This window comes from Lutra lutra, chromosome 4, assembly GCF_902655055.1.
Source record: "Lutra lutra chromosome 4, mLutLut1.2, whole genome shotgun sequence".
Taxonomy (NCBI): domain Eukaryota; kingdom Metazoa; phylum Chordata; class Mammalia; order Carnivora; family Mustelidae; genus Lutra; species Lutra lutra.
Window position 1 is genome coordinate 93,150,673 of NC_062281.1, and position 129,020 is coordinate 93,279,692.

Genomic DNA, 129,020 nt, shown 5'->3' on the forward strand with positions numbered 1-129,020 from the left:
TATGTGGAGACAACTAGGAAAAAGCCCTTCCTTTCACCCCTCCTCTGCTCCCTCCACCATTTTAATGACCAAGTCTAGGACTACATCTGGCTCTAAGAGGTGATTGACAGACAATCCCAGAACAGTCCTTCCTAAAAACTAACAAAAGGGCATTCATAAAGGGAATATTTACTACCTCTACTTTTAATATACTTTGGGTATTATGACTTGTTTATCCTTTGACATACAGCAATGTTAACTAAAATGCACATACAGAACTTTGAAGACTCATGGGCACAGAACCATTTTCTCCTCGCTTCCTTCCCTGCCCCAATCCCCATCCCCTAGTGAACGCAGTGAAAAGTCAGTATACTCTCCAAGACATCAAGTTTAACAACTCCATTCCCAAAATACAAACATTCCCATAAATTAACAATAAAGGGTGTTGCAACTCTACTTCTAACATGTTCACTTTCAAACATCCAGAAGACTAGATGTTTCAAGTAAGGATTTATTTAAAATTTGCTCACTACATACATAGTAGCACTGAAAGAATATTCTGGCTTAGAACCCTTCCTCTTCTCATCTCTATCAACCTAGTGGGAAGTATAAGCATCTGTAATGCTTAGAGGGGATTTTAACAATTTCACTTCCTCTAGTTGTTTTCAGAATAGTCTCTCCTATGAACTTAAACACAAAGCATACACAATGCATTTGTTTACTAACTACTTTTTTCATACACTGGCAACCTCTTTAACATCTAGAAAGACTAGATGTTGTAAATTAGGATTCACTTGTCCTTTATATACACTACATACACAGCTAAGTAAAACAAAATGCAGACATACAGGACAATGGTTAATCCTCCCTAACTATAAACATACTGGTATAAATTCCTTTGCTCTTTCTTCTCCTTCCTCCCTGAACCAGCACAAATATAGAATGTGTACTGCTCTGAGAGGTGGTTTGATCACTTGGATCATTCCATTTTCAAGACAACAATATTTCATATGAATTTTAACAAAAGGATTATCTACAAAATGTGATATTTTTTTAAAAAGATTTTATTTATTTGACAGAGAGAGAGAGAGAGAGAGAGATCACAAGTAAGCAGAGAGGCAGGCAGAGAGAGAGGGGGAAGCAGGTTCCCTGCTGAGCAAAGAGCCCGATGTGGGGCTCGATCCCAGGACCCTGAGATCATGACCTGAGCCGAAGGCAGAGGCTTAACCCACTGAGCCACCCAGGTGCCCCCAAAATGTGTTATTTTACTACCTCTACTTTTAACATACTTTGTGCACTTCTAAACATCTAGAAAGGCTAGATGTTTCAAATAAGGACTTAAGTTTGTCCACTCTATATACAGTAGTGTTGAATCAACTACACACATGAAACAATGGGTCATATCTGAAAGTGTCTTCTGCATGGGAACATTCCAGTCTAGAACCCTTCATTTCTCACAACTCCTCTCTACTGGCAACCCAGCAGGTGAGTGCAAATAGGCACGTGTCACTTAGATGTGACTACAATGTCATCTCTTCAAGTCCTTTTCAGAAGGCAGCCTTTCGATGAATTTTAACACAAAGTGTGCAAAATGTGTTAGTTTACTAACTCTACTTTTGTCATATGTTGGCTACCTCTTTCATATCTAGAGACTAGATATTATAAAATTAGGACCTACTTGTCTAGTATATATAGAAATTTATTTTTATTTCTATATATTTCTGTATATTCTGTATATTTCTGTGTAAGAAATATACAATCAAGTTAAATGCACGTGACATACAGGGCAATGGATAAGCTGAAATTTCCTAGTACACACTAGCCAAGCATCTTTTGCAATTTCGTCCCTCCCTCTTCCCTCAAACCAAGGAACAAGTATACTGTTCAGAGAGGTGGCTTAGAAATTCCACTTCCAAAGATAATATTTCCCATCAGTTTTTAAAAGCTATTTATAGGAAGCATTACCCTACTTTTAAATACATCAAGCATTTCTAAATAACTGAAAGACTAGATATTTCATATAAGTACTTGTCCACTATGTACACAACAGCACTGTTAAAATAAAATTGCACACACCTAACAATGGATATAATCGGAGATATCTTTTAAATACGACCATTATTTTGGACTAAACTATTCTCTCCCTCACTTTCTTCTCTCCACCACAAATCCAGTAGACAAGTACAGGCAAGTGTAATGTTTAAAGGTGGTTGAACAACTTCATAGCCAAAAGTCAGTTATAGAAATTCATATAGAAATATGAATTTCAATGCTATGTGTACAGAATATGCTAATTTTACTAATTTGTCATACACTGCCAACCTCTTTAAGATCTAGAAAGACTAGATGTTGAAAATTAGAACTCATTTGTCTAGTATATACACTATATACACAGCTAAGTAAACCAAAATGCAGGAACATAAAGGACAATGGTTAATCTTCCCTCACTATAAACACACTGGCAGAGCTCTCCTCCTTCCTCCTTTGAACCAGTGCATAAACACAATGTGTACTATTCAAAGAGGTGTTTTGGCCATTCCCCCCAAATTAAATAGCATTCCATATGAATGTTAGCAAAAAGATATTTATTAGCATGTCTTTTTTTTTCCTGCCATTTTTTTTTAAATTTTATTTTTTATAAACATATATTTTTATCCCCAGGGGTACAGGTCTGCAAATCGCCAGGTTTACACACTTCACAGCACTCACCATAGCACATACCCTCCCCAATATTCATAACCCCACCCCCCTTCTCCCAACCCCCCTCCCCCCATCAACCCTAAGTTTGTTTTGTGAGATTAAGAGCCACTTATGGTTTGTCTCCCTCCCAATCCCATCTTGTTTCATTTATTCTTCTCCTACCCCCTTAAGACCCCATGCTGCATCTCCTCTCCCTCATATCAGGGAGATCATATGATAGTTGTCTTTCTCCGATTGACTTATTTCGCTAAGCATGATACCCTCTAGTTCCATCCACGTCGTCGCAAATGGCAAGATTTCATTTCTTTTGATGGCTGCATAGTATTCCATTGTGTATATATACCACATCTTCTTTATCCATTCGTCTGTAGATGGACATCTAGGTTCTTTCCATAGTTTGGCTATTGTAGACATTGCTGCTATAAACATTCGGGTGCATGTGCCCCTTTGGATCACTATGTTTGTATCTTTAGGGTAAATACCCAGCAGTGCAATTGCAGGGTCATAAGGTAGTTCTCTTTTCAACATTTTGAGGAACCTCCATGCTGTTTTCCAGAGTGGTTGCACCAGCTTGCATTCCCACCAACAGTGTAGGAGGGTGCCCCTTTCTCCGCATCCTCGCCAGCATCTGTCATTTCCTGACTTGTTAATTTTAGCCATTCTGACTGGTGTGAGGTGATATCTCATGGTGGTTTTGATTTGTATTTCCCTGATGCCGAGTGATATGGAGCACTTTTTCATGTGTCTGTTGGCCATCTGGATGTCTTCTTTGCAGAAATGTCTGTTCATGTCCTCTGCCCATTTCTTGATTGGATTATTTGTTCTTTGGGTGTTGAGTTTGCTAAGTTCTTTATAGATTTTGGACACTAGCCCTTTATCTGATATGTCATTTGCAAATATCTTCTCCCATTCTGTCAGTTGTCTTTTGGTTTTGTTCACTGTTTCCTTTGCTGTGCAAAAGCTTTTGATCTTGATAAAATCCCAATAGTTCATTTTTGCCCTTGCTTCCCTTGCCTTTGGTGATGTTCCTAGGAAGATGTTGCTGCGGCTGACGTCGAAGAGGTTGCTGCCTGCATTCTCCTCGAGGATTTTGATGGATTCCTTTCTCACATTGAGATCCTTCATCCATTTTGAGTCTATTTTCGTGTGTGGTGTAAGGAAATGATCCAATTTCATTTTTCTGCATGTGGCTGTCCAATTTTCCCAACACCATTTATTGAAGAGGCTGTCTTTGTTCCATTGGACATTCTTTCCTGCTTTGTCGAAGATGAGTTAACCATAGAGTTGATGGTCCATTTCTGGGCTCTCTATTCTGTTCCATTGATCTATGTGTCTGTTTTTGTGCCAGTACCATGCTGTCTTGATGATGACAGCTTTGTAATAGAGCTTGAAGTCCGGAATTGTGATGCCACCAACTTTGGCTTTCTTTTTCAATGTTGCTTTGGCTATTCGAGGTCTTTTCTGGTTCCATATAAATTTTAGGATTATTTGTTCCATTTCTTTGAAAAAAATGGATGGTACTTTGATAGGAATTGCATTAAATGTGTAGATTGCTTTAGGTAGCATAGACATTTTCACAATATTTATTCTTCCAATCCAGGAGCATGGAACATTTTTCCATTTCTTTGTGTCTTCCTCAATTTCTTTCATGAGTACTTTATAGTTTTCTGAGTATAGATTCTTAGTCTCTTTGGTTAGGTTTATTCCTAGGTATCTTATAGTTTTGGGTGCAATTGTAAATGGGATGGACTCCTTAATTTCTCTTTCTTCTGTCTTGTTGTTGGTGTAGAGAAATGCAACTGATTTCTGTGCATTGATTTTATATCCTGACACTTTACTGAATTCCTGTACAAGTTCTAGCAGTTTTGGAGTGGAATCTTTTGGGTTTTCCACATAGAGTATCATATCATCTGCAAAGAGTGATAGTTTGACTTCTTCTTTGCCGATTTGGATGCCTTTAATTTCCTTTTGTTGTCTGATTGCTGAGGCTAGGACTTCTAGTACTATGTTGAATAGCAGTGGTGATAACGGACATCCCTGCCGTGTTCCTGACCTTAGCGGAAAAGCTTTCAGTTTTTCTCCATTGAGAATGATATTTGCAGTGGGTTTTTCATAGATGGCTTTGATAATATTGAGGTATGTGCCCTCTATCCCTACACTTTGAAGAGTTTTGATCAGGAAGGGATGCTGTACTTTGTCAAATGCTTTTTCAGCATCTATGGAGAGTATCATATGGTTCTTGTTCTTTCTTTTATTAATGTGTTGTATCACATTGATTGATTTGCGGATGTTGAACCAGCCTTGCAGCCCTGGAATAAATCCCACTTGGTCGTGGTGAATAATCCTTTTAACGTACTGTTGAATCCTATTGGCTAGTATTTTGGCGAGAATTTTTGCATCTGTGTTCATCAAGGATATTGGTCTGTAGTTCTCTTTTTTGTTGGGATCCTTGTCTGGTTTTGGGATCAAGGTGATGCTGGCCTCATAAAATGAGTTTGGAAGTTTTCCTTCTATTGCTATTTTTTGGAACAGTTTCAGGAGAATAGGAATTAGTTCTTCTTTAAATGTTTGGTAGAATTCCCCCGGGAAGCCGTCTGGCCCTGGGCTTTTGTTTGTTTGGAGATTTTTGATGACTGTTTCAATCTCCTTACTGGTTATGGGTCTGTTGAGGCTTTCTATTTCTTCCTGGTTCAGTTGTGGTAGTTTATATGTCTCTAGGAATGCATCCATTTCTTCCAGATTGTCAAATTTGTTGGCGTAGAGTTGCTCATAGTATGTTCTTATAATTGTCTGTATTTCTTTGGTGTTCGTTGTGATCTCTCCTCTTTCATTCATGATTTTATTTATTTGGGTCCTCTCTCTTTTCTTTTTGATAAGTCTGGCCAGGGGTTTATCGATCTTATTAATTCTTTCAAAGAACCAGCTCCTAGTTTCGTTGATTTGTTCTATTGTTTTTTTGGTTTCTATTTCATTGATTTCTGCTCTGATCTTTATGATTTCTCTTCTCCTGCTGGGTTTAGGGTTTCTTTCTTGTTCTTTCTCCAGCTCCTTTAGGTGTAGGGTTAGGTTGTGTACCTGAGACCTTTCTTGTTTCTTGAGAAAGGCTTGTACCGCTATATATTTTCCTCTCAGGACTGCCTTTGTTGTGTCCCACAGATTCTGAACCGTTGTGTTTTCATTATCATTTGTTTCCATAAATTTTTTCAATTCTTCTTTGATTTCCTGGTTGACCCATTCATTCTTTAGAAGGATGCTGTTTAGTCTCCATGTATTTGGGTTCTTTCCAAATTTCCTCTTGTGATTGAGTTCTAGCTTTAGAGCATTGTGGTCTGAAAATATGCAGGGAATGATCCCAATCTTTTGATACCGGTTGAGACTTGATTTAGGACCAAGAATGTGATCTATTCTGGAGAATGTTCCATGTGCACTAGAGAAGAATGTGTATTCTGTTGCTTTGGGATGAAATGTTCTGAATATATCTGTGATGTCCATCTGGTCCAGTGTGTCATTTAAGGCCTTGATTTCCTTGTTGATCTTTTGCTTGGATGATCTGTCCATTTCAGTGAGGGGAGTGTTAAAATCCCCTACTATTATTGTATTCTTGTCGATGTGTTTCTTTGATTTTGTTATTAATTGGTTTATATAGTTGGCTGCTCCCACGTTAGGGGCATAGATATTTAAAATTGTTAGATCTTCTTGTTGGACAGTTCCTTTGAGTATGATATAGTGTCCTTCCTCATCTCTTACTATAGTCTTTGGCTTAAAATCTAATTGATCTGATATAAGGATTGCCACTCCTGCTTTCTTCTGATGTCCATTAGCATGGTAAATTCTTTTCCACCCCCTCACTTTAAACCTGGAGGTGTCTTCGGGTTTAAGATGAGTTTCTTGTAGGCAACATATAGATGGGTTTTGTTTTTTTATCCATTCTGATACCCTGTGTCTTTTGATTGGGGCATTTAGCCCATTAACATTCACGGTAAGTATTGAGAGATATGAATTTAGTGCCATTGTATTGCCTGTAAGGTGACTGTTATTGTATATTGTCTCTGTTTCTTTCTGATCTACTACTTTTAGGGTCTCTCTTTGCTTAGAGGACCCCTTTCAATATTTCCTGTAGAACTGGTTTGGTATTTGCAAATTCTTTCAGTTTTTGTTTGTCCTGGAAGCTTTTAATCTCTCCTTCTATTTTCAATGATAGCCTAGCTGGATATAATATTCTTGGCTGCATGTTTTTCTCATTTAGTACTCTGAATATATCATGCCAGCTCTTTCTGGCCTGCCAGGTCCCTGTAGATAAGTCTGCTGCCAATCTAATATTTTTACCATTGTACGTTACAGACTTCTTTTCCCGGGCTGCTTTCAGAATCTTTTCTTTGTCACTAAGACTTGTAAATTTTACTATTAGGTGATGGGGTGTGTACCTATTCTTATTGATTTTGAGGGGGGTTCTCTGAACCTCCTGGATTTTGATGCTTGTTCCCTTTGCCATATTGGGGAAATTCTCTCCAATAATTCTCTCCAATATACCTTCTGCTCCCCTCTCTGTTTCCTCTTCTTCTGGAATCCCAATTATTCTAATGTTGTTTCATCTTATGGTGTCACTTATCTCTCGAATTCTCCCCTCGTGGTCCAGTAGCTGTTTGTCCCTCTTTTGCTCAGCTTCTTTATTCTCTGTCATTTGGTCTTCTATATTGATAATTCTTTCTTCTGCCTCATTTATCCTAGCAGTGAGAGCCTCCATTTTTGATTGCACCTCATTAATAGCTTTTTTGATTTCAACTTGGTTAGATTTTAGTTCTTTTATTTCTCCAGAAAGGGCTCTTATATCTCCTGAGAGGGTTGCTTTAATATCTTCCATGCCTTTTTCAAGCCCGGCTAGAACCTTGAGAATCATCATTCTGAACTCTATATCTGACATATTACCAATGTCTGTATTGATTAGGTCCCTAGCCTTTGGTACTGCCTCTTGTTCTTTTTTTTGTTGTGAATTTTTCCGCCTTGTCATTTTGTCCAGATAAGAGTTTATGAAGGAGCAAGTAAAATACTAAAAGGGTGGCAACAACCCCAGGAAAATATGCTTTAGCCAAATCAGAAGAGATCCCGAATTGTGAGGGGGGAGAAAGGGGATAAAAAGGAGTTCAGAAAGAAAGAAAAAAAAAAAAAAAGAAAGAAACTATTAAAAAAAAAAGAAAGCCGATAAAGAAAAAATATAAAAAGAGGAAAAAAATATATATATTAGATAAACTATTTAAAAAACGTTAAAAAAAGAAAACGGTAAGAGTTAAAAAAAATTCAGCAGAAGAAGAGAAAAAGAAAAAAAATTGAAAAAGAAAAAAAAATTAAATTAACTGCAAGGCTAAAAAATCATGGGGAGAAAGCCATGAGTTCCGTGCTTTGCTTTCTTCTCCTCTGGAATTCCGCCGCTCTCCTTGGTAGGTGAACTTGGTCCTGGCTGGGTTTCCCGTTGATCTTCTGGGGGAGGGGCCTGTTGTAGTGATTCTCAAGCGTCTTTGCCCCAGGCGGAGTTGCACCGCCCTTACCCCGGGCCGCGCTGAGTCATCCGCTCGGGTTCGCTTTCGGGAACTTTTGTTCCCTGAGCGCTTTCCGTAGAGTTCCGGAGGACGGGAATAAAGATGGCGGCCTCCCGGTCTCCGGCCCGGAGGAGCCAAGAGCCCAGGGCTCCACTCCTCAGTGCGTCCTCAGAGAACAGCGCCCAATGACTCCCGCCACCCTGGCCTCTGGCCGCGCTCCGAGCTGACCGAGCCTGCGACCGGTTCAAGGCAACCCCGAGCTGAGAGTCACTCCTTGGCTCTGTCTCTGTAGCCGGCTTCCCCGTTCTAATACCGGTAAGCTCTGTGACACTCAGACACCCCCGATCCTTCTGCGACCCTACGGGACCTGAGGCCGCGCTGACCCCGCCTGGGCTTCCAGTTAAGCCTCTGGAGCGATGTCCCTCAGCGGAACAGACTTTTAAAAGTCCTGATTTTGCTCCGTTGCTCTGCCGCTCGCCGGGAGCCGGCCCCTCCCCCCGCGGTCTATCTTCCCGTCGCTTTGGATTCACTTCTCCGCCAGTCCTACCTTGCAGAAAGTAGTTGATTTTCTGTTTCTGGAATTGCTGTTCTTCTTCTCTTCAATCTCCCGTTGGATTTGTAGGTGTTTGCAATCTTTAGATAAGCCTTTTAGTTGATCTCCGGCTACCCGAAGTAGTCTCAGCCTGCTACTTCTCCGCCATCTTGAATCCTCCCCAATTTTTTCTCATATTTCTTGAGTGCATAAGCAAAATCTTTCAGATATTTGCCTTTTTAAAGATTGTTAATGTATTTATACAAAGCAAATTATTAATAAAAATTATAAGTGGCTTAAAGACAAAATAAAGATATTTTACATATTTATACATATATGATGCTAATCCTATTGTTAATGCATTGATTATCACATGTTGTATAAAAGACTGATTCTTCTTGAAGGTCTTTCAGAGATTAAATGTACTGTCATTTAATGAGAATAACATCTGGCAAGTATATTTGGTGATATAAAATAAAACAGGAAAAATTAATAGTATAACTAACAGTGATATATTGGTTTTTGATGTAATAGTTGGTTCACAAATATTAATTTATTTAACCTTTGCATGAAGGCTATAAGAATAAATACCATATCATTTTACAGATGTTGGGACAGCATCAGGGAGGTAAATTTACTGGTGAGATGTCTTATATGTAGCATTTAGTAGATCTGGGGTTTGAATCCAGGCAGACTGGCTCCAGAATTCAAATTTTAAACCACTTCATATTCTTTTTTTTTTATGTTGACAAAGTCTGCAAACTGGACTGACTGTTGTCTCAACACCTGTGCATTCCTTCCCCACTGATTTAAAGTACCATGTGCTTCATGGGGCATCTGGGTGGGTCAGTTGGTTAAGCCTCAGACTCTTGATTTCAGATCAGGTCATGATCTCAAGGTTGTAAGATTGGGCTCCACGTGGGGCTGTGGGCCAGCATGGAGTCAACTTGAGGATTCTCTCTCTCCTCCTCCCTCTACCCCTCTCTCTCCTTTCCCCTGTGCATGCTCGCAAGTGCTCTCTTTCTCTATAATGAATAAATTAATTAAAAAAAAATAAAGCACCAGCAGTTTCAAATACAGAATTCCCTCCTACTCAGAGTGTTTTCTGGGCTCTCTTCTGTTCCACTGATCTGTACTAGCCCCAAACTAACTATTAACATTACTATACATTAGTTCCTTTTAGACATAGAGTTCAAATAGAATGAAAATGGAAAGGAAACAGAACTACAGACTGAGAAGTGGATGGTATGTTGAATATCTAGAAATGAAGAAAGGAGAGAAGGGGTATGGTAAGTCAGAAGGGGCAAAAGGATGTTGGTAGAAAAGTCATATGTATCTTAAGGATAGGAATGAACAATTTTAGGAGTCCTGAAGAAAAGGTAAAATAGATACAGAAATTTCTAAATAAAAAACCTTCTTTAAATTAGTTCAAGCATACATGTGTCATGAAGCAAATTTAAGAAAACCTTTCTTCTCTACCTTGTTGGATTTTATAGTGCGCGAGAACAGAGTGTGGGAGGAAAAAAAAAAAAAAGAGGTCTGGATACCAGGCAGAGACGAATGCTCGTGTTGGGATCCTCAGTCATTTCTCTGGGTTGTTTTCCAGCATTAAATACTTTTCCTTCCCTCACTGCTACATTTCCTTTTCATGGGAACTGAATTCTCAAATAACGACTTAAACAGGAATAGTGTTCTGCACTTTAAATTTGGGAAATGACCAGTTTCCTGTGCCAGAGAAAAATTTGTGCTTGAGAATATTATCTATATAGTGTGCTTTGTACTTCCTGCTTAGCCTTTTCTTTCATTGTGCTGTATTTTTTAAGTTATCTGATAGCACTGTGAATTCCTGAGCAGCACGATATGAAGTATTATATTAGAGCCACAATAGTCTCCTGGCATCTCTGAATAAATATTTGTGCAATATTAAAAATAAGTTAATTGAGCTGGCATTTTATTGAGAAAAAATTTTCACAAGTATGTTCGTATAAGCTTATGAACGGTCCTTGGAAATTCATTTTATCCCATTTCGATCACCAATACCGGAAACATACTTTTATCTTATTAAATGCCACCCAAAAGTCTGAGATATTTGAAATACCCTTTTTTTTTAATTAATTCAAAATGTAATGAAAGATTCATTATTTTCATCTGACTTTGAGCTCTTTTACAAATATTATGACTTGTAATACATAAAGGAATAGATTTTTATTTTTGTTTTATAATCTCACCTAATGCACCATGTTTGTTTAATGGCTCTCTTGGTGCTATAAAGAGTTGATAGCATTCAGAAGAGCTAAGGCAACTCCACGAATATTAGTCTTCTTTTCTGTACCTGACTTTTCTATAGAACTTTTCTCAGATTGGCCTCTCATTTTACTTTATTTTAAACTATTAAATATTTTTTTAAATAAAGTGACTTTTTGGCAATAAATTTCTCTTGGCTTATATATTCCAAGTATCATTTGATTCATGATGATCTTGTGTTCCTTGTATTGTTTTGGGTGATTGATGTCTTTTTCCAGAATGGTCAGTGAGACACCAAACTTCAGGAAAAAAAACAACTAAATAAATAAGATTAAGAAGTGCCCAATGTTTATAGCCTGCTGTTTGGAACCCCTCAGAGCTAATCCTCCTCAACACACCTATAAATACCTACCACACACCTATGCAGATACAGGATGTCTCATAGGCAGGGAATGCAGCCAAGACTCTGAGCCTTGGTTTCCTCATACATTAAATTAGGTTAAAAATAATAATAGTACTTTGGGATGTTTGGGTGGCTTAGTTGGCTGAGTCTCTGGCTCTCTCTTTTGACTCAGGTCACTATCTCAGGGTCCTGGGGTAAGCCCCACATCCAGCTCTGCACTCAGCACAGAATCTGCTTGATATTCTCTCTCTCTCTCCCTCTGCTCCTACCCCTGCTTATGGGTGCATGCTCTTTGGCTTTCTCTCTCTCTCTGTCTCATTCTTGCTCTCTCTCAAATAAATAAATAAATCTTTTCAAAAGAGTAATAGTACCTACCTCACACAGAGGTGAAAAGAATTCACAGAGGTAATTTTTGTCAGCACCTTGCACAGTGTCAGTGCATGATCAGGGCCAAATAAATGCTAACTGGTATTTCTGCCAGTACTGCTGCAACACAGCCAGAGTTCTATTACATCTACTGTCTTTTTATTTATTCCTAACACTAGAGTAAAAAGAACTAAAGGGTAAACCCCCACCTCCCATTTTTTCTCCTCTCTTAACAGTAAATCAAGCCAACTGATGCTAACTTCAAGACAATTCCTTGGTTTCAAAACAAATAACTCAAGATATTTGTTGGGGGGGTGCAATTGATTGTTAAAATATATGTATGTTCCACATTATCATATAATATTGGATGTTTTCTGCTCAGAATTCCAGGTTTGCCCTCAAATGTGGTTCATGTCAATCAATCTCTTCAGTCATATTTTCTAAACATTTCAGAAATTTAAAAACTAACAAATGCAAAGAAGGTAGAAAAAAATAATTCAAGATCAAACTGTAAGGTGTTTATAGAGACTGCAGCCCATCTATAATCCTTGAGAGGACTTAGAGCACAAAGTACTAATAAAAGTTGAACAATGTATGTGGAGTAAGGCCACACTATGGCTTTGATTTCAGTGATCTGCTACATGATCTTGGTATGGACAGAACTCACACAGGCTGATAAAGTAAAATGACAGGCCCATCTGAAAAAAAATTTTGTAAACTTTATGTTAGAATTAACATCTAATGTAATTGTTAATGCCTTGGAAAAACAGATGTTAAATAAATAGGCTCCAATTTTCTTCGTGCTTTTTCTTCAAGTTTTTTCTCTTCTCATCTGGGGACTTTTTCACTCTAATACTTTAAGACCAAGTGCCATTTTAAAACTTAGAACTCTGGGGCCTCCGTCAGGGGACCATGCGACTTGATCTCAGGGTGCTGAGTTCAAGCCCCACGTTGGGTGTAGAGATTACTAAAAATAAGCACACTTTGAAAATAAAATCAATTAGAAGTTAGAAGTGGAATTGTAAGGGCCCAGTTGGCCAGAGGGAGCCATTTCCTTGTGGGCTTGGGTTGACCCTGCCCCTCCGGAGAAACTTGCTTGCGCCCGGGATATGGGGGCGGGCCAGGTCGGATGGAGACATCCAATCAGTGGGGCGCGCATATATTTGCTGTGGTGAGTTGGAATTCAATTGGCCACCCGTATTGCTGACCAAGGGTGACTGTGCAGTTTTCCCTGTGTGTTGCAGTCTCATTGGCCTCCTGTGTGTGGACCTGGCTCAACCACCTCTATAAAGGTTAGTCTGTGAGGCAGGGGAGTAGTGATAGTTGTGGGGGTAGTAGGGGTAGTAGTGGTAGCATCCTAGTTGTCGGGAGAGTCAGGAGCATTGGGGTCATCGGGAGCAGCATCATGGGGAGCAGCATTGTCAGGAGCGTGGGGATCGTCAAGAGCATCGTGGTCACGGGAACATCATGAGCCTCAACTGGGAGCAGCCTCACCTGGGAGCAGCCTCTCGTCCCTGGGTAAGAGGATCCGCCTCGCCTTGCCGGTTAAGGGGATTGCCTGGCCTCACCCAGTAAGGGCAGTGGCCTGGCCTTGCCGGGTAAGGGGAGTGGCATGGCCTCCCCAGGTAAGGGGAGTGGCCTCGCCTTGCCCAGTAAGGGGAGCCCCCGGCGGGTAAGGGGAAGCTTCGGGGTCTGTGTCCTGGTAGTCGTCACCTCTTTGTAAGAGATGGCCCCCACTGGTTGGTTTGATTTTCGATGCTTGGTGCAAAGTGAAGCTTTGCTTGACTTTCGTGTTGTGTTGGTTTCGTTCCTTTTATCACGGACCCTAACAGAATGATCACTATTAAAGAAAGCTTTATAAAAGCCAACAGGGCTTTGGCAAAACCTCAAGATTATTAGCTGAAAATTTAAAGGGCCACAGAGATTTCTATGTCACAAAAATTAGTAAAATGAATTTTATATAAATTAGATAACAATATTAGTGTTGAGAATAAAAAGCAATTGCCATTTAGTTTTGGTCTGGGGGCAGCAGGGAATGGTGATGACTGCAGCTGGTGAAGGGAACTTGTGGTTGCTTTTGCTCCAGGCTATTGCTACCATTCAGGAATGTGGAACCTGGGTTGATTGCCCCCCCCCCCCCCCCCCCCCCGTGTTTGAAAAGGGACTGTAATGATTGATTTTTATGAAAATGTTCTTATTTCCTTAAACGGTAGCAGTTGAAACAATTTTTTTAAAAGATTTTATTTATTTGACAGACAGAGATCACAGGTAGGCAGAGAGGCAGGCAGAGAGAGGAAGGGAAGCAGGCTCCCTGCTGAGCAGAGAGCCTGATGCGGGGCTCAATCCCAGGACCCCGGGATCATGACCCGAGCTGAAGGCAGAGGCTTTAACCCACTGAGCCACCCAGGCGCCCCTGAAACAATATTTTAACCAATTGTGTTACGTTCAAAAATACCTCTACTGATTTCGATCTCTGCTTTAGACTTAACTCATCGCCTTAAGTCAATGGAAGTTAAATATCCGAGAACGATGGCTGTTATTAATCTACTTTTATGGGCTGAGCATTGAGGATGAGATGGTAGGAATTGAAATCACAAAAACACACAAGAGAAAAACAAAAACTTAGCAAAATAACAAAAATTGACAGAAAACACACTTCAGAAAAGTTTGCTTTTATTTTGGTACGTTATTGAAATCAGTACATTTTCTGATTTTTACTCTCCTTTCAATTTTATGCATCTCGGAGATTCCATTGATCGTAGTTTTGGTTTTTCCTTCATCTTCTGTCCATTTTCACTAGGGGCTCTCTAGCCACCTATTAACCATCCTTAAAATCCTGTGCCTTGTATGTAGTTAGAGTACTGATTACATGCTGATCCTTCGTGAATTCTTTCCCCTGAGAAGTCCGGAAGAGCACATTTCTGTCATGCTGCCTTTTAACACATTGAGGTCAAACAGAAGACACTAAATAATGTTTTAATTATCCTCAAATCCTGGGGAAGTTTCAGCCAAGGAAGTTTAAAAAGTATGGTTGTATGGTGAAAAATTATCTTCACCTAGATGTTGGTGATGTTAATTTTGAAATAATAGTTGTTTTGAGAAAGAATAAAACCTCTTTTTGTGGGAAATTGAGTACATATTAAGAGGCTCTCAACAAATATGACCTAATAAATCCTTTTGGTTCTGAATCATGAAAAAACACCAACATTCCAAGGGTTTTTTCTCTGGATATTGACATACTGTTTGGTATCACTGTGATCTTTTTAGGCATCTATCTGAGTAACCCAGGGTGGCATATATTTTCCTTTAATGGTTTGTAGAGTGATAAATGCCCAAGAGGGTTAGTCTTCAGTGCTACTGAACGAGTGACAAGTGATTTATTATTCTATCAGTTTTTGGAGTTTTGTATGGATGGAATGTTGTCATGGCAGTCTAGGGACAAATTAATATCTGTTCCAAAAGATGAAAACATGCTGCCCATACATTTTCTGTAGCATTATATAGTCTGATGGAGAACAGACATGCAAACTAAAAGTATTTTATAATTGTTGTTCATTATGTCTGAGTTGAAACTACACAACAAAGGGAGCTTTAAAAATTCCACTTTGTTTGAAAGGAACTTTAAATATAAACTCTGCTTAATAATTTTATAAAAATGGGGTGGACTTTTTACTTACAATCTAACAAATCATTGAAATAAGAACATATATGGAGAAATAATGGGACATTGCTAAAGCCCAGGAAGACAGAAAATTACTTATTTTCATAATGTAGCCCAGAGATGTTGATAATGCAGAAGCTTTTAGTCTCAAGTTTGTGAATTTCCTTAACAGTGCTATAGGTATTTTGGGACTGGATATACCAGGGGCGCTCAACTGCACCACTGTGGGGGTGCTGAATCATGGCAACATGGAGAGACATTTTTGGTTGTTGCAACTGGGATGGTAGTTGCTGTTAGCATCTAGTCAGTGCAGGCCATGAAACTCTTAAACATCCTACATGTACAGGACAAACCCCACAACCAACATTTTTCTGGCACAAGTGTCCAGAGTGTTAATATTGAGATACTCTGGTATATGATGATGAAAAAGGAAAACGATTATATGATATTCTGATATTCTAAGTTGCTGATGATTAACTATATTCTAATAGCTGGGAAGATAATACACTAGGGGAATTAATACTACACAGTCTGGTGGTCTTTAGAAACAAAGGCCCTCTAGTGAAGAAAATAATTTTTACTTATACCACTAAAGTTATTATTGAATGCTTACCAAGTGCCAGGCGTTGTTGGGAGACATTGGGGAAACCCAAGTGAACAAAACAGATAGAATGCCTTCACAGAGCTCTGGTATGAATGTGGGGGACTAGTAAACAAATACATAAAATGGGACATGGAGGAGCAGGTAGTGCCATAGGGTAGATAAAGTAGAGTAATGGGGTAGGTAGGTAATGATGGAGGGTGGGGTGGGAAGGGAACACTTAGACTGGATGCCCATGAGAGACCTGAAGCATAGAAATGAGTGACAGCAGGAGGCAGGCAGATGAAGAGGGTTTTAGGCAGGGGAAGCAGGTTGTGAAAAGGTGCCAAGGTGGAAGTAGGCGTGGCTTGTTGGGGAGGCGCAGGGAGGTGGCTGTGTTTGGGCAGTGGTCCAGAATGGGGAAGCTGGGATGAGACAGAATATGGGAGGAGGGAAGGGCCAGATCATTCTCATTTCTTTTTTAGGTTGAGAATATTCCATTGTCTGGATGTATTTATCCATTCACTTACTGAAGAACAAATTGATTGCTTCCAACATTTGTCATTTGTTAATACAGCTGCTATGAACTTCCAGGGGTAGGTTTTGTTATGGATAAATTTTCAGCTCATTTAGGTAACTTCTAAGGAACACGATCGCTGAATTGGTATGGTAAGAACATTTATGGTAAGAATATGCCAAACTGTTTCCCAAAGTGGCTGTATCAGTTTGCATTCCCACCAGCAATGAGTCAATGAGTGAGAGTTTCTGATTATTCCCCATCCTGCCAGCCTTTGGCAAATTTTGGATTTTGTCCTTTCTGATAGGTGTGTAGTATCTCATTGTTGTTTTAATTTGCAGCTGCCTAATGACACAAGATTTGAACACCTTTTCATATGCTCATTTGCCATGAGTATATCTTCTTTGGTGAGCTGTCTGTTCCGTTCTGCCCATTTTTTAATTTAATTGTTGACTTTCTTATTGTTGAGTTTTACTTTGTACATTTTGGACAATGGTTCTTTATCACATGTGTCATATAATTCTTAGGGAAACACTTTCTGGTTTGTGGCTTGTCTTTTCATTCTCCTGTCATTCACAGAGGAAAAGTTTTTAATTTAAATGATGTCTGGATTGTCAATTATTATTTTCATGGATCATGCCTTTGGTGTTATATCTAAAAAAGTCATCACCATACGTGGGGTCACCTAGAAATTTACCCCTATGTTAATTCTAGGCACTTTATGGTTTTGTATTTTATATTTGGGTCTGATCCATTTTGAGCTAATTCTTCTGAAGGATGTAGGGTCTGCGTCTAGATTCTTTTTTTTTTTTTTTTTTTTGGTCTTTTTACATGTGGATGTCCAGTTGTTCCCAGCACTGTTTGTTAGAAAGACTATCCTTTCTCCATTGTATAGCATGGCCTTTGCTCCTTTGTCCAAGCTTAGTTGACTGTATTTGTGTGAGTCTGTTTCTGGGCTCTCTGTTGTATTTCATTTATCTATTTGTTCTTTAACCAAATCCATACTGTTTTGACTATGGCTTTATAATAAGCCTTGAAATCAAGTAGTGCCAGTCTTCTGACTTTTTTCTTATTTTTTAGTACTGTTTGGGCTCTCCTGAGTCTTTCATTCTCCATATAAACTTTTAATCATTTTGCTCATATCCACAAAAGAACTTGCTAGAATTTTGATTAAAGTTGTGTTAAATCAGGTTGGGAAGATCTAGCATCTTGACATTACCAAGTCTTCCTATCCATTAATGTGGACTACCTCTCTCCATTTATTTAGTCTTTTTTGGTATATTTTTATCAGAGTTTTGTGGCTTTCCTCCTGTTGTACATATTTTGTTAGACTTATACCTAAGTATTTCATTTTTGGAGGTGCTAATGTAAATGGTATTGTGTTTTTAATTTCAATTCCATTTGTTCATTGCTGGCACAGAGGAAAGTGAGTGAATTTTGTATATTAACCATGTATCCTGCAACTTTGCTATAATTGCTTCTAAGTTCCAGGGTTTTTTTTGTTGTTGTTGTTGTTGTTGTTGATTCTTTGCATTTCCCACATAGACAATCATATCATTTGTGAACAAAGACAGTTTTATTTTTCCTTTCCAACCTATATGCCTTTTACTTCCCTTTTTGTCTTATTGTATTAGCTAGGAAATAGAGGACAATGCTGAAAAGGAGTGGTGACAGGAGACATTCTTGCCTTGGTCCTCATTGTAATGGGAAATTTTCTAGTTTCTCACCATTATATATGATGTTAGCTGTAGGGTTTTTTTAAATGATTTTTTTTAATAATGTTGAGGACATTCCCTTGTATTCTTAGTTTACTGAGCATTTGTCATGAGTGGGTGTTGGAATTGTCAAATGCTTTTTTCTTCATCTTTTGACCAGATCATATGATTTTTCTTTTTAGACTGGTAATGTGATGGATTTCATTAACTGATTTTAGAATGTTGAACCAGCTTTGCATACCTATGGTAAATTCCCCTTGGTTGTGGAGTACAATTGTTTTTAGACATTTGTGGCTTTTATTTGTTAATATTTTGCTTAGAACTTTTATACTTATAAGAGATACTGGTCTGTTATTTTCTTGTGAAGTATTTGGTTTTGGTATTAGGGTGATGCTGGTCTCATAAAACAAGTTAGGAAATGTTTATTCTACTCCTGTTTTCTGAAAGAGATTGTAGAGACTTGGTAAAATTTAAATGTTTGGTAAAATTTAATAATTATTATTTTTTTCAAATGTGTGTAGATATGTTTTTATTATTACAGTAGGTTCATTGTTCAGTTTTAGCACCTAGCTTCTTGTACGCAGAGTATGTTTATTATGTCTATTGTATATTGTCTGCCTCCTCCCACTAGAATAAGAGCAGAAATTCTTCACTATTTTGTTTATTGATATGTTTTATATGCATAAAACAGTGGTTCTCAACTTGTGCTTTGCAGTTTTGCAAAATCCTTTTGGAGAATATATAAGGTCAAAGCTATTTTCATGGTAATACTAAGACTTTATTTGCTTTTTTTCCCTCCCCACCGTGCTGTTGATTACACTGGTGGGGGAAAATCAGTCATGTGTAAAACTGCTGATGTTTTAGTGTGAATTGAGCAGTGGCACCAAACTCTACTAGTATCCACTACATACTTCCTGGTCCTCATTCATGAGGGAGTGACAAGGGGATGCCAGTTTCATTTAAAGCTGTAAAAATTGTTGGTTTTATTAAGTCCTGACTCTTGAGCATGTGCCTTTTAAATATTCTGTGTGATGAAATGGGAAGTATACCTAGTACTTCTGCTGCATACTCAAAAATATGGTTGTCTCCAGGGACTAGAATTTGTGATTGAGTTGCTATGGAAAATTATATTTACTTGAAATAACTACTGTAAGATAAACTATGTTTCAGTCTCAGGGCGTTTGGGCATTTGGCGGATAGTTGTTTTTTTTTTTTTTTTTTTTTCAAAAAAAGAATGAAGTAAGCTTGTCACCTCAAGGAAAACAACTGATAGTATTTGTTGATGATGATAAATTCAAGTTTGCAAGTGAATTTTGAGTTTTGGAAAATTTATATCTATGAGCTCGATACTTTCCTAATAGTTACAGATTTTTCTAATGAGTTGGATACTGATATTAACTATTGTGATGGGGGTTTTCTTTAATATTAAATAACAAAATGTGTTAATATTTTGAAGATATGTTTAACTCCCAGCGAATCATTGCTAAAAAAATTACAGCATCATGCATATATAGTAGATCCCTTCAAACTGCAGATAGATCAGTTGGTTTTAATGCAACAGAGTGTGGAGAGTTCACTGATATGGTTGGTTTCAGATTAAAAATCATGACTACCCTTTAAGAAATGACCACTTACTGAGGTTTGGTGTTGCATTAAAGAAGAATATCCACAACTATCTGAAAATATTATAGCAATGAACATGTCTGTGTGACTTTTAAGAGTGATCTACTATGCATGCCTGACGGAAAGAGTGGGGAGGACTAAAATGAGTTGAAGGAGATAAATTAGTACATCAGAATTATAAAGGAAACTGGTACATTCTGAGAATAAAATTCATCGTGGAGTTTGCCTTACCCTTTGAGCAAGAAGTGGCCCAGATGGGCAGACATGGAGGAAGGGAATTGCTGTCTTCTCTCTCTTATATCCTCATGAGTTTTCTTCCTTCTTTTACTTTCTTGGTAGCATATTTGTGACATTTTTAGCTTTCTTAAGCTTTAATTAATATATGGCATTTACCCCGTTTTACCAAATCTATGGTAGGAAGAAAACAATACAGAAGAAATTGAAGAGGAGATGAAGAGTTCTGTTCTTGGTGTAGGGAAAGAGAAGCCCCTGACTGCAGCGAATCTAGGAATGTGTTGTGTAATCATTGTTAGGGGAATGCTGGCAAACTGAGTTCATGCTAACACATCTGCATGCCCCTCGCAGGGGCAACTGTGAGCCTCATCTCTTTCAAATGCAACGTAGTCTGTCTTAGCTCACTGGTCTCTGCATCTCCCTAGCCTTCAGACATTATTATGCCCCGTTTGTAGCCCATATTTGAGGTTCATGGTCCAAAGGGTATCCTCTGGTGTGATCAGGAACACCAAGTGGCAGATCCAGAGGTTATTGTGTATAGAGTGAGCTGACATAGGGTTTGAAAATGAAGAAGAGATAACTGAACCCATTTTTGCTATTGAGATTCACTTATTTCTTCACAGTCTGTTTCTTTAGTCTTTGGAAGAATGAACTCACAGGAGTGTTCACCAGATGTAGTCTCTAGACCAACTGCATCAGAATCATCTGGGGAACTTACCCAACGTGCAGATTTCTGGGTCCTCAACTAGTCTGCTGAGTCAGACCTTCTGGGGATAGGGCAATCTGCAATGAGAAGAAACTCTCCAAATTTCATGCACAATAAAAAGCTTGAGAACCACTGGCATTACAGGCTTTTTCCAGTACTTATTTTCAACATATTCATATCAAAGTGAAGATGACCTAATTCTGATGAAACTCTGGACCAAAGGGAATTAATGAATGCAGAGATAAAACAGTGTATGAAATCCCTCATGTATTTTTGTATTTAGGGTATTAATGCTTCTTTGATTGGAGAAAAATTAAATGCTTCAATTACAAAGTCTGAAAGGACTTCGTTAGATGCTGCTTATTACAAGAGGATTCTGAAAACATGTTATTTTTCTTTATCTTAAGGAAGGAAGACTTACATGTTTTGTCAAGAATGTCAGTTTTTGTGATTTTGTGCTCTAGGCAAACTATCTGAAATCTGACTGAACTGTGTGTATAAAATGAAGCTCTTAGGAAGATAAATGCCTCATCAGAAATGTTAACAATTTCCAGGTTTTCTTTCATATACAGTTAAACAAAAAGTTCCATGTTGTCACAGAGGCGGAGAAGATAAAAAGTCAAGTGAAGATACAGTTTACTTTCTTAGTTTGTGTGTGCCTTTCTAACTCATATTTTGATTCATTCATACTGTCTCCTTACTTTAATTCATGGGCTTCAGAATGTGACTGAGTTCAGCTCCTAAGAAAAGGTTTATAAATGTAGAGGTGAACTTTCGCTTTTGCTTGCATGAGAGGTTACCTGTTTACCATGTGGTCAATACGAAATGTAAACTAGGCGACTACACCACCATGTTATTTTAAGACTAAGTGGAAAGAACTGATGGAGCGTTTTTGATATGAGCGTACAAAACGAAATCTAAAATTAAAAATGAGACCGATAGTGATTAAAATGAGCAAAGTCAGAAAATTTGAAATCTCTTTCATGAGCAGTTTTACTTAGCTCTAGATAATAGTTCAAAAATCATATCACATGTTTCCAATTAAAAAAACAAGGTGACATCCGTTACTTTCTTATTAAGTTTATTTAATTCAGCTGAATTATTTCATTCTGTTGAGGCTGTTAGTATTGATGTGGCTTTGTAGTTATAGACTGAAACATGAACTGATTGAATCAGGAATAGAGATGGGTTTGAAGCTAATGCTAGGAATGAGGTCCTATGGCTCATTTGTTTTGTTTCTTTTAAATAGTTTTGCTTTTCTTTTTACTAATGTTACAGCATGCTCACAGTCAAATATTCTGTGCATAAGGAGGTATACAAAGGTCACTTTAACCACTGCTGCATTTTGATATGTGCTACATATTTCTTCTTAGTATGAATGCACACTGCCATTACACAAGTATATTTATGACTATATGCTTGTATGTAATATGTATATGTGCATACATATATGTGTGTACCTATCGAGAAAGCTGTTTGATAAATTTGTTCATGAAACAATATTTTATAGACCTCTGTCTACACATATTTCTATGAAATTTTTATCACATTCCATTTATGATTATAGTTCTGCATATAGTTCTGCATAGTATTTTGTAATTTGCATGTACCATAATATAAATGATTCCCTTATTAATGGGCATTTACGTTGTTTCCAATGTTTTCACTTTTGTAATTAATATTTCGTCTTGTCTGAAAGTTTTCTTGGGATAAATTCATGGAGGTAAGAATTTCTGGGTTAAAGGGTATGCCCATTTAAAAATTTGAGATATATGGTCAAGTTGTTCCCAGAAATGTTGTGCCATTTTATACCCCCTGTTTTTTTTAGAGAGGGAGGGGGTAGGGGCAGAGGCAGAGGGAGAAAGAGAATCTTAAGTAGGCTTCACACTCAGCCCAGAGCCTGATCGGTGTCTCCGTCTCACAACTCAGAGATCAGAACCTGAGCTGAAATCAAGAGTTGGATGCTTAACCAACTGAGCCACCGAGGCACCCCTGTGCCATTTCATATTCTTACTCCAATGTGCTTGAGGGTGATAACTTTGGAACATTATGAGCAATAGTAGGTTTTCTTAATCTCTTAAGTCTTTGTCAATATAGCATGTCAAAAATGGGATTCTTACTTTAATTTTCATTTGTTTGATATAGTATCCAGAGGTTCCCTGGAGACTCTGTGTGCCTTGGGATTGATGGGCTGTGTAGTCATACCCCAGCTTGGCTGGTAGTGCTTGAAGTTCTTCAGACAGACAAGGGAAACAATGATTTCACCTGGTTACTAGGTGGTTAATGAGCAATGTCTTGAAGACACAAGCCAGATTTGCTGGTAGAAAGTCACTTCTCCTTTTCCTTCCAAACTTTCTCTTTTAAGACCCAATATAAATAGCTCTTTCTACTCTTTTCTTCTTTTGCAAAAATAATAGCTTACTTGGTCATGGATCCAAGCTTATTTAATGACTTATTAAGGAGAATCCAGATCTTTGAAATACTAAGGAACTTTTTTGCCTACCATAGGGCTTTGGAGAGCCCTGACCTGATCCCAGAAATACAAAATCTGGCTTTCTAAAACTTGGGAGGGAGTAGTTATGAAGGGAAGGGAAATCGTTTCATTCCTTCTTGGAGAGTCACTTTCTTTCTCTCTTTCTCTTTCATTCTCTTTCTATCTTTGACTCCCTACTTCCTTCCCTCAGTCTATCTCAGTTCCAATGGATCACCTTGGAATTTCTGACCCCCCCCTCTTTTTATAAAATAAGAAGTCCCATTTTTCGTAAGATTTTGGTGTTTTGTGCTTCACAAGACTTAGAAGTTTAGGAAACATTTGACTCTTAACTGTTTACCACAGAACATTGAGATCGTGGTGGATAAATTTAGTTCATATATACATGATCACTTTTGGTCTTGCCCCAAATTCTGAAGTATATAATTCCCAGGGAGAAACCACCATAAACCAGGGTTTCACCTTTTACAACAAAACTATTATTCTCAGTAGTTACTGGGTTTTTAAACTCTGGTTTCCTATAAAAATTTTAGTTCTAATCAACACCCTATTATTTTATTAACCTAATGTAGCCTTCACAATGTCTTTTTTTTGTTCATTTCATGCAGGCATTCTTACACTGAATGAACCAGTGTGCTGCATCAAAAATTGATAAAAATATAACAGAAGAAACAGTGAAGGTGAGGAGGCACAGTCGGCCCTCAACCGAAGCACACATTCCCTTTTAGTTAAAATTTCTTCTGTGGGATGTTACTCTAGGCTCTTCAGCTTCTCCTCAGTTCCATTATGAGTTCTGTGCCAGTCACTCGTGTGGGCGACCCTGAGATAAAGGGAAAGAGGGTTTGGGAAAAGAAACAGAGAGTGATGAGGATGGCATAGAAGACATGGAACAATTTTTTGCCGAGGCCTTTGGACAGTTTGAAAAGAAGAAGAAAAACAAACCCACGACCAAGAACCTCAGTGTCTGTGAGCAGGGGGGAACAGAGCCCTAAGAGGGAGCATTGCCAGAGGTGGCTTAGGAAGGCAAGATGTGGACAAATGTGACTTCCAATCTTTGATCACCAAAGAGTAAATGATTTGGGTGGTTCCGTGGTGCAGAAAAAGTCTGCATAATGTCTTCAACTCAGAAACATATGTATATGCCTTTTCTTTTAGGCTGCAGGAAAGGAAAATGATGAAGAGTTTTGTAAAGGGGGAGGAGGTAAATGAAAATTAATTGCACTACTTTTTTTTATTCATTTAAGCTGCCTAAATTATTATTGATGTTTATTTTGGGTGCTGATTTGTTTTATTTTACAAAAAAAAAATTCCCAAGTATTTTTATGGGCTCTTCTATTTTTTCATAAATTAAAAATGAACTTTCAAATTCTCTTACATGGGAGCATTTTAGTTTGTGTGCTTTAGGTCACAAGCAAAAGACACTTATTATTCAAATGACTTGAAGACACTTCAATTCTCATTTGGGGACTCCAGACAGAAGAGAAGGTTCAGGACCTGTGACTCACGGAGGTTGATAAGATTGCCAGGTTCTGTTTAGCTCTTCACTTTGCCATCCAGGTTATCCGCTTTGCCCCAGGGCTGGCTCCTCTCATCCCTGCAAAATGACCTTGTAGCTGTCCAAGCTATCATTTCCAGATATAGCACCTTTCCAGAGGGGAAGCTGTCCATTCCAGGATGCTGTTCCAGAGACCAAAGAAGCCTTTGCCCCCAAAAACCTGCCAGCAAATTTGCCTGCACTCTGTTACCTGCTGCCCATTCTCACTAATGGGTTGGGGACTGTCACGCTTGGATTTAGTCACTCGGGCTTTTCCTGAGAACCAGGAATGGGTTTCTGGTTCCCAGAGCTGTGTAGGAGTAGAAAGGATGTCCAGACAAAATTGTTCCTCTGCCCTCTGGGTGGGTGGAAAGGATAAGCATGCCCTGAAATTTTCAGCTTGGAAAGAGAATACCATCCTCTCATGGACTTTTGTTTGGCCTGCTTCACTATTGCACTTATTATATTTATTTGTAGATGTTGTTCTCAAACATTGAAGATATCCTTGCTGTACCTACTCCCTTTTTGAAAGTACCCCTTCTGTGGCAAAGACAAATGTTATTTATTTTGTTCCTACTTGATCACTTTTAGTGAGAGCTATAAACACTAGAAGATCTTTATGTTAATCCTGAATCTGCCTACCACTGCCCATTATGGATTGCCCTTGCAATTTCCACCCAGTGGTCTTAGTGTTGTGTTTTGGAGCTACACAGTGTTGTAAGTCCCATTACACTGTGACAGATGTTTGAAAATAGCTACCGTTTCCTTACTTTATTATACTAACAAATCATTCTACTTTAAATGACCTCTCATACTTTGTCACAGAGAGTCTCATATTAGAGTTGAGTCTCAAAAGTCCATCTTTATCTTAGTCAATTGTTGCTGACTATTCTCTTGTTTGTCCGTGTCCCTCCTAAACACAGCTGTCCAGATTGGTGCATGTGAACTGCAGGGTACTAGGTCTCTCTATTCCTGCATGATCAGGCACATGCTTTTCCATGTTCCTAAAATGCTTTCTTCCCTCACCCTGCCTGGGAATGATGGATTCATCTCTCTGAACCTTGCTCAGATTCTACTTTTTTTTTCTAAAGCTGTATCTGAACCCTCTCAGGAAAGCTAAGTACTCTCTTCTCTGTAATTTGCTACCATTTGGCTCACTTACTTAGTATTGCATATATCATATTGGCCTCTAGTTAATATAACCTTTTTTCCTAGATTATTCTTCTTGAATCAGAGAAAACTGATAAATAAAGTGGGCTTAGATACATACATAGAGTAGAGCTCCCAAAATATAGTAAACACTTTGGACACATAAAGTATGTTCAAAAACATCACACAGGTTAATCTTTCCAAATAGCTACTACCATGACTCTCTCTAACTTATCCTTATTCAAATTAACAGAAAGACAAGTTTCATATTTATGATGAATATTATAGTTACCATGAGAAGGCACAGAAATTGCTTCTCGAACTTAACAAAATAAGAACAATCTGCACATTTCTTTTGCTAAGTATATATAGGAGTGTTACCATATGCTGTGATTTGTTGATAGGCTCTCTAAGAACCAAGGACTAGCGTCAGTGTGGTCTAAAAATTACTCATGGGACAATGCTTTAAATGTGTCCAGGCTAGGAGACTAGAGTCCCAAAGGATTCCAATCGTAAGAAGGGAGAATTGGCAGAAGCTCATGGATGGGAAAACACTGATAATGCCCTCTCCTGGCTGACTATGAATTGTTTGTGAGAACCACAGATTCTTAGAAGACATTTATGCCAGAGTTCATCATCGCTTTTCTATCCCTCAGCTCCCTAGGGTTTCATTTGCTTTTGCTAAGAGAGCTGTAAGTGGGGCAGTCACAGGAAGGAAGCAGATCCTGGGTATGGTAGAAAAGAAATTTAAAGATTGACCTTTCTCCTGCATAAATTCCTTACTCACTTTCCACAGAAAGAATAAGAATCTATGTTTCATTTCTTCAGGATAGCACAAAGAAATGTATATTTTGGTAGTAATTTGGACAATTTAATTGCCAGTGAGGACCACATTGTAGGTGTACAATTCAATAATATTTAGCCAATTGTGGAGTGGAGGAACCATCCCCACTATCCAGTTATAGAGATTTCTAACACCCTGAAAAGTCCCTCATGCCTGCTCATGACCCATCTCTACAACCCCTGTAAACTCTAGGCAATCATTGATTTACTTTCAATCTCCGTAGTTTGCCTTTTCTGGATAGCTCTTACAAATGGAATCCTTCAATGTAATATTTTACACCTGGTTTCTTTTACTGAGTAAAATGTTTTGAGGTTCATCCCCATTGTAAGAGATATCCATACGCCGTTCATTTTTATTGCTGTATAGTATTCGTTGCATGGCTCTACTGTATTTTATTTATCCATTTGCCTGTGTATGGACTTTGGGTCAGCAAGCAAGTATGATTAATGATGGGCCTTGAAGATCTTTTCAGAGAGAGGTATTAGTATAGAAAAAGACAGGAAATGTCCAGTTTGAACTGTTTTATAAATGACGGTGAGATGAACATTCATGTACAAGTCTTTGTGTGGATATTTTCATTCTCTTGGATGGATGCTAAGAGTGGAATTGCTAGGTCATAGTAAGTGTATATTTAAGAAACTGCCAAAATGACTGTGCCATATACACCAGCAATGTATGTTTGCAGTTTCTTTTTATCTTTGCAAACACATGGTATTACCAGTTGCAAGTATAGCTAGGTTAGTGGATGTGTAGTTTATCTCAAGATGATTTTTATTTGCATTTCTCTCATGACCATTGATATCAGGTATGCTTTCAATGTCCTTTTAAGACATTCATATATCCTGTTGGTGAAATGCTTATTCAAATCTTTTGTTCCATTTTTAAATTGAGATGTTTATCTTATATTGAGCTATAAGTGTTCTTTATTTTGGAATACACCTTCTGTATCTGACATATAATTTGTGAATATTTCCACTCAGTGTGGTTTGTTTAAAAATGTTATCTTTTGTAAATCAAAATTCTTACATATTGTTGAAGTAGGATTTATTAAATTTTTTTCCATATGAACATATTTTCATTTTATTTAAGAAGTCTGTATTCAGGTTTTATACTTTGTTAATTTTTTTCCCAAGTATTTTGCTCTTTTTGATGCTGTTGTGATCGGAATGATCTTAATATCATTTTTTTTGGACTGTTCATTGCTACCATATAAACATTTGACTTTTATTTATTTTTGTTTATTGTATATTTTTGTATCATGTGCTTTAAATTCATGTATTAGTTCTAGTAGTTTTTTGGTAGATCCTTTAGGACACTTTACATATAGAATGAAGTCATCTGAGAGTTAAGACAGTTATATTACTTCCTTTTCAATATAGATGTCTTTTTTCCCCCCCTGGGTTTTGCGCTGGTTAGAACCAGTTTACTATTGAATAGAAGTGATAAGAACAGACATGCCTGCCTTGTTTCTGATCTTGGGGGAAATCAATCAGTTTTTCATCATGAAGTGTGATGTTAACTGTTGTCGCAGATGTCCTCTTCCAGTTGAAGAAATTCCTCTATATTCATAGTTTGTCTAGAGTTTTTATTGGGACCTTTTTGCTTTTTCCAACGTAGGTGTTTAAAGCTATGAATTTTGTCCTACACACTGCGTTAGTTTTATTCCATAAAATTTTACATGTGTTTTCAGTTTCATTCAGTTATTAAAAAGGTCCAGTTTCCTTCGTAATATCTATAGTCTATTCTTTATTTAGAGTTTGTCTTGGAAGGCAGCTCTGCATGGGACTGTGTCCCTGCACATTTTCTGAGCAGAGGAACTGACTGCTTTTATTCTGGCTGATCTTTAAAAGATGTTTATATCACTATATAAAGGATGTTTATATCAGAAGGTAGAGATATTCTCTTTCTCCCAGATGGTGGGCAGTCACGCCTGCTGCCCTCATGAAAGATGCATGGCTCTTAGCCTCAGGTCTCCTCTCCTGGTGTCCATGTGCATGGGCCACCTGGCCTTCCTTGTGTTGTTATTTGGGAACTGAGCCTTGGCAAACTGGCCCCAAAATAATGATACTCTGGCTACTGCTATTGCTTTAAGGAAAAAAAAAAGGTCCTGTAGCTCTGGCCTAGGAGTTTCATGTGTTCTCCCAGCATCCAGAAATCTCTGGCCGGTTGAAACTTGAGCTTGTCGGTAGGGTAAAATGTTAGAATCATCAGTTTAAACATTCCATTATTTTATTTCCCAATGTTGGAATTTTTCAGATTTCTTCCTGTAGTCGACTTTTTAAATTTAATTCCATTTTGGTCAGAGAACATAATTAAATCATTTAAATCTTTTTAAATTCATTAAGATATTTTTATGGTTGGGGCACCTGGGTGGCTCAGTGGTTTAAGCTTCTGCCTTTAGCTCAGGTCACGGTCTCAAGGTCCTGGGATCGAGCCCCGCATCGGGCTCTCCGCTCGGCGGGGAGCCTGCTTCCCCCTCTCTCTCTGCCTGCCTCTCTGCCTACTGTGACCTCTCTCTCTGTCAAATAAATAAATAAAAAAAAGATATTTTTATGGTTTAGCATATGGTCTGTCCTGGAGTTTTTTGGTCCCCCTCCCCTATGTTCCATGTGTGTTTAAAACCTATGCATATTCTGAAGCTTTTGGATGGAATGTTGTATAAATGTTAGGTCAGTTTTGTTCATAGTGTTGTTCTTCTTTTCTTTGTCTTTTCCTCTAGGTGTTCTGTCAGTTATTGAGGGTAGGATATTGAAATCTATAGGTATAATTGTTAAATTGTCTATCTTGCCTTTCAATTATGTCAGTTTTGTTTTGTATGTTTTGGGGGTCTGTTGTTAAATATATACTCATTGAAAGTGCTTGTATTTGTATTTCTATTGATCATAAAATGTTTTTCTTTATCCCTTTTATTTCTTTTCTTAAAGATAAATAAATAATAAAGATAAATAAAAATAAAGATAAAATAAAGATATTTCTTTTCTTAAAGTCTGTTTTGGCTGATATTATTATAGCCATGACACTTCTTGTACTGTTTGTGTGTCTTTTTCCAGTATTTTACTTACAAGCTATTTAGGTCTTTGAATCTAAAACATGTCCCTGGGAGACAGTATATAGTTGGATCTTGCCTTTTTAAAAAAATTTTATTTTATTTAAATTCAATTAGCCAACTATAGTACATCATTATGGATCTTGCTTTTTTAATCCAGCCTGATCATCTCTGACTTTTGATTGGAGTGTTCCATTCATTGATCTTTAACTGAATTATTGATATTGTTGTATTGACAGGTACCGTTTTATTGTTTTTTCTGTCTGTGTTTTTGTTGTTGCCCCTCTGTTCCTCCTTTACCTTCCTTAGTGTACTGTTTTATTTCCTCTGTTATTTTTTTTTGACCTGTTTTTTTTGGGGGGGTGATTGCTCTAAGAACAACATTCATCTTATTTTATCAAGTCTATTTCCAGAAGTTGGTTGTTGTTTTTTGTTTGTGTTGTTTTGTTTTGTTTTTTTGTAACTCACCTGGACTTGATTTAAGAACTTGTGACACTTGAATGTTCAGCAGCTATCTCTACTCATTTTTTTTGTTTTATAATTTAGCCTCTCTTTTTAGGGGGTCACTCTAGTAACTGCTTAACTTAGTGCTGTCAGTGGTTTGTCAGAGGTAACCAAACATCATTAATCATCTTGTCTACAGATCTATGTGTTACTTTGGTGGGGTGGGGGAGACATTCAAAGGGTAGGCAATTTTCAAGTCAGATCTAGGTTTTCCTTTCCATGGGGACATCCCTTCCCCCTTGGTTCTTTTCTGCAGATGCACAGCCTGATATCTGCTCCAAAGAGGGCTGTAATCTCAGGCCAACAGAATTGTGGGCATTCTCCATTTTTCTTATAGAGTGTGCTAACTTTATTGACAACACCCTCAGAAGTGAGATATTTACTCTCCACAGCCCCTCCTGAAAGCAGGTTTTCAGGGTCTATCGCTATGTCAGGGCCCCTGTGATGGGGCCACTGCAGGAGAGCCACTGTGGAATCACCATTTTGATAGGGCCACTGTGCAGGGCGAGCTGAGGGGGTGGGGGCACAAGGAGGCAGGGGGAAGGTGGGAGAAGCTCTTGTGAGAATGCTATAGACTCCCACCTTTCTTACCTGAAATTTCCGCAGTTTTTCATGCATAAACGTTTCTCAGTTTTTTTGTTTGACTTTAGTTGATTTCCAGAGCCCTGAAGTTGATATTTTTGACAATTTTGCTGAGGTTACAGTTTTTTTTGTTTTTTTTTGTTTTTTTTTTTAGGAAGAGGATTTACTGATCCCTTTTCTCTGCCACAGCCAGAAGAGGCTTCTATGCCACTAAAATTTTAGGGCTTTTGAGGAGGTGTTAGAGCCTCATTGTCTTAGTGAATCCGGTCTGTTCTCAGGACAGTTGACTCTTTGATCCCCTTCATCTAGTTTATTGACTGAATTGTGTCAAGCCATGCCAGTAAAGTCCGAAGAGTGCTGGTTTTTAGATGATCCTGCAGCACAGTCTGCTAGGAAACCTGGCTTTTATAATTTCTGCTCTGGTACTAAGTGACCTCTAATTACCTGAATGACTTTAAGAAATTCATTATATCGCTGGTGTCATTTTCCATCTCCATAAAATGGGGGATAATAACAGTCACCCTTGGGAAGACAGGTAAGAGTTTACAGATTTGGTGATGGTATTATTTGGGTACTTGGATATGCTGCCACAGTTTTCATCATCAGAGAGATCTGTGGGAGCTCATTTAGAAGATATTCTTTCTGGATGCACAGAGAGAGTTGGCTTTCATAAGCCAGTCTAATGTGACAACCCACCTCTGCTATTATGAAGACAGTTCATGATCTGTACAGTCCTATTAGACAAGGAAATAATAGTGTGTTAAGAAGTCATGAATTTCTTAGGGTACTTCAATCCAGGGCTAGGGAAAGGGGTGGCTGTGTTTATAAGGGGTGCTAATGTATGTAGGGATGCTGAAACCTCACTGGAAATACAGTGAGATGTACATAGTTGTATCATATGGTTCCTCTGGGGACAACACCATGCGGGGTTGGAAAAAATACTTTGATAAACTGATTGCAATGGGGGATGAAGCCCTCTAAGAGCATGCTTGAGTCAGGACACTTCTTTGCTCCCCTGTCTTCTAAAGTGCCTGGGTGAAGTTAAAGTCATGATGCTAGTTTTGCTGACTCGAATACACTTGACTAAAGCCAAGTTGCCCACAACAGTTCGGGGTGGGGGGCAAATACTGCTACCCCCAGTCTTTTCTTTTTCATTTTTTCCTGCTCAGTTCTTGGTCTCTCTTCTCAATGAATGTAGGACAGTAGTCTCAACCTTTGTAAAATGCTGGTATAAAGTTTGCTAAATTATCAGTATGATATTTGAGGAGCCCTTTTCTCCATTTATTACATATTTATCGACTACTTTCTTTTTGCCATCCATTCTGATAGGCATTGTAGGAAAAGGATTTGGCACAAGGTTCTAATCTTTTTCTTTTTTAAATTGATGCTTAAACTATAAAATAAAGACCCGATGCTTCAGAGGATATAGGCTTTTTTTTTTAATCAGAGTTGATTTCCTCTTCTATTTTATCTTATTCTGATTGCTGCTTTTGAGATTTCTCCATTCATCTTGCCTCTCAGGTGATCATAACTGACCTCCTCAGAGACTGGCTGGCCATTGTCACTGGTGGGGTATTATAGCTAAAAGTGACTTAGCAATCACTTGGTTAAAAATGACAGTTTTACAGGCAGAAAAACTAGCATTCTGAAATCAACCCAAACTTATATCACTAGTCAGTGGTGAGGATGTATAGAACCCAGTTGTCTCCAGGCGCTGCTCTTTACAACACAGCACAACACCACAATTCAGCTACAACACAACTCCCTTTATAAGCAGGATTGATCTGTGTATCTTTGTGTCTATTATTTATTTATTCATCAGTCCATCCATCCACCCATCTGTCCATCCATCTATCCATCCACCTACCCAACATTTATTCCTCCATCTCTATCCTATTTCTTTTTCCTCAGACTTCATAAGATAGTACATAAAAATTAATTTTAAAGGTATGTATTTAAAACATATTTTGGTTTCTATAACTAATATAATATGAAAATACTTCTCTTTGTCTTCTGTAAATGTTCTTTGTGATTTCACAGGCTCATCTCAGAGAAAGAAGGTATAAAGACAGGGTTTCACAAGTTTTTAGCAGAAAATTTTATGATAGAAGAAAATTTCATGGCTTCAGCTTTAAAAAATTGTGATTAATTATTTTTATTTCCACTGCAGAACTGCATGCTATTTGGAGGATGGAAGAATACAGATGTTCCCCTGGAAAGATATTCAGTAACACCAATACAAAGAATTTGCAAATACCTTCTACTTTTGAAGGTATTTTATGTGTTTATTTCACTGTAGTATCTTCCTTGTATCTGCATATTTTGCTGCATATTTTGCTTTAAAATTTTTTCTTTTAAATAATCTGATTTTCTGAAGAAAGGGCAGATCATAGTTACTAAGGAAAATAGCTATTTCATCTCATATCTATGGATTAGGAAACAAATCTTTTAGGAAAAGAGACTTTTAGTGCTCTTTGTAGAAAACTTATCCGTTTGAGTTTTATTTAGAGTAAATGCATTAGTTTCAAGATAGATCCCATTAAATACCTTATGACAAGTTTATATTGCATATTATCCACAGGGTTCGTTATCTTAAGTAAATCTACTATTGTATTTTTTTACTTCCCCTTGCACTGGTGTCTTTTTGATGCTAATGAATTAGAGTGAAAGTTACATAATTTCACAGTTTGGTTTTTGAATCAGTATTATAGGGAATGTTGTGGGTCACATGGGACAATAAATGGTAGGATGTAGAACGACCGTGCTAAGCAAATACTGCCTCTGGACGCATTAATGGTCGTAGGCCATTGCCTCTCTACAATGACTAAAAGTGTTATTGTGAAAAACATATTTTAATGTGCTAATTATGCTTGTACTGTAAGAATATGTGAATAGATTAGAATAGCAATTCTGGAAATGGTGCTTCTTGGAACTACAACAGCAGTTTGGGTTGGTGGTTGAGCACAGGAGCTCTGAGTTCAGATCCTAAGTATTCTGCTTACTAGCTGTGTGACTGAACACATAATCTTACTTCTTAAAGCCTTGGGTTTTTATTAATGAAGCAGAAATAATATGATGAAATTATAGTGTTTGTCTGCCAGGATGTGTATAACGGATGTGTATGTCTGTGTATGTGTGTATATACTTATATATATGTATATACACATATGGAAAATGTCTTACATATAAATAGTAATTAAACTTTTATGCAAATCATTTAGCACAGTATGTACTCCATATATGTTAGCTATTATTATTCATATATATTTGATTCTGATTTATCTTAACAGATTAACTACTGCTTGCTCTCTAAATTTTTAAAATATTTCAATATGTTATGCACATATTAACTGGTGTTCTTATTGATTTACTTTTTGAGAAACAAATGTAAGGAATTTGAACTTAAAATACATTTTTTTAACTACAATTTCCATGAGTTGCATAATTGGGTTTTTGTGTAAAATTTCTTTGAAAACAGTTTCTCCTTATTAAGAAACAAGTTAAAATTGCTTGGTTAAGCCACAGAGGGAAGCTAACATGGGGATCTTCAGTTCTGCAGACCTTCAATATGGTCTTCAGTTCAGGAAGATTGGGGCAAACATGACTCCTGTGTTTCTGAGAGTCCTTTCAGACTCTTGACTTGGTGACTCAGATCACGTCAGCTATTCCTGGACCTGATTTTGGAATCCCAGGCATTTGTTTGTTTTAAGAGTCAGAAGGGATAGTGATATTAAGAGAAGGATATCATGCTAAGTAGTTGTTGTGAATCACTTCTGGATGGGGATGACCACCAGATAGGGTTGGCTGATCTGACCTCTCGAAAGATAGAATAATGGACACATCCTTGCTTAGGAAGAAAAAGATCAACTCAGAGCTCCTTCGAGAAGTGGAAAGATGACATCTTTCCCCTTCTTTGGATGATTATCTTCACAAAGAAACATGAAGAAATTGTTTACTTGTGTAGTAGATATGTTGGTGTTTATAATTTTTTTGTTGTTGTACCATTGTGCTGATAGTCTCTTTGACTTTGGTTGGTTTTATGTATTCAGAGAAAAACATTAGGGGTTAGGCTGTGTGTTAAACAATCTATTGGTCATGTTTGTGGAACTTGAAATTATTGGTGTGGCCAGCCAGTACAGTGTTCATAGAAAGTTCATAGAAAGTAACTGACAAAAGATTATTACTAGTCATTTTTCTTGCTATTTCACATTGTCTACATTCATGTCTCAACTTCACAGATACGCACTGGGCACAATTCCATAGGACCTCAAATCACAGTCTGCAGACTGACTTGACCACTTCACATAATTTACAAATACTTCTGCACTTTAGAAATTTTAGAGAAGCCATCATATCTCTTTTATGGATTTGTGATCCAACATAAGTTTTTAAATCTTGTCTTGGAGGTGATGTAATGTATATTCTTCTGGTGCTAGCTCTGCAGAATGGAGAGTGAACATACTGAATGCAGGGTCAAAGTTTATGGCAGAAGTTTCAACAGGAACAGACCTCAAGAGAGTATAACAACTGCATTGTTTCCCACTGGATGTTAAGAATTAAGAAAATCCTTTTAAAGACTTGCCCCAGGATTTCTGTAATTGTGTTAGTTACATGATGATGGCAACTGTAGTAAATAAACAAATGACTAATTAAAAAGCAATGTGGTCACCACTGTCTAGACAGTGGGTGAAGATGTTTAATTTTGTGATTCTAAACAACAAACAAAACCTTTAATATATTTAAAAGATTAAAGATTACGCTTGCTCTGATATCCTGAATGGAAAAAAAAAACCATAAAATGCCAAAAAAACACCCTAAAATCAAAACAACAACAAAAAAAAGCTATTGAGGGGCATATGGCAATTCATTCATTGCAGAAAGTGAAACCGAGTTATTGGTGAAAATAGCATAAATTGCTCTGTTAGTGATGGGGTATCATGGAACTTGTAAGTTATTTTGCTAGAGTATAAGACATTATTTAAAAATTTTGCTTTACTTATGGCATGTTTTGTAGTTTCTCAAAAGTGTATTTGGAATTAAGGCATTGGGGCACCTGGGTGGCTCAATGGGTTAAAGCCTCTGCCTTTGGCTCGGGTCATGATCCCAGGGTTGAGGGATCGAGCCCTGCATTGGGCTCTCTGCTCCGTGGGGAGCCTGCTTCCTCCTCTCTCTCTTTGTCTGCCTCTCTGCCTGCTTGTGATCTCTGTCAAATACATTTACAAAAAAAAAGGAAATAAGGCATTGAAATTATTTTTGAAATTATGGGACATGTTTATTTAAAGACTTACTGTTCTGCTAAGACTCTAGGAAGACATACAGAGTTCTATTTCTGTAGGAGCAGAGGTCAATCTTCTAAACAAATTACATGCTGCAGGTGAGATATTTGACAATTCAAAAGGAGAAATTTAATTTAGTTTTAAAAAAAATAATTTTAAGGCAAAAAAATTAAAGGAGCTGCAAAATGTGTGTCAGGGTAACGTATATTCATTCATTCAAGCTTTCATTTTTGATCTGAATTTTGTTTTTGATCTGGAGTTTGTGATGTCCCTTCTGAAAGTGGCTCTCACGATCTCTGCAGTTCTCATTTCCTGGTCATTCTGAACCTGCTGTACCAGAAAGCTGAAGATCAAAGGGCAATTTGATTTTTGTGTATAAACAGGAGTTGCTGAAGCGGACTCCAAGGAAACACAGTGACTACGCAGCAGTAACGGAAGCCCTCCAAGCCATGAAAGCTGTCTATTCCAATATAAACGAGGCCAAGAGGCAGACGGAGAAGTTAGAAGTTTTAGAGGAACGGCAGTCTCACATTGAAGGCTGGGAGGTACATTCACTCTACTCAACAATGGAGCTTAAAATAGTTTTGTTATGTCTTATGCTGTGTGTAGAATTGTTGACATTGGATGGAGCCATAAATGGTCATTTTTCCAGGTAATGCCAGAGGGCTGTTAACATTTCTGCAAAGTGCTGTCATTATTATTTTTAAATATCTTTAGAGTGGCAAGTTAATTGACTTAACATCAACCTGAAAGCTTTGTCCTAGAGCCTTCTAATATTGTGTGGGTTATAAGCTTTGGTATTTCAGTAGTTGTGCATCTTGATTATCCTTTTCCCTGCCTTCCTTTGGTCAATAAGTACATAGCCTGAGACCTGGAGAGAGTAAGGAAGGGGAGTAATACCCCGTATGTGTTCTATGATACTGTTAATTTTCTGATTCAAAATTAGGTGTTTGATGATGAATTTCATTTTAAGGTCACTTAATCTCTTAAATTGCATTTCATTGCAATTATTTCATCATTTCTAAATGAAGAAACTGTCTATGATGTGATTTTTAAGGTCCATTCAAGATGAAAAGTCTTATGGATTTATGACTCATTAAAGAAAGATTTTTTTAAATGATAAAAAAAGCAAATAAAGTGTGATATTCAGACTCTGTTATATGTTTTCATCCACGGTAACTTTGAATCCCTATTATTTCATGTTATTTTAGTTCTATATAAAGCATAAGCTAAAATTTTGTCTTTAAATTGACTTAATTGAGATGAGATGAGCTTTCAATTGGGATCATTTATTTTTATAGAGTAAAGCAATTAAGACATTTTTTAAAGGTATAGAGAAGATTTAAAATGTTTCCAACCAAATAATGTATCATACAAATTTGAGTGGAGTGCTTTTTATCTTTAGGACCTTACAATTGACTGATTTGTTTCGTATCTTCAATATATTGGTTTCCATTTAGATCTAAAATTATATCCACTCAAATTTGCAAAGAAACCTCAAATGTTGTGCTCCGGGAATTCCCCAGTTTATCCACTCTTCACCATGAAACTTTTCAAATCCAGCTGGGATTGAAGTTTTCTCTTCATCTATATTCTTTCATTTCAGGTGTCCAGGGTGACCTCGCATTTCAGCATGAATGTTACTTATTTCAGTCAGTTAAAATGGTTGTGTGTTTTGCAGTTGATTCATGATGATAATTCCTTTCGTGGGGAGTGGTTGTCCTGCTGGGTTGAGAAAAATGGACTGAAGTTTGCTTTTGTTCTGTTGTCACTGGAGCATTGGAAGAAAAACTGAACGTGCTTTAAGTTGCAGGGTTTCTCATTGATATCTGCCAGGCCTTTTCCCAAAACAAAACCTCACAGATTCTTGGTACTCTAGGGGAATGGAATCTGTCATAATTTTGTTCCTCCTTATGTATATTCTAAAAAAAAAATTTTATCTACTGCAGAATTAAGAGATTCTTAAAAAGTTGATATTTTTTGCTCTGGGCATGCCAGTTACTCAAAGGAAGAAGGTGTGTGGATCATGTTCTGTTCCTTACAGCCCCTAACAGGGGGTGCATCAATCTCACCAGCTCTCTGTGTTTACAACAAACAGTTGAAGTGCAAGAGGAAAATGCAGCATTGGGACAGAGGAAACTGGCTGCAGGAAATCAGATATGACTATAGTTCCAGCAGACACAGAGGAGATCATATGAGTGTCGGGTACCAAAAAAGGGCAGCAACGCAGATTCTATTTGAGTAGGATTTGAATATAATTGCATAAGGCACAGCCAGGCCACTTTGGGGGGTTTTGGGACATTGATGGAATGCAGCTTTGAGGAAGGCCCAGCTAACTGGTTGGCAACTTTTGATAGGAACATGATTCCTCATCTCAGTCCACCAGCTTGGAGAGAGGGGGGAAAGCTCTTATAACACTCACACCTGGTCTGTTCCTTGAAGTGTTTGGAGAAACTGCTGATAGGACTCCCGATTTGTCCAGGAGAGAGGGGTAGTCTTACAGGATGAATGCAGGCCCTGGGAGGGAAGGGGGATAGTTACAGAGCTTTCTCTGAATTGCAAACAAAGATTACTGCTCAGCTTGCAGACAGCTTTATGTATGTTTAGAGTAGCTCTAGTGGGTTTAGGACATGGCCAAGGACAGATGTCAGGTGGCATGCTGGCCAAGAACGGAGAGTTCCTTAAAAATCCTTTGAGGTGGGAAGTCTTGAGCTAATAAGGTTGGGAAACAACTCCCTGTCTAGTTCCTTCCCCAAGCTCCTGCAGACCCTTGAGGACCACCTGAGGGATGACACCCTCGCTCCAGTAACTAAAATTTCTTGAATGTGATCTGAATCTTATACACCATGAATTAGCATTATTTTCACCTTAGGTGGATTATTTATTTAAAGTAAGTCACTTAATTATCCAGTCTTATTTTCCCATTAATCAAATGAAGGCTTTTTACAGGAAAATCAGTCAGGGATCTTGCCTGTCTAATATTTTGTTCTATAAATTATCATTACATTCCTTTATGGTGAATTTAGGTAAACAAGTGATTGAAATCTATGGTCCCAAATTAGATGACATAGAGCTGAAGCCTGATTTTCAAGCAGACTTCATCTCTAGTCCAGACTCTAACCCTTATTTTGGGGATGATGCATCAGACCTCTCCCACATACTATGTGGGTTATTACAGGAGTCAAACGAAATAAGTGGAGGTGCTTTGCATACTGTAAAATCCTATGCAAATGAGAACTATTTTAAAGCTCTGGTTCAATGGTAGGATTTTCCCTTGAGAAATTCCCATTTGTCTAATACATGGTCCTGACTACTGAAGGTGTTATATCACTTCAGTTAAGGTTAGATAGCTCCAAGTCACAGAAACTAAAAGGAAAATTAATTTAAAAAGATATGGGGTAGCTCACAGAATCAGTAGAAAAGCTACACTCTCAAGGGTGTCTAGGCAGCCAACGCTGGTAGGTAGGTTTATCAGTGCCCTGACTAAAATGGGTAGACTCTAATAATTTTTTCTACCATTCTATTACATCACTCAAGATTCAAGATCAAAATCTAAGATTCCTGTAGTCTTGCCTAGGGGAGGACAGAGGTCCTTGCTGGCCAGTCAGCCACTTTCCTTTTCAGAAAAGGCTGATCTTCCATTGTATGCAATCTTGGTGAGCCCTTAACAGTTTGCTGAGGTATTATAATCCCCATTACACAGATTTAAAAAATGAGGGCCATATGATTTACCCCAAGTGCTTACAGCTAATGGATGTGCAGAGTTTAAGCCTATATTCCTTGTCACCATGTAATATTGTATCTACTCAGAAAAAATTAAGCTAATTCTTTAGATTAAGTTGATTGCTTGCCATTTAGAAGTAAATTGACTATAGAAATTAGGTAAATTAGGTTTTTGTCATCATTTACATAGTGACAGCCATTACAGAAGATCTGTTGTTCAATTGCTCATGTTTAAAGTTCTACCTTTTATTAGTATAATTTATCATATCTCAGTTTTATGTCTTACCCAACATTCAGAGCATTGCATAGGCTATTCTACCAAAGGTAATTGTAGGGCAATGATCAGTTTGCTTGGAAAGGAAGTTCATTAGTTGTTTAATAAGAGTCACTGATTCATTTCATAGAACAGGACCAGTCACTGTCTTGGTCTGCTTTTTGGCTGATTGATAGTATTGTAATGGTAACTCTAATCTTTGGAGTCATAATGAACTCTATCGACAAGGGAGTATCAAAAAGCATTATATCACTTGGTAATTCAGCTTTATATCCGTGATAGCCTTGTTTGGAATAGATCTCTCAAATCTGAAAACAATTATATTAAAAGATAAGAGAGAGAATTATTAATATATGAATGTGCTGGAAAAAATAAGATCAAAATAGTTACTGCATTTTACGAAATAGAAACAGAATAGAAATTTGACACCTCTTGGCTTTCTATGTGGAGAAATATAATGGCACAAAACCATTTTAACATCCATTTCCTGATTTACATATGATTAAGTTTGTGTCTGATAGTATATTGACTTCAAGTCATGTTCTCTTACTTTATGAGTGTGAGTCTAACAATGGTTGTGATGAGAATTTTTTTTTTCCTTTCTACAAGGTGATTTGGTAGATACAAATTTGTCTACTGCCTTGAGACAGAATTGATTTATAGATGGCCCTTGTTACTTAAGGATAGGTGGTTTGGGAAGAAGGCCATTGTAAGTCAATCTATGTAGAAAGGGAGCAGAATTTCCCAAGTGGGAGGGGTGAAGCTTGTTTGGGACTTCATTTCTATAAAACGGACATTTATGTTATTAGTTTTATCTAATATATGACAGAATCTAGGTTAAAACATCAGTTGAGAAATTGAATCTCAAAAAGAGTGAACCAAATGCTGAATCTTGCTGGGGGGCATACATTTTATGACATTATATGATAAAATGATGTGATATTCTTCATTTCATGTTTAACTTTTCTAGTAGTTTTAAAAGATTTTTTGAGAGAGAATATTAAAATGCTTCATTCATTTTCTCGAGATACTCCTTTGATATTGAAACCATTCTCTTATGAGACGCCCACCTAGTTGTCATTCTTGTCAATTTTCTTTTCTTCCACAGTGAGTGGGTATAGCTCTTGTTAGATCTTCATCTGTCAGTGCTTTGTATATGATTGGGGGAAGTTTCAGAGCCTCCTGTCATCCTTCTTCTTTGTCAAGATTATGCCTTCTCTCTGCAGTCTGCATTTTTCTGATATTGACATTCAACTTTTGGTTGACAAGATGAATGGGGTAGACTCTGGTGTTAAGCAGATGTTGCAGATGTTGAACCAAACTTGCAGCCTGAAGAATAAATCCCACTTGGTCGTGGTGAATAATCTTTTTAATGTACTGTTGGATCCTATTGGCTAGTATTTTGGCGAGATTTTTTGCATCCATGTTCATCAAGGATATTGGTCTGTAATTCTCTTTGATGGGGTCTCTGTCTGGTTTTGGGATCAAGGTAATGCTGGTTTCATAAAATGAGTTTGGAAGTTTTCCTTCCATTCCTATTTTTTGGAACAGTTTCAGAAGAATAGGTGTTAATTCTTTAAATGCTTGGTAGAATTCCCCTTGGAAGACATCAGGTCCTGGGCTCTTGTTTGTTGGGAGATTTTTTTTTTAATGACGGTTTCAATCTCCTTACTGGTTATGGCTCTGTTCATGTTTTCTGTTTCTTCCTGGTTTAGTTTTGGTAGTTTATATGTCTCTAGGAATGCATCCATTTCTTCCAGATTGTCAAATTTGCTGGTGTGTAGTTGCTTGTAATATGTTCTTTATAACTGTTTGTATTTCTTTGGTGTTGGTTCTGATCTCTCCTCTTTCATTCATGTTTTTATTTATTTGGTCCTTTCTATTTTCTTTTTGATAAGTCTGGCCAGGAGTTTATCAATCTTATTAGTCCTTTCAAAGAACCAGCTCCTACTTTTGTTGATTTGTTCTGCTGTTTTTTTGGTTTCTATTTCATTGATTTCTGCTCTGATCTTTATGATTTCTCTTCTAATGCTGGATTTAGGCTTTCTTTGCTATTCCTTCTCCAGCTCCTTTAGGTGTAGGTTTAGGCTGTGTACTTGAGACCTTTCTTGTTTCTTGAGAAGGGTTGTCTTGCTATATACTTTCCTATCAGGACTCTCTTTGCTGTTTCCCAAAGATTTAGAACAGTTGTGTTTTCATTTTCGTGAATTTGTTTTTAATTCTTTAATTTCCTGGTTGACCCATTCATTCTTTAGCAGTATGCTCTTTAGCCTCTATGCATTTGAGTTTTTTCCAACTTTACTCTTGTGGTTGAGTTCTAGTTTCAAAGCATTGTGGCCTGAAAATATGTGGGGAATGATCCCAATCTTTTGGTACCAGTTGGGACCTGATTTGTGAGCCAGGATGTGATCTATTCTGGAGAATGTTCCATGTGCACTAGAGAAGTATGTGTAATCTGTTATTCTGGGATGGAATGTTCTAAATATATCTGTGATGTCCATCTGGTCCAATGTGTCATTTAAAGCCTTCATTTCCTTGTAGATCTTTTCCTTAGATGATCTGTCCATTTCGGTGAGGGGGTTGTTAAAGTCTCCTACTATTATTATTAGTGTTATTATCAATGTGTTTCTTTGATTTTGTTATTAATTGGTTTATATAATTGGCTGCTCCCATGTTAGGGGCATAGATATTTAAAATTGTTAGATCTTCTTGTTGGACAGACCTTGTAAGTAGGATATAGTAGCATCCTTCCTCATCTCTTACTATAGACTTTGGCTTAAAATCTAAATTATTTGATGTAAGGATTGCTATGCCAGCTTTCTTTTGATGTCCATTAGCGTGGTAACTTGTTTTCCATCCCCTGACTTTAAATCTGGAGGTGTCTTTAGGTCTCAAATGAGTTTCTTGCAGACAGCATATCGATGGGTCTCTTCTTTCTCATCCTTCTCCTCCTCCTCCTCCTCCTCCTCCTCCTCCCCCTCCTCCTCCTCCTCCTCCTCCTCCTCCTCCCCCTCCTCCTCCTCCTCCTCCTCCTCCTCCTCCTTCTTCTTATTTTAATCCATTCTGATATCCTGTGTCTTTGACTGGGGCATTTAGCCTACTTACATTCAGAGTAACTACTGAAAGCTATATATTTATTGCCCTTCTATTGCCTGTAAGGTGACGGTTACTGTATATTGTCTTTGTTCCTTTCTGGTCTGTTACTTTTAGGCTCTGTCTTTGATTAGAGGACCCCTTTCAATATTTCCTGTAGGGCTGGTTTGGTGTTTGCAAATTCTTTTAGTCTTTGTCTGGAAGCTTTTTATCTCTCCTTCTATTTTCAATGACAGCCTAGCTGGATATAGTGATCTTGGTTGCATATTTTTCTTGTTATAGTGCTCTGATTATATCATGACAGTCCTTTTGGCCTGCCTGATCTCTGTAGATAGGTCTGCTTCCAATCTAATATTTTTACTGTTGTAGTTTACAGACCTCTTGTTCCTGGCTGCTTTCAGGATTTTCTCTTTGTCACTGGGAATTGTAAGTTTTACTATTAGATGACAGGGTGTGGACCTATTTTTATTGATTTTTAATTTATTTTAAATTATTTTTATTTTTTTATAAACACATAATATATTTTTTTATCTTTTTTTAATTTATTTTCAGCATAACAGTATTCATTGTTTTTGTACCACACCTAGTGCTCCATGCAATCCATGCCCTCTCTAATACCCACCACCTGGTTCCCCCAACCTCCCACCTCCTGACCTCTTCAAACCCTTCAGATTGTTTTTCAGAGTCCATAGTCTCTCATGGTTCACCTCCCCTTCCAATTTCCCCCAACTCCCTTCTCCTCTCTATCTCCTCTTGTCCTCCATGCTATTGTTATGCTCCACAAATAAGTGAAACCATATGATAATTGACTCTCTCTGCTTGACTTATTTCACTCAGCATAATCTCTTCCAGTCCCGTCCTTGTTGATACAAAAGTTGAGTATTCATCCTTTCTGATGGAGGCATAATACTCCATAGTGTATATGGACCACATCTTCTTTATCCATTCATCCATTGAAGGGCATCTTGGTTCTTTCCAGTTTGGCGACCATGGCCATTGCTGCTATAAACATTGGGGTACAGATGGCCCTTCTTTTCACTACATCTGTATCTTTGTGGTAAATACCCAGTAGTGCAATGGCAGGGTCATAGGGAAGCTCTATTTTTAATTTCTTGAGGAATCTCCACACTGTTCTCCAAAGAGGCTGCACCAACTTGCATTCCCACCAACAGTGGAAGAGGGTTCCCTTTTCTCCACATCCCCTCCAACACATGTTGTTTCCTGTCTTGCTAATTTTGGCCATTCTAACTGGTGTAAGGTGGTATCTCAATGTGGTTTTAATTTGAATCTCCCTGATGGCTAGTGATGATGAACATTTCTTCATGTGTCTGATAGCCATTTGTATGTCTTCATTGGAGAAGTGTCTGTTCATATCTTCTGCCCATTTTTTGACATGATTATCTCTTTTGTGTGTGTTGAGATTGAGGAGTTCTTTATATATCCTGGATATCAATCTTTTGTCTGTAGTGTCATTTGCAAATATCTTCTCCCATTCCGTGGGTTGCCTCTCTGTTTTCTTGACTGTTTCCTTTGCTATACAGAAGCTTTTGATTTTGATGAAGTCTCAAAAGTTTATTTTGGCTTTTGTTTCCTTTGCCTTTGGAGACATATCTTGAAAGAAGTTGCTGTGGCTGATATCGAAAAGGTTACTGCCTATGTTCTCCTCGAGGATTCTGATGGATTCCTGTCTCACGTTGAGGTCTTTTATCCATTTCAAGTTTATCTTTGTGTATGGTGTAAGAGAATGGTCGAGTTTCATTCTTCTACAGATAGCTGCCCAGTTTCCCCAGCACCATTTATTGAGGAGACTGTCTTTTTTCCACTGTGTATTTTTTCCTGTTTTGTCGAAGATTAACTGACCATAGAGTTGAGAGCCCATATCTGGGCTCTCTGTTCTGTTCCACTGGTCTATGTGTCTGTTTTTATGCCAGTACCATGCTGTCTTGGTGATCACAGCTTTGTAGTAAGCTTGAAATCAGGTAACGTGATGCCCCCAGTTTTATTTTTGTTTTCAACATTTCCTTAGCTATTTGGGGTGTCTTCTGGTTCCATACAAACTTTTGGATTATTTGCTCCAGCTCTTTGAAGAATACTGGTGGAATTTTGATTGGAATGGCATTAAAAGTATAGATTGCTCTAGGCAGTATAGACATCTTAACAATGTTTATTCTTCCGATCCAAGAGCATGGAATGGTCTTCCATCTTTTTGTGTCTTCTTCAATTTCTTTCATGAGTGTTCTGTAGTTCCTCGAGTACAGATCCTTTACCTCTTTGGTTAGGTTTATTCCCAGGTATCTTATGGTTCTTGGTGCTATAGTAAATGGAATCAATTCTCTAATTTCCCTTTCTGTATTTTCATTGTTAGTGTATAAGAAAGCCACTGATTTCTGTACATTGACTTTGTATCCTGCCACGTTACTGAATTGCTGTATCAGTTCTAGTAGTTTGGGGGTGGAGTCTTTTGGGTTTCCATAGAAAGAATCATGTCATCTGTGAAGAGAGAGAGTTTGACTTCTTCATTGCCAATTTGGATACTTTTTATTTCTATTTGTTGTCTGATTGCTGTTGCTAGGGCTTCTAATACTATGTTGAACAAGAGTGTTGAGCGTGGGTATCCTTGTCGTGTTCCTGATCTCAACGGGAAGGCTGCAAGCTTTTTCCCATTGAGGATGATATTTGCTGTGAGAATTTCAGACCAATATCACTGATGAATATGAATGCTAAGATTCTCAACAAGATCCTAGCAAACAGGATCCAACAGCACATTAAAAAGATTATCCACCATGACCAGGTGGGATTCATTCCTGGGCTACAAGGATGGTTCAACATTGGCAAATCAATCAATGTTATAGAACAAATCAATAAAAGAAGAGAGAAGAACCACATGGTCCTCTCAATTGATGAAGACAAAGCATTTGACAAAATCCAGCATCCATTCCTGATTAAAACGCTTCAAAGTATAGGGATAGAGGGAACATTCCTGAACTTCATCAAATCTATCTATGAAAAACCCACAACATATAATATATTTTTATCCCCAGGGGTACAGGTCTGTGAATCGCCAGGTTTGCACACTTCACAGCATTCAACATAGCACATACCCTCCCCAATGTCCATAACCCCACCCCCCTCTCCTGATCCCCCTTACCCCCTATTTTTATTGATTTTGAGGGGGGTTCTCTGTGCCTCCTGGATTTTGATGCTTGACCCCTTTGCCCAGTTAGGGAAATTCTCTGCTATAATTTGTTCCAAAATACCTTCTGCTTCTCTCTTTCTTTCTTCTTCTGGGATCCCAATTATCCTAATATTATTTCATCTTATGGTATCATTTATCTCTCAAATTCTCCCCTCCGGTTCCGTAATAGTTTGTCTTTTTCTTAGCTTCTTTATTCTCCATCATTTGGTCTTCTAAATCACTAATTCTCTCTTCTGCCTCATTTATCTTTGAAGTAATAGCCTCCATTTTTTTATTACACCTCATTAATACCTTTTTTGGTTTCAACTTAGTTAGATTTTCATTCTTGTATTCCTCCAGAAGGGGATTTTATTTCCTCAGAAAGGGATTCTCTAGGGTCTTCCATGCTTTTTTCAAGCCAAGCTAGCACCTTGATAATCATCATTCTGAACTGTAGTTCTGAGATATTACTAATGTTTGTATTGATTAGGTCCCTAGGCAACAGTACTGCCTCACTGCCTCTTGTTCCTTTTTTTTTTTTGTGGTGAGTTTTTCCACCTTGTCATTTTATCCAGATAAAAAAGATGAATGAGAGAACAAAATACTACAAGGGTGGCAATGATCTCAGATAATTATATACTAACCAAGTCAGATGAGACCCAAAACTGGGAGGAAGACAAAGGAGGAAAAAAGAAAAAATATATATATATTGGACTGATGAATAGAATAGATGAAATAAGGGTAAACATGATGAAGGGATGGAATATGACTGTAAAGCTGAAAATTAAAAAGATTCTAAAAAAAGAAATGATAAGAAGTTCTTTGAAAAAGGAAAAAAAAAAGAGGAAAGAATGTGATCAGGCTGGAGACTAGAACAAAGACATGTGCTAGATTTAGGGTATATTTTGGTCTATTAGAAGAACCTGTGTCCCAAAATTTTAAAGGAAAAAGAACTATATGTATACAAAAAATAAAGTTAAATACAATGAAGGGATAGAATATGATTATAACAATAAAAATTTAAAAAGATTTTTAAAAAGGTATTGATAAGATAAAATAGTTTAAAAACGTTAAAATAAGATGGAGGAGAAATTTTTACAAATAGAATAAGAAAAAAACAAAATTTAAAATATTAACTTCCAAAAACTAAAGAATCATGGGAAAAAAGTCATGAATTCTATGTATTGCTTTCCCCTATCTCTGGAGTTCTGCAGTTCTCATTGAGTTGGAAACTTGTTCTTGGCTAGATGTTCTTGCTAATCTATTGTGGGAGGGTCCTGTTGCCATGATTTTCAAATGTCTTTGCCTGAGGTAGAACTGCACCACCCTTGCCAGGGGCCAGGCTAAGTAATCTGCTCGTGTTTGCTTTCGGGAGCTTTTGTTCCCTGAACACTTTCTGTATATCTGTGGAGGACCAGAATGAAGATAGTGGCCTCTCAGTCTCTGGCCCTGGAGGGGCTGAGAGCTTGGGGGCCCTACTGCTCAGTGCACCCTCAGAGAAAAGCAGTTAATCTCTCTGTCTCCCTGGTCTCCGGCTGTACTCCAAGCTCACCCATCCTGTGACTGAGTTTTTCTTTCTCTGGAGAATGGCCCCATTTGGAGTCTCCAAACCCAGCTGATTCTGGCACTGTACTCCTGTGCAGCTCCTCTTGGAGGAGGAAGGGGGGTACTCCCCTGATCTGCCCCTTGTGGGGTTCCTGCTGGGAGAGTAGTGGACCAACTACCTCGGATCATGGTTTTAGGTAACCCTGAGCTTAGTTCTCCCTCCTTTGCTCTGTCTCTGCAGCCGGCTTCTCTGCTGTATACCTGGGAGCTTTGCCACACTCAGACACCCCTGGTCTTTTTTTGACCCTGTGGGTCCTGAGACCATACTATCCCCACGAGTGATCTCCCCACTCCAACCCCCCTCTAGCCTCTACAGTGGAGTAGAGGCTAGACCCCACGAGTGATCTCCCCACCCCAACCCCCCTCTATCTCTCAGTGGAGTAGACTTCTGAAAGTTCCTTTTTTGTGCTCTGCTATTCCCTCTCTTGCTGGGAGCTGGACCTTCCCAGCTTCCCATATGTCACCTCGGATTCACTTCTCTGCACGTTCTACCTTCTGGAAAGTGGTCTATTTTCTCTTCTTAGAATTACTGGTCATCTTCTTTTTGATCTCCTGTTGAGTTTGTAGGTATTCAGAATGGTTTGATAACTATCTAGCTGAACTCCTGGGACCTGATGATATTTAAGTCTTTTACTCCTCCCCCATCTTGCTCCTCCCTTACAGCTCTCATTTAATTAGATAACAACTTAGCTTCTTTGCTTTACTTTTTGGAGCTACCATGAGAAATAATATAAGGTGAAGTATTTTGTACATTTCATAAAATTGTTATCAATAAAACCTCTTTCATAACATCGTATAGGTCCTTGTGCAAGAATCAATGTGATGTTTCCTTATTTCCAATTTTAATAGTATTCTTTCGTAATTTTTTTCTGAGGTAGGGATAGTATTTAAGTAAGAAATCATTGCCACTGAAATTGGGATTTATATTCGAATTTGATGACAGTTTTTGCTTAATTATCACATGAGGAAGGATATGAAATTGTATAAATTTTTGATAGATCTCTAGTTAATGTCCACTTTTATGATGAAAGATGAAAAAAAGGGAAATGTCTTAAATCTAAAATATTTTGTAATGAAAGGTCACCAGAGGTGAAGTGAGTCGGGGGAAGGGTGAAAGAGGTGAAGGGGATTAAGAATACACTTCTCGGGGCACCTGGGTGGCTCAGTGGGTTAAGCCTCTGCCTTCGGCTCAGGTCATGATCCCGGGGTCCTGGGATCAAGCCCTGCATCGGGCTCTCTGCTCAGGAGGGAGCCTGCTTCCCTTCCTCTCTCTCTGCTTGCCTCTCCTCCTGCTTGTGATCTCTCTCTGTCAAATAAATAAATAAAAATCTTAAAAAAAAAAGAATACGCTTCTCATGATGAGCACTGAATAAGTTACGGACTTGCTGAGTCACTATATTATATACCTGAAACTAGTATAACACTGTACGTTAACTCTCCTGGAATTAAATTTAAATTTTTTAAAAATTTAAGTTAAATATCAAAACCAAAAATAAAATATGTGTGTAGGGATGCCTGGGTATCTCACTCATTTAAGTACCTGCCTTCGTCTCAGGTAATGATCCCAGGATCTTGGGATTGCACCTGCTTCCCCCTCTGCCGGTTGCTCCCCCTGTTTGTGCTCTCTCTCTCTCTCTCTCTCTGACAAATAAATAAATAAAATCTTTAGAAAAATAAAGTTAGTAAAAAATAAAAAAATAAATAAAATGTGTTTGTAATGCAGATACTCAGCACAATCACATTCTCTTAACTTCCCATTTGGGAAATTTCTTACTGACATGTATGAGTTATCACTGTAATTTAAATTTTTATAATCAGGGAAACTGTATAAATGATTACTGTGGAAATAGGAAATTTATAATTCGTGGTCTGATTTTTAAATATCAAAAACAAATAAAAGCATTGAGTTGAAAAAGAATCAGAAATTTATCCCTAGATTTAAAGAGACCAGACATATTGAAAACAGAGCATGCTTATCAGCTATCTACTGAAAACTTTATTTTTCTTGTTTTTTGTTTTGTCTAACTCAGTGGATTAGTTGTGATAGTTTAGGTTGTAGAAACAAATACACTGCCACTTTTATTATGGCTCAATGGAGAGACTTTGGATCAGCTCACACAACAATCCAATGCTTGTGCTCTGCTTCACTGGGCAGCTTTCCTCTGTTCATGATTCAGGCTCTTTCCATCTGTGGCTCCTCTCAGTGGTTAGTTCTTGTGTGAAGACTTAGCTTTGTCACTAGTCATCTGACCTTAGCATGCACTCAGTGAAGGCTTATTTAAGGAATGAGTGTGCCTATGCTAACTTTTAACTTGGGTTAAAGCTCTATGGAAAGTTGCTCTCTTTAAATAGTTTTTTTTCTTTCATTTCTTCTTTTTTCTTCTCCATCCAAGGAGTGGATAAATAAGTTGAGACCCATTAAAAATTTAGAGAATTTAAAGAATGTACTTTGTGATATATCCGTGGAGCTCTTTTCCCATACCAGGGGAAGAGAGGAGGGGGAGAGGAGTGTTAGAGACATGAATTTTATGCATCATTTTGAAATCATCTCCTTGTAAAAGAGCATAGGTAACATGTATCATCCATGTTTATATACGCCTACATGTGTAAGAAAGCTAAAAGACCCAGAGTCTCCTAACCACAGTTGTATCTGCTGAGACTGATGAGGAGGAGTCTGGGAGGAAGAGAGACCTCCATCCAGTGTACAAATATTTATGGTGTTTCAACTTTTATCCTGTCCATATATTGTATCTCGAAATAAAAACAGACTTTTAATGAGAAAAAGAATTACACACAAAAGTTTCTGTTAAGTAATCAGACATTGCCTCTCTCTCTCTCTTTTTCTTTTTTTAACCTAGGGATCCAATATCACCGACACCTGCACTGAGATGTTAATGTGTGGCGTCTTGCTGAAAATTTCTTCTGGAAATATTCAAGAACGGGTGTTTTTTCTTTTTGATAATCTTCTGGTGTTGCAAAAGGAAACACAGGTAAGGTGATAAATAGGTACTACTTCAGAAATAACTTATTAACCTTGGAAAATATTTTTTAAGAAAAAAGAAATTATCAATCTCACAGTTTCAACCTTTTCCTCTGTGCTCCTGGGAACTCAGGATCTCCTCAGTAAAATTCACATACTCTTAGCCTGTTTTCTGATTCTTCTCATTACCTTCTTGTAAAACCTGACTGAAACGTGACTATCATCCAATAACACTACCTTCCCAGGAAGCTTTTGGAGGAAAAAAAAATTTTCTTTTGCTAACCCACATGCCTCAGGCTCTGTAGGAAAGGTGAATATGTCTTCTGTGTTTCCCAGTGCTGTTTCCCAGTCATTTCCTCTGCTTCCTTGGAAATATTTTCCTTGACTGCCCCATCTAGTATAGCATCCCAGCAATTTTATATCGATATCTAGAATATTCTTGCTAATATGTTCTTCATTATTTATTTGTTGCCACCTTTGCTGGATTAGACTGTAAAATCCATGAGAATACTGGTCTTGCTACTTATTCTGTGCTATTTCCCCAGAGACTGGACCTGCCAAGTAATAGACACTCAAGAGGTATTTGTTGAATAGTGAATGAATCAATGAATAAGTGAATGAATGAAACCCAAGCAAGTTCCTGGTATAGCTTAGTTATCATTAGTTTAAGTAATTTAATGTAGCAGTGTTACTGATGTATGTTATTTGTTTTAAAGTAGGGATATAATTTTTTCTTCAGGAGTTACTTAATTTATAGGATGTTTCCTTGAACTCCTGGTGAAATGTTTTACAGATTGTTTAAGCAAAATAATAAAGCTGAACTTAATTGGGAAATTTCCTGAGCCTTTATATACTACTTCCTAACCATATCTAGGATACATTATTTTCAGTGAAAAGGTACTAAAAGGCTTCATGAAATTTAAAGGTAAAACAGATGGGTTGAGGATGCAGGGTTTGCATGACTATTTATTCTAGGTTCAGAAATGAGGACAATGTAACCAAAGATTTTTCGTAACATGAGAATGAGAAACTCAAACACTGATTTCTGAGGCAAGATTAAGGTAACGTCATTCTTCATCTCTTGAAATGGAATTTCCTAAGTCAATGAACAAGATGTCAAGAGCAAGTTCTCTGAGTTGGCAGCTATGCTGATGACATGGGAGTTCTGCCTCTTGGATTATAGTATCAGAATGCCCTAGCAGGAGACATTAGTGCAAAAATAACAGTGATGCTGAGAAAGCATAGAACTACCCATGTGTCTTGCTGAAAGGGAATAGGTTAGGGTTAAAGTCAAAAGATAGTTATGGGGTGCCTGGGTCATGCAGTTGGTTAAGTGTCTCACTGTGGGTTTTGACTCAGGTTATGATCTCAGGTTTGTGATATTGAGCCCCATATCAGGCTCTACATCAAATTGGTGTCGGCCTGAGTTTCTCTCTCTCTCTCTCTTTCTCACTCTGCCTTTTCCCAATCTCACACATGCTCTCTCTCTTTAAAATAAAGAAATAATAAATCTTTCAAAAAAAGATAGTTGTTGTTAATCCCTGCCTTAATGAGCTTTTAAAAAAAAAGATGCTTTTTACCACATATGAAAATGAATTTTTTTTTTTTACTATGCTCTTCTAAATTCTTTGTATTTTGCAGCAAGATTGGGACTCATAGAAATAGGTTTCAGGAAGATGTAGAAAAGGCTGTTAATTTTACTTGTATATAACTCATTAAAAATTATAATGTGCTTCAAGTTGTTTAGGTACAATTGTTTTTATCCAGCTTTATGGAGGACTAGTTGACAAATAACATTGTAATACATTTTAATTGTACAACATGATGATTTGATATACATCATGAAAGGATTTTGCCCATGACGTCAATTAATACATCCATCTAGGTGCATTTATTAAAGGCATCATTTGAGAATGAGATCTTTTTTTAAATTACTATTGATCTCATACTTATTAATAAGCATGCCTGCCTTCAAGTGCAAAGCTTTTGTAAGATTAGCCATGTACAATGATGATATATTTATGGTCTTATGACTTTCCTTGTTAAATTGGCAAACAACAGAAAAGATTTTGTAAAATTAAAATCCTGAACGTTTTTTTTTTTAAGATTTATTTATTTATTTTGAGAGAGAGAGAGAAAGTGAGCAGCAAGAGGGGCAAAGGGAGAGTGAGAGAAGCAGAGCCGAGCCTTTGCGAGCCTTTGCCTATGACTTGCCCAGGTTCGGACATGGGAGCCTGGTCCCAGGTCGCGTTCCTTCATTTTCCACCACGAATTATCAACTGGTTGATGTGTACACTAATTACATTTCAGGAGGACTTAATTCTATTTATGTTGTGCCTCTGTTGAACTCTCCCTGTTGAAGTGCAGAGCCTGACATGGGGCTTAGTCCCAGGACCCTGAAATCATGACCTGAGCCAACATCAGGAGTTGGACGCTTAACTGACTGAACCATTCAGGTGCCCCTAAAATCCTAGTTTTTGAGCAAATATCTTTAATGGGTATATAATGTGGACAAAATGCATAGTGACTAGAAATGGAAATACTGCATAAAAATGATTGTCTATTCACTTCCCGAATTGAAGTAGTAAGAATATACCATCTAGTCCCTTCATTTTAGGATACTTCATCCCCTTAACCAAGTACTATTGAAGCTCTAAAGATTGTTTAGTGAGTATGAGTAAACTGAACCTTTTCCAAATTTCCACAGTATTTTAACTGCAAAACCTGGGAACTTGATGAATTGAATTCTAGATTTACATTCACAAAAGACAAGAGTGCTGATTAGGAATCTCAGCTCTGGAATTTACTAATGCTATTAATCTCAGGAGAAACTAGTATTTTAAAAAATAATGTGTTGTGTAATAGTTAATACATAAAGCATGATATGGCTTAGTTTGGCTTGTTAATGAGCTCTTTAAGTATTAGTATTTTGTTTTCTGCAATTTACATTTTACATACAATATAGTTTATAAATTATTTATCCATATGTATAGGAATAGTTTATTCATTTAACGATTGCATAATATTCCACTGGTTGAATATTATCATAATTAAATTGATAACAACTTAATTACTCTCTCTCCTATCTGTGGACTTTAGGTTTTTATTTGTTTAGTTTTTCTGCCATTATAAACATTCCTGCAACGTGTATGTGATGACCACTAACACAATTAATTAGAAGGGAAATCAGAAAATTGGGATATCAAATATTCTACATTAAAACATAGAGCAAAATTATTTTCAAAGCAGGAGCTTTTCAGTTGATATACTTTAATAGAACCACCTTCTGAAGGGACCGAAAATCTCTCTCTTTTTTTTTTTTAAAGATTTTATTTATTTATTTGACAGAGAGAAATCACAAGTAGGCAGAGAGGCAGGCAGAGAGAGAGGAGGAAGCAGGCTCCCTGCTGAGCAGAAAGCCGGATGTGGGGCTTGAACCCAGGACCTGGGATCATGACCTGAGCCGAAGGCAGCGGCTTAACCCACTGAGCCACCCAGGCACCCCGAAAATCTCTCTTTTTAAGCCAAGTGTTAACAATATTGATCAGACACTTAGTGGAATTTCATACTGAGTGTTATTATCTACAGGTCAAGAGAAATTCAAAAGCCTATACAGAACTAACAAGATCACAAAGTAAATTAATGCTTTGGAAAATAGAACCCAGTGATAGATTCCACACCATGATTCTTTTCCTGTGAGTAAAACTGTTACCATGATTCTTTGCCTGTGAATAAAACTGTTATCTTTGCCTGTGAATAAAACTTTTTTAAAAAAATGATTGAAGTATGATGTATCAACTTACAAGAAACTCTCTTTTGCAAGAGACCACAATAATATGTCCTACCTGGGAGAATATGCAGTTACCTACATACTAAACTTCTTGGCATTCTTCTCTATCCTGGCTTTCTATGATGCCAACTTGCATACTATATGGCCTTAATTCCTAATTGGTAGCATTTATTTAGGGTTATTAGCAAAGGATATTTAGAGGTGACTTTCATAATGAACATAGGAGTGCAAGATGGTGAAGGCCTGGGGCTGACAAACCCTAATCAGGTTAACTAATCTATTTAATTAGTTTATTTTAGTAGGGATGAAGGACTACTAAATTCTGATGAGGCTTTAGATAGATAAGCTAGGAATATGTATTCTCTTTCAAGGAAGGAACTTGGACTGGGACAGCACCTTGTGACCCCTCCCTGCACCTACTCCTCCTGCTTCAGGGCTAATATCTAACTGCAGGGGTGGGGAGGAGAGGGACACTGAAGTTGGTGAATATTTATGCCTTCACTTTTGCCAGATGTGACTGTACAACAAATGTAACAAATGAATAATTATTTTAGTATATTAAATTATTAAGCAGACTTTTGTTAATGAGTCAAATGGAATAGTTCAAGTTAATTGAAATCTTTTGAGTGACTAGGTATTTTGAATCCTCCTGAATCATTTCTTAGAATCTTTCCTCTTTAATTAAAAAAACCTGTTTTTAAAATAATCTCTCCTGAATGTTCAGTGATTCAACTACAAACACATTTAACCACATAATTCGTTATTATAAATGTTCATCTATAAACCTGGATATTTTAACTTTGTGTTACAAACATTTTAAGATTAAAGACCGGTATTAGACATACTATACCAAAGTTCTGGAATGCTTTAGACTATTTTAAAAATAAATAAGACCCTTATAAAGCATTATACATGTATTAAGAGACTTATTCAACAAGTATATAGGTCTCATATCATAGAAATAATATAGGAAAATTATTTTCAGCCATGTAACACTAAACTTAAGAATTTCCAACACAGTTTCTTTGCAGAGGGATCATAAGTACTAACTGAATTTTATCCAAATTTGAAAAAAATGGAAATTACCAGCTAATTACTGAAAAATGAGAAATGAAAGTGAAAGAAATAAAAGGAAATTTTAAAATAACCAACTTTTAATGTGTAACAGACTTTGATTTGGTACATTTTATGTTTTTTTTTAAAGATTTTATTTATTTATTTGACAGACAGAGATCACAAGCAGGCAGAGAGGCAGGCAGAGAGAGAGAGAGAGGAGAAAGCAGGCTTCCAGCCAAGAAGAGAGCCCGATGCAGGACTTGATCCCAGGACCCTGAGATCATGACCTGAGCTGAAGGCAGAGGCTTAACCCACTGAGCCACCCAGGCATCCCTACATTTTATGTTTTAAATTGAGCAAAAGCACCTATTTACCCACCCAACTATATGTTGTTCTTAGTCCGAAGCTTCCATTTGTTTACAAAAGCTGGGACATAAGCCTCAGTTGGGAGGACACAAGTAAAAAACACCAAGAGCCTCACAGTTGATATCATTGATGGCATTGGTGTATTTTCAGTATTTTTCTATGGCTAGTTTACATCATATTACTTCAACGCTGTTTTTTATTAAGTTTAGTAAAAATGTTTTTGTGATTTCATTCCATTGTAAGACGGTTGAAGAATAGAAAGGCATCTACAGATAGACATTGGTACCTTTTTCGTGGTCAGATCAATACGGAGGTGATGGAAGTGGAGAATGTGGATGATGGGACGTGTAGGTAATTTGTTTTTTAGAAGGAAAGACCAATGGTAAACTACCTCATAAGACAGACTTTTCACCTAAATAATTCATCTGTGGTGCATTAGAGCTTAGAAGTATTTTGTTAGGTAGAACATTTGGAGGAGAAAGGCAAGATAAAGGAGAAGAAGACTATTGGCAAAGTAGAAAATTATATTTGGCTGAAACACAGTAGCATTCAACACAGAGATACAAAGAAGTAGCTGAGTAGGAGTGATGTACACACGCACAGTTCCTGGTATCACCAGCATGAGTGAAAATAAGGGATTCATTTTCAAGTTACACTATTTTTATATGTATACATGTGATATTTATTCATACAATATGCTCACTGTAGAATATAGAAAACTCTAAATTTGTTTTTCTTTGGATTTTTTTTTAAATTTTATTTTTTATAAATATATAATATACTTTTATCCCCAGGGGTACAGGTCTGTGAATCGCCAGGTTTACACACTTCACAGCACTCACCATAGCACATACCCTCCCCAATGTCCATAACCCCACCCCTCTCTCCCAACCCCCCTCCCCTCATCAACCCTCAGTTTGTTTTGTGAGATTAAGAGTCACTTATGGTTTGTCTCCATCCCAATTCCATCTTGTTTCATTTACTCTTCTTCTACCCCTTTAACCCCCCATGTTGCATCTCCTCTCCCTCATATCAGGGAGATCATATGATAGTTGTCTTTCTCCGATTGACTTATTTGGCTAAGCATGATACCCTCTAGTTCCATCCACATCATCGCAAATGGCAAGATCTCATTTCTTTTGATGGCTGCATAGTATTCCATTGTGTATACATACTACACTTCTTTATCCATTCGTCTGTTGATGGACATCAAGGTTCTTTCCATAGTTTGGCTATTGTAGATATTGCTGCTATAAACATTCGGGTGCACGTGCCCCTTCGGATCACTACATTTGTATCTTTAGGATAAATACCCAGCAGTGCAATTGCTGGGTCATAGGGTAGTTCTATTTTCAACATTTTGAGGAACCTCCATGATGTTTTCCAGAGTGGTTGCACCAGCTTGCATTCCCACCAACAGTGTAGGAGGGTTCCCCTTTCTCCGCATCCTCGCCAGCATCTGTCATTTCCTGACTTGTTAATTTTAGCCATTCTGACTGGTGTGAGGTGATAACTCATTGTGGTTTTGATTTGTATTTCCCTGATGCCGAGTGAAATGGAGCACTTTTTCATGTGTCTGTTGGCCATCTGGATGTCGTCTTTGCAGAAATGTCCGTTCATGTCTTCTGCCTATTTCATGATTGGATTATTTGTTCTTTGGGTGTTGAGTTTGCAAAGTTATTTATAGATTTTGGACACTAGCCCTTTATCTGATATGTCATTTGCAAATATCTTCTCCCATTCTGTCAGTTGTCTTTTGGTTTTGTTCACTGTTTCCTTTGCTGTGCAAAAGCTTTTGATCTTGATAAAATCCCAATAGTTCAATTTGCCCTTGCTTCCCTTGCCTTTGGTGATGTTCCTAAGAAGACGTTGCTGCGGCTGAGGTCGAAGAGGTGGTGCCTGTGTTCTCCTCAAGGATTTTGATGGATTCCTTTCTCACATTGACGTCCTTCATCCATTCTGAGTCTATTTTCATGTGTGGTATAAGGAAATGACCCAATTTCATTTTTCTGCATGTGGCTGTCCAATTTTCCCAACACCATTTATTGAAGAGGCTGTCTTTTTTCCATTGGACATTCTTTCCTGCTTTGTTGAAGATGAGTTCACCATAGAGTTGAGGGTCTATTTCTGGGCTCTCTATTCTGTTCCATTGATCTATGTGTCTGTTTTTGTGCCAGTACCATGCTGTCTTGATGATGACAGCTTTGTAATAGAGCTTGAAGTCCGGAATTGTGATGCCACCAACTTTGGCTTTCTTTTTCAATATTCCTTTAGCTATCTGAGGCCTTTTCTGGTTCCATATAAATTTTAGGATTATTTGTTCCATTTCTTTGAAAAAAATGGATGGTACTTTGATAGGAATTGCATTAAATGTGTAGATTGCTTTAGGTAGCATAGACATTTTCACAATATTTATTCTTCCAATCCAGGAGCATGGAACATTTTTCCATTTCTTTGTGTCTTCCTCAACTTCTTTCATGAGTACTTTATAGTTTTCTGTGTATAGATTCTTAGTCTCTTTGGTTAGGTTTATTCCTAGGTATCTTATAGTTTTGGTTGCAATTGTAAATGGGATGGACTCCTTAATTTCTCTTTCTTCTGTCTTGTTGTTGGTGTAGAGAAATGCAACTGATTTCTGTGCATTGATTTTATATCCTGACACTTTACTGGATTCCTGTCCAAGTTCTAGTGGTTTTGGAGTGGAGTATTTTGGGTTTCCACATATAGTATCATATCATCTGTAAAGAGTGAGAGTTTGACTTCTTCTTTGCCAATTTGGATGCCTTTAATTTCCTTTTGTTGTCTGATTGCTGAGGCTAGGACTTCTAGTACTATGTTGAATAGCAGTGGTGATAACGGACATCCCTGCCGTGTTCCTGACCTTAGCGGAAAAGCTTTCAGTTTTTCTCCATTGAGAATGATATTTGCGGTGGGTTTTTCATAGATGGCTTTGATAATATTGAGGTATGTACCCTCTATCCCTACTCTTTGAAGAGTTTTGATCAGGAAGGGATGCTGTACTTTGTCAAGTGCTTTTTCAGCATCTATGGAGAGTATCATATGGTTCTTGTTCTTTCTTTTATTAATGTGTTGTATCACATTGATTGATTTGCGGATGTTGAACCGACCTTGCAGCCCTGGAATAAATCCCACTTGGTCGTGGTGAATAATCCTTTTAATGTTCTGTTGAATCCTATTGGCTAGTATTTTGGCGAGAATTTTTGCATCTGTGTTCATCAAGGATATTGGTCTGTAGTTCTCTTTTTTGATGGGATCCTTGTCTGGTTTTGGGATCAAGGTGATGCTGGCCTCATAGAATGAGTTTGGAAGTTTTCCTTCTATTTCTATTTTTTGGAACAGTTTCAGGAGAATAGGAATTAGTTCTTCTTTAAATGTTTGGTAGAATTCCCCCGGGAAGCCGTCTGGCCCTGGGCTTTTGTTTGTTTGGAGATTTTTGATGACTGTTTCAATCTCCTTACTGGTTATGGGTCTGTTCAGGCTTTCTATTTCCTCATGGTTCAGTTGTGGTAGTTTATATGTCTCTAGGAATGCATCCATTTCTTCCAGATTGTCAAATTTGTTGGCATAGAGTTGCTCATAGTATGTTCTTATAATTGTCTGTATTTCTTTGGTGTTAGTTGTGATGTCTCCTCTTTCATTCATGATTTTATTTATTTGGGTCCTTTCTCTTTTCTTTTTGATAAGTCTGGCCAGGGGTTTATCAATCTTATTAATTCTTTCAAAGAACCAGCTCCCAGTTTCGTTCATTTGTTCTATTGTTTTTTTGGTTTCTATTCCATTGATTTCTGCTCTGATCTTTATGATTTCTCTTCTCCTGCTGGGTTTAGGGTTTCTTTCTTGTTCTTTCTCCAGCTCCTTTAGGTGTGGGGTTAGGTTGTATACCTGAGACCTTTCTTGTTTCTTGAGAAAGGCTTGTACCGCTATATATTTTCCTCTCAGGACTGCCTTTGTTGTGTCCCACAGATTTTGAACTGTTGTGTTTTCGTTATCATTTGTTTCCATGAATTTTTTCAATTCTTCTTTAATTTCCTGGTTGACCCATTCATTCTTTAGAAGGATGCTGTTTAGTCTCCATGTATTTGGGTTCTTTCAAATTTCCTCTTGTGATTGTGTTCTAGCTTCAGAGCATTGTGGTCTGAAAATATGCAGGGAATGATCCCAATCTTTTGATACCGGTTGAGACCTGATTTGGGACCGAGGATGTGATCTATTCTGGAGAATGTTCCATGTGCACTAGAGAAGGATGTGTATTCTGTTGCTTTGGGATGAAATGTTCTGAATAGATCTGTGATGTCCATCTGGTCCAGTGTGTCATTTAAGGCCTTTATTTCCTTGTTGATCTTTTGCTTGGATGATCTGTCCATTTCAGTGAGGGGAGTGTTAACGTCCCCTACTATTATTGTATTACTGTTGATGTGTTTCTTTGATTTTGTTATTAATTGGTTTATATAGTTGGCTGCTCCCACGTTAGGGGCATAGATATTTAAAATTGTTAGATCTTCTTGTTGGACAGTTCCTTTGAGTATGACATAGTGTCCTTCCTCATCTCTTGTTATAGTCTTTGGCTTAAAATCTAATTGATCTGATATAAGGATTGCCACTCCTGCTTTCTTCTGATGTCCATTAGCATGGTAAATTCTTTTCCACACCCTCCCTTTAAATCTGGAGGTGTGTTCGGGTTTAAAATGAGTTTCTTGTAGGCAACATATAGATAGGTTTTGTTTTTTTATCCATTCTGATACCCTGTGTCTTTTGATTGGGGCATTTAGCCCATTAACATTCAGGGTAACTATTGAGAGATATGAATTTAGTGCCATTGTATTGCCTGTAAGGTGACTGTTATTGTATATTGTTTCTGTTCCTTTCTGATCTACTAATTTTAGGGTCTCTCTTTGCTTAGAGGACCCCTTTCAATATTTCCTGTAGAGCTGGTTTGGTGTTTACAATTCTTTCAGGTTTTTTTTTGTCCTGGAAGCTTTTAATCTCTCCTTCTATTTTCAATGATAGCCTAGTGGATATAGTTTTCTTGGCTGCATGTTTTTCTCGTTTAATGCTCTGAATATATCATACCAGCTCTTTCTGGCCTGCCAGGTCTCTGTGGATAAGTCTGCTGCCAATCTAATATTTTTACCATTGTATGTTACAGACTTCTTTTCCCGGGCTGCTTTCAGGATCTTTTCTTTGTCACTAAGACTTGTAAATTTTACTATTAGGTGACGGGGTGTGGACCTATTCTTATTGATTTTGAGTGGGGTTCTCTGAACCTCCTGGATTTTGATGCTTGTTCCCTTTGCCATATTGGGGAAATTCTCTCCAATAATTCTCTCCAATGTACCTTCTGCTCCCCTCTCTGTTTCCTTTTCTTCTGGAATCCCAATTATTCTAATGTTGTTTCGTCTTATGGTGTCACTGATCTCTCGAATTCTCCCCTTGTGGTCCAGTAGCTGTTTGTCCCTCTTTTGCTCAGCTTCTTTATTCTCTGTCATTTGGTCTTCTATATCACTAATTCTTTCTTCTGCCTCATTTATCCTAGCAGTGAGAGCCTCCATTTTTGATTGCACCTCATTAATAGCTTTTTTTATTTCAACTTGGTTAGATTTTAGTTCTTTTATTTCTCCAGAAAGGGCTTTTATCTCTCTGGAGAGGGTTTCTCTAATATCTTCCATGGCTTTTTTGAGTCAGGCTAGAACCTTGAGAATCATCATTCTGAACTCTAGATCTGACATATTACCAATGTCTCTATTGATTAGGTCCCTAGCCTTTGGTACTGCTTCTTTTTCTTTTTTTTGTGGTGAATTTTTCCACCTTGTCATTTTGTTCAGATAAGAGTATATGAAGGAACAAGTAAAATACTAAAAGGGTGGCAACAACCCCAGGAAAATATGCTTTAGCCAAATCAGAAGTGATCCCAAATCGTGAGGGGGGAGAAGGGGGATAAAAAGGTTCAGAAAGAAAAAAAAAAAGAAAAAAGAAACAATTAAAAAAGAAAAAATATAAAAGGGAAAATATATATATATATATATTAGATAAACTACTTTAAAAACGTTAAAAAAGAAAAGGGTAAAAGTTAAAAAAATTTAGCAGAAGAAAAGAAAAAAAATTGAAAAAGAAAAAAAATTAAATTAACTGCAAGGCTAAAGAATCATGGGGAGAAAGTCATGAGTTCTGTGCTTTGCTTTCTCCTCCTCTGGAATTCCGCTGCTCTCCTTGGTATTGAAACTGCACCTCTTGGTAGGTGAACTTGGTCCTGGCTGGGTTTCTTGTTGATCTTCTGGGGGAGGGGCCTGTTGTAGTGATTCTCAAGTGTCTTTGCCCTTGGCGGAGTTGCACTGCTCTTACCAGGGCCCGGGTTGTGTAATCTGCTCGGGTTTGCTTTCAGGAGCTTTTGTTCCCTGAGCGCTTTCCATAGAGTTCCGGAGGATGGGAATGAAGATGGCGGCCTCCCAGTCTCTGGCCTGGAGGAGCCGAGAGCCCAGGGCCCCACTCTTCAGTGTGCCCTCAGAGAACAGCGCCCAATTACTCCCGTCACCCTGGTCTCCGGCCGCGCTCCGAGCTGACAGAGCCTGCGACTGGTTCAAGGTAACCCCGAGCTTAGAGCTCACTCCTCGGTTCTGTCTCTGTAGCCGGCTCCCCCGTTCTAATACCTGTAAGCTCTGCGACACTCAGACACCCCCGATCCTTCTGTGACCCTACGGGACCTGAGGCCACGCTGACCCCACGTGGGCTTCACCCCGGTTAAGCGTCTGGAGCAATGTCCCTCAGTGGTACAGACTTTTAAAAGTCCCGATTTTGTGCTCCTTTGCTCCACCGCTTGCCTGGAGCCGGCCCCTCCCCCTGCGTTCTATCTTCCCGTCGCTTGGGATTCAGTTCTCCGCCAGTCCTACCTTTCAGAAAGTGGTTGATTTTTCTGTTTCTAGAATTGCTGTTCTTCTTCTCGTCGATCTCCCGTTGGATTTGTAGGTGTTTGCAATCTTTAGATAAGCTATCTAGCTGATCTCCTGCTACCTGAAGTAGTCTCAGCCTGCTACTTCTCCGCCATCTTGATTCCTCTCTCCTAAATTTGTTTTAACTATAAAGCCAGTATGCATATAAACATGTCAATTTGCTTGTAGAGGAAGGGTGTTTTGTTTATTTTAAGTGTACACTTTAAGTACTTTATTACTTAAAGTTAGTGCATTTTCCCACTGCAGATTTGAAGGTACAGACTTTGAAAAGTAAATTTACCAAATCACGTTTAGTCACAAACATTAAATAAAATGAGGTTAAATAACTTATTTTCTATTTGCAAAAATAAATGGGTCATAGTAAGTAATATGACAATATACTAGTCTATAATATGAATGGTTAGTAAGTTGGATCACATTTTCTCCCCAATGATTTTAATTAGAATCTCAAAGAAATTCTAGAAGAAAGGACAAGATGAAATAAAATATATTAGTTGTTGCTAAGTGACTTTAATTCCCATATGGAGAAATGCCTTAATAATACCCCATTTAAATATGGGATGAGGCACAGGTCAGCTCCCCGCTACCACATACCTTTGTTGCCATCTCTAAGTCCCAGAGGGAAGAAGAATGTTTATCATCTGTAGGCGCACAAATTTTCAGATGCTTACCTGTGTGCTGTTTCTCTATGTCATTGTTAGCACCCTAAAACATGGTCTAGAACATAAATAGTGAAGCATGACTGCTGCAGGTAAGGGGAAAAGAGGTGCAATGAGCAGAACTCAGGTGTACTCTCTTGGGAAGCAAGTCATCTTGTGGTGAGGTTCTTCATGGGCTAAGGGAGGGATGGAGGTGTGGAAATGTCTGACCACCTGCACAGCTGAAAATCCCTTTCTGTGCTACAGGCATCAATACAGTTGCAAATACTCACAGGCTAGCATGTGGGACCTCGTAGGCTACCATTCCATGTCGGATGCGCATGATATTTTTTTTATCAGGTGACATTTTAGTTCATTTTAATGCTCTGAGAGGACACTAGTGACATTTAGAAATGTTGTCTGCTACATGTGAACAGCTGTCTTGCTTCAGTAACCTAACTCCTCAAGAGAATATCCAAAAACCCCTGTTGTTCTTGAGGTGGGGGGAAGTAAGGCAGAGGAAGGCATACTCAGACCTCCACTCTGTTGCTTCTTGGCCTTGTCTGCCCCTGGTGGAACCACCTGTCCCCTGTTGCTTTAGCTTTCTCTTTGTTTTCTCCCCTTTTTATACCTTTCTGTGAGCACACAGCTCCTGGGTCTTACTTCCTTCCCTTCCCCCATATGGTGTGATCATGCCCATTTGTACCATTTGCACTGGTAATCTAATGAATTTTGGTAAATTTTGATGAATTTGACAATGATTCCTATGTTTTGGGAAATGGGGGCACTAAATTAATCTAAGAGTCTAGGGCCTTTGGAGGCATTCGCATAGAATACCATTTTCAGCATATCTGTGTCTGATGTAGGGGAGTGAGAGCCTATGTGGGGTGATGGAGCTTTAATGCAAATGGACTTTGGATTCAATCCCATGAAATGTTCTTTTAGTGCTGGTAGGATTGTGTACCTTCAGGACTTTGGTTCCTGGGAGATAGCGATGTTAGGGAAACAAACCTTCAGACCCTGGTAGATATGACTTAGTGGGAAAGACAGGACATTTCAGAATATTTAGTCATAAATTGTCTGATGACACCTCTTGGCACAAACTTCCAAGGCTCATGTTTCGTTGAAATATGATGAACAATTTAATTACACTTTGTAGTACACAGTTAAGGCCTTAATTTGCCCTTAAACATATATACACAGCATGTTGCAGGAATCTGACTACAAATACTTGTGACAAGTTAAAGAAATTTTAGGCTGCAGCTGGATACCTCCCATTTGCTTCCTGCAAAGAAAATTTAGTTTTCTAGTAAGTGTGGCTACTGGGTCCTTAGGATAAGTATATATCCTCAGCCAGGACTTGGAATTCAAAAATAGAATTTCTGAAAATGATTAGGATCTCGAATATCAACTAATATACCTTGTTAACATTTCAGATGATGGAAATGAAGCCACATTGAAGTCACATCCAGGTTTATCCAGCTCTTTATTATGAAGCTGGGACTGGAGTGAGGGTTACTTGGTGACCATAGCCATGCTTTGAACCATGGAGCGGAGCTTCCATATGGATTTTGAATCTATAGGGACCAACTGGAGAGCAGTGAAGAAGTAAGGCATCAGTATATAGAGATGAATTTTTGTTGTTTGTTTCTTCTAAGAAATAATCTGTATGCTATACCAGCTTTTTCCTTTTTTGTTTTCTTGGTCACTTCTATCACAAAATCTCTGTTTCTTTTGATGAGCTCAGGTTTTAAGTTGTTCTTACTTTAAACTCTATGAATGGGAGCTCTGTTGTTGATTGGTCTCTGCAGAGCTAACCAATGTCCATATGCCAAGACCCTCCCACCCTTGGCCCCTGGCTAAGTTACATGAGGGATGCAAACACTGTCAGGCTCATCTGCTCATTGCCAAAACCCAAAACAAACAATGACTATACCATGTTGTGCTGTAAATAATACAAATTGATTAATCAAGATATGTTTTTAAGCATGCTTAAAACTTTTTTTATTTTTTATTTTTTAAGATTTTATTTATTTATTCGACAGAGATCACAAGTAGGCAGAGAGGCAGGCAGAGAGAGAGGAGGAAGCAGGCTCCCTGCCGAGCAGAGAGCCCAACTGGGGGCTCGATCCCAGGACCCTGGGATCATGACCTGAGCTGAAGGCAGAGGCTTTAAACCTCTGAGCCACCCAGGCACCCCCATGCTTAAAACTTTTGATGAAATGTTTAAATGGACTCTGAAAAACAATCTGAAGGGTTTGAAGAGGTGGGGGGGTGGGAGGTTGGGGGAACCAGGTGGTAGGTAATGGAGAGGGCACAGATTGCATGGAACACTGGGTATGGGACAAAAACAATGAATACTGATATGTTGAAAATAAATTTAAAAAATGGAAAAAAAAGTTTAAATGTTCCCCCGTCTATTTGAATATATTATAAAAATACTAGGTATTTTTGCATACTCTAGGTATAAGTAAAATACTTTTCTAAGTAAAGGACTCCATCAGACACTGATCACAGTGATTTAGCTCAAAACTTGCAGAAGAAATAATTGTGTTTGGAATGAGACTAAGCTTTTAGCCAGTGTAACTATTTAAATCTTTTGAAAAATAAACTTGATTATACTTTTACTGATAATGTTTTATAAATTGAACTGCATCAGTTATATCTTAGAATACAAAAAATTAATGCAATAATGATATGACATGTAGAAATGTGAAAATTTATTTGTTTTAATATATCCATGTTATCCATTACTGCTTATGTTGAAGGAAGATGGTAGCCATTGAGTTTGTCTCCAAATTTCTATTCCATCATTCTCTAGGCCCAACTCTCATTTTGGTTAATTCTAATTTAATTATTCTTTGAAGATTCTTTCTGAGATATTAGTTTGAACATGATGCATAAAAAGTATCCAACTTAAGGGGCGCCTGGGTGGCTCAGTGGGTTAAGCCGCTGCCTTCGGCTCAGGTCATGATCCCAGGTCCTGGGTTTGGGCCCCACATCGGGCTTTCTGCTCAGCAGGGAGCCTGCTTCCTCCTCTCTCTCTGCCTGCCTCTCTGCCTACTTGTGATTTCTCTCTGTCAAATAAATAAATATTAAAAAAAAAAGTATCCAACTTAAGACCTAATTAGGAAAGCTGTTGAACTTTCTGCAGTTAACTTCCTTGGTAATTTTCATCATATATGCTTAGAAATTCATTCAGGAAAGTAACAACAGGTCATTTATATTCTCTCTTAAGAACTAGTCTATTTGTGTAGTTGGAGAGAGGGCAAAATGGTGACCTTTAGAAAATGTGATCTGTAGTGCAGTGTTAGGCAAACCACAAATTTCAATACAATGGTCAAATTTGATTGAATAAGATGGAAATTTTTTATTCTTTATGGTGTTCTTTAGTGTGAATTGATTTTTTAAAATTTTTTATTTCTTTTCAGTGTAACAGTATTCATTGTTTTTGCAACACACCCAGTGCTCCATGCAATCTGTGCCCTCCCTAATACCCACCACCTGGTTCCCCCAACTTCCCACCCCCCCACCTCTTCAAAACCCTCGGGTTGTTTTTCAGAGTCATTGTCTCTCATTGTTTACCTCCCCTTCCAATTTCCCCCAACTCCCTTCTCCTAACTCCCCATGTCCTCCATGCTATTTGTTATGCTCCACAAATAAGTGAAACCATACAATAATTGACTCTCTCTGCTTGACTTATTTCACTCAGCATAATCTCTTCCAGTCCCGTCCATGTTGCTACAAAAGTTGGGTATTCATCCTTTCTGATGGAGGCATAATACTCCATAGTGTATATGGACCACATCTTCCTTATCCATTCATCTGTTGAAGGGCATCTTTGTTCTTTCCACAGTTTGGTGACCGTAGCCATTGCTGCTATAAACATTGCGGTACAGGTGGCCCTTCTTTTCACTACATCTGTATCTTTGGGGTAAATACCCAGTAGTGCATTGGCAGGGTCATAGGGAAGCTCTATTTTTAATTTCTTGAGGAATCTCCACACTGTTCTCCAAAGAGGCTGCACCAACTTGCATTCCCACCAAAAGTGGAAGAGGGTTCCCCTTTCTCCACATTTTCTCCAACACATGTTGTTTCCTGTCTTGCTAATTTTGGCAATTCTGACTGGTGTAAGGTGGTATCTCAATGTGGTTTTAATTTTAATCTCCCTGATGGCTAGTGATGATGAACATTTTTTCATGTGTCTGATAGCCATTTGTATGTCTTCATTGGAGAAGTGTCTGTTCATATCTTCTGCCCATTTTTTGACATGATTATCTCTTTTGTGTGTGTTGAGATTGAGGAGTTCTTTATAGATCCTGGATATCAATCTTTTGTCTGTAGTGTCATTTGCAAATATCTTCTCCCATTCTGTGGGTTGCCTCTTTGTTTTCTTGACTGTTTCCTTTGCTGTGCAGAAGCTTTTGATCTTGATGAAGTCCCAAAAGTTCATCTTCGCTTTTGTTTCCTTTGCCTTCGGAGACATATCTTGAAAGAAGTTGCTGTGATGGATATTGAAGAGGTTACTGCCTATGTTCTCCTCTAGTATTCTGATGGATTCCTGTCTCGCATTGAGGTCTTTTTTTAATGAAATATTTCAGCTGTCATTTTCAATATAAATATTTTAGATCATTTAAAGATATTAAACACATTGAGTTTTTTAAATTAAATTTTGATTATTAGAAAAAATTTGGAAATAACAGAGAAATAATTTGAAAATACTAGATAATATCATCACCTAAAAAGAAGTAAATGAAAAAAAAAAGTAAATGAGAATTTAAAAATATTTCCATTTTCTTTTTATGCATAGATTTTTAAAATGCTTAAAAACATGAACTCTATAGTTTTGTATCCTCTTTTCAATTAAGTAGAATCATTTTTTGAATTGTAGTCATCTTTCTCTTCATGTCTTATCATCCACATAACATATATTTATTGTTAATCATCAACAAAATAGACAAACCATAATTACCTTAACAACCATACTACTGTAGTATAAGCATTATTGAATACTTTCTTAATAAAAAAGTAGCATAACTTTACAATGTTGAGAAGACTACCAAGATATATTAGTTCCTTTCTGATACACTTAAATTTTCAATGTTACTAATTTAAAGGAGTGTTCTTGGGAATTGAAAAAAGGTCAGTGGAGTTACTTCTAGTTTTAAAAGGAAAAATCTCTTACAACCTTTAGAAAAAAAATTTTTTTGCCATAAATAATGTCAAATGATTTTTGGTGCCAGAAAATCTTCTTACGTTATTTGATAGAATCAAAGATTTATTCCAAAAAGTAATTTTTTTCAGCATTGATTTTTCATAATGTGAGTCAATTGTGATTTTTAAAATTTCTCTTAGAAATTTATGCATTCACACCATTGATCATCAGGATAAGGGTTAAATACATTGTTTAGATATCAGTTTCTTGATGTTTTGAATAATATTTTTGACAGTTACTTCTGTTTCCTAGCTTGAGTATACAGTACTTGGCTAGCTAGCTTCCATCTCATTAAAACTCACGCTATTGAAAAGATACCAGTATTTCCACTGAGAGTTATAGTAGTATCAGTTTTAGAAAAACCTCATCTCATTATGTAAAACTATGCTGAATTAAGAGTGAGGAATTTGCAAACTGTATAGCTTCAAAGTAATTAGTGAGTTGTTCAGGGCTGCCCCTTGGATTTTTCTCTTTTTGGAAAAAACATTTGGAGACTATTCAGTTTGGATATTCTGCACTTAATGAATGGCAATTTTAATTCCATTCCTTTTTAACACTTCCTGTAGAATTATATTTTAGATCCATTGAAGTCTGCAAATTCCTGCATATGGCATTAATAAATTATTCTTTCATTAGAAAGTATTTTTAAATTTCTACTAAGGAAAGGCACTGTTGGGCTTTTCCATGTTTTGTTTGTTTTAGGATATCATTTATTAGAGAAAGAGAGAGGGAGAGAGAGAGCATGGAGGAGAGGGGCAGAGGGAGACACAGACTCCCTACTGAGCAGGGAGCCTGACGTGGGCTAATGGGGCTGGATCCCAGGACTTGGATCATGACCTGAGCTGAAGGCAGATGCTTAACCAATTGAGCCACTCACACACCCCTTCCATGCTCTGTATGTTACTGTTCTTAATAAATAAGTTGAATTCAAATTTATTTTTTAGAATGAAGTTATTAAAAAATGTGCTGTGATTGAAATTATGAAGCCATTTTTATATCACTAATTCTTATTTTGAAATAAGTGGTAATTTGGTAACTGATATCATTGTGATATTTATACATTTTGAGGCCTGTTGTATGTATATAACCATTCATGTTTATACATATGTTTAAAATTATTTATGATTTTTAAAATTAGTGATAGAAAGTGGCTAGCACATAAACTTTAAAAAGGAACATTATCCTTTCAATTTATTTATTTATTTATTTATTTATTTATAAAGATTTTATCTATTTATTTGAGAGAGCAAGTGAGAGAGAGAGAGAGAGGGAGGGAGGGAGAAAAAATGAGCAGGGTGAGTGGCAGAAGGAGAAGCAGACTCCCCTCTGGGCAGGGAGCCTGATGTGGGGCTGGATCCCAGAACTCCGGGATCATGACCTGAGCCGACTGTAGACACCTAACCAACTGAGCCCCCCAGGCATCCCCTGTCTTTCCACTTTAAATTATTAGGTGATATAACCTATTCTTTCAAAATATTATATTAGTGCAGCAATTAACCTATTACTTGACTTGGCAGATTTTTAACAGTCAGTTAGCAGTCTTGCTTTCTGTTCATGAAGCAATGGCCACATGCAATCTCATGCTGACTTGTCTAGTTCTTTTTTTTAAATATTATTTATTTATTGGGCAGAGAGAGATCACAAATAGGCAGAGAGGCAGGCAAAGAGAGAGAGAGGGAAGCAGGCTCCCTGCAGAGCAGAGAGCCTGATGCAGGGCTCAATCCCAGGACTCTGAGATCACAACCTGAACTGAAGGCAGTGGCTTAAACCACTGCCACTGAGGCACCCTGACTTGTCTAGTTCTGAGTTTTATCATTTATTTTCCAATGGAAGTCTGAATGCACAGGTTGTAATGGTCAGGCAAGGCTTCAGGAAGGATCTGGGTACACTGTAAAGGGAAGAAAGAGTTGCTTGAGGCAGAGAGCAGAGCTGGGTAGCTTGATGGGAGCATCAGCCTGCAGAACAGGTAAGTATTCACAGGACAAGGAGGAAAGCCACAAAGGGTGGCAGGGCCACAGAAGAACGCAGTGGAAAATGGCATTGTTCAATAGGGTGGAGTCAGTTTAAGGAGAAGCACAAAAGCAAGCTTCCATGTTTTCACTTGGTTCAGTGGTGAGCTACCAAAGGCTTTTGAAGTAAGGAATGGCCTGATGAAATATTGAAGGAAGAGTCAGCAGGGTGTGGAGAGAGCAAGGTCAGGATCAAATAATCCAGGGAGGAAGGGAAGGAAGGAAGACCCAGCTTACAAGGGTGACTGGCCCAGGACATTCGGTATGCAGGGTCAAGAGCATCAGCCTGGTACAGGAACTTGTGTTCCTTGGTTATTCTATGGGAAGAATACATTACGTTCATTCTAAAGTAAGTCCAATATTTTATCACTGCAGGTTGTGTGTGGTTCTTGTGATTTTCTTTACCTGGAGTATGATTAAAAGGGGAGTAGCACTACTGGGACTGTGGGATCTTTTAAGCAGCAGTGCTGGCTTCACTCAGCTAATCTCTGTCTGATTGTGGAAAGGGGGATCCCGAGTCTGAAAAACCGATGCTTGTTTGTGATACTGGCCCTGTAAGGTGACACATTTGTGGAGGAGGGTGTGTAGACATGTACAATTTGATCTTTTTTCCCCACCAATTTATCATTTCTCACTTAGTGATTTTTTGTAGGAGGTAACAAGGCTTTAAAGCCATTGATACCTATCTGACATGTATTACTAGGTGCTGCTACTTTGTATAGGATACAAATATGAATTATATATGTAAGGGTAAGAAGGAAAAGGTAAAAATTCCTTTTAAAAACAGAGTATTATTTCCTGATGGGGGAAATCTTTGGATAGTTTGGTTCCCTGTTTTATCAGAAATTGTTATTATTAATGGGATTATGGCATATGTGTATACGTGTGTGTGTGTGTGTGTGTGTGTGTGTGTTTGTATAATAGTCTAACATCTAATATTCTGACTCAAAGATAATTTGGAATTTTTAAAGACTCTGAACTATACAGAATCATTTGAAAGTGTGTTTTTGGAATAATTAATCTGATCAAAGATACTGTATTGTGATTTGGGAGCTAAAAAGATAATGGGGACAAGATTTTGGGAGAATGAGTGCCAACCATGCCTGCTTCTACTTAGAACTCACCAAATAAAATAGGCCATTTGAGAAAACCTAAAGAAACAAAAAATAGCACAGTGCAACAAAATCATTTCTCTAAACCACCCTTAATATTTTGTGGCTCACCTCCTATCTACCCACCATTACTGTTTAGTGACTCTCCAGGAGATGAATGAAAATTGTCAATTTAAATTGGTGCAGGTGCTGACTCGGTCTTTGTCATATGTTTTTTCATTCTGGATCTTTGCTTTGCAGGCTGTCATGCCAGTAAAGGCTGGATACAAGTAACATCATTATTCTCTACCTGTTGCTGCTATTAGGCAGAAAACTGCCATAGAGGGTTTCCTGTTGACATTTTCAAATCCAGCATGACAGTGTAGCCAAAATTATGGTGAGACCTAGTAAAAGACAATGTGAATTCACACTCAATTTTTTTTTTGTTTCTATTCATGGCAGTTATATGGAATGATGTGGTTTTACAGAGTGTGTATTTTTCAACCATGAGCAATGATAATGGATTGACATTTGTATCTTTCCATTTATTGAAGATTAGGTAAATGTACTCTTGGTATGTTCCCTTCATTTGTTCTGATTCTTATTGTAGGGTTCATTCAACAGCTGAGAATTGTCCTGTGGCTGTATTGTTTGCTTTTGAAACCTAGAATAATATTTCAAAGGAATATTAAAAAGACAAAATGAATGTGACACTTTGGATATTTGATTATTGAGATGAAAATTCTTTTAAAAGTTCTTCTTTTATTACTCTAGGGATTTTAACATTTTTAAAAAAATATTTTATTTATTCATTTGACAGAGAGAGAGATCACAATTAGGCAGAGAAGCAGGCAGAGAGAGGGGGAAGCAGACTCCCCACTGAACAGAGATCCCCATGCGGGGCTCGATCCCAGGACCCTGAGATCATGACCTGAGCCGAAGGCAGAGGGTTAACCCACCAAGCCACCCAGGCGCCCCGGGACTTTAACATTTTTGGACATAGAGGAAAGGAATGTTAATTAGTTCAGATGTTCGATTTCATGTAATATAATAATGCTATGAGTTAGAATGTTCCATTCCTGAGTACTGACTGCATTTAAAATATAAACACATAATTTTTTGGTTTTTATGTTCTTCATTTACACATATAAAACAAAGATACTTTTAAGAATTCAGTGATCTTGGAACTGTTATGAATTGAGTGGTTATATTGATATAATATTATATTTGTTGTTCAACTTTACCTGTTAATTTCCAGCTGACTTCCACAGCAGTGGCCACATTGTTGTCAATGGATGTAAGATACATAACACAGCGAAAAATAAATGGTTTGTGTGTATGGCAAAAACACTCGAGGAGAAACATGAATGGTTTGAAGCTATTTTGAAAGAAAGAGAACAGTGAAAAGGTGGGTGTATGAATTGGGCACTGTTATACTTTATGAAGATTCTAACTTAGCAAGAAAGCAGATAATGGGCAGAAGTTATGAGAAAGGAAAAAGGCATATGATGTTCACTTAGATTTCCCATGTGATGTAAGACTCATGATAAAATACTTTTTTTTAAAGATTTTATTTATTTAACACAGCAAAAGTGAGAGAGAGCACAAGCAGCAGGAACAGCAGGCAGAGGGAGAGGGAGAAGCAGGCTTCCCACTGAGCAGGGAGCCCGATGCGGGACCGATCCCAGGACCCTGGGATCATGACCTGAGCCAAAGGCAGATGCTTAACCAACTGAGCCACCCAAGCACCCCTAAAATACATTTTGAATACTTCTAATATTATTACTAAAAGAAAAGAAAAACGTTGAATAGTTAGTAAAATATATTGTGGCCCACAATGTCTTTTAAATAGTATCTTAGTCTGTCGAGGCCACAATAACAAAATACCACAGACTGGGTGGCTTATAAATGACAAAAATTTGTAGCTCATTCTTCTGGAGGCCAGGAGTCCCAGATTCAGTGTCTCGTGACAGCAATTTCCCGGTTCATAGATGGCCATTTTCTCACTGTGTCCTCATATGGTAGAGGGGCAAGAGATCTCTCTGTGTCTTATTTATAAGGCCATTAATCCCAATCCCATTCATGAGGACTCTAGCCTCAGGACCTAATCACCTCCCACACGCCTTACCTCCTAATACCATTAGGAGTTGAGTGTTAGGATTCAACATATGAATCTGGGAGGCATGCAAATGTTCAGTCTACACAAATAATTTCATTTGCTTTAAAATTTGTTCAGTTTTATTTGCACCTTATTCTTCCTACTTTGAAAACATCGTTATGGAGTTTTCCTGTAAGAGACAGACTTCAGTAGTACAATGCAGTGCTGTAGGGCCTTCAACAGTTATATCTTTAACAGTACATTGAAAATTTCTAGACCAAATATGTTAGTATCCTAATTATAGAATAAAGCACTCTGATAAAATACATTAACATTTTAAAATTGTTACAATGCCATTGAATATAATGCAGCCCAGTAAGGAGTGTGTTCATATGAGGAGGACTGGCTCAAAATTGCTTCATGTTTTTAGCAAGATTTGCAAAAGGTATTTGATCTGGCAATACTCAGTTATGTGAAGTTTATCTGCAATTAAGCACATTTCTGCAATTCAGCTAGGAAATAGAAATGCTTGTGTTACTACTAATTTCTTTACCAAATAACTGATAAGACAAAAAGCAGTGTTTATTCCTTTTCCCCAGAGATTTAGGAGCAAAGTATCTCATTACTGATGAAATTTCAGGACACAAAGAACCCTTTATTCCACCTTCAGAAATTTCTCCTTGAAGAACATCCAAAGCTTCTACTTCTTTATTAAAATATCCATAGTACACATTTCTTTGAGAATTTCCAAAGCATTTCAAATACTTAACTCCTTTGATTGATCTGGGATAGAGAGCCTATTAGAAAAATTTAAAACAAAGATTATGAATACATAGCTGATTTCTTTAAGTTTTGTTGAATCTAGCAATCAATTCAAATAGCATAGCAAATCATTTCAAAGGTAAAATAAATGTTTCATCAAGTTGAACCTTTATTTTTTCAGAATAGCTATGCATATAGATAAATCTGAAGTGAAAAAGGAAGGAGGAAAAGAAGGAAGGGAAAAAGGAAGAAAGCAAAGCAAGCAAACAAGCATGTTCTATTAATTTGTTTATGTTAACAGGCTCTTTTCTTAATAAAAATTATTCTGTTACTGACAAATGGTAATTCCTCCTCCATTGTAAAAAATAAAAATTCTAGTAAAAAATTTTGTAGTTAGAAGACTGAAAATAAAAATGACAGAAATCTTGTGATTTATGTAGGTCCCGTGATAAAGCCACCCATTCACTTCCTTTCTCACCCCTTTTCTTTCCTTCCCCTATGCTCCTAATTAATAGCAATACTTACAGTGTGTTCTTTTCCTCATTTTAATTTGGCAAATTCAGGAATCTGCTGACATCAGAACAGAGAATGATGCTTTCACTACATACCAACCAGCTCAACCCATTTGTCAACCACTGACGTTTCATAAGTGCTCAAAATGTGCCAGACACTGTGCTGAGCTCCTGACATTCATCAGCTCATTTAATTCTGTGACAGCACTGTGGAGTTGATACACTTTTTTTTCCAAGATTTTACTTATTTATTTGAGAGAGAGAGAGAGGAGCAGAGGGAAAGGGACAAGCAGACTCCATGCTGAGTGCAGAGCCTGATTTGCTGCTTGATCCCAGGACCCTGAGATCATGACCTGAGCCAAAGGCAGATGCTTAACTGACTGAGCTACCCAGGCATCCCTGGAGTTGGTATTAGTATTTTTGTGCTGTTGAAGAAAAAACTGAAGTTTTACTTCTTTTTAAATTTTCTTTCTTTTGGATGGCTTTAACAACTTCTTCTGCCTTAAAATGTACTTTTTAGACTAAATATCCATTTTTAGAATTCTATGCCCCTCGGTTATTTGACTTTAGCCATAGGTGTTGCTTTTGGTTTTGAAATAAATGGAAAAGTAATTTCCTGACACCTTCTATAGCTTGGCTTCTCTGACCTCTGTGCAAAGTTGAAACCATTCTAAAATGTATCCATTACTTTATGTAGAAGTTCAAATGTTATATTTTTATAACATGAGAATAATAAAATTTTTTTAATTTTTTATTAATTTTATTTTTTATAAACATATAACATATTTTTATCCCCAGGGGTACAGGTCTATGAATCACCAGGTTTACACACTTCACAGCACTCACCATAGCACATACCCTCCCCAGTGTCCATAATCCAACCCCCCTCCCCCCATCAACCCTCAGTTTGTTTTGTGAGATTAAGAGTCACTTATGGTTTGTCTCCATCCCAATTCCATCTTGTTTCATTTACTCTTCTCCTACCCCCTTAACCCCCCATGTTGCATCTCCTATCCCTCATATCAGGGAGATCATATGATAGTTGTCTTTCTCCGATTGACTTATTTCGCTAAGCATGATACCCTCTAGTTCCATCCACGTTGTCGCAAATGGCAAGATTTCATTTCTTTTGATGGCTGCATAGTATTCCATTGTGTATATATACCACATCTTCTTTATCCATTCGTCTGTTGATGGACATCTAGGTTCTTTCCATAGTTTGGCACAAAAACAGACACATAGATCAATGAAACAGAATAGAGAGCCCAGAAATAGACCCTCAACTCTATGGTCAACTAATCTTTGACAGAGCAGGAAAGAATGTCCAATGGAAAAAAGACAGCCTCTTCAATAAATGGTGTTGGGAAAATTGGACAGCCACATGCAGAAAAATGAAATTGGATCATTTCCTTACACCACACACGAAAATAGACTCAAAATGGATGAAGGATCTCAATGTGAGAAAAGAATCCATCAAAATCCTTGAGGAGAACACAGGCAACAACCTCTTCGACCTCAGCTGCAGCAACATCTTCCTAGGAACATCGCCAAAAGCAAGGGAAGCAAGGGCAAAAATGAACTATTGGGATTTTATCAAGATCAAAAGCTTTTGCACAGCAAAGGAAACAGTGAACAAAACCAAAAGACAACTGACAGAATGGGAGAAGATATTTGCAAACAACATATCAGATAAAGGGCTAGTGTCCAAAATCTATAAAGAACTTAGCAAACTCAACACCCAAAGAACAAATAATCCAATCAAGAAATGGGCAGAGGACATGAACAGACATTTCTGCAAAGAAGACATCCAGATGGCCAACAGACACATGAAAAAGTGCTCCACATCACTCGGCATCAGGGAAATACAAATCAAAACCACAATGAGATATCACCTCACACCAGTCAGAATGGTTAAAATTAACAAGTCAGGAAATGACAGATGCTGGCGAGGATGCGGAGAAAGGGGAACCCTCCTACACTGTTGGTGGGAATGCAAGCTGGTGCAACTGCTCTGGAAAACAGCATGGAGGTTCCTCAAAATGTTGAAAATAGAACTACCCTATGACCCAGCAATTGCACTGCTGGGTATTTACCCTAAAGATACAAACGTAGTGATCCGAAGGGGCACGTGCATCCGAATGTTTATAGCAGCAATGTCTATAATAAAATATTTTATTGTAAAATGTTTCTCTATTTAGTGTTCTCTTACTGATACCACATGGCCAAAAAAAAAAAAAAAAAAAAAAAAACAGTACCGAGCTGTTGCTCTCCTGTGTTATAAAATATCATCCTACTTATCTGTGATGCGGGGCTCCTCTCCCCACCCCAACATGGTAAAAGATGTGGTTTGTTCATCCTCCCTGGCCTTTCACAGCCACAGCAGATGGATGTGGTAGACAGTTCTGATGGGTGGTTTTGTGCTGGAATTTTCCTTTTGGATGAGTTTATTCTTTCTTAAAGATTTTCTTTATTTATTTGAGAGAGAGGGAGAGTCAGAGAGAGAGAGAGCACAACAGGTGGGAGGGTCAAAGGGAGAAACAGATGTCCCAATGAGCCAGGAACCCAATGTGGGGCTCAATTCCCAGACTCCAGAAACATGACCTGAGCCAAAGGCAGATGCTTAAGTGACTAAGCCACCTAGATCCCTCCACCCCCACCCCCCAGATGACATTTAAATACAAGAATGAATTTATTAAAAACCTTATTTATTTATTTTTAAAGGTTTTCTTTATTATCTGAGAGGAGAGAGAGAGAACACAAGCATCGGGAGGGGCAGAGGGAGAGGGAGAAGCAGACTCCCTGCCGAGCAGAGAGTTGGAGGTGTGACTGATCCCAGGACCCCAAGATCATGACCTGAGCCAAAACCAACCAACTGAGCCACCCATGTGCCCCACTAAATAACTTCAAAATTTGAAAACAGTATAATAAAACTATTGGTGTGTACTGATTTTATATTGCTGCAGAATAAATAACAACACACCTAGTGCCTTGAAACAACATCTATTCATTAGCTCATAATTCTATACGTCAGAAAGTTGAGGTGAGCAATGCTGGGCTGTCTGCTTAGGGTCTCTCAAGGCCAAAATCAAGGGCTGAGCTGTGGCTGGGCCTTATCTTAAGGGTCTGAGGAAAAATTCACTTGCAAGCACATTCAGGTTGTTGACAGAATTCAGTCCCCCGTGATTATAAGAGTAAGTCCTACTTCTGTGCTGGCTGTTGGCCAGGACCACTCTCAGAAGCTGCCTGTGTTCCTTGGTACATGGCCCCTCTATCTTCAAAGGCAGCAGTGGCTCACTGAATCTTTCTTGTGCTTTTAATTTTTCTCTTAGTCTTGTGCCACCAGCCTGAGAAAACTCTCTGCTTCAAAGTGCTCTACTGACTGGGTCAAGCTCACTTGAATAATTTAAATATTTTGAGGTCAACTGACTTGGAATTTTAGTTTCGTATACAAAGTCCATTCATACCACTACCTAGATTAGGATTTGGTTACAAAACCAAGGGATGGGATTCTTGATAGTGGGGTAAGAGAACACGTTTAGAATTCCATCTACCATATGGTGTGTGCAGTTTTTTTGGGTTTACTTTCTTAGAGTTCAAACACACTGGTTTTCTGTGCCTGGAAAGCCATATTCCAGTCTGTCTCTTATATTAAGTCATTATTATTCTGTTTATTTTGTCTGTTTGCTATCTTTAGGATCTTGTTGCATTCTCTTTACAGTTAAAACTACTCTAAAAATTTCCCTTTTGTATTTATTAGAGGTCTCAGTAAGTTGAATAGGTATTATATATAGGGTTTAGGTAAGCATGAATGAACGGACATGGGTTTTCTAGGATAGAGAAAAATTTAAATAATTTGGGGCTTTGCATATGTGGAAAAAATGCAAGCTTAAATGCACTGCAAATATTTCTTTATATCTGAGGCTCCTTCTAAGGCTGCCTGATGAAAGCATGACAGAAATAGACTTCTGGAAGAGATTATGCTGAGTGAAATAAGTCAAGCAGAGAGAGTCAATTATCATATGGTTTCACTTATTTGTGGAGCATAACAAATAGCATGGAGGACAAGGGGAGATGGAGAGGAGAAGGGAGTTGAGGGAAATTGGAAGGGGAGGTGAACCATGAGAGACTATGGACTCTGAAAAACGATCTGAGAATTTTGAAGGGGTGGGGGGTGGGAGGTTGGGGGCACCAGGTGGTGGGTATTGTAGAGGGCACGGATTGCATGGAGCACTGGGTGTGGTGCAAAAATAATGAATACTGTTATGCTGAAAAAATAAAAAAATAATTAAAAAAAAAGAAATAGACTTCTTGGGGAGGCAGGGGTGGGAAAACTCTTTTAACTATTTCACTGGATTTCTATTGCAGTGAATTTGTGTCATGGCTCTTGGAAATTGGAGAGATTCACAGGCCTGAGGAAGGTGTACACTTAGGACAAGCATTATTTGAAAATGGAATCATCCACCATGGTAATTATTTTGTTAATTACTAAGTTATTCTCTTTGACCACCAGTTGGAAACATCTTGACTCCGTTAATCAATCTGGCTTATAGTAAATGTCTACATTATAGGATGCTTATGTATTTTTAACATTTCAAGTACCTAATATATATAGAACTGCAGTTCTGGGAATTTTGTGGAGTACGGGTTTATGGTGATATATTTGCTAATTTTAATGTGAATGGCTACAAAACAGGCAAAAATTATAAATACAGGTAAGTATTTACCTGGGATAGTGGAGGAAGACATGGCAAGTTCTAATTGGAGTCTTTGGGGCTGCATTATGATGGAAAGGGCCTCATGTAAGGCATTGTAGAATGAGTAGAACTCTCACAGGGCAGAAGGGAAGAAGGATGTCCTTCCCTGAGGCATGGGAGTGGCATAGCTCATGGTGGCCTCTTAGGAACTAGCATAAACTCTCACGAGGCAAGACAGTCTAATTCACAAATGAATATACTGGAGAGGAAGGGTGTGGTGGGAGAGGTAGGTACATCTGATCCCACAAGATATTAATTCTCTGGCTGTAATATGTTGGGTTTATTCTGAAAGAGATGAGGAGATGGACACTTTTAAGCAGAAAAGTGGCCAGAACATGGCTTTCAGAATGCTTAGGTGCAGCAATGTGGAATGTGGAGTGGAGACATTGGAGACACTGGGGGAGCCCCGTCCATCAGGCAGCCCCTGCCTTTCCCTGTAGTAGGAGGATGATGGCTATGTTCTAGGGCGTGATGACAGTGGCCCATCTGGGAGACTTTGGGAAGCTGAAGCAGCCTGTTTGAAAACTGCTGGATGTGGGAGATGAGGAGTGAAGAGCAAGATCAGGTTACTGTGAGATTTCTGTCTGGTTGACAGGGGTGACTATTCAGGAGAAGGAGCAGGGTGGGAGAGGATAAAGGGTTTTTGTCAGGTTTGTTATAAGACATCCACAGGGGAACACCCAGCAAGAGGTTGAAAATGTATGTGTAAAGCTCAGTGTATACAATCATGAGAATCATTTCAAGAGAGCACCAGTTTCCTGAGAAGATCAGTAACAAAGAAGAAAGTAGTGATAATGGGACTGAGAAGTAAAGCTTGAAGAATTTCTAATGCAAAATGTGGGTGAGGAGAAAAAGAGGGAATTATGAATAAACATAGGTATTTGGCTAAGCTACTTCAATGTTCTTTTTTTTTTTTTTCCCCAATTAGAGTGGGATGAAACTGAACTAGATTCTCCCAGTTGTTCCTCACCATTCTGGGTGCCCTGTGAATTCTTCCACCAATATATATCGCTAATCAGACCACTTCTGTCACTTCCAAGATCCCCACCTTCTTCCCAGTTACAACTCCTCCTTCCTTGCTCCTGCTTTTGTCCGCCATCCCTATGACACAGCCTCCAGGAAATAGCTGGAGAGCTTTTAAAACAAATGTAAGATCAAAGCATTCTCTTGCTTATAATCATCTACTGGCATCCTATTACACTCAAAGAAAAGTCTGGAACCTCTTACTTACTATGGTCCAGATCTCTTACCATGGCCCACAAGGCCCCACATAATAGGGCCCCTGACTTCCTCTGTGAGTTGGCAAATAATGTTGTACCCAGCTCATTACACTGTGCCCCTGTGGTTTTCTGTCTCTTCCTTAAACACTCTCGGATGACTCTGCATTTAGGATCTTTGCTCTTGCAATTCTCATTCAACTATTATTTATTAATTCCTAGTATATACCAGGGACCTTTCTAGGTGCTGGATGGGCAGCAGTGAATGAAATGACAAGAGTCGCAGTATTCATGACTCATGTTTTCAGTGACACTCTTTTAGAATCTCATCCTATTACCATAAACTGTGTTTTTAATTTTTGAAATTTTCTTCATGAACTTATCACTCTCTAAAATTATTATGCTATTTTACTTGTTCATTTATTATTACTCTCTTTACCTCCCATATTGATTCTGGCCCCCCATCAAAGTAGAAGTACTATAGGAACAGGATACCTGGAGTGCCCATCACATGTAGGTGCTCAATAAATATTTGCTCAGTGAATGAATAAAGGAGTAATTATATTGTTAGTAAACAGATGATAATAGTGATAAATTGTAAGTGATTTTGTTCTTTAATCTTTAGCACTGTAAATTTTTAGCATCTAGTGTGCTAAAAAACATCATCCAAAAACTTATAAGTAAAAATGAAAAGATGTTGAGTTAGATGACTTTCCTCTTGGCTGCTTCTCTTTCCTTTCTTCCTACCCCAAGCCCAAATGTATATTTGGGTCAAAAAGGGAATATGATGTGTTTTGTCCTGCAGTCTACTGAAGCTCAAGTAGTTGGACTACAGAGAGGTTTTACATACAATCATAGATAGACCTTCAGAAATCAGGTGATTCCTTTCTCATTTAGGCTACATACTTCCAGGAACTATGTCTTACCAATAGAGCAAAGAAGGGAAAATCTATTTATGAACTATTTGTTTATTCTTTTCCTTACTGACCCTTTCCTTTATTCTGTGTGTAAGATATTATGCTACCTAGCATAAAATTATCATGTCATGGCCTTTATTTCTTATGGCCTAATAGTTTAAATCTATCTCTACCTTATTCATCAAGCAATCCAGGTGTTGACATATTTCCTTTCAGGAAGGTAGAAATCCACCAGGATGGGATAATTGACTTTTTGCTGAGAACAATGAGAATGAAAACTGTATTGGTTAAAAATAGCTGCTCTAACAAATTTAAACCTCAGTACAGTGGCTTGCATTCTAGAAGCTACTTTTTCTCTCAGGTAAAACCAGTCACTGGTGGAGGATGTTGGAGGCACCAGGCTTTTAGACCTGGGAGAGGCTCACCCTCCTTCAGTGCAGGGGCCTTAACGGTCATTTTGAAGGAGTGTTGGAGTTTTGGGATTGTTTGTTTTAAATGGGCCTGTACACTCCACGTTTTGCCTTACTTTTGTGTGCATGTCCTTAGATGCAACTCAGTTCCATGACCACTCTTTATTGCAAGAGAAACTTAGAAAAGTGGTGTAGGTTCATGCCCAGGGAGAATAAAAGCTAAAACAATTTGGTAAACAGCGATCAAATGTCTACCACTGAGGTAAAGCTCTCAGGTAAAAATAAAGTCTAGGGAATTATATTAAAAGAGTAATCATTATATAAAATTCTCAATGTTTTATAGTGAGATCAGCATATAATAGTCATAAAAATGACTTGTCACTCCTCCATTGAACTGCTTTTCAGATTGTAAAAACCCCATTGGACATATTGGTGTAAGTCTAACTGGGTCCTTGATTCTGTTCTACTTATCTATCTTTATTCTGTTCCAATTGTCTATCTCTTCCCAACACCACACACTTTTGATTACCTATATATCTTGAAATTGGGTAGAAGGATTCTTTTGGTTTTATTCTTTAGTTTTATTTTCTCTTCTTTTTCTAGGTTCTGAAGCTGAGAGCTTATTGTTTTGAGACTCCTTTTGTTTTTAGACAGGCAAAGAGAGAGAGAGACAGGGAAGGGGTGCAGAGAGAGGGATTATTAAGCAGCCTCCATGCCCAGCACCAGCAAATGCAGGTTCAGTCTCACAACCCCAAGGTTTATCAGGACCCAAGTCAAAAGCAGGAATTGGATTGACTGACTGAGCCACCCAGATGTTCCTCCTCATTTCTAATGGATGCATTGAGTGCTATAAATGTTGCTATCCATTGATGTAGCTGTGTCCCACAAATTTTAATATGTTGTATTTTCATTTTCCTTCAGTTCAATGCATTGAGATTTTATCTTTTACCTTTGATCATCTAGAATGTTACTTTCTAAGTGTTTGGATATTTGTTATCTTTCTCCTTTTGATGTCTAGTTTGATTTTTAAATGTTTTTTATTTTAATTGCAATAACTTGATATAAAGGGTTGCATTTGTTTTGGGTCTACAATATAGTAATTCACCTCCTCTACGCCAAGTACTGTCAGCTCCTGGTGCCAGGCACTGATTTGAGTCGAAACTCAGGTGCACCTCCCCCACCCCTACTCCCTTCAGGTCCTGTTGATAGGCACTGGTTTGCATTGGAGACGGAACCCTCCTAGGGGTTCCAAGCAGTTACTAGTGGCCCAGAGGACACTGGTGATCGGAGACAAAGCCACAAGGCTCTTTGGAGCCAGCTGGTGGCCATCCAAATGTCTCCCCACACAGTTCTGGAGCCACTATGGGCTATCATAGAGCAGCTGTGGGCTGCTGGGTTGGTGATATACGAACGTTTGACACATGTGCCCAAGTCTCTGGGTTTCGCTGGAGATCCTGGTGTGCACTGCAGTGGTGTTCATAGTAAAGAGTGGACTCAGCTTAAGAAGAAGAAAGGGGCATTGTGCCCAGAATGAAGTATCTGGGAAAGGCATGGAGAAGACCAGACCAGACGCACAAGCCTGTGGAGCCAGTCCTCTCCCATTACAGATTCTTGCTCTGGCTGCCCTGAATCAAGGTGCCAGGTATTTTTTTCATGGAAAACGCTATGCAACTGTTGAAGGGAGTTCGGGAAAGGCTGTTGAAGTGCCTCACCAGCTGACTGATGAAAATCCCTTCTCTGGAGCAGCCCAGGAAGATGGAGAACCCCTGCAAGGAAAATACCAGAAGGCTTCAAGGACAGCCCTGATCTGCAGGAAGTGCAGACCCGCCGGTTCAGGACATTTGCAGCTGTGGACAGACAGTGCAGGAAGAGGCAGGGGAGGCAGGCAGGCCAGAGCTTGCTGATGGAGGAGTGCGGCGGCAGGCCACCGGTGAGGGCCAGTGCCAACGCCACACCCTCAGCCAGATCCTACTGAAGGTGATGCACCTACAAGAGCTGCTTAGAGATCATCTGGAAGGTGGGGGCTCAAGGAGGGAGGTGGAGACTGGCTCGTCGTGCACTGTCCATGTGCCCTCGGGCGGGAGCCCCGTGAACAAAGGAAAGCCGTCCAGGGCACTGCAGAAGGCACGTCCGAGGAACGAAGAGCTCCCGAGAAACAAAACAATCCACCAAGCTGAGCAAGTATCTTTTCACTTTTGAAACACCCTCCTGGGAAGTGAGATTCAGAAGTTGCGCCTGAAGCTCGAGGCAGAGCCTAAGCTGTGTGAAGAGCACATCAAAAACCTGGAGAGGAAGATGATAGAGGAGAAGGCACACTGCCTACAAGTGAAGATGAACTTGCCAAGGTGCGCAGGAAGGCAGATGCTGCCCACTGGAACTTGGGCCTCTACAGGAACATGGCCCAATACCTGCACCCAGAATGGCAGAAAATCTCCTCCTTGCATGACAGGGAGCGCCTCCTGGTGGAGAACAGAAGTGAGGAGAGCCAGAAGGCTGTCCTGTGGGCAGAGAGGGAGTTCCCAAGGCTCCAGGCAGAAGACCATTGCCTCAGACAGAAGCTGGCCAACTCTGGGCCCAAGGTCCAGCCTGTCTCCGGGGGGCCTCCTGCTCCTGCTGTTCTGGGCATAGCCTCCAAATCCCCTCAAGGGCCCAAGGCTCCCCTGAAACCCCAGAAGCCCAAGAAGGGAGCAAGGGTGCACTGGCCAGACTCCCCAAGTTCTCGGGTCCCCTGCGGGTCTGATTCTCTTTCCCAGCAGCCACCAACACTCACAACCAGAGCACGAAAGCTCCTGTGCTTACCCCTGAAGCCATACCCATTGCTCCTTTTACTTGAGATCCACCCCATTATTTAACTGATGCTACAGATTCCCTCTAACTGTAGGAGTGTGAGAGAATATTTGTCAATGTTATGCATAAAATAAAAATAAATAAAAATATCAAATTGCTGATACGACTGCTACTGAGAGTTGATTTTATTAAGGGATTATATGCCAAGCAATTAAGGGTTTTAAGAGTATTTTATTGATCACTTAATTGTCCCGAGAACCCAGTGTGTCATACATGACTGAGGTTCAGAGAGGGGAAACAACTTGCCCCAAGATCACACAGCTAGTGAATTTCAGAGCTCCCATTCCAAACCAGGGTTGTCTAATTATCAACTGCTGTGCAAATAACTTCTACTACAACTACTACTACAACTTTGTCTTCTTCTTTTGAGAGACAGAAAGGGAGAAGGCACACACACATGCAAGCGGGGGAGGGGCAGAGAGAGAGAGAGATTCCTAGACAGGCATCCCACTCAAGTGCAGAACCGGATGTTGGGCTGGATTTCACAGATCATGTGATCATGACCTGACCCGAAATCAATAGTCGGAAGCTAAACTGATGGAGCCACACAGGCACCCTTGTGTGAGGAACTTCTAGTCAAGCTGCTGTAAGGATCCCTGAAGGGCTTGATAAAATGTTCTCCTAGTTCACATCCTAGTAAGGATGCAAAGATTCTAGTGGTGGCTAGCTGAGGTCAAGTCCCACCAAAGTATGGAGGGCAGCCTTTAAGGGTCTCCAACGATTCCCATCCTGGGTACATATCGTTTTGTGTAACATACTCTTCATCTTGATTAGAGTCAGAAACTACTGACTCACGTCTAAAGGACAGAATATGGCAAAAGTGATAGGATGTCACTTCTGAGGTTAGTTTACAAAGTGACTGGTCTTCTCTTGGCCTTGCCCTCCCTCCCTCCCTTCCTCTCTCTGTCATCTGTTCTCAGGGATGCCGGCTGCTCCTTTTGGGTTGTATTATGGAGAGGCCCATGTGGCAAGGAATGAATATTTCTTGCTTACAGCAATGGAGGTCCTCTGGATGCTAACAGCCACCTGAGTGAGCTCAAAAGCAGATGTTCCCCCAACAAGTCTGGAGATGACCGAAGATCCAGATGATATCTTGACTGCAGCCTTGGGAGAGATCCTGAGCCACAGGTACCTGGCTAGTTGCACCTGGACGGCTGGCCCACAGAAACCATATCAGGTTATCAATGTTGTTTTAGGCCCTTTGGTTTGGGGAAAACATTCAAGAAAGACAGAAGTGTGAAGCCAAATGTTTGGCTTTTGACCCAACCTCCTCTCCTGGGGTTGAAATTCCAGGGAAATCAAGAGATGTTAGAAACTACTGAGAGATTAGTATAAATAGTGTAAGAATGAGGACCACGATTCTGTTCGCCATGTATCTCTCTGATAGGACATCCCCTCACTTGATCCTCCCTTGCTGATATGTGGCAAGTGCAGGAGACAACTCGCAGTGTGGTACATGCCAGCTGAGAGCACTAGATGCAGCCTCATAGAGCCTCCTAGAAGGCAGAGAAAGAGCCCAGAAGTTCCCTGGTGCCCCTAGAGAAGGCACAGCAATTAGATGAGTTGAGAGGCTGGGACCTGGTCATTGGACTTCTGGGCCAGAGGGGAGATGGCCTGTGGAAGGGACACTGCCTGGAACCCCTCTTGGACCAGACGCCTCTTCTCTGCTTTGGGAGACTGACAATCAATAAGAGAATGAATTAGTGTAGAAGAGATGGCGTTCTAATGCTTGGCAGGTTTAAAGTTATTGAAATCGTTGACATTCCTTTTTTCCTTGTCCCTAGTACCACGATCAGTGGGAAGGGGCCTTCAAAGAAGCAAGATGAGAACATCTCTACAAGCTTGTAAAGTGTAAATATCAAACCACTCTGGTCACTTCTACCCCCTTGGCAGCCCCACTGCTTCCACAAGGTCAGAGATACAAGTCTCTAAGTCTTCTTTTCCCAATTTCTGTTTCCTGCCCTGACGCAGAGGTGAAATTAAGTGATTAAGTGGAGGAACACGTGGACAGCCTGAAACAGCTAGAGTGAGAGGGCTCTGGAAAGAGTAGCAGAGACATGGAATTGGCCAGAGTCATGTGCGTGCTTGAAGATGGCCTGTGAAAGATGAATGAGGCCAACTCATCTTGGGTGAAATGGAGCTAATCTTAATTGATGCTTCTTTTTCTTGCTCTAAAGTCAACAGCCCTTGAATTGACAGTCATTATATATGCCTCATCCTTTTTCCATGTTTATACTGTGTTATCCTCTTTCTTAGAAACTTAGCTTGGTTATAGGGTTGGCACATATGGCTGTACAGAGTGTGCATTGTAGGAGTCCCGGTGGTACCATTTATTTCCCATGAGATGATTGGACAAGTCATCTCCCAGAAATCTTTCCACATCATTATCACTGGATTCTCACTATTCCCATTCATTAACTAATATTTGAAGATTGGTTAAATGCCTGATATTCTTTTACATTCTGAGGATTTAACAATGAACAGGATAGTCTCTGCCCTTGGCATTGGTACAGGAAGAGACAGACAACCACATGAACCAGTAAAGTAAGTTTAGGTGTTGTAAGGAAGTTGCACATGTGAGGGTGAGGTAAAATGTTTGGGACATACATTCCTACATCCTTTAACATAAGACCACAGTTTATTAATGATAGATGTTCCATACTTATCCATTTTTCTTCTTTTTCTTTTTGAAACTTAAGAAAGCAGACAATATGTTGTATGTATAACAACAGATATTTAACACAGATGTTTAACAGCTATTTAACACAGCAGATAGTTAACAGATATATGTTTAACAACAGATATTTAACACAGAGTTAATTTCTTTTTCTTAAAGATTTTATTTATTTTAGAGAAAGAGTGCTTGCATAAGCAGGAAGAGGGGCAGAGGGGAAGGACAGAGGGAGAGGGACAAGCAGACTCCAAACAGAGCACAGAGTCTGACACAGCGCTTGATTTCATGACCCTGTGATTAGACCTGAGCTGAAATGAGGAGTTTTGTGCTCAACTGATCATCACTCAGATGCTCCTAGAATTGATTTATTAGATTTTGCATTTGTACTACCAGGATGAAATTTTATTTTAAGAGAATATGAATTCCTTAATGCACTGAGTGGGAATGATTTAAAAATTTCTATTATTACATCATATTTATAAAATTGAAGATATGTATGTGGGTATGGTAGTGGCAGGAGGCATATTTTGCAAATTTAGTACATTTTTGACAATTATGAGGTGTATTTTCCCAAGAGTAAGAGCGCTCTCAAAATCACAAACCTCAGCAGGGCACCTAATTTTCCCACAAAACAATGAAATAGAACTAAAATACTTAAAGATCTTCTGTGTTCTTTTTTTTTAAGATTTTATTTATTTATTTGACAGACAGAGATTACAGGTAGGCAGAGAGGCAGTCAGAGAGAGGAGGAAGCAGGCTCCCCGCTGAGCAGAGAGCCCGATGTGGGGCTCGATCCCAGGACCCTGGGATCATGACCCGAGCCGAAGGCAGAGGCTTTAACCCACTGAGCCACCCAGGCGCCCCAAGATCTTCTGTGTTCTTAATGGTTCCTGATAAATATAGGACTAAAGAAATTTGTAGGGTTATTTTCTGGCTTTGAAACTTCATATCCTTAGACTTCTTCACTTTCATTACCAGTTCTAGTGATTGATTTTAAGAATCTTCAAAAAAAAAATAAGTTTTAAAATAACCATGGAAATCATTGCATTCTGGATGATGAATAGAAAATATCAAAACACATTAAGATGTTGGTCCATGAGGTTGGCTCCATTGACCCATACTTGGAATAGGGACCCACTTGATACACTAGCCTCAGAAGACTTGTAATTTAAATGAAACCTCTGATAAGAAATCACAATGAATCTGCAACCATTAGAATTACTGAAAAATAGTAAAACTGAGAACGTAAAATCCATAGATGCAAAGGGGCTTTGGTATTATATTACAGATCTATAGCAGAAAAGCAAAATGCAATTGTTTGCTCATCCCTTTATTGTTATAGCATATATGAGATCATTGTGGTAAGTGGTACAGAATTTTCCAAGTTGGATATTGTATGAGAAACTGCTCTGGAGCACCATAAATTAGATGTTTAGCCTTTTACCATAAATCAGCTGCTTGGTTGGTTCCTAATTTGTCCACGAATTCATAAATGCTCTGAAACTCTGATCCTTTCTTCTAATGAGGGTTGGTAACTCCAACCTCTGAGGACAGAGGCGAGGATAAACTGAGCCAGAGTAATGAGGGATCTTCAGAACCATGAAAGTAACCCACCAAAATCAAGGTGTTGTCATTCAATCAGGTATTGCTGGCTTTAAGTTCCTAGTTTTGCTTCTTGAGCAGAAAAAATACACATGGGAAGCAACAGTTAGTTGACATGGACATTGTATAAAGGGTTTAACTTACTTCTTTTACAAACCACTGGCAAAAAGCAGGACCAATCCATTCTCTTGCATGAATACCACATTCTATCCAGACAGCTCTTTTGTAAGTTCGTGACCTTCTGCCCAGCTGAAACCAGGAGCATTCATAGTAACCAACTCAGGCTTTTATTTTTAAGTCATTGATCAGCATAATTTAATAAGATTTCAGTGCAGTTCTTCACTATAGTTTGAGTGATTAGATAGCCCACAAAAAAGATACAGAAATTTCCTATCTATTTCTGAAGTCCAGGCCTGTTTATGTAGAAATAATAAATTCATGCCTTAATTACAAATCTAACAGGAAAATAGACAAAAAGGGCAATCCCTTAAATAAGTTTTCTTCTCTTTCTCTTTTTAAAAGATTTTATTTATTTATTTATTTATTTATTTATTTATTTATAGCAAGAGCACATGTGTGAGCAGGAGGAGGTGCTGAGGGAGAGGGAGAAAGAGAGAATCCCAGGCAGATACCACACTGAGCATAGAGCTCAATTTAGGGCTTGATCTCATGACCCCAAGACCATGACCTATGCTGAAATCAAGAGCTGGATGCTTAACTGGTTGAGCCACCAGGTGCCACAAGTTTGCTTCTCCTTCAATATCATATGTAATTGTTAAGTGAAAAGCTAAATTCCTCTTCCTCCTTACCCCCTCCTCCAAGAGAATCAGAATCACAAAGAGTATTTCTTAAAGTAATAATTATATTTTTAAAATTTTTTTAAAGGATTTTATTTATTTGAGAAAGAAAGAGAGAGAAAGAAATAGTGCAGGAGCAGGGGGAGGGGTAGAGAGAGAAACAGACTCCCCAATGAGCACAACACAGGGCTCGATCCCAGGACCCTGGAATCATGACCAGAGCTGAAGGCAGACACTTAACTGACTGAGCCACCAGACACCCCAGCAATAATTAAGTTTTATTGCTGTACAAAGTCAAATATTATTACAACACAAAATGGGAAAGCAAAGCAAATTGATTTGTAAAATCAAGTGACAGAGTTTTCTTTATAATTTCATTATGTCAATATTACTTAAATGTGGTTTTTAACTCAATAACAAATAGGTAGCTATTAACATTACATTCATAGGGGACCTAGTTTTCATTCATTAGTTCACTCAAGTAATACTTCAGGAAATCCTTTTTTGATACTGTGCTTGACACTGGAGATTCAAAGATGAAAAGACAGAGTTTATTTGCTAATAGGGAGGGCAGACATGGGAACAATCAATCATTGTGATATGGACATGCATAAGTTGCTTAGGGAGCATGGGGTGTAATGTCTAATTTTCCCAGAGAATAAAATAAAGCTTTTCAGGGGAGGAACACTTGAGTAGTTGGGTAAGACTTGAAGCTTGCCCAGCGGACAAGTTGGAAGAAGGGATCTCAACCTTGGAAGAGAATCTGGGCACATCCTCTTTGAAGAACTGTTTTGGGGGGTATGAAGAAGAAATGGCAGATGAAACGGGACACAGAGGCAGAGAACACGTGAAATCCCTGGATCTTATGTAAAAGAGAAAAGGCTTCATTGTGTATTTCATGGGAAAGGCGTATGTCTGTGAGATAGAGAGACAAAGGCACGGGTGGACACAAGGTCATGCTGACAGAGTAGAAACAGCCATCTTTTTGCTTGGGCTGAGATTCAAAGAGTAACTAGATATTGTCTAGGTGACCAGTAAAGGATATAGTGGATATGAGGTTGCTGTAGAATAAATAATAGGAAGAATAAATAACAACATGCTTAAAGGCCCTGAGATTCTGCAAATAAGGCTTGGCCTTTGGAAGGTCTCAACTTGTGCAGAAGCTATGTGGCAAGCATCAACTTTCACTCCACCCCCATCCAAATCACTGCCCTCAAACTCTGACTAGATTTACCTTCCATGGCTTTTTAGTTAAGGTTTTCACAACTGCAATTATAGTAGCATTACCTCACTTTTCCATTGCCCTTCCCATGTATTTTGGAGGGGTGGTTTAGGTAAAGCAAATGAAATCCAACTTATTTCACTATTTCTTATAAGGGCTTAATAATGGAAGAGATGATGAACTGAGCTGGCTGGGCCATATAAGAACTTTATATATTCTTCATATGGCCCCTGCCTCTATCTTTATGCTTTTCTCCCAGCCATCAGACCTAAATGATAAAGATGTATTTATTAAAAAAAAAAAAAACTCCTCTGATTACATACTTCTTCTAAGGAGTGATAAACTTCATAATTATATCCAGACAGGTATCCTTGATTTCTCTGGATTCGCAAACTGCTTGCCTTTTCCAGTGTGTTCTGAAGATCTTCTATGAGGACCCTGGATTTGAAATGATAGACATGATGCAAACTGAATGGAGATCACATAAAATTTGAAAAGAAAATTATGCATCTATGAAAAATAGGATAGCAGATATTGACATATCTAAAAATATCAAATGTTGGGAAAATGTTCTCTTTTGGGAAATAGAAACTATTAAATTGGGTAAAGAACATAAAAGGTAAAATTATAGGTAGAAGTTCTCAAATGATATACATTTGAGTAGTAATTACTACCACTGATTGAACAGCTACAAGAACTGGATGATGGATATGAGCATTTACTGAGCATTTATTGAGTACCTATTTAGATACCATGCTATGTACTTCATGTACACGAGCTGAGTTAAACACCCTATAAGGTAGATTTTTTTTGTTACTTCCGTTTTACAGACAGGGAAAAATGAGCCCCGAAAAGGTTAAGAACCTGCCAACATCACTCTGCTAGGGAGTACAGAGCCAGAATTTGAACTCGGAATGTGAACCTGAATTCTAGTCTTTAGACTCTGAGTCCAGTGTGACATTATGAACCCCAAAACAGCACACCCACAAAAAAAGTTTTCAAAAGTTCAAAAAATGTTTGAATGTTTACAAAATTGAGCCATGGTATATTGTCATTGCATTACTTCCAAAGTGGACAGACCTTCTAAATACAAACAAGGGCAAATTGTTCCCACTCAAGGTAAGAGCAATTCCCCACATTTATCACCAGAAAGTTACGAAGCTCTGATGCTGATATATCTGTTTGGCACCTCCTGATAGAACTATCATTGTTCCCGTTAGGCAAAATTCTCCCAGCAGTTTCAGTACAAAAAGCTATGCCACTTAATTGATTAGATTCTTTATCATTTATCATTATCAATTGATAAATGACATGACATATTACCAGTCACATCATGAAATGTCCATTCAGAGGATTGTCAAAATAATTCTAATGGAGAATTGCTCCTACAACAGATTTATATTAATATTTTCTAGTCAGGTTTACTAGTGTTTTCACCAAAGTAGGAAAATTATAAAGTTTTTCAGTTTCAAGTTGTATGGGATCATTCTAGATGGATATTAACTTCTTTGATGAATAAACTCTTAAGCGTTTCCGTTTTCTTTTAAAGTCTCCAAGTGCCCTAATTAGAACTAGTTTTTGGATTCCTTAGTATTTGCCTATCCATTTAGGCTAGGGATTCTTGAGCTGCATTGCTTTAAAGTTACCTGTGAGCTTTAAAAAATATGCCACACTGTGGCACCTGACTGTCTCACTTGGAAGAGTGTGTGACTCTGGATCTCGGAATTGTGACCTGGGGTACCACGTTGGGTGTGGAGATTACTTAAAAATAAAAAAAACTTAAAAAATATACCACACTGGGCCCTACATAGATAAGAATATTTATGAATAAGTATCAGTCCTTTTTGAAAGCTCACAAGTGATTTTAATATACTGTGGGGATCAAATTTAGGCTCACAATCTGGAAACCATGAATTCAGGTTCATTAAATCTAGAAAATCACTGGTATCAGTCCTCTCAAGTTCCATATTAAATGCAAATGAAGAGAATAGTAGAATATGGCTGACCCTTGTTTCCTTTTTCCTTTCCTAAGTGTCTGTACTGAACATGGTCAACTGCCTACTCTCCTTATGGACTTCCTGTACTGCAGGGGTGGGAAGCCGAAACCTACTTTTTCCTGACTCTCTTGCAGCCTTGATTCTGGGTACAGATTTGTAAACACTGGTAAGATAGGAAGTTAAGAATGAGGCAGAGGCCATCTCCTGCTGTTGCTGTGGCCATGTCAAGTCCACAGAGATGTGACTGTTGAGAAGCAGTCGGCGTTGCTGGACTCAGCACTCCAGTGTCTAGTCACCAGGTTTATAGCATGAGAGGCAGTTATGGTAACAACAGTGGTGGTTGGAGTAAGTGCAGTCACAGCTTCTGGACCTTTGGACCATCCCATGAGAGAGAAGTAAATTCTATTTGATTGAAGCTACTGTGTTTGGGGATCTGTTATGGGTTGAATTGTGTCCCCATCTCCCCCAGTTCATATGTTGAAGTCCTAAGCCCCAGAACCTCAGAATGTGACCTTATTTGGGACTAGGATTATTGCAGATGTAATTAAACTTTGGTCACCAGAACACATTCTCATCCAATATGACTGATGTTTTTATAGAAAGAGGAAATTCAGTTTGGGAAGATGAGAAAGTTCTAGAGATGCATGTGCTGATGGTTGTGTAATGTGAATGTACTTAAGGTCACTGAATTGTATATTTAAAATGATACATTTTATGTTGTATATACTGGGGAAATCAGGACACAAAGACACACATAGAGGGAAGATATGAAGAGGCAAAGATGGCTGTCTACAAACCATGGAAAGAAGCCTGGGACAGATCCTTCCCTCAAAGCCCTCAGAAGGAACCAACTCTGCCCACACCTTGATCTCAGTCGTCTAGCCTCAAGAATCATGAGACAATAAATTTTTGCCTTTTAAACCAGCCAGTCTGTGGTATTTGTTATGACAGTCCTTGAAAACTAATACAGTTCTCTGTTCAATAACTGGATAGTATCTTAATACAGGCCCTAAAAGACCAATCTGAAAATTAAAATAATTGTTGTGTGACTGTTCTAGCCCCATTTTTCTTAAGTAGTCAACACCACAGATTGATGAGAAGGAGCCCAAAATAACATTTATAAGTGTTGTATTTTCTAGGTGCTTTATGGCTGATTATTATTCCTACCCTAGTTGCATACACTCCTAAGATAGTGACCAGAGCTACTGAGAACTTTTCAAATGATGTCAACACTCAGTATAAAACCCCCACTCCAAAGCTTCTAGGGTGGGTCAGGGGGGCTCAAAACTTGAAATTCCACTGCCAATTTTTACAGGTATTTAATTTATAAAATGATTGAATTTTTTATAACAGAATGAGTCATCTCATCTGTCATGTCATTGAAAGGGACTGATTACCCAGGGGCCAGACTCATGGGGTCACATTATCTCTGCTTGAAGATGACTACAGCTATATATTACATGTAGTTGTACAGAGTTAATGATAATCTTTTGAAAATACCCTAGGCTACAATGATAAAAGTCAATTAAAAATGATCTCTACCTACGGCCCTGTGGAATTTAATCGACTCTTATGTGTTATTATCTTGAGACCAACAAAATGAGTAATTCTAAATGATTGTCCTCCATGAGGAGACAACTGATTTAAAACATTCATTTTTTTTTAGATTCTATTCTCTGTGACAAAAAGTGTGATATTTTATTCTATGTCAGTTCCACATGACCTATACTTAATGGCAAGAAATAGAGATTTGTTAAAATAACTGGTATATTCCCTTCTACTGAATTATAATTAATGAAGCATGTGAGTTGTTGCTGAGCACCTATAGTTATAATTACCAAGCTTCTTCCTTCCAGATATTCAGAGAATCAAAGCACGCCTTCGAAGTTATAGTGATGACTAAAATGTGTTCAATATAAACAATAGTTTTATGCACAGCTGTGACTCTACCCTGTTCTAGAAGCACGATAAAACACCTTTCTGTAAAAAGCATATCAGTACTTTAATAAGGGTGTAATTATCTTTCTGGCAGGAAAGTATTTGTGTGGACGAGGTAGGAATGTCACTGCTACTTTGCACCCTGTGGCTCAGCCCTCCAGAGACTAAGGTTTTTACTATTGACTCACAGAGCCATGAGCCCATCCCAGGCCTACCAGACATCATCAGCGATCTTCCTGCCAGTTTTAACAGTACAAAAATTTGCTGAAAAGTTGGAGCAATTCAGGTTAGTCACTTAAGATCATGCCTCTCAGCCCTGAAATCCTAGGTTCCCAAATGAAAAGTATGTCACTCCTTCCCATGTCGTTAATTCACACTACTGCCCTTCTCCCCCACATCCTGCATTGATTCTTCATCACTCCACCACTTCGTTTTATGTTGTGCCTGCTGAAAGCCTGCTTTCACTGTAAATAGACTTCCTACATTCTTACCTCTTCAGACAACACTCTCCTCTCATTTTCTTGCCCTGACAGAAATTGGACTCTCTCAAGGATAGATTCTTTTGTGGCTTTCTCTTCTGCCAATCCACCTATCATGGGACCAGAAGGGAAGGAGGTCAGCATCCTCCCAAACCCACATTTCTCCTTCCCTATCAATCATACTTCTAGAAAAAGCTAATTTGGCCTTTGGCATTGTGCCATTCCTTGTTTCTTTCCTCTAACTCCTGTGTAATCTCTGAAATTACTGTCCCAGGGGCACATTCTGTCTCTTTATCTCTAATCTTGCCAACACACTTGTGCTCGCTTCGGCAGCACATATACTAAAATAATCTTGCCAACACCCAAGGAAATTCAAAACTGCTGTATTGATTCTCTGGTGATTTAGTCCATTCATTCTCAACCACATCAGTCTTGGTGACTTACACTCCACTTTAGCCAAATCTTCCATGACTGCACCCTGACTTATCACCAGCCATAAATGTTCTATACCAGGACTATTAATCTCAGCCTACATTTTGTCAAAATTTTCTTCCTTCCATTTCCTTATTGCCCTCTGTTATGCTATATCTGTGTTCCATATAATGATCCTTATACCCTTCTTGATTCTTCCATTTGATTCCATCATTCCTCCTACACTCTTCTCCTTTCCTCTCCAGATTTGACACCATGGATGAATACTTGAGCTAATATCTCACTAGGAACTCAACTTCCTTGCCATCCTTATCTTTCCGGGGTCCTAACCCAACAAAACCTCAACTCTGTATGAGCACTACCATCTCCCTTCTTTTCAACAACCAGTTATTAGTTCTTACCCAAGTTTTTCTCTTGGTAAATTTCTTCAGCCCTCATTTCTTCCCTTTTGGTAGATAATTTTGCTTCCTATTCCATATAGAAAATTTACCCATTAGTTATTATTTCTTTCAAGTTGTTGACTCTCCTCTTTATAATCCTAACTAGACTTACATTTACCTCTTCAGTCTTACTGGATAAGGTATCCTTCTTAGTGCTCAAACCCATTCTTCCATCGGTGCATTCTATCTTGTACCATCAATGTCTCCTTCCCTAACTCGTTCCTCCATTCAGCCTGCAGATAAACCAAAATTGCTCCCTACCCCTAAAATTCCAAAATTCAAGCGGTCATTGATGCTGCATCTCCTTATAGTCATTCTTTATTCTCTACCTCTCTCCTTATTTTAATTTCTAAGAGCTGTAGTCTGCTCTGCTTCTGCATGTTCCCACCTCCTATTCACTTCTGTCTTTCTCTGTTTTCTGCTCCTGACAATTTAATCCCACATTCCGCCATGAGAGTTACCAACACAATTTACATTGCCAAATTGAGAGGAAACTGGTCAGTCCTTTTCTTGCTAGATATTACTGCACACTTGGAACCACTAATGTTTCTCCCTCTTGAAAGTCTCTCGTTTCTTCTTTGACTCCTGTGACTATCTTCTGTTTGCTTCATTCTTATTATGTAACTATCTCTTTAAAAAAATGCAAACAACCCAAACCAAATACCTCAAGATAACCTGATCTATTTTAATCTATCTACTCCATTTACCAAGCTAGAAGATTAGAGGCTGTCCTTGATTTCTTCCTTCCCACATCCAACCAAGTGCAGAGTCCAGGGGGTTTTGCCTATTAACTATTTTTTTAATACTCTCCTGATCACACTACTCTGCTCCTCACTCAATGCCTCACAACCTCTTACTTGGACTATTATTGTAGTCCCCTGTTGCCCTTCTACCCCACTTATATCTGGTTCCCTTACTTCCATCATCCCAGTGTGCAGCATCACACACATACATCCTAGCCCTGTGCACATCAGAATTCCCACAACCTGGTCTTCCCTCAACGTTTCTACTCCCAGTTTGTACACTGATAACACTCAAACACCTCAGTTCCCTAAACAGGTAGCATATTGCTTCTTCCCTTTGCTTGCACTGTCCCCTCTGCCTACAAGTCCCAAGGCTCATCCTGTGCTTAGGTGTCATTGCTCCTGCAGAAAGCTTTATCTCCCCCTGCATTCCTACCCAGTTTCTGGGCATTGTTAGGCTGCTCTCCTTTCATCACACAGAGAAGATCTCTGTTTACACTGGCCACCTAGTGTTAAGAGTGAAATGATAGGCCAGTGTGGTTCTTCTCCCCTCCTTCATTACACTAGTAAGCACATCAAAGGTGACTATAACTGTGTTACATTTGTGTCTGTTTTTGCAGTGTGAAAAACAGTGCCTGGAACACTGTTGTAGGCACTCAGCAAATAAACTGAATGCACCTCTCATTCAGTTCAATTTAGTACTCATGAATTAAGCAAGTGAAAAAGAATGCTTACTTGTACTGGATGTTGGCTTCCTGTAAGAATGCTAACAGGGCTTGGGAACCATTTTGGGGAATATGGACATCAGTAACTGCTCCTTTTGATACATAGGAGATATTGCTGGGCTGCCACAGGTCCACCCATAGTGCAGGAACCAACCTATAATTCATATCCCGTGCAGGTGGGGAAAGATCTATGTCACAAGGTGGAACATGTCATCTTGTTTACATTCAGAAATACAAACACATTTTGGATTTAAACTCAATGCTTTCATCAACAGGGTAAAACTCTTACTTGATTTTGATTTAGGTCTCCAAATTATATCATATCCATAATAGAATTTGATCATAATTGACAAGTAACAGTTTAAAGACCAATATACATTAAAGCCACAAGGTAAAAATTAGATAAAGCAGTTTTAAGTATGACTTTGATATGCTTAAAAATTAATTACACAAATACTTGAATAAGAGAGAGAAAGATATAAATTACCTTTTATTTTACAATACAACAAACTGTGGTAGCTTGGCAACATTTGGTAACTTGAAATGGAACACTCTCCGGGTATTTCTTCCTTCCCCAATGCATACCTTTTACCAGTCCCTACTCAAGCTTCACATGGTGATAGAAGCATCCCTTTTTAGCTAGGCTCGTCTCTCTGTCAGAGTTCTTAGAGCAACTCATGCTTCTTTCATTCCCTAGTTTCATCTTATCAGAATGTAAGCTCCATTTGGTCACCACCCCATTCCAAATGCCCAGAAGAGTGCCTTGTGTGCATCAGTAACTCACCATTGCATATGCGGAGACCCCATGTAATATTTACTCTACGTTCACCCCATGTTCAGTGTTTTGCAGGAAAGCAAGAGCCAGCAGTGTGTCTTACTGCAGTGTTCCCAGTGCCTTGTCTGGTGCTTCACATCTGGTAGCTAGTACTCTGCCTTCTTTGAAGGTATTACTGAACTCAGCTGGGAGGGAAGAGGGCCCTATCCTCCCTTCTGGAGTAGCCTCAGGCTACAATTTTCGATTAGATCCAATTTGCCTTTACAATCCTGTCTCTGTCTTCTCTGTGTTTGGGACTCTCCTCTTCCTGTATTTCCAGCCTTCATCTGTCACAGGGCCTTGATCTCTGATCTGATAAGATTTAGTTACTTGATCCTCACTTAGGTGTCAGTGTGGGCATTCTGGTAGGGAACTCTAGAAGACCAAAAATGCTTTGTGGCTCAAGGAAATAACACCTCTGGTTGTATAATATAATCTTGAACAGGGTAGAAAGGCATTTGTTTTGGGGACAAAGAGTCTACCTTTTTTTTTTTTTTTTTTTAAGCAGCTGTCTCCTCCTCAAAATTGCAAGGGCAAATCTGACTCAGCTCTCATACCAGTCCAACAATCATAGAAAAACAGAAGTGTGGGCTGGAAGGGATGCTGAGAGGTCATTTGATTCATCTGTCAGCCCTTGGGCAAGGATACATGTAGGACTGAACACACCTGTCCCCAGTAGATGTATCCAGACCACATCTTTTAAGTCTCCAAAAGAGGAGAGTTGACAACATCCTAACATAACTCATAGCCACATTTAAGAAGACTGCAGATCTTTCTCCCCATCCCTCACACTGCAGCACAGCTTCATTTTCTCTTGTTCCATTTTTCAGTAGGGGATGTCTGGTTTCTTGCCTCCATTAGATAAAGTACATTGGTGTCTTTCACTTTTCTCTACACGTTAGGTTTTCTGATCCTTTAATCATCTTTGAGACCTGCCTCTAAACCCATTACAGAGACAGTTTTTTGATACTAAGTTTTGCTGCCATCCCTTTATGCCAGTGAAGATGAGGAAATAGTGCTGTATTTGAGGGTAGAGAGCCATAAGAACCTAAAATAATATGAATAGCCACTCTGGCAAATTCCTTTATGTGTCATTTTATAGGGTGCATGCTAAAATAAGAATCCTTATCCTGCAGAAGAAAGCAGCTTCCCTGTAGGGAGTTCCGTGGAAGTGACATGCCCCACAGCCTGACCTGGAGAGGGCTTCCTAGGAAACAGGCCATCAGCCTAAGCAGTTGGTCTATAGGAAACTAACAAAAGCAATTTGCAAAATCGGGAATTGTGTTCTGTTGTGATATTAGGAAAGAAAGCTAAAATGAATTATCAGCTTTTCTCCAGTAAAATTGGGGGGAAAGGATACTTGGATACATAACATGGGTATTTCAATCTGGGTGGCAGGCACATGCCCATATCAAGATACAGGGGACAGTAATACTCATGTGACATTTGTAAAGTGCCCCTACTTTATAGGTATTTCTGATCCTTTCAATAATGCCTTCAGGTAGGAGTTAATGGTAGAGACATTTAAAGAATGAGGGCACCTGGGTGGCTCAGTGGGTTAAGCAGCTGCCTTCAGCTCAGGTCATGGTCCCAGAGTCCTAGTATTGAGTCCCACCTTGGGCAGTCTGATGGGCAGGGAGCTTGCTTCTCCCTCTCCCACTCCCCTTTCTTGTGATCTCTCTCTCTCTCAAGCTCTCTCTTTATCACAAATAAATAAAATCTAAAAAAAAAAAATGAATGAGAAGACTCAGATTCATAGAAGCAAAGTCAATTTGCCAAGAATGCAGAGCTCCAAAATGGTGACACAGGAAGTGCTTAGCTCCAGTGCCTGTATGGTAAGTGTGTTTAGGGTCTTCTGAGGAAATAAGCAACTTCCAAGTTCTTGACTTAGTGTTTGAGGAGGTTTGGTTTGCAGATCTCCTACTCTAATCTTTCCTGTCAGGGGTTATTGACCCTATAAATTAATACGCAGGTATTTCAAAGTTGAGATCAGTTTACTCTGGGCAGGTTACCATCAGTTTCCTTAGGGCCTGATCCCATCCAGATGAAGTGATAAACTATCTTTGAATGGCAAAGCTCTGTGAGGGTTTATGATGATGACAATGAAGGATTAGTAGTCTTGTCAGGATGGCCTCAGGTTGTGTATTAACTACTGCAGGTCTTGGCCGTAAAGAGCCATCTGATATTCCAAGGAAAGGAGGCTCCTTTCCAGAAACTTCTTGCCCTGAAACCTGGTGGTTGTTCCCATGTTTTCCTTTCCTCAAAAGATTATTAGTCACATAGGTCAGATCTGTTGAAGAGGTGGAAGCAATTTAGGGGCACCAGGGTGGCTCAATCAGTTAACCATCTTGAATCTTGATTTCAGCTCAGGTCTTGATCTCAGGGTTGTGAGTTCAAGCCCATGTTGAGCTCCATATTAGCCGTGGAGCTTACTTTAAAAAAAAAAAAGTGGGGGGTGGGGAGAGAGACAAAGAGAGGTGGAGGCAATTTAGTGTGTGATCAAGAATATGAGTATGGACTTTGGAATCTGAAGGTCCTGAAATGGAATGCGAGCTTTGGTAGTATTGGCTACTTGACTTCAGGGGAGCTTTTAACATTTCTGAGCCTCAAATTCCTTATCTGTACTATGAAGATAATAAAAAAGCCTACCTACAGTCTTTTCTGTAGGATGAGTTGGAAAAAATAGAAGTAAAACACACAGCAGAGAGTCTGGCATACAGTGAAATCTTAAAAAATATTAGCTGTATTTTTACTTTTTGAAAAGTATATCCAAAAAAATCTCGAAGTAGTAAAGATAAGGTTTTACTTCAAGTGTTTCTGAGTAAAATGAAGATTATGAGGATATGATTCCCTTATTCAAACATTAAAACCTATAGACAACTTTAAGGATGAGAGGAAGCAATAAATAAACCAAGAATATGAGCAAGGCTGGAATGTTTCCTAACACAAGGGCAAACAGCTTGATTTGAAGCCATGATAACCTGCTGGTTAATTCCCTGGACTCTAGAGTCTGACTTCCTACAATTATATTCAAGCTCTCTACAATTAGCATCTGTGTAATGTAGGATGAGTTCCTTCATCTCTTTGGGCCTCACTTTCTTCATCTGTAAAATGAAGATGATAATTGCACTTCTTGGTTGTTACTGTCATGGGATAATAAAGACTACAGTAAATATAATCATTAAGAGCATAAATTTTGAACCTCAAGACAGGATGAGTCTGGATCCCAGTTCTGCTTATTAGCTGTGTGACTCTGGGCAACTTACTTCAGCTCTCTGTGCTTGTCTCCTCACTTATAAAATGGAGCTATAAATACCATATATTTTATAGATTTGTTAGGCTTAAACTAATCAATACTTATAAAATGCTTTATTTTATTATTTTTTAAAAGATTTTATTTATTTATTTGAAAGGGAGGGAGTGCTCACAAGCAGTGGTGGGGGGTGGGGTGGATAGAGGCAGAAGCAGGCTCCCTCTCATCAGGGGGTGTGATGCAGGACTCCCAGGACTGTGGGATCATGATCTGAGCCAAACTGACTGAACCACCCAGGCACCTCTATAAAATGCTTTAAACAGCACCTGGTGAACAGGGGTCATTTGTTAAATGGTAAATGATTTAAAATTCAAAAATGATTTGTTTGCAATGAAAAACTGTCATATTTTAGTCTGGCACTAATTTCATGGCTCTTCTGGTCCTTGTGCTGTGTTTACTTATTGGCTTGGTCGAGGCTTCATGGTCCACCTTTTAAGCCCATGGCTGATTACATACCTGGTGCAGGTATTTGTGGAGGTGCAGTCAGTGTCCCCCAACAGTTTCGGAGTGAGTCTTTCATGTGGATATGGGAAGACATCTGGTGTTTCTTAAGCTTGGAAACAGATGGTCTGCCTCCCAGCCACTTAAAGTAACGCAGAAGCACAAGAGAGGAGAGTCCTACTCTATATTTACTCTACTTTTTGTTGGTTTGGAAAAGTATTGAGCACTTATGTGTCACATAATAGGTTTCTAAATATGAAACCTCCATATTAAGTTTGTAGTCAACTAGGGTTTAATTTACATAATCATATTAATTACATATTAACACCCATACAATCTTAATGCACAGAAAAATATCCTCTCTTATTTACCCTTGAGATTGTGTTTTTGGTCTGAATCCATTTAACCTTGTGTCTTCTTTTAGGATTTTTGTCTCTAACCTCTTTTTTTTTTTTAAGATTTTATTTATTATTTTTTTGACAGAGATCACAAGTAGGCAGAGAGGCAGGCAGAGAGAGAGGAGGAAGCAGGCTCCCTGCTGAGCAGAGAGCCCGATATGGGGCTCGATCCCAAAGGATCATGACCTAGCTAAAGGCAGAGGCTTTAACCCACTGAGCCACCCAGGCGCCCCAGTCTCTAACCTCTTGAGAAGATTTTCTGATACCCAAGGTCAAGTACTGTTGTAATCTGCTTTCATAGAATTTTTAATTACATCTTATTCTTATAGATATTATATTAGTTTTCTAGGGCTGCTGTAATGAATTTCAACATCTCAGATCCGTTAAAACAGCCGAGATAAAGTCTCACACAGTTCTGGAGGCCAGAAGTCCAAGATCTAGGTATCGACAGGCAATACTCTCTCTGAAGCATCCAGGGGAGGTCCTTCCTTGCATCTTACAGCTTCTGGTGGTTCCAGGCATTCCTTGGTTTGTGGCCACATCTCCCCAATATCCATTTCCATCTTTACATGGTCTTCTCATCTGTGTCTGTATCTTCTCTTCCATAACTTCTAAGGATACTTGTCTTTGGATTTAGGAGATATCTGGGTAATTCTGGATGTTCTTATCTGAGATCCTTAAGTGCATTTAAAAATTATTTCTTCAAATTAGGCCATGTTCACAATTTCTAGGGGTTAGGGAATAGGCATACATTTTGGAAGTCTACGATTCACCCTATTGCAATTGTCATATCAATATTCATTTTCCTATTATTTTAAGAGAACAGAAACTGTAAAATTCTCCCCTTCTGCCCATACCTCTAGTGCTTAAAACCATGCATGCCACAGAAGGCACTAAATATTCTGTAGATGGAATAAATGAAAAAAAACATTTTTATCTTTCATTTTTTCAGATATGTGCTCTCTCTAAAACTGCTTCATAGTATTTCTGGATTCTAATTCTAATTCCTCTTACCCAGAAATTGATAAGGTAGTCCACTTCAATTTTGTCCACTCATCCCACTTCTTGACTCACAAGTGTTTAGTTTTTTAAAAAGATATTATTTACTTATTTGAGAGAGAGAGAGATCATGAGGAGCAGAGGGAGAAGCAGATTCCCTGCTAAGCAGGAAGCTCAAGCAGTACTCAATCCCAGGACTCTGAGATTACAACCTAAGGTGAAGGCAGACTTTTAACCGACTGAGCAACCTAGCTACTCCCAACTCACAGGTCTTGAAATTTTAAATTTTCATTAAGTTTAATCTTAGAATATGCTGCTTCTTAGGCCACAATACTACATAATTTTCTGATGACTGGAGTGGCCATTTTAGCAACACAGTTAAAGAAATGCTTATATTTTATGGTTATTATTGTCTCTGTTCTACTTCTTATGACTTAGTAACATTTCAGATACCAGGGGAATGCTGGAAAGGAACTTAGCCAGAGTATATGGTCCCTTACAAACCAAAAGCACTTGGTAGGTTGTTAAAATTCTGGGACTCATTTTACCTAGCTTCATCCTCTCTCTCTTACAAAATGCTAAGTTATTACTTCCCTAAAGCACAGACTCAATAACTAGAACAAAGTCTATTGTTTTTAGGAACCTTCCTTCTGTTCTGTTTTCTTTCCATTCCAACCCAATGATTTATGTACTTTTCTAGTTTACTCAAATTTGTGGATGGCTTCTCCCCCTTCCCTATTCTACATTAGTCCTATGTTAGCTTTATTTCTAAGAAATGATGAAATGTACATCAATCCAATAAACTACGAAATAAGCATGCTGAAAAAAGATTTAATCTATTTGCTTGTTTCAAGAAGGGGTAATCTCAGATAGATGGTGTTAGAAAGAACTAATGGGATTTGGGCTTGTGTTAGGTGATTTTGGATAGTGTTAAGGAACTGAGATTTTTCTTTGGTTGAATATTATCAGAATGAGGGGAAACCCAACATTGGATATCCTGATAATTTTATCTAGAAGGTAAAAGAAACAATTGGGGCTATAAGTGATAAAGAATCAATAGTCATATCAGAAAAAAAAAAGGCGGGGGAGGGAGTTTTTGTCATTTTTCTGGTTTGGACAATTTTTTTTTAAATTTTATTTTTTATAAACATATATTTTTATCCCCAGGGGTACAGGTCTGCGAATCGCCAGGTTTACACACTTACAGCACTCACCATAGAACATACCCTCCCCAATATCCATAACCCCACACCCCCTCTCCAACCCCCCTCCCCCCATCAACCCTCAGTTTGTTTTGTGAGATTAAGAGTCGCTTATGGTTTGTCTCCCTCCCAATCCCATCTTGTTTCATTTATTCTTCTCCTACCCCCTTAACCCCCCATGTTGCATCTCCTCTCCATCATATCAGGGAGATCATATGACAGTTGTCTTTCTCTGATTGACTTATTTCGCTAAGCATGATACCCCCTAGTTCCATCCACGTCGTCGCAAATGGCAAGATTTCATTTCTTTTGATGGCTGCATAGTATTCCATTGTGTATATATACCACACTTCTTTATCAATTCGTCTGTTGATGGACATCTAGGTTCTTTCCATAGTTTGGCTATTGTAGACATTGCTACTATAAACATTCGGGTGCACGTGCCCCTTCGGATCACTACATTTGTATCTTTAGGGTAAATACCCAGCAGTGCAATTGCTGGGTCATAGGGTAGTTCTATTTTCAACATTTTGAGGAACCTCCATGCTGTTTTCCAGAGCAGTTGCACCAGCTTGCATTCCCACCAACAGTGTAGGAGGGTTCCCCTTTCTCTGCATCCTCGCCAGCATCTGTCATTTCCTGACTTGTTAATTTTAGCCATTCTGACTAGTGTGAGGTGATATCTCATGGTGGTTTTGATTTGTATTTCCCTGATGCCGAGTGATATGGAGCACTTTTTCATGTGTCTGTTGGCCATCTGGATGTCTTCTTTGCAGAAATGTCTGTTCATGTCCTCTGCCCATTTCTTGATTGGATTATTTGTTCTTTGGGTGTTGAGTTTGCTAAGTTCTTTATAGATTTTGAACACTAGCCCTTTATCTGATATGTCATTTGCAAATATCTTCTCCCATTCTGTCAGTTGTCTTTTGGTTTTGTTCACTGTTTCCTTTGCTGTGCAAAAGCTTTTGATCTTGATAAAATCCCAATAGTTCATTTTTGCCCTTGCTTCCCTTGCCTTTGGCGATGTTCCTAGGAAGATGTTGCTGCGGCTGAGGTCGAAGAGGTTGTTGCCTGTGTTCTCCTCAAGGATTTTGATGGATTCCTTTCTCACATTGAGGCCCTTCATCCATGTTGAGTCTATTTTCGTGTGTGGTGTAAGGAAATGATCCAATTTCATTTTTCTGCATGTGGCTGTCCAATTTTCCCAACACCATTTATTGAAGAGGCTGTCTTTGTTCCATTGGACATTCTTTCCTGCTTTGTCGAAGATGAGTTGACCATAGAGTTGAGGGTCCATTTCTGGGCTCTCTATTCTGTTCCATTGATCTATGTGTCTGTTTTTGTGCCAGTACCATGCTGTCTTGATGATGACAGCTTTGTCATAGAGCTTGAAGTCCGTAATTGTGATGCCACCAACTTTGGCTTTCTTTTTCAATATTCCTTTGGCTATTCGAGGTCTTTTCTGGTTCCATATAAATTTTAGGATTATTTGTTCCATTTCTTTGAAAAAAATGGATGGTACTTTGATAGGAATTGCATTAAATGTGTAGATTGCTTTAGGTAGCATAGACACTTTCACAATATTTATTCTTCCAATCCAGGAGCATGGAACATTTTTCCATTTCTTTGTGTCTTCCTCAATTTCTTTCATGAGTACTTTATAGTTTTCTGTGTATAGATTCTTAGTCTCTTTGGTTAGGTTTATTCCTAGGTATCTTATAGTTTTGGGTGCAATTGTAAATGGGATGGACTCCTTAATTTCTCTTTCTTCTGTCTTGTTGTTGGTGTAGAGAAATGCAACTGATTTATGTGCATTGATTTTATATCCTGACACTTTACTGAATTCCTGTACAAGTTCTAGCAGTTTTGGAGTGGAGTCTTTTGGGTTTTCCACATAGAGTATCACATCATCTGCAAAGAGTGAGAGTTTGAATTCTTCTTTGCCGATTCGGATGCCTTTAATTTCCCTTTGTTGTCTGATTGCTGAGGCTAGGACTTCTAGTACTATGTTGAATAGCAGTGGTGATAACGGACATCCCTGCCGTGTTCCTGACCTTAGCGGAAAAGCTTTCAGTTTTTCTCCATTGAGAATGATATTTGCGGTGGGTTTTTCATAGATGGCTTTGATAATATTGAGGTATGTGCCGTCTATCCCTACACTTTGAAGAGTTTTGATCAGGAAGGGATGCTGTACTTTGTCAAATGCTTTTTCAGCATCTATGGAGAGTATCATATGGTTCTTGTTCTTTCTTTTATTAATGTGTTGTATCACATTGATTGATTTGCGGATGTTGAACCGACCTTGCAGCCCTGGAATAAATCCCACTTGGTCGTGGTGAATAATCCTTTTAATGTACTGTTGAATCCTATTGGCTAGTATTTTGGCGAGAAATTTTTCATCTGTGTTCATCAAGGATATTGGTCTGTAGTTCTCTTTTTTGATGGGATCCTTGTCTGGTTTTGGGATCAAGGTGATACTGGCCTCATAAAATGAGTTTGGAAGTTTTCCTTCTATTTCTATTTTTTGGAACAGTTTCAGGAGAATAGGAATTAGTTCTTCTTTAAATGTTTGGTAGAACTCCCCCGGGAAGCCGTCTGGCCCTGGGCTTTTGTTTGTTTGGAGATTTTTGATGACTGTTTCAATCTCCTTACTGGTTATGGGTCTGTTCAGGCTTTCTATTTCTTCCTGATTCAGTTGTGGTAGTTTATATGTCTCTAGGAATGCATCCATTTCTTCCAGATTGTCAAATTTGTTGGCGTAGAGTTGCTCAGAGTATGTTCTTATAATTGACTGTATTTCTTTGGTGTTAGTTGTGATGTCTCCTCTTTCATTCATGATTTTATTTATTTGGGTCCTTTCTCTTTTCTTTTTGATAAGTCTGGCCAGGGGTTTATCAATCTTATTAATTCTTTCAAAGAACCAGCTCCTAGTTTCATTGATTTGTTCTATTGTTTTTTTGGTTTCTATTTCATTGATTTCTGCTCTGATCTTTATGATTTCTCTTCTCCTGCTGGGTTTAGGGTTTCTTTCTTGTTCTTTCTCCAGCTACTTTAGGTGTGGGGTTAGGTTGTGTACCTGAGACCTTTCTTGTTTCTTGAGAAAGGTTTTTACCGCTATATATTTTCCTCTCAGGACTGCTTTTGTTGTGTCCCACAGATTCTGAACCGTTGTGTTTTCATTATCATTTGTTTCCATGAATTTTTTCAATTCTTCTTTAATTTCCTGGTTGACCCATTCATTCTTTAGAAGGATGCTGTTTAGTCTCCATGTATTTGGGTTCTTTCCAAATTTCCTCTTGTGATTGAGTTCTAGCTTTAGAGCATTGTAGTCTGAAAATATGCAGGGAATGATCCCAATCTTTTGATACCGGTTGAGACTTGATTTAGGACCAAGAATGTGATCTATTCTGGAGAATGTTCCATGTGCACTAGAGAAGAATGTGTATTCTGTTGCTTTGGGATGAAATGTTCTGAATATATCTGTGATGTCCATCTGGTCCAGTGTGTCATTTAAGGCCTTGATTTCCTTGTTGATCTTTTGCTTGGATGATCTGTCCATTTCAGTGAGGGGAGTGTTAAAATCCCCTACTATTATTTTATTCTTGTCGATGTGTTTCTTTGATTTTGTTATTAATTGGTTTATATAGTTGGCTGCTCCCACGTTAGGGGCATAGATATTTAAAAATGTTAGATCTTCTTGTTGGACAGTTCCTTTGAGTATGATATAGTGTCCTTCTTCATCTCTTATTATAGTCTTTGGCTTAAAGCCTAATTGATCTTATATAAGGATTGCCACTCCTGCTTTCTTCTGATGTCCATTAGCATGGTAAATTGCTTTCCACCCCCTCTCTTTAAATCTGGAGGTGTCTTTGGGTTTAAGATGAGTTTCTTGTAGGCAACATATAGATGGGTTTTGTTTTTTTATCCATTCTGATACCCTGTGTCTTTTGATTGGGGCATTTAGCCCATTAACATTCAGGGTAAGTATTGAGAGATATGAATTTAATGCCATTGTATTACCTGTAAGGTGACTGTTATTGTATATTGTCTCTGTTTCTTTCTGATCTCCTACTTTTAGGGTCTCTCTTTGCTTAGAGGACCCCTTTCAATATTTCCTTTAGAGCGGGTTTGGTATTTGCAAATTCTCAGTTTTTGTTTGTCCTGGAAGCTTTTAATCTCTCCTTCTATTTTCAATGATAGTCTCGCTGGATATAGTATTCTTGGCTGCATGTTTTTCTCTTAGTACTCTGAATATATCATGCCAGCTCTTTCTGGCCTGCCAGGTCTCTGTGGATAAGTCTGCTGCCAATCTAATATTTTTACCATTGTACGTTACAGACTTCTTTTCCCGGGCTGCTTTCAGGATCTTTTCTTTGTCACTAAGACTTGTAAATTTTACTATTAGGTGCCGGGGTGTGGACCTATTCTTATTGATTTTGAGGGGGGGTTCTCTGAACCTCTTGAATTTTGATGCTTGTTCCCTTTGCCATATTGGGGAAATTCTCTCCAATAATTCTCTCCAACATACCTTCTACTCCCCTCTCTGTTTCCTCTTCTTCTGGAATCCCAATTATTCTAATGTTGTTTCGTCTTATGGTGTCACTTATCTCTCGAATGCTCCCCTCATGGTCCAGTAGCTGTTTGTCCCTCTTTTGCTCAGCTTCTTTATTCTCTGTCATTTGGTCTTCTATATCGCTAATTCTTTCTTTTGCCTCATTTATCCTAGCAGTGAGAGCCTCCATTTTTGATTGCACCTCATTAATAGCTTTTTTGATTTCAACTTGGTTAGATTTTAGTTCTTTTATTTCTCCAGAAAGGGCTTTTATATCTCCCAAGAGGGTTGCTGTAATATCTTCCATGCCTTTTTCAAGCCCGGCTAGAACCTTGAGAATCGTCATTCTGAACTCTATATCTGACATTTTACCAATGTCTGTATTGATTAGGTCCCTAGCCTTTGGTACTGCTTCTTGTTCTTTTTTTTGTGGTGAATTTTTCTGCCTTGTTATTTTGTCCAGATAAGAGTATATGAAGGAGCAAGTAAAATACTAAAAGGGTGGCAACAACCCCAGGAAAATATGCTTTAGCCAAATCAGAAGAGATCCCAAATTGTGAGGGGTTGAGAAAGGGGATAAAAAGGGGTTCAGAAAGGAAAAAAAAAAAAAGAAACTATTAAAAAAAGAAAGCCGATAAAAAATATAAAAAGGAAAAAAAATATATGTATTAGATAAACTATTTAAAAAACGTTAAAAAAGAAAATGGTAAAAGTTAAAAAAATTTAGCAGAAGAAGAAAAAAGAAATTGAAAAAGAAAAAAAAATTAAATTAACTGTAAGGCTAAAGAATCATAGGGAGAAAGCCATGAGTTCCGTGCTTTGCTTTCTTCTCCTCTGGAATTCCGCTGCTCTCCTTGGTATTGAAACTGCACTCCTTGGTAGGTGAATTTGGTCCTGGCTGGGTTTCTCGTTGATCTTCTGGGGGAGGGGCCTGTTGTAGTGATTCTCAAGTGTCTTTGCCCCAGGCGGAGTTGCACCGCCCTTACCCGGGGCCGGGCTGAGTAATCCGCTCGGGTTTACTGGGTTTGCTTTCAGGAGCTTTTGTTCCCTGAGTGCTTTCCGTAGAGTTCTGGAAGACGGGAATGAAGATGGCGTCCTCCTGGTCTCTGGCTTAGAGGAGCCGAGAGCCCGGGCACCCACTCCTCAGTGCGCCCTCAGAGAACAGCGCCCAATTACTCCCCTCACCCTGGCCTCCCGCCGTGCTCCAACTGACCGAGCCTGCGACCGGCTCAAGGTAACCCCGAGCTTAGAGATTACTCCTCAGCTCTGTCTCTGTAGCCGGCTTCCCTGTTCTAATACCGGTAAACTCTGTGACACTCAGACACCCCCGATCCTTCTGTGACCCTGTGGGACCTGAGGCCGTGCTGACCCTGCCTGGGCTTCACCCCAGTTAAGCCTCTGGAGCGATGTCCCTCAGTGGAACAGACTTTTAAAAGTCCTGATTTTGTGCTCCTTTGCTCCGCCACTCGCTGGGAGCTGGCCACTCCCCCGTGGTCTATCTTCCAGTCGCTTTGGATTCACTTCTCCGCCAGTCCTACCTTTCAGATAGTGGTTGATTTTCTGTTTCTAGAATTGCTGTTCTTCTTCTCTTCAATCTCCCGTTGGATTTGTAGGTGTTTGCAATCTTTAGATAAGCTATTTAGCTAATCTCCCTCTACCTGAAGTAGTCTCAGCCTGCTACTTCTCCGCCATCTTGACTCCTCTCCTGGACAATTTTTTTTTTGTCTTTGTTTAGGCATGATCAGAGTGGTCTTGTTTTTATCTTATTTCAAGAAGAACACAGAATGGTCTTGACTGGTGTTTGTACTCTGTAAAGTGGTCTAACAGGAGAACATCAAGGCTTCGCTGTTACTGCCAGGCTGGCCCTGGCTGCCAGGGCTGCTTTACTTCATCTCAGGATGCCCATTTTACTTAGGTCACGTGATAACTAATGGAATGACAAATGAGGGGTGGGTGCTCCCTGCAATATCTAGACAGAATGGCTTGAAGGTAATTTGAGTGATAGGGGTGTTGGGGTTTAGGAATGAAGGAAGTTGTCTTGTGATGGCCTATCCAGGAGAAATTAGGAACTCAACAACACTGATCCTGGTACCCTGCATCTTTGTAGTACTACATAATACCACCTTTCTCATGTAAAAGAGTTGATACTACTTAATTCATGCCCTCTAAGTGAACATTTGAAAACTTATAAATACTAAAGAAAGGTTCCTTAGAAGAATGAAACTGGACCATTCTCTTATACCATACACGAAGATAAACTCTAAATGGATGCAAGACCTCAATGTGAGACAGGAGTCTATTAAGATCCTAGTGGAGAACATGGGCAGTAACCTCTTCAAAATCGGCCACAGCAATTTCTTTTAAGACACATCTCCAGAGGCAAGGGAAACAAAAGCAAAAATGAACTTTTGGGACTTCATCAAGATAAAAAGATCTACATAGCAAAGGAAACAGTCAACAAAACAAACTGGCAACCCAGAGAATGGAAGATGTTTGCAAGTAACACTACAGACAAAGGGCTAACATCCAAGATCTATAAAGAACTTCCCAACTCAACACCCAAAAGACAGATAATCAAGTCAAAAAATGGGCAGAAGACTTGAACGGACACTTCTCCAAAGACATACAAATGGCTAACAGACACATGAAAAAATGTTCATCATCACTAGCCATTAGGGAGATTCAAATCAAAACCACACTGAGATACACCACCTTACACAAGTTAAAATGGCCAAAATCAACAAGACAGTAAACAAAAGATATTAGAGAGGATGTGGAGAAAGGGGAACCATATTACACTGTTGGTGGGAATGCAAATTGGTACAGTCACTTTGGAAACAATGTGGAGATTCCTTAAGAAATTAAAAATAGAGCTTCCCCATGACCCTGCAATTGCACTACTGGGTATTTACCCCAAAGACACTGATGTAGTGAAAAGAAGGGCCATCTCTACCCCAGTGTTCATAGCAGGAATGGCCACAGTCGCCAAACTGTGGAAAGAACCAAGATGGCCTTCAACGGATGAATGGATAAAGAAGATATGGTCCATATATACAATGGAGTATTATGCCTCCATAGGAAAGGATGAATACCCAACTTTTGTATCAACATGGATGGGACTAGAGAATATTATGCTGAGTGAAATAAGTCAAGCAGAGAGAGTCAATTATCATATGTTTTCACTTACTTGTGGAGTATAAGGAATAACACAGAGGACATTGGGAGATGGAGGAGAGAAGTGAGCCAGGGGAAATTGGAGGGGGAGACAAACCATAAGAGACTATGGACTCTGAGAAACAAACTGAGGGTTTTAGAGGGGAGGGAAGTGGGGTGTTGGGTGAGCCTGGTGGTGGGTATTAAGGAGGGCATGTATTGCATGGAGCTCTGGGTGTGGTGCATAAACAATGAATGCTGGAACACTGAAAAGAAACAAAATAAAATAAAATGGAACAAAACAAAACAAACAAACAAACAAACAAAAAACACATTGAGATACCACCTGACACCAGTTGGAATGGCAAAAATTGACAAGGCAAGAAACAACCAGTGTTGGAGAGGTTGTGGAGAAATGGAAACACTCTTACACTGCTGGTGGGAATGCAAATTGGTACAGCCACTTTGGAAGACAGAGTGAAGGTTCCTCAAAAAATTAAAAATAGAGCTACAATCGATGCACAGAAATCAGTTGCTTTTCTATATACTAACAATGTAGATGTAGAAAGAGAAATTAGAGAATCGATTCCATTTACAATAGCACCCAAAACCATAAGATACCCAAGAATAAAACTATCAAAGAGGTAAAAGATCTATATTCTAGAAACTACAGAATACTTACGAAAGAAATTGGGGAAGGGACAAAAAGATGGAAAAATGTTCCATGCTCCATGGATTGGATTAATAAACATTGTTAAAATGTCTATCCTGCCTAGAGCAATCTACATTTCATTGTCATCCATATTAAAATACCATTGGCATTTTTCAAAGATCTGGAACAAACAATCCTAAATTTCATATGGAACCAGAAAAGACTGAATCACCAAGGGAATGTTGAAAAAGAAAAACAAAGCTAAGGGCATCATGTTGTCTGACTTCATGCTATATTACAAAGCTGTGATTACCAAGACAGCATGGTATTGGCACAAAAACAGACACATAGATCAATGAAACAGAACAGCAAACCCAGAAATGGACCCCCAACTATGTGGTCAACTTATCTTTGACAAATCAGGAAAGACTTAAGTATAGAGAAAAAACTGATGGTTACTGGAGGGGAGGTGGGTAGGGGGATAGGTTAAATAGGGGACAGGTATTAAGAACATTTGTTGTCATGAGCAGTGGGTCTTGTATGTGAGTGATGAATCACTACATTCTATACCTGAAACTAATATTACACTGTATGTTACCGAGAATTTAAATAAAAACTTGAAAAAGAAAAGAAAATGTGACACTAAAATGTAATATGTTGAGGGGAGAAAATTTAGTTTTTGAGTGCTTTCAAATTAAGTTGCTATCAACTTAAAATAGAATGTTACATATTAGGCTGTTATGTGTGAGCCTCATGACAACCACAAAACAAAAACCTATAGTAGAAACACAAAAGATAAGAAAGGACTTAAGCATAACATTTAAGAAAGTCATTAAACCACAAAGGAAGAGAGCAAGAGAAGAAAAAACAAAGAGGAACCAAACATCCCAAAAAACAGATAACAAAAAAGGCAATAAGTACACATCTATTACTAAAATTACTTTAAATGTAAATGGACTAAATTCTATAATCAAAAAACCTAGAGTGGCTAAAAGGATAAAATAAGGAGACCCATTTATATACTGTGTAAAAGAAACCCAGTTTTAATGTAATGAAACACAAAGCCTGAAAGTGAAAGAATGGAATAAGATGTTCCACACAAATGGAAATCAAAATAGAGCTGATAAACTTATACCAGACAAAATAAAATTTTAAAACAAAGACTGTAATACAGAAAAATAAAATACATTACATAAGGATAAAGAGGTCAGTTTAACAAAGGATGTAACATTTGTAAATATTTTTGCACCCAAATTTAAACATCTAAATATATAAATCAAATACTAACAGACTACAGGGAGAAATTGACAGCAATACAATAATAATGGGGGACTTTAATACCACATTTACATCAATGGATAGATCACCCAGACAGAAAACCAATAAGGAAACATTGGCTATAAATGACACATTAGGCCAGAATAAATATATCATATATATAACATATGTTATGTCATTTTTATATGTTTATTTATAACATTCTCCAGGAGATATGTTAGGTCACTAAAAAACTGTAAATTTAAAAAGATTGCAATTATATCAAGCATTTTTTCCTGATCACATAGTATGAACCTAGAAAGCAACTGAAAAAAGAGAACTGGAAAAATTACAAATATGTAGAGATTAAAAAACATGGTACCAAACAGCCAATGGGTCAATAAGGAAATCAAAGGAGAAATAAAAATCTATCTCGAAATATGAAAATGGAAACACAATTTACCAAAATTGATGGAATGCTGCAGAAGCAGTTCTAAGAAAGAAGTTCATAGCAATACTTTAAGAACCTCTTTAAGAACTGAAAAACATCTCAATCTACCTTTATGCCTAGAAGCACTAGAAAAAAGAACAAACAAAGCCCAAATTAGAATGAAGGAAATAATAAAGATTAGAGTGGAAATGGAGAATAAAAGGAAAATAGAAAAAAAATCAATGAAGCTAAGAGCTGGTCCTTGAAAAGATAAAACTGACAAAACTTTAATTAGACTCACCAGGAATAAAAAAAAATGAAGGCTCAAATAAAGTCAGAAATGAGAAAGAGAGATTATAACACATACCATAGAAATACAAAAGATCATGAGACTACGACAAATAATTACACACCAAAAACCTAGAAGAAATATAGAAAATTCTAGAAACTGTTATTGAATCATGAAGAAAAATAAAATACAAATTGACTTATTACTAGTAGTGAGATTGAATCATTTATCAAAAACCTTCCAACAAACCAAAATCCAGGACCAGACAGCTTCACTGATGAATTCTACCAAACATTTAAAGAAGATTTACTGCATATCCTTCTCCAGAAATTCCAAAAATCTGAAGAATAGGGAGCACTTCATAACTCACTTTAATTTATAACCAAGATAGCAAAATGAGAGAAAGACATTGTAAAAAAAATTACCAGTCAATATTTCTGATATATATATAAATGCCAAATTTATATATATAAATAAATATATCCAGCAAACTGAATTCAATAATACATTTAAAAAATGACACACCACAATCAAGTGGTATTTATTTCAGGGATGCAAAGAAGGTTCAACGTCCCCAAATCAATCAATGTAATCAATTACACTAATAAAGAATAAAAATAATATGATCACATCAATAGATGCAGGGAAACATTTGATAAGAACTCCCAAGAACATAGGTATAGAGGGAATGTACCTCAATATAAAAAAGGCCATAAATGACAAACCCACAGCTAACATGATAGTCAATGAAAAAGGCTAAAAGATTTTCCTGTAAGATCAGGAATAAAATAAGGATGCCCACTTTCACCACTTTTATTTAACACAGTATTGGAAGTTCTAACCAATTAGACAAGAAAGAGAAATAAAAGGCATCCACATTGCAAAGGAAGAAGCAAAATGACCATTATTTGCAGAAGACATGATTTTATATGTGGAAAACCCTAAAGATGTAAAAAAAAAAAAAAAAACCTCTTGGAACTAATAAACTCAAGAAAGATACATAATACAAAATAAACACACAAAAAACTCGTGTTTCTATACAATAACATCAAACTATCAGAAAGAGAATTTAAGAGAAAAATTTTATTGCCAATTGCAAACAATTAAATTGGCCAACAAATGGACGACAGCTTAGAAGAAATGGAGAAATTCTTGGAAACGTGTAACTCACCAAAACTAAAGCAGGAAGAAAGAGAAAATTTGAACAGACCAATTACCAACAATGCAATTTAATCAGTAATAATAATAATAATAATACCCAGGCCAAAGTCCAGGACTAGATAGCTTCACAGGTGAATTCTATCAAAAATTTAAAGAAGAGTCAATATTTATCTTCTCAAACTATTCCAAAAAATACAAGAGGAAGGAAAACTTCAAATTCAATCTGTGAGGGTGGTATCACCCTGATACCAAAACTGGGATAAAGACATGGAAAAAAGGAAACTACATGCCACTATCTCTCATGAATACAGATGCAAAAACTTTCAACAAAATATTAGTAAACCAAGTCCAACAATATATTTAAAAAATCATTCATTACACTAAAGTGGGATTTATTCCTGGCACACAAGTGTGGTTCAATATTCACAAAACAATCGACAATATGCATCACATGATAAAATCATATGATCATCTCAGTAGATGCAGACAAGTATTTGACAAAGTATGACATCCACTCAAGATAAAAAACCCTTTGCAAAGTATGTCTATAAAGACCTTATATGAAAAACTCACAGCCAACCTCATACTCAATGGTGAAAAGCAGAGCTTTTCACTTAGGTTAGGAATAAGACAAGGATGTCCATTCTGGCCACTTTATTCAACACAATACTGGAAGTCTTGGGGACAACACAAAGAAACAAAAGGCATCCAAATTGGTAAGGAAGAAGTAAAACTCTCACTATTTGCAGATGACATGATATTATATATAGAAAACCTTAAAGACTCCACCAAAATAACTACTAGAACTGATAAATGAACGCAGAAAAGTTGTAGGATACAAAATCAACATACAGAAATCTGTTGCATTCCTATACACTAATAATGAAGCAGAAAATGAAATTAAGAAAACAACCCCATTTATATTACACCAAAAACAATAAAATATCTAGGAATAAACTTAACCAAGGAGGTGGAAGACCTGTACTCTGAAAACTATAAAACACTGATGAAATAAATTCAAGATGATGCAAAGAAATGGAAAGACATTTCATGCTTATAGGTTAGAAGAACAAATAGTGTCTATACTACCCAAAGCAATCTAAAATTTAATGCAATTGCTTTCAAAATACAAACAGAGGGGAACCCTCTTACACTGTTGGTGGGAATGCAAGTTGGTGCAGCCACTTTGGAGAACAGTGTGGAGATTCCTCAAGAAATTAAAAATAGAGCTTCCCTATGACCCTGCCATTGCACTACTGGGTATTTAGCCCAAAGATACAGATGTAGTGAAAAGAAGGGCCATCTGTACCCCAATGTTTATAGCAGCAATGGCCACGGTCGCCAAACTGTGGAAAGAACAAAGATGCCCTCCAATGGACGAATGGATAAGGAAGATGTGGTCCATATACACTATGGAGTATTGTGCCTCCATCAGAAAGGATGAATACTCAACTTTTGTAGCAACATGGACAGGACTGGAAGAGATTGTGCTGAGTGAAATAAGTCAAGCAGAGAGAGTCAATTATCATATGGTTTCACTTATTTGTGGAGCATAACAAATAGCATGGAGGACAAGGGGAGAGGGAGAGGAGAAGGGAGTTGAGGGAAATTGGAAGGGGAGGTGAACCATGAGAGACTATGGACTCTGATCAACAATCTGAGGGTTTTGAAGCAGCGGGGCGTGGGAGGTTGGGGGATCCAGGTGGTGGGTATTGTAGAGGGCATGGATTGCATGGAGCACTGGGTGTGGTGCAAAAATAATGAATACTGTTACGCTGAAAAAATTAAAAATTAAAAAAAAAAGAAATGCAAAAAAAAAATACAAACAGAATTTTTCACAGAACTAGAACAAACCTAAAATTTGTATAGAACCACAAGGACCTTGAGTAACCAAAACACTCTTGAAAAAGAAAAACAAAACTGGAAGTAATACAATTCCAGACTTAAGGTTATATTACAAAGAAGTAATAATTTTTTTATTTTTATTTTTATTTTTTTTAAAGATTTTATTTATTTATTTGAGAGAGAGACACTGAGAGAGAGCATGAGCTAGGAGAAGGTCAGAGAGAGAAGCAGACTCCCCGTGGAGCTGGGAGCCCGATGCGGGACTTGATCCCAGGACTCCAGGATCATGACCTGAGCCGAAGGCAGTCGTCCAACCAACTGAGCCACCCAGGCGTCCCGACAAAGAAGTAATAATTAAAATAGTATGGTACTGGCATAAAAATAGACACATGGATCAATGGAATAGAACAGAAAACCCAGAAATAAACACACAATTAGATGGTCAATTAATCTTTGACAAAGGAAGAATGAATATACAATGGGAAAAAGACTGTCTTTTCAACAAATGGTGCTGGGAAAACTAGACAGCCACATGCAAATGAAACTGGACCACTTTCTTTCACCTTACACAAAAATAAACTCAAAATGGATTGAAAACCTAAATGTGAGACCTGAAATCATAAAAATCCTCAAAGAGAACACAGGCAGTAATCTCTCTGACATTGGCTATAGCAACATTTTCTAGATATGTCTCTTGAGGCATGGGAAACAAAAGTGAAAATAAATTATTGGGACTACATTGAAATAAAAAGTACACCGCAAGGAAAACAATCAACAAAACAAAAACAATCTGCTAAACAGGAGAAGATACATGCAAATGACATATCTGATAAAAGGTTAGTATCCAAAATCTATAAAGAACTGATACAACTCAATATCCAAAAGAAAAATAATCCAATTAAAATATGGGCCGATGACATGAATAGACATTTCTCCAAAGGAAACATCCAAATAGCCAACAGACACAGGGAAAGATGAACATCACTTGTCGTCACGGAGATGCAAATGAAAACTACAGTGAGACATCATCCTCATAGCTGTCAGAATGGCTAAAATCACAAATACAAGAAACAAATGTGGGTGAGGACGTGGAGAAAGATAAACATTTGTGCAATGTTGCTAGGAATGCAAAGTTGTGCAGCCACTAAGGAAAGCAGTATGGAACTTCTTCAAAAAGTTAAAAATGGATCTACCCTATGATTCAGTAATCACACTACCAAGTATTGAACTTCCCCACCTACCCCCAAAATACAAAAAAACTAATTCAAAGGGATACATGCACTCCTATGTTTATTTCAGGGTTATTTACAATAGCCAAACTATAGAAGCAACCCAAGTGTCCATTGATAGATGAATGGGTAAAGAAGATGTGACATATCAATAAAATGGAATATTACAGAGCCCCCCAAAAGAATAAAATCTTCTCATTTGCAACACCAAGGACAGAGTTAGAGAGTAAAAACCTCAGAAAATCAGTCAGAGAAAGAGAAATATGATTCACTCATATGTGGGATTTAAGAAACAAAATAAATGAGCAAAAAAAAGAAGACAGACTAAGAAACAGACTCTTTTTTTAAAGATTTCATTTATTTATTTGACAAACAGATCACAAGTAGGCAGAGACGCAGACAGAGAGAGAGAGAGGAGGAAGCAGGCTCCCCACTGAGCAGAAAGCCCGATGCGGGGCCTGATTCCAGGCCCCTGGTATCATGACCTGAGCCGAAGGCAGAGGCTTTAACCCACTGAGCCACCCAAGCGCCCCAAGAAACAGACTCTTAACTGTAGAGAACAAACTGATGGTTACTAGGTGAGGGTGAGGTGGGAGTTTGGGGGAAATAGGGGATGGGGATTAAATAAGAAGATAAAAGAAAGAAATACCTAGAATAAATTTAACCAAAGAAGTGAAATACTTCTACACTGAAAACCATAATACAGTGATAAAAGAAATTGAAGAAGACACAAATAAATGGAAAAACAACCCATGCTCATGGATTGGGGGTACTGATATTTTAAAATGTCCACACTACCCAAAGATCTATAGATCCAATGCACTCCCAATCAAAATCCCAATGGTATTTTCCACAGAAATAGAAAAAAACAATCCTAAAATTTGTATGGAACCACAAAACAGCCTGAGTAGCCAAAGCAGTCTTGAGAAAGAACAAAGCTGGAAATATCATACTCCCTGAATTCAATCTATATTACAAAATTATGGTAATCAAAGTAGTATGGTATTGGCATAAAAGCAGCACATAGATCAAATGGGATAGAATAGAAAGTCCAGAAATAAACTATGTGGATATGGTCAATTAATTTATGACGAAGGAGGCAAGAGTAGACAATAGGGAAAGGACAGTCTTTTTAATAAATGGTTTTGGGAAAGCCGGAGAGCCAGAGGCAAGAAAAACAAAACTGGATTATGGTCTTATGGCATATAAAGTGGATTAAATTCTAGGACAAAATATAGGTGGTAAACACTGACATTGGTCTTGATAATGTTATTTTGGCTCTGATTCCAAGATATTCCAAAAGCAACAAAAACAAAAATAAACAAATGAACTACATAAAACTAAAAAGCCTCTGCATAGCAAAGGAAACCATCAACAAAACAAAGAGGCAATCTACTAGGTGGAAGAAACTATTTACAAATAATATATCCAATAAGGGGTTAATATGCAAAATATACTGAGGACTCATACATACTCAGCTGAACAAGAACAAATCAAACAATCCACTTTAAAAATGCGAAGAGGACCTCAGTTGACATTTTTCCAAAGAAGAATACAGATGGCCAACAGGCAGATGAAAAGATGCTAAACCCCACTAATCATCAAGGAAATGTAAATCAAAACCACAATGAGATATCACCTCCTACCTACCAGTTGGAATGGCTATTATCAAAAAGACAAGAAATAACTAGTTTGGGTAAGGATGTGGAGAAAAGGGAGTGCTTGCACGCTGTTGGTGGGAATGTAAATTGGTGGAGTCACTGTGGAAAACAGTATGGAGGTTTCCCAAAACATTAAAAATAGAGCTGCCATACAATCTAGTATTTCTACTTCTGGGTATTTAACTAAATAAAACAAAAACACTAATTTAAAGGGATATACACACCTCTGTGTTTACTGAAGCATTATTTACAACAGCCAAGATATGGAAACAACCTTAGCACATGCTGATGTGCGAATGGATAAAGATTTGGCATATATACACAATGGAATACTACTTTACCATTAAAAAAAAGAATGAAATATTGCCATTTGTGATAACGTGGATGCACCTTGATCTAAGTAAAGTAAGTCAGATAGACAAAGACAAATACCATATGATCTCAATTATATGTGGAATCTTAAAAACTAACAAACAACCTAACAAAATGCATGGATATAGAGAACAGAGTGGTGGTTGCCAGGAGGAAGAGGAGTTGGGGCTGGGCAAAAGACAGGATGGGGGAATGGAAAGTACAGACTTCCAAGTGGGAAGTGAATAGCTCATGGGGACTGTGGTGTGCAGCATGGTGTCTGCAGTGAATGGTATTGTAGCGTGTATTTGAAGGTTGCCAAGAGAGCAGAGCTTGAAAGTTCTCATCGTAAAAAAGAAAAAATTTTTTTGTATCTTTTTATGGTGATGGATGGTGAGTAGTTTTATTATGGCAATCATTTCACAACACTGTGTAGTGCTGAATCATTGGATTTTATATCTGAAATTGATATAATACGGTATGTCACTTAAGTGACAGAGAATATATATAGCAGATATTATTCAGCCGTGAGAAAGAAGGAAATCCTGTCGTTTGGGACAATGGATGAGTGTGGAAGATATTATGCTAGGCAAACTAAGACAGAAGAAGAAAAATGTTGTATGATACCACTTACACGTGGAACCTAAAACAACTTATTTTATAGAAACAGTGAGTAGAGTGGTGGTTATCAGGGATTTGCGGTGGGAGAAATTTAGAGATGTGGTCAAAGGGTACAAATTTCCAGTTATAAGATGAATAAGTTCTGTGGATCTAATGTACCGCATTTTGATTACACTTAATGATACTGTATCCTGTACTTCAAAGTTGCTAAGACACTAGATCTTAAATGTTTTCATCTCCAGAATGAAATGGTAATTATGTGATGTGATGGAGATGTTAGCTAATGCTATAGTGGTAATCATTTTGAAATATGTAAGTGTATCATATCAACGTGTTGTATACCTTAAACTTGTGCACACCTGTATGTCAATAATATCTCAATAAAGCTGCAAATAAAAAGAATGGTGGGTATAGTATGATGTCATTTTTGCAAAAATATGTGTATCCTTATGTACATAAACAAATTGAGAGAACACAAAACTAAGTGGGAGGAAAAAGAGCAATAATTTAAGAAAGACCATTTGAATTCTATAAGAGAATGTTGATTACTGGCAGAGAATACTACCTTTTTCATTAACAAAGTTTTTGCCATCTCCTTATTCCTCTCAACTCTTGTATATTTTACTATATATTTATATTATTTATTTATATTTATAACTAATATTTAATTTATATTATTTATATTATATAATGATTTTTATTATATTAATATTATTCTGGTTTGAAACGTGCCTGGCCTCCAGGGACAGGCAACTGGTAACATCATGAAAAGATGGGCTTAATCTCCTTTGTGATCAGTGAAATATACATAAAGTCAAAATAAAATAACAGCACATAGACCTGAGAGTTACAAACATTAAAGAGTCTGACAACACCAAATGGAGTCTGGAGGGTGAAGTGATGTGAAGTTTCTTACACTGCTCCTGGAGCACATTGATAGAAACGTTTTGGAGAGCACCTGACAATTTCTCATAAAAACTAAAACATGTATTTTTCAATACATCAATTTTACTCCCAGGTATATATCCCATGCTGTATTTCCTAAACAGCTGGTGCCATTGGGCACCATGGAAGAAATGCCTTGAGAATACCACTATTAAGTTTTTCAGAACTAACTACTTAATAAACAGAACTGTTAGGTATTTGATTTTTTTTTTCACTAGGTAATGTATCAAGGACATTTTTCAAGTAAATACACGTTGATCTATTCCACTGCATGTGGACACTGATCATTTATTGATGAATTTGGATACTTAGAAAATATCTTCAAAAACACAGTTTATGTACTTTCTGTAATATCTGAAGACAGACTTATTTGCAGTATGTTTCTCTTATATCCCTGAAACTCTTCTGACTTTGAAGGACACAGGCTTGAAGAGATGGTGTATTTCTGGTATTCTGGTTTTTCCACAGTAGGTAGTTGGGTACCAAATTAGACGTCTCTTCTATGCTGCCTTTCATGTTAAATGACCAAGCTGTTGCTTCTATTCTGTTTTTCACCCAAGGCACTCTGCATTTGAATAAACCATATATATTCCCAGTGTATAATGGGAGGCTTTCCAAAGTGGTATGGGCCCTGGTTCTGTTTTTTACTTTATTGTTGTTGACATCCTACTCCATCTTTCCCACACTCTGGATAATCTCTAAAGTCCAGGAAAAACCAACAGTGATAAACATACATCAATATAGCCTACCAGCCTTCTAAAGCTGAAATGAATTCCATGTTCTGGTGGCCTAGTCCATAATCAACAGAGGGATACTGGGCTTTGTTGGTATCAACTGACAAGTCAAAGAACCTTGTGTTAAATACTCTTTGAGCTCACTGACTTTGGGATTGTGACTGTGTCTCCTTTTCATCCCTTTAAATAAATGTCTCCTCCTATCAGCTGGCCTGGGCTCCAGAGGATTGTCATTACATTCATTATTTATTGTCTCCTTTCTATTTCTGGTGGTCAAATGGGTACCATGGAATTCTTCTTTTATTGATCTTTTTGTAAGGGTCATGACTGAAGAGAGATGGATGTTTGTAGGAACAAGGCACAGGGACATTTGGAAGTTTTTGAGACTGAACACACTGGAGTTAATAGATGTTTTAGATGTGTATTGGTAAATCTAAGTGCTTGCCTTCCTGGGTGCTCTTTCTAGCTAAACAATTACTTGTTCTAGGTTTAATAGGAACTGGGCTTCATTCAGGTAAGATTTTCTTTAGATAATAATAGAAATGGTATCTTTCTTACTCTAATTTCTAGTTCAACTGGAACAAAAAATATCTAGTCATGTAATTTCGTGCATTCATGGGACTGGAGGTATGAATGACTGCTTGCTCTTACAACCTCACTTCCACCCCTCTTAGAGTAAATCATCTACCTGGGACAACAAAATGGCTGTAGCAGTGAGAAGGCAAAGAACTAGAAAGATTAGTCATACTGATGGCCAACTGTGGTTATTTCAGACTTACGGAACTATTAATTGAAGAATTAAAAATTTGGAAATGTTCGGCTGATTAAGATTTTTAAACCAACAAGAATATTCATTCCTGAAGTGCTAGTTTCATTTGTATGACTTTAACCCCTGAGCACTATTAAAAAGTTATATTTAGGTAAGAAAAGGAAATAAAAGTCATCCAAATCAGAAAAGCATCAGCATAACTCTCCATTTGCTTATGACATGCTATTATGCATGGAAATCCCTGAAGACTTCACCAAAAAACTGTTAAATAGATTCAGTAAATTTTCAGGATATAAAATTAATATGCAAAAAAGTTGTATTTCTATATACTAGTAACTATCAGAAGGAGAAATTAAGAAAATCTTATTTACACTTGTATCAAAAAAGAATAAAATACTTAGAGTTAAATTTAAGCTGAGAGGTAAAAGTCTTGCACAGTGAAAACTATGACAATGATGAAAGAAATTGAAGATGGCACAAATAAATGGAAACACATTCTGTGTTCGTGGATCAAGGTATTGTTAAAAGGTCCATACTACACAAAGCCATCTACAGATACAGTGTAATCTTTAACATTCCAATGACATTTTTCACAGAAAAAGAGCAAACAATCTTAAAATTTGTCTGGAACCACAAAACATTTCCAAGTTAAGGCAATCTTGAGAAAGAAGAACAAAACTGAAGATATCACACTCCCTGATTTCAAACTATATAACAGAGCTGTAACAGTATGGTACGGGCATAAAAATAGACCGATAGATCAATGTAACAGGACAGAGAGCTCAGAAATGAACCCATGCATATATGGTCAATTAATTAACATCAAAGGGCCCAAGAATATACAATGCAGAAAACACAGTCTCTTCAGGAAATGGGGCTGGAAAACTAGACAGCTACATACAAAAGAATGAAACTGGACCTCTATCTTACAACATATGTAAAATATCAACTCAAAATGGATGAACAGAAGACCTCAGTGCCCTGTCAGGGAATAGATGCACACTGAAAATCAATGTCTCGGGCGTAGTATACCCTAACAGTATCAGGTAACATCTGCCTGTCTCTTCTTCCAATGCTTTTCCTGCCTCAGTGCCTGTCATGAGGTTGTGTCAGATTCTTAGTAGCACAGGCTTTGAAAGATACATTCTTAGACAACTATCTGCACTATGTCCACTTGTATTATGTAGCAGTAAACCATGATATTACTCTTTTCCAAACTTTAAAGAGCATCAGACTTAACTGAATGTTTTGATGAAATAAAGGTTCTTGGGACCTGTTGGCAGAAATGCTGATTTCAGGAGTCTTTGGTTAGCACAGGGGAATTTATCTTTTTAAGAAGTTCCTGCAACAAATGCTTATATTAATGACAGTGGTTATTCATTAGGGATTTAACATACCCTTTTTTTTAATTTTTTTTTTATTTTTATTTTTTTCAGCATAACAGTATTCATTATTTTTGCACCACACCCAGTGCTCCATGCAATCCGTGCCCTCTACAATACCCACCACCTGGTGCCCCCAACCTCCCACCCCCCACCCCTTCAAAATTCTCAGATCGTTTTTCAGAGTCCATAGTCTCTCATGGTTCACCTCCCCTTCCAATTTCCCTCAACTCCCTTCTCCTCTCCATCTCCCCTTGTCCTCCATGCTATTTGTTATGCTCCACAAATAAGTGAAACCATATGATAATTGACTCTCTCTGCTTGACTTATTTCACTCAGCATCATCTCTTCCAGTCCCGTCCATGTTGCTACAAAACTTGGGTATTCATCCTTTCTTTTTTCTTTTCTTTTTTTTTTTACAGCTTTATAAACATATATTTTTATCCCCAGGGGTATAGGTCTGTGAATCGCCAGGTTTACACACTTCACAGCACTCACCATAGCACATACCCTCCCCAATATCCATAACCCCACCCCCCCTCTCCCAACCCCCTCCCCCCATCAACCCTCAGTTTGTTTTGTGAGATTAAGAGTCACTTATGGTGGGACGCCTGGGTGGCTCAGTTGGTTGAGCAGCTGCCTTCGGCTCAGGTCATGATCCCAGCGTCCTGGGATCGAGTCCCACATCGGGCTCCTTGCTCAGCAGGGAGCCTGCTTCTCCCTCTGCCTCTGCCTGCCACTCTGTCTGCCTGCCACTCTGTCTGCCTGAGCTCACTCTCTCTCCCTCTCTCTCTCTCTGACAAATAAATAAATAAAATCTTAAAAAAAAAAAAAGAGTCACTTATGGTTTGTCTCCCTCCCAAAGACAACTGACAGAATGGGAGAAGATATTTGCAAATGACATATCAGATAAAGGGCTAGTGTCCAAAATCTATAAAGAACTTAGCAAACTCAACACCCAAAGAACAAATAATCCAATCAAGAAATGGGCAGAGGACATGAACAGACATTTCTGCAAAGAAGACATCCAGATGGCCAACAGACACATGAAAAAGTGCTCCATATCACTCGGCATCAGGGAAATACAAATCAAAACCACCATGAGATATCACCTCACACCAGTCAGAATGGCTAAAATTAACAAGTCAGGAAATGACAGATGCTGGCGAGGATGCGGAGAAAGTGGAACCCTCTTACACTGTTGGTGAGAATGCAAGCTGGTGCAACCACTCTGGAAAACGGCATGGAGGTTCCTCAAAATGTTGAAAATAGAACTACCCTATGACCCAGCAACTGCACTGCTGGGTATTTACCCTAAATTAGTTACAAACGTAGTGATCCGAAGGGGCACGTGCACCCGAATGTTTATAGCAGCAATGTCTACAATAGCCAAACTATGGAAAGAACCTAGATGTCCATCAACAGACGAATGGATAAAGAAGATGTGGTATATATACACAATGGAATACTATGCAGCCATCAAAAGAAATGAGATCTTGCCATTTGCGATGATGTGGATGGAACTAGAGGGTATCATGCTTAGCGAAATAAGTCAATCGGAGAAAGACAACTATCATATGATCTCCCTGATATGAGGGAGAGGAGATGCAACATGGGGGGTTGAGGGGGTAGGAGAAGAGTAAATTAACATACCTTTTAAACTATGTATTAGTTTTTGTTGTTAGCATTCTGTATATAAAGTTGCATAGGTTTGCGTGGTATGTGGTAAATCCAAAGTTTCTCACAAGCCCTGTCACACATAGCATAATTTTGTAGAATGCAAAATGTTTCTGGAATACATGTATTGCATTAGAGAAAAAACACCTATGTTCTGAAGCAAAACAGAAATGCTCCTCTACCTGCTCTTTGAAGTCATTTATGTTTTTGTTTTTCTCCATGATGAGGAATACTGAAGAATGGACAGGTACTGGCTTTGGGTTCGAAATCATTAAGTATTGCTTTCCTGCACCACATCAAGGGGTTTGGTTTATGAATTACCTAACTTGGTAGAGTGGCAGATACACAATTCTTTTAACTCAGCTTCAAACAGTATGCC

At 38.3% G+C, this 129,020-nt stretch overlaps 1 long non-coding RNA gene and 1 pseudogene across 2 annotated transcripts; both read left to right on the forward strand.

The window, feature by feature from the left end:
* Nucleotides 1-9,453: 9,453 nt before the first annotated feature.
* LOC125099280 (uncharacterized) lies at nt 9,454-25,352 on the forward strand. Of its 2 annotated transcripts, none has more exons than XR_007127082.1 (3): nt 9,454-9,590; nt 23,894-23,965; nt 25,297-25,352. It is a non-coding gene; the product is annotated as an uncharacterized LOC125099280 (long non-coding RNA). The 2 variants fall into 2 exon arrangements; XR_007127083.1 differs by lacking the exon at nt 9,454-9,590 and adding an exon at nt 16,551-16,668.
* An 11,220-nt stretch (nt 25,353-36,572) lies between these two features.
* LOC125099272 (uncharacterized) lies at nt 36,573-86,129 on the forward strand (annotated as a pseudogene).
* Nucleotides 86,130-129,020: the final 42,891 nt, after the last annotated feature.